At 34.7% G+C, this 129,673-nt stretch overlaps 2 protein-coding genes across 4 annotated transcripts; one reads left to right on the forward strand and one right to left on the reverse strand.

Moving 5' to 3' along the window:
* The first annotated feature begins 824 nt into the window (after positions 1-824).
* Positions 825-101,742, forward strand: LOC145328241 (carbohydrate sulfotransferase 11-like). The gene is made up of 19 exons (XM_080171855.1): positions 825-926; positions 17,231-17,328; positions 36,662-36,697; positions 38,161-38,270; positions 42,701-42,744; positions 42,996-43,031; positions 54,000-54,039; positions 66,319-66,380; positions 67,667-67,722; positions 75,286-75,325; positions 75,586-75,630; positions 76,166-76,221; positions 76,556-76,633; positions 77,081-77,145; positions 78,011-78,115; positions 92,985-93,068; positions 100,188-100,239; positions 101,064-101,174; positions 101,502-101,742. Exons 1-19 carry the CDS (start codon positions 825-827, stop codon positions 101,593-101,595), a joined length of 1,314 nt encoding a protein of 437 aa, XP_080027981.1. The 3' UTR covers positions 101,596-101,742.
* Positions 101,743-113,624: 11,882 nt separating this feature from the next.
* LOC145328245 (uncharacterized) lies at positions 113,625-126,234 on the reverse strand. Of its 3 annotated transcripts, none has more exons than XM_080171862.1 (24): positions 126,169-126,234; positions 125,898-125,940; positions 125,095-125,181; positions 124,579-124,666; positions 122,292-122,378; positions 121,160-121,293; positions 120,581-120,675; positions 120,352-120,499; positions 119,934-120,029; positions 119,678-119,785; positions 119,488-119,606; positions 119,179-119,275; positions 118,871-118,975; positions 118,669-118,769; positions 118,478-118,590; positions 117,763-118,407; positions 117,551-117,680; positions 117,395-117,479; positions 117,248-117,337; positions 115,310-117,160; positions 114,912-115,206; positions 114,726-114,760; positions 114,300-114,371; positions 113,625-113,944 (listed from the first exon to the last, which is right to left on the reverse strand). In XM_080171862.1, coding segments are annotated over exons 1-22 (4,545 nt in total). In that variant the 5' UTR covers positions 126,195-126,234; the 3' UTR covers positions 113,625-113,944; positions 114,300-114,371; positions 114,726-114,758. The 3 variants fall into 3 exon arrangements, with proteins under 3 accessions (XP_080027988.1, XP_080027987.1, XP_080027989.1); XM_080171861.1 differs by having other exon boundaries at positions 119,922-120,029; XM_080171863.1 differs by lacking the exons at positions 113,625-113,944; positions 114,300-114,371; positions 114,726-114,760; ... (1 more) ...; positions 115,310-117,160; positions 117,248-117,337 and having other exon boundaries at positions 117,551-117,676; positions 119,922-120,029.
* Positions 126,235-129,673: the final 3,439 nt, after the last annotated feature.

A 129,673-nucleotide genomic window follows, 5' to 3' on the forward strand; every position in this document is an offset into this window, starting at 1 on the left:
AGCGGCTGGCCGCAAAAAAGCGGCTAAGGAGCGGCCTGGCTGCTATGACTAGAAAAAGTAATTTTCTCTAAAAATACACATGAACCACCAGAAAAAAATTTACGTCTTTTTCTGTAACAGGAGCCGAGATAGAGGGGGGGGGGGTTTGAAGCCCCCCCCCCCCCCCCCCCCGATCTATTAAGGTGGGAATTAGGGCCCGAGCTGTAAGGGTTAATGGTTAATGAAATTTTGTGATACGTTTGCTACTTATTGAGGTGGCAATTGCATATTTTTTTCCGAAAGGCTTCAATTTTTATTAAAGAATAGCTTTGCTATTAAATAGGATGAAATCAACGTGTATGAAATGATTTTAAAAATTATATTGAACTATCTTTTCTTAGTGTTGTAAAATGTACATTTTCTATGAAGCGTAGATGCTCCATAAGGAAACAACAAAACTATAAATATGTCCGTATGTACATACGTCCGATTCTTTAAATACTTTTAAATACTCAAATGTATTTTAATTTTTTAAGACATTGCTTGAGCTGAGATGATAAATATTATGAATAATGTAGTGAGGGAGGAGACTGTAAATTACACTGGTACCCAAAGTTTTTTAATACATTATCGTATTCTCTATTATTGTCAATGAACTATTATGTCAATTTAGGAATAATTTTAATCTGCAGAAAGAATGATTTTGTATGTCATCATTGGGGATATACATCAATTTATCGTCCATTGTCTTATCCTTAAGATCCCTAGGATAATACCACATTTTGTGATTTATTTACAGGCTTAGCTATTTTGTGATTATTAAAAACAGATTGGTTTTAAGAAGAATGATAAAATGGAGATTTGGATTGATATTTGGGATATTGTTCCTACTGCTGCTTTATGTTTCTGTGCCGCCGAGAACTTTAGATCAGAATATTCCTTCTAGGGTAAGTTAAATATTTTTAAAAGAAAGTGTATTAGTTAATTAATAAAGTTAAAATTATTTGAGCAAAAGTTAAATTTTATTTTTGGAGGATTTGTTGTGAAATTTATTGGAAGATTTTTCAATCAAAACTATTTTATTTTGTCTATTTTTCTTCCATGGAAGTTAGCATCCCTAAAAATAAACTTCATATATTTAATATAAATAAAGAATAGGTATGGAAAGCTTTTGAAATATTGAATATATGAAAGATTTAAATATTTAATAGTTAGGTCTCCAAAACGTGACACCTTATAATTATAATTGTTAGAAAGTGAATAATTTTCTTAGGAAATATGCGCATAATTAGAAGCATCAATATTTAAATTTTTAAGAATTTTTTTCAGTTTTCAATGAGTTAAGGAAAGTAAAAAAACTTTTTTAGTTTTATTGAATTTATATAAAATTTAAAGAAGGAAGGGGGTATAATCCAGCTTCTACCAATAACGAAATTAATTCGGAAATAAATCACGAAACCCATACGTGTTTTTTAGCTGTCGTAGGGAGGCAACACATTGTAAAATTGACGACCTCTTCATTTGCCCCCTAAATATTACTTTAGATTTATTTCGCTTGTTGGTTATACCTTATTCCTGGGTATGATCTATATGTAACTCTACCGATAGGGCGGGGACCGATTTTGTATCGGGTCTTTGATATCAGCTAACAGCGCCGAGTCTATACAAAAGAACAGAAAACACTTGGGCAAAATAATTGTCAGGGTTATACAATTACATCTATACTTATACATTTTTTCAATTTATAGCATTCAATATTTTTTATGTAAATGGATTTTTTTTCTCCTCAAGTTTCTAAACTGATTAAAGCAACTTCTTTTTTTTTACAATTAAGCCTAACATTAGTCCCTAGCCTTCGGGGTATTTTTTTGTTTACTGTTTTAACAGGGAAGAAAAAAGGGGGGATATTATGCTGGTATTCAAAGTTTTATAATTTTGTTTATAATTATTAGGGATGTATATAAATTTATCGTTAATTGTCTTACCCCTAAAAATACTTTCAAACATGCAAGAACCAAGCTTAGATTTCCTTTAAAAGCACAATCTAATCATATTAAACAAGATATTATTCTTTGTTAAGCTTTGCTTTTGCTAGTGTCATCCTTGTTCAATTTGAATAATTCCTTAAATTCATTATACCGAGATGGAATGGCATTGAAATCAAGATTAAATAATTTCCCCCGTATAGGGCTAAAAATAGGAATTCCTACTTTTAAATTTACATATAAGGAAACAACAACTGTAATAGTTATTCTCGTATCGTATTATAAACGGCTTTCCGCGGATATAGAATGTACAATTATAAGATTAAAACTAGTTTTTTTAGCCCCGTGGTGCCGAAGGCACCGGCTAAAAAAAACTAGTTTTAATCTTATGATTGTACATTTCTATATTCGTAGAAAACTGGATATAATACGATGCTAGACATAGTTTTTTCGTATGGATGAGAACCGGTTCCTATCCACCGGATTCGAATGAATACGAGAAAAAAGGTTTACTCCCATTTTCAACATATAAGGGATACACGTATAAAATTGCTTTTGAATATGTATTTGAAGTTATTTTAGAAATTAGGCTTGTCGTATTTTGATTGTTAACAAGGATGACATCGTCCATTTTTTTTTTAACAAAATTTAAATTAACTGGTTACTAAACACTTTTCTTATATTGCTTTTTTGGTACGTGTATTTATGTTAATTTTAGGTTAGGTGTTGAAAATCAAGTTTTTTTTAAAAATTTAATTACACCTCCCCCCTCTCTCACGTATTATATATTGTTCAACCCCCCCCCCCCCCAGAAAAAAAGCTAGGACGCTCATGAATCCATCCTTATAAGGTTTATGATTCAATTTATGTTTTGATTATAATCATACATAGACGTTTAATGTTAAATGTCTACATAAGCAAATCATAAATATTATGATACATGCTATAAACAAAACTTTTTGGAAGCAAAGCTTTTCTGCTTTAAAGGTCGGTGTCCGTTCATTTTGAGTTCATACAATTTGAAAAAAATAGCAAATGTTGTTTACTTTTTTATAGCAATTAACTGTATAATAATTCAACTCAATATTCTACAGTATGACCCTCGAAAAAGTATTTTTAAGCATCTGCAGCCCTTATTTCTCAATGAATTATTAAAAAATGCATATGTCCTTGTTCTCCATAGTATTCCACGTAAGTAGATATAAAAATATTTTTTTTACCTCCATTAACACCGGAGATTTTTAGAGCTAAAGTTTTGAAAAAGTGACTGAGAAAAAGAATTTTTTTTTGTTTCTCTTATTTTTTGGATGGTTATATTATGTTTTTCTGGCAACTGAATAATGAGACACAAAGAAAAACAAGTTAACTAAATATTTCTTTTTTATTCCACAAAAAAATATAAATTTTTAATGGCAAAAAATACTACTGAATGAATTGATTATTTGCAAATTTTAAGTTATTTATTAACCCTTATTTATAGAAAAGGATTAATTATGACAGTTGCTCCGCCTACTTTTCTGACATCTCAATTATTTAATAGGGGGTAAATTAAGCTTTTTAGACTAAAAAATCATTATGTTTTATTTTTATTTTCTTTATAACTTTTTTGTTATTAAAGTTAGGATTGTGAAACAAAAACAATTTTCCTGCTATATTCATAGAGATTTATTTGTTTTTTTAATCTTAAACAATTTTGCCTAATAAGTAAGTTTTTCAAAATATCATTAAACTAAAAAGACTCAAAAAATATGTGTAAAAAAATGCTTTTTACTCAAAAACTAAATTTTTTATTTCATTTTTGTATAAAGTTTCTGCTAGTAACAAAAATAAAAGGATTTCTAGCTTAATTTTGCTAAAAAAATCGTTTCATGTTAAAAGTTACTTTTTCCTCAGTCACTTTTTCAAAACTTTAGCACTAAAAATCTCCGGTGTTAATGGAGGTAAAAAAAATATTTTTATATCTACTTACGTGGAATACTATGGAGAACAAGGACATATGCATTTTTTAATAATTCATTGAAAAATAAGGGCTGCAGATGCTTAAAAATACTTTTTCGAGGGTCATACTGTATATCTTTTTATGATGAGTAGGACTTCCCTAATAACCAATAATCTGAGAAAAAAATACAAATTAGCTTTTCTACTTACAAAAAAATCTGTTAGTTTGTATTCGCTTTTCTACATAAATATTAAGTATGACTTTTTTCAATGCATACTTCAAGTTAACTACGTCATATTTCACGTAATCAATTTTGGATGCATCGCTACTCTTTAATTTAGTTAAGGCTGTCCTATCTGTCGCTGAATCAGATAATCAAATGTCAAAATTAGTGATTCATTGACAATGCCACCAAAAATTCACCTCTTTTCTCTGTAAACATATTATTAGAATTAAATATTGGATCATGGAAAGAATACTAGGTAGGGGGTTTCGGCTTATTTTCACAGTAGCTTTTCTACTATTTCTAGACCTTGCGGGGCCAATTTTCGAACAATCATTAACATTTACCTTACCTAACCTTAAATAACCTATCAAAAGCTACTGTGAAAAAAAAGACGAAACCCGCTTAGTTTTGTTTCCAAGATCCAATTCCAATATTCTTTAAAATATTACCTTAATTATTTACTGTATACTATGTAAATGCTCTATATTCATGCAAATTTTGTTCTAATTGCTGCGCTATCTATGTAAATATTTGTTCTTGTTCTAATGTTTCATTCACAAAAAAAGAGAAGAATCGTTTTCAATGGACATAAACTTTAACGCAACAGGGCTAGTTTATTAGGATTTAGATTGAGTTTTCATAAGTAGCTTGGAGCAATTACAATTTATTTAAATACTAGCGCCTTTGCCCCTAGAGGCTATTCAAGGGGGGGGGGATTAAGTAAACTCCTTCAATATTAGATTTTGTTATGAAAAGAAAAGTGAAAAAATTTGGAGGCTGATTTCTCTTGGGAGGGTGGTGGTACCCTCTTCAAAACAGTATTAAACCTTTCAGGAAACGCTACATTGTAAAGAAGAACCATATCAGTTTAGCGAGATTATTCAGTACATCCTTTATTTTTTTTTCAAAAATATGTATACACACATTTTGTTAAATAAAAACTAATGGAACCTGCTTCACACATATTTATGAATTTGAGGAAATTGCGCTATCATTGTAAATTGTAATCCTATAATTGAAAATTTACTTCATTTTTTGCCTTTGTGTAAAAATAGTTTCAACGGATTTTGCTATTTAAAAAGTATAAAAGTATTAGATAGTTTTTACAGATAGTAAAATGGAAAACCAAGGGTAATGTACATATGCTAAAGGCTGATAACACAAACAAATTTTTTAAAAATATAATGGAATTTATGATCCGCCCCGCCCCCCTAAAAGTTTACCTCGTTAAATAATCTTAAATTTTCATTTTTAATCAGGGAAATTTTGATATTTTACACGATTGATGTGGGTTTTACCAAAAAATTAACACCCGTCCCCATTAAAAAAACCACGACGACTTTCATTTATTGAGTAAAAAATAATATTCTTTAAATACAATTCATAATATTAATCTTTTTCTCTAAATAGCCAAATATATGTCTCAATTATTTATACGAGAAGAAAGTTTAAAATACTTTTGTAGCATTTTTACAACTTTTAAATTGTCTCATAAGTTATAATTCACCTTTAAATGTAATGAAAATGGATACATCGTTTTAAACTAATAACCATACTATTAAGAATCTGTAAAATGACAATATAATCATTCTTTTACAAAACAAACATGAATATTTTTTTGAAAAGGTGTTCCTTGAAGGTTAGGAGTGTTTGTATAAACCCCCTGGCAATAAATAAATGGGTGAATTAACCCGTTAGGGTCATCTTATAGGCCCCACACCCCCTCTCCTTCAAAAAATTGAATGAGAAAGTAAAGTTAACCCGCCTAAGATAAGAGGATATGTGAAAAATATTAATCCATTTGTGGAAAAATAAAATCTTGAAATCTTATAATACTACATCCATAACATATTAGATTCAATATATGTACTACACGTAGCATAACTAGAATTTTAGTCTCCTTTCATGATATATGAGGACTTTTTATGCCTGTGCATATACATATTACTAAAGATGAACAGACAGGTAGCTTTTTATAAATGCGCAAAAAAAGACTAATTTTATGCGTGTTCATCGGTCAAGCTTTCCCTCTGCATCATTGAAGCTTGGCTATTATAGGCCTTCTCGTGCGCTTATAACGATATTTTGGTATAAAATGTAGGTTTAGCCGTTTGGTTAAATTTCTGTGACAGTAATGTACAATTTATTAAGCCTAGCAAGTCTATAATTTTTACCAGAAAGTCCGTATGTTTTAATTTAATACTAAATGCGTTGGTACATACAGTGTAATGTTCATCTGACTTATCGTCTCATTTTTTGGATGTTGTTATCCTTGTTTTTTTATACTATTTATTCTCAGGGAGTAAGGGAGGGGATCGAATAATCAATTTTTAGGAGTCTCAGACTTTGGATACTAGCTTAAAGGGAATGTGCAAGAATTTAGCAGGTTCTGACTGACTTTGGGTACTAGCGCATCAAATGCCGCTAACTTGCTGTGTTAGTTTTGAATATAGCAGACGGATGCATTTGTTATGAGATAGCTAGTTTTAAAAAAAGATTCTCCAAAAAAAATAATTTCATAGATAAAAACTTTATTGTGATATTTGTGTAAAAAACAATCTACAAACCCTTAAATTCATAGTGGCATTTAAACATTAGGAATGTGGGTTGAACGATTTCCAGGTAGATTTTTCTAGTCATTAATTACAGAATGGTTATGTCAGTCTGATATACAATTAATCTAATTTTCAAATTAACACTTTTTTCTTGAAACTCTTTTCTTATTTTATAGTTTTCTAAATTTTATTAACACACCCTTTACAATTTTCTTCAAATTTTCTGGATAAATCTGGATTTCATGGCCTTTCAACGAAAACTCTTAAATTGAATTGATTGCCCATTGTCCCATTCCTTACTCCCTGATTTATTCTACATACAATATTCTATGATTTTGAACGTCTGTCACGTATCTAACATAACACGTATATTCTTATGCCAAATAAATGACGAGTAAATACGGGTGTACATACAACTCCGCGCTTGTATCACAATATCAAGTTATACTAATTGCACATAATCAGAATGCCCAGGTATCCTAAGTGATAAGACAATGAACGGTAAATTGTTTTTAAATCCTTAATAATTATAAACAAAATTATTAACGCCCCCGATAAAATACTTATGAAGCATTACTTATTAACGCCCCCGATAGCTAAGAAAATAAAACTCCTTCGACTTTGAAATGTCCTCATAAAATGTTCCTTTAAATAGTATTTTTTTTATCTATCTATCTATCTATCTATCTATCTATCTATCTATCTATCTATCTATCTATTTATCTATCTATATATCTATCTATCTATCTATCTATCTATCTATCTATCTATCTATCTATCTATCTATCTATCTATCTATCTATCTATCTATCTATCTATCTATCTATCTATCTATCTATCTATCTATCTATCTATCTATCTATCTATCTATCTATCTATCTATCTATCTATCTATCTATCTATCTATCTATCTATCTATCTATCTATCTATCTATCTATCTATCTATCTATCTATCTATCTATCTATCTATCTATCTATCTATCTATCTATCTATCTATCTATCTATCTATCTATCTATCTATCTATCTATCTATCTATCTATCTATCTATCTATCTATCTATCTATCTATCTATCTATCTATCTATCTATCTATCTATCTATCTATCTATCTATCTATCTATCTATCTATCTATCTATCTATCTATCTATCTATCTATCTATCTATCTATCTATCTATCTATCTATCTATCTATCTATCTATCTATCTATCTATCTATCTATCTATCTATCTATCTATCTATCTATCTATCTATCTATCTATCTATCTATCTATCTATCTATCTATCTATCTATCTATCTATCTATCTCTGGTTTATGACTGGAACTATTTCAATTACAAGTGGTGTCACACAGTCTAACAACCACGGGAAAGGGATTCTTTTGGGGGAGGGGGATAATTTTTTTTCAAGTCTCAACTAAAATCGAGTAATTTCTTTCCTTCTATCTTATGTCAAACTTTTTAAAAAAGAAATGGTGCAATCAAAGTCTGTTTTTTATTGCCAAACATGAAAAATTTGTCATTTATCTTGTTTTTTATCCCTTAACCATGGTACAACATACATTTTTAGTACAATACCCTCTTCATTTGATATAACCTAAGATATTCCATAGACTATCTTGTCTGTCTGTCTATATATGTAAAGCATAAATAATTATATTGTGAAATAAGTGCAGAAAAATAGCTTAAAACCATACCCAGGCTTCTTTTTATAAAAAAATATCCTAAAACCATCACAGGACTCATACAAAGATTCCCTGTAAAGGATAACCATATCGGTTTAGCGGTTAGTGAGATCCTTAGCTACATATAAAAACCTTATTACTTTATATAATAGGATTATCATGAACACTGATAAGATGAACTTTGTAGCGGGCTAAAATAACGATCTACCACCACCACCCTCCACCATACTTGATAAACGAACTGGCCATAAATTATTTGGGAAAAAGCAACCTAAATTGACGACAATTTTTTCTCTGTCATAATATCCTCGTATATTCTACATCCATTTAAATTATAGGTTTACCTTAATAAAAAGATCCAACATTTATATTTTCAAATATAAACTTCTTTGGACAAAATTTTACAGGAAGTTTTTCACTGCACAAAAAAAGACCAAATGTAAAATAATCCTGAGAAAGTTCAAAGTAAAATTATATACAAAGATGACAACATCCATAAGTAGTGAAGCACATTAAGAACGATCAAATTGGGTTATAAAGCAGTTATAAAATTATTAGATTTTCATCGTTAAAGAAAAACTTTACACAAAAAACAGGCATCAACTTTTAATAGAAAATAGCCCCATATTCTTTTTTTACAAACAGACGGAAGGACAGATCAGACAGACGGATGCAGAGATGGATATTTCAATTATAGAGAAGGTTTGCTACTAAAAATAGTAGATGCATGAAGAGTAGCAAAATTATTGCAGCAGTTCATAACCTTTTGTTTAGTTGCAGTCTTTAAATTCAGGGATGACAAGGATAGGGCACTTGAATGTTTGTAGATCCGACAAATCCAGTAACAAAAAACTCTAACTTGGCTTTAGAAGTGCTATAATAATGGTTCATACAATTTTATAATCATTTAACCAAGTCTAATCCATCTAGGACACTAGAGCTGGATCTTTAAATCATTTCAATGTTGCGCCAAATCGGGGTGCGCCGAATTTCAGCCAATCACAGCGCGGCTGTGCTCTCATTGGTGGAAAGTTGGCTCACCCTGATTTGGCGCACCATTGAAATGATTTAAAGATCCAGCTTAGGTTTGTATGTCTTTATACGAAAAGAAAGTGGTATTTTTTTCAGTTAAAAAAGGTATCAGTTTTTATGAAAACTGATCTTGTTATTTTAATGTTCGTTTGTCTGACGATCTACTACGCTTAAGCTTGTTTGAATTTTGTATTTTTTCTTGGTTTATTGTAAACATCTTGATTTTTGACAAAAGTCTTGACCAAGCGTAACATTATTTAGATCCATGCACATCATTTCAGTTTTCTTCACTTGGAACAAAGCAAAAAATGTTTCTTGTTTGTAAAAGCAAAGCTTTTTTACATCAAAGATGTGTCTAACGAGCTTTTAAAATGAAGGTTTTTTAGATGCCTTTCTTAGGTTAGGTTAGGTTGAGTAAAGGTTAGAAGAGCCTCCACAGGAACTAGAATTTTTTTTCTTCAGATAATGAAATATAAGGGGGAAATGAAGAATATTCGTTAGTCAAGATTAAGCCTGAGTGAAAGCACAGAAAATATGTTACTATCAACGTTCGTTTGTCCGATATGTTTAGCTTTGCCATCACGAATTCTTTCTTCCTTGTTTGTTCTTCATAGATGAATAACTTAACTGGAACCATTTAAGTTTTTACTTTTGTTTTACTATGTCATATTAAATGGTTTGTGATCTTAAATGAAAAAAAAAATATTCTGTTACAAAGCTACTCTATAAGACTTGTTTGTTTTTCGGTAAGACATAAACAATAAACACAGTGACGTGCGAAGCACTTTGTCTAGGGGGGGGGGGGCATTTTGATTATATATACTAATTTTAAATAAGGGCGTTTTAAGGGGTGGGATTATTTGATTATGGGCCTCCTAGTCCTTATCCCTTCTTCCCCATCCCTTCCCCCATCCCTATTTCCCATTTATATCCCCCACCTCTTCCCCCCCTCATCTCTCCCCCCCCATCTCTTCTCCCCCATCCCTTCGCCCCACCCTGCAATGACCGAAGGGAAGGGAGCTAGAAAGCATCTTCGAAAAAAATTGTACAGAAGATAAATTAACCTTCCCCCCCCCCCCCTCCACCACAAAACATTTTTAATGGGTGGAAGGGGATGTTATAAAATCTCAGCAGGAAGGATGAATAACCCCATTAATAAAAATTGGGGGGGGGGGGAGATAAAAACACTCAGTTTGGAAATAATTTACCAAAAATTAACCTAATATGAGAAAATGATATTAAATATTTCTTTTTTGTGTGACAACAAGGATGACAACAACTTTAAGTAGCAAAGCACAAAAAATCATTAATAAGAATACAGACAAGTAGATTTAAAGAGCATCTGTTGAAATAAATATATATTTTAGGTAGAAAAAGTCACAAATCCTTTTTCCTGTATGTTGTGTGATGACAGTCAAAGTAAATTACATACTGGATGCTCGAAACAGCGAGAAATTTTATTTTATTTAATATTATAATCCACAAAAAAATCTATTGTACCATAAAAACCAAAGATATAATGAACTGTGTAAAAAATAAAAAAAACTTACTTGTCCTTTCATTGTGATAAAAAGCAGAAACCATTTGGAAGGGCGGGAAGTGCAAATTTTTTTCTTCAAATATGCAGGGAGGGAGGGGTTTTTGGGCTATTTATTACACTAGTCCCCAATATTTCATAGCAGAAACCATTTGGAAGGGCGCGAAGCGCAATTTTTTTTCTTCAAATATGCAGGGAGGGAGGGGTTTTTGGGCTATTTATTACACTAGTCCCCAATATTTCATAGCAGAAACCATTTGGAAGGGCGCGAAGCGCAATTTTTTTTCTTCAAATATGCATGGAGGGAGGGGTTTTTGGGCTATTTATTACACTAGTCCCCAATATTTCATAGCAGAAACCATTTGGAAGGGCGCGAAGCGCAAATTTTTTTCTTCAAATATGCAGGGGGGGAGGGGTTTTTGGGCTATTTATTACACTAGTCCCCAATATTTCATAGCAGAAACCATTTGGAAGGGCGCGAAGCACAAATTTTTTTCTTCAAATATGCATGGAGGGAGGGGTTTTTGGGCTATTTATTACACTAGTCCCCAATATTTCATATAAAATTTTCTTATTCGTTGGCTCAACAACTTTGGGGACTTTAATGGAATTTTGATTGGTTGGTTAATTTAGTCGAGTTTCTATACATTTCATCCACTAATTGTAATCTATATAAGGTAATTTTGTGTATCATCATTGGGGATGTACAAAATTTCTTTGGTAAAAAGTTTATATTATACAAAATAAAATACTTCCTATAACCTGGTTTGTTATGTTCAGTGAAAAAAGATTATAACCTTATTTCTACACTAATTAAAAAATTTGGTAAGGTTAAATGAATAGTAGCTGTATGTTTGGCGCGAAGCGCCAAAATTTTTTTTTGGAGTATTTCTTGATCTTTTTTTTGGAAACTGGGATAGTTTTGCTTTTTGTAGGGTAGGGGGCAAAAAGGGGCATTTTTGTTGACCAGGGGGGGGCAAAATGGGGCATTTTTTAACATTTAGGGGGGGGGGCAGGGGGGGCGGTTGCTAGGGGGGGGCAGGGGGGGGGGCGTTTTGGTCGTTAGGGGGGGGCGATTGCCCCAAATGCCCCCTTCGGTTCGCACGCCACTGATTATAAACATCCAAAATAATTAAAAACAAAATACTATAATTTGATTGGATCTATTAGACTTGCACTCAAACGCGGTTGTAATTTCTAAATTAGAGTAATTGGTTTTTTAAGGGCCCTAAACTTTAACTGATTTTAATAAAAAAAACAACCTAACCAAACCTAAACTATAATTTAGCTTTAATGGTTGTAATCCCAGTTGCTATTACACATTCAACATTTTGATTGGTAAAATTTGACATGGATATAAAATATGTGGATATGTTAATAGGGGAAAGGTTATCGTCAATGTAGCTTGCTAATAGGAACCTCATTTGTTGTTCAATTCGTTATACCAGTAGGAGGGGAGAGGATGGAGGGAAAAGGGGTGCGGTATCATTTTATTATAGTATATGAAAACTTGACGCAGCCGCTAGTGATTAAATATTGCAATTGGCCTTTTAATTCATCATTTACAAAAGAACAATGGGCAGAAAAAAGTCTGTTTCTCCTTATAATTATTATAATAAAAGCCCATTACTGCAAATTTTCTACTTGCAAAATGTATGTATACAAAGAAGTTGTATCAACTTTTTTTTTTATAGCTAGCCGGTTCTTTTAGTAAGTAGTAGATGTAAAATTTTTCATAGAATTCAAATATGCAATCGGTTTTTTTGTAGACCTCTTATTTTTTAAGTAATTTAAGTTTTAAAAAAAAATAATTAAGTCGGTTTTAAGGTACTAAAACGCAACAAAATAAAAGAAGAAAATGGTCAGTAAGAACAAAAATAGTAAGATCTTTAATTTGACACCTTACTTTTAAAATTCTGTTGAGTAATTATTGAAAAAATCTATTTTTTTAACCTCGGTATAATAAAAACTTTAGACCTAAATATTTTCTCAAACAGACATAAAAAACATGGGTTCATATATACCATTAGAATCAGAAAAATATTACGAATCCATTGTAAGCAAAATTGAAAAAAATTAAAAAATTAAAAAATTACAGAAATGGCCAATTATTTTTTTTGTTCAGACAACACTATTGTCTTACCTTTTTTACCCCCTCTTTACCCCCTCTTTACCCCCTTCCCATTTTTATACTCAATTGAAGAATTAAGACGTTGCCTGTACAACATAATATGATATTTTCATATAATTCCTTTTATTGTAGTTTATATACTATATTGTAAACTTTTTTTTTCAATTTTGCTTACAATGGATTCGTAATATTTTTCTGATTCTAATGGTATATATGAACCCATATTTTTTTATTTGTGAAATAATAAAATTAAGTTCAAAGTTTTTATTCTCGTGGGTTTAAAAAAATCGATTTTTTCAATAATTACCTGACAGAATTGAAAAAGTAAGGTGTCAAATTAAAGATCTTACTATTTTTGTTCATAATGACCATTTTCTTTCTTTTTTTTGTTGCATTTTAGTACCTTAAAATCGACTTAATTTTTTTTTTTTTAAACTTAAATTACTTAAAAAATAAGAGGTCTACAAAAAAACCGATTGCATATCTGAATTCTATGAAAAATTTTACATCTACTACTTACTAAAAGAACCGGCTAGCTATAAAAAAAATAGTTGATACACCTTCTTTACAGTAATTCTTATGTCTATAAAGAAACGTAGAAACATATTCTAATGTTGGAAATGCATATAAGTAACAGAATGTCTGTCTGTTCGTTTTACCGAAGGATCTCGCTACCTGGTAAAATGATCCTATATATATATCCTGGGAAGGTTTAATCATATTTTGGGACCACTCTCACAAGAGGAAAAATACTATAAAAAAACCATCCCCTTCCCACACAAAATAAAAAAATCTTTTTCTGTTTGTTTTTGAAACTACATTGTTAATGGGGAGGAGGGGTGTCAACCCCCCCCCCCCCCCCCCCACCAACCACAATTACCTACACGAGCCTTTTGATAAACTTTTCCACAAATAAACTTAATTTAACAAGTAGTAATTTTGATCATTGGTAAACATTAATTTATCATCCATTCTTATCCCTTAAAATACTAAATTTTCTTCAGAGTATATTTTCGCACTCTGACTTTATCTACAAAAATTGTTAGCAATATTATTACACGGTATCTGAAAAATTGCCTTCAATTACAAGTATTCATTTGTCTGACCTATACATATTTTTATATAGGTTTTTTTCTCTTTCTTCATCTATCTCAACCTTTCTTTCGCTCTCTTTTTTCTCTTCTTTTATTATCTCTCTCTATATTTATTGTTCATAGAATAAGGAGGAATAGAAGTGAAAACCCTAAAAATTTCTGGGAAATTAGAAGGAATCTTTGACTTGCGCAGTAAAGACAATAATGCTAAAGTACAAATCACAATGACTAGTTGGACAAAATTAGAAAAATCATGTATAAATCAGCTGTTTAAAAACATACATAAGAGCGCAACCTAGTTTTATAATATAAATACTGAGAACATGTTTTTTGTAAATTTTTTACATAATTAAATTTTTTAAGGCTTAAAATGCACATCAAATTCATTTTTAATCCATTGTGAATAGTGAAGAGAAAACTGGAAGCTTGGCTACAAGGCTTTTAGTAAATTATTGCAAAAGGAATTTATTTTAAATATTTTTTCTGAATAATTACTGAAATCATGTTATTTACTAACAGCCTTATAGCCGTTTTGGTCTTTCAAATGTTCCAATTTTACTTCAGGCTAGCTAGACAGAATCTTCTACCTGGATTCTATTCTATACTTTATCTTCTTTGTTATTGTTTTTCTTATCCTTTTTTTAAAGATGTCTTTCCATTTGTCTTTCTTTTTCCTTTTTTATCTTTCTCTCTTTCTCATTAATTCTTTCTTTCTATTTTTCCTTAATTTTTTTCCTCCTTAAACTGTCTTCTTTTCTCTCTGTTGTTTTCTTCTAAACTAATCTTCATCTAATTCTCTTTCTCTCTGTCTCTCTCTGTCTGTCTGTCTGTCTGTCTCTCTCTCTCTCTCTCTCTCTCTCTCTCTCTCTCATTCTCTCTCTCTCTCTCTTATTAATATCTCTTACTTATATCTTCTATTATTTCATTTTGTAATAAAATATCTATCTTTTACTTTTTTAACATGCATGATAATAAAATTAGTGAGTCTTTATACAATAAAGCATATGAAGAATTACATATTGCATATTAACTCAATTCCAGGGGGGGGGGGGCTCTTAAAAACTCTTTTTCTGGCAAGAAGGGGGAACCCCCTTTGCTATGTTTGAAATTTATTTTGCAGCCGTGGAACCAATATTTACCATTGAAAATTTAGGAGAAATAGTAAATTTGATAATACAATCTTGAAATTATTAAATTAATGATCTTTATTGATAGTTTTTAAAAACTCAACAAAAATTATTTTAAAATCTTCCAAAATTTTTACTTTTTGTTTTATTGTTTAAACATAAAAATTAGTTAACGGAATGATTTACAAGTCTTGGTGCTGATCAGTTTAAAAATCATTCAAAGGTCACAACCATCAATGACCCCTTTCTATCTCTGACTCTGTCTATCTATCTATCTTTTTTGATACATAACTATCTATCTTTCTTGTTATTAGCTATCTATAAATCTTATAGCGTAGAAGTTTTGATCATTTCAGGCGATTCAGATATAAACAGAATATCTATCTAGAACGATATATCCAAAAGCGAAGCTGCTCTATGATCTATAAAATCTATCAATACTGAAAATCCTCTAAAACTCTGTCTACTATATAAAATATCTTGTTATCAAGCTAACCATTAAATCTTATAACGAAGCTTCAGTATGTTAAAATCAAATCACAAAATATATATATATAATTTGTTTTTAGCTATGCTACTCCATGATTTTTAAGTTTCTTGCCATTAAATCTAAAATTCTAAAGCTAAATAACGAAACACTAATTTCTCTATTGAAATTTGAAAGCTTTTTGAAATAAATTTCCAAAATAAGATGTTTTTAAGCTATTATGTTTTTGCTCAGCGTAAAAATTAGATAATTTGTTTTGTAGAATTTTTATTTTATTTTTTGAATAGAGACTATTAAAACGTGGACAATTATATCCATTATTATTTATTGATGAATTGATGATAATATGCATACTCTAGTTACCAAAGATCTAATAGCTTAATACTATATATTATGATCATAGTAAATGCAGTTTAAATTTGATTTTTACAATATTGATTAAATACTTTCAATTTAAATTTATTGTCTTAATAAAGCTTATATAACTGCCCAAACAAATAAGAAATAACTGTATATTTAGTTTGCTTTCAAAAGTCTAAATCTAACTTACTCATATTAAATTTCTACCTAACGAACGGACGAATTAACAAGGTCCATAATAGCAACCCAAATTTTCCCCTGTTAATATAGCCGTGTATTCTATATTCATTTAGTTACCTTGCAATCTAAGTAATGTAAACTGTTGGACGGTGTCAAAACCCTTGCCCGCCTTAATATTGAAAACTTTTAGATTTACCTTTCCCATTTTTGTTCCCCCATGGTTGAGCTCCCTTTCGGCAAACTTTGTACACAACCAAATTACTAACTTTCTATCCCATTTTAACATCTCGATATCTATGTACCTATTTTATTAACTATCTTGCTGATTTTGTATCCTGCTAAATATCCAGGGAGTAAGGGAGGGGACAATGGGCAATTAATTCAATATAAGAGTTATCAAAGAAAGGGCATGAAATCCAGTTTAATCCAATAAATTTGTAGGAAATTATAAAGGGATTGTTAATTGAATAATAGATTTCTATAGCGTCATGTAAAGTGAAATCACAACTTGTTTTTGATGAAATATATTGAGGTTTTTTGGTGTGATTTTTATATTAAAAGATTATTGGACCCGGCCAGCTAATTGCAAGAATATGACTGCCCCTTTTTATTCTGTTTATTTCCCTTGCCCCCACCTCCCTTCTCCTTTCTCCCCGTCTGCTACATTCCAAACTAACACAACGAGTGTTTATTTCCCTTCCCCCCACTTCCCTTATCCCTTCTCAAAACATACATAACGAGTAGCGGCATTCTATGCGCAAGTCCCCAAACTCAGTTAGAAACTGCTAAATTCTTGCACATTCCCTTTAAGCCAGTCCCCAAAGTCTGAGACTCCTAAAAATTGAATATTCGATCCATTGTCCCCTCCCTTACTCCCTGAAATATCTATCTAACTATCTTTCTATCTATCTAGGTATCTGGTCGCGAAGTTCTCCAAATCGAAGATGTATCAACTGTACAAAGCAACTTTGAAACTGATTTTGAATCAAATAACAACGAAAAGTTATCCATTAGGAAAGTAAAAATTTTAATACATATTAAACGGATTTTTCAATTTTCAAGATTGATGAGATGGTCTATATTATTATTAACTTCGAAAAAAAATCATCTTTTTGCAGTACTTTCAAGTAATTCTATAAAGTAGTAAGTTTTTTGTCTTAAGCTTTAGAACTTATTAACTTCTGAACCGATTGGGTTCTCTGTTGTAGGAAAGCTTCACATAAGTCATTTGATGGTTCTAGGCTATTTTTTTTTCAGATTAAAGTTATGGGATTGTTAAAAGCCCACACATGCTAAGGGTGGCGTAACTGCTAGTAAATGACATAGATTAACCTCCTAATGTTCTTAGATTAAAGGTTAAAAATTTGTTAAGTTTTAGAAAGTTAATAATAGTTTTTTATCGTATCGTATTATAGAAGCTTTCCGCGGATATTAAAATGAAAAATTACAAGATTAATTAAAACCAGTTTTGTTAGCCCCAGAGAGGCCAAAGTAATAATTATTTTATTACTTTTATTATCTTTATTTTAATATTTAAGAGAACATTTCTGCAATACATGATTTGCCTGAGAACCGTTTCTAATCCAGCGGATATTAATCGGTTTCGAAGCCATACTAGAAACACACAAACTAAACTAAGTGCCTATTATAAAAGCTATGTACTTAGATGGACAATAGAATGGCTCAGAATATTAATTTGATTCTACTAAAGATAAAATATTTAATGGACTATAAAGCTAAATTGGTTCATCAGTTGTATTTTTTCATTGAACAATGATGTCAACATTTATAGAAGCTAAGCTTCAAAATTAGATTTTAGGAAAACGAGCATTAACACATGTTCAAGAACTTATAAAGCATAATATTGATTTGAAAGTCCTAACAAAAACATTGGGGTATAGTCCTTTCCATGACATCGCTCCATATGGGGCGATGATTTTAATTGATCGCCTCTTATGACAAGGGGCGATGTATTGGCTCCTTGAAAGGAGCGATTTAATAGCCCCATATAACAAGAGGCGATGTTATGACTCCTTGAAAGGAGCGATTTGATAGCCCCTTGCCCTAAGAGGCGATTAAATGATCCTTTATCGCTCCTTTATTGCCCCTTCTAAAGAGGAGATTATATGTCCTCTTATCCCAAGGGGCTATTTAATAAAATATCGCCTCTTCATGGCCCCTTCCCGATTTTATATATCTTAGTCCCTTGATGGCCCCTACATCGCTCCTACATCGCCCCTTCATCGCTCCTCCATCGCTCCTTCTCCAAATTTATATTACATTGTACTTTGATGGCCCCTACATCGCCCCTCCATCGCTCCTACATCGCCCCTTCATCGCTCCTTCTTCAAATTTATATTACATTGTACTTTGATGGCCCCTACATCGCCCCTCCATCGCTCCTACATCGCCCCTTCATCGCTCCTTCTTCAAATTTATATTACATTGTACTTTGATGGCCCCTACATCGCCCCTCCATCGCTCCTACATCGCCCCTCCATCGCTCCTACATCGCCCCTCCATCGCTCCTACATCGCCCCTTCATCGCTCCTTCTTCAAATTTATATTACATTGTACTGTGATGGCCCCTACATCGCTCCTACATCGCTCCTTCATCTCTCCTACATCGCCCCTTCATCGCTTCTTCTCCAAATTTATATTACATTGCAACTTGATGGCCCCTACATCGCTCCTTCATCGCTCCTACATCGCTCCTTCATCGCTCCTTCTCCAAATTTATATTAAATTGTACTGTGATGGCCCCTACATCGCTCCTACATCGCCCCTTCATCGCTCCTTCTACAAATTTATATTACATTGCAACTTGATGGCCCCTACATCGCTCCTACATCGCTCCTCCATCGCTCCTCCATCGCCCCTTCATCGCTCCTTCTCCAAATTTATATTACATTGCAACTTGATGGCCCCTACATCGCTCCTACATCGCTCCTACATCGCTCCTCCATCGCCCCTTCATCGCTCCTTCTCCAAATTTATATAACATTGCAACTTGATGGCCCCTACATCGCTGCTACATCGCTCCTCCATCGCTCCTACATCGCCCCTTCATCGCTCCTTCCACAAATTTATATTACATTGTACTTTGATGGCCCCTACATCTCTCCTCCATCGCTCCTCCATCGCCCCTTAATAGCCCCTTACCTTAATTTATATAAAAAAGCCCCTACATAGCCTCTCCATCGCCCCTTAATAGCTCCTTACCTTAATTTATATAACATAGCCCCTACATAGCCTCTCCATCGCCCCTTAATAGCCCCTTATCTTAATTTATATAACAAAGCCCCTACATAGCCTCTCAATCGCCCCTAATAGCCCCTTACCTTTATTTATATAACAAAGCTCCTACATAGCCTCTCCATCGCCCCTTAATAGTCCCTTACCTTAATTTATATAACATAGCTCTTACATAGCCTCTCAATCGCCCCTTAAAAGCCCATTACCTTAATTTATATAACATAGCCCCTACATAGCCTCTCCATCGCCCCTTACCTTAATTTATATAACATAGCCCCTACATAGCCTCTCCATCGCCCCTTAATAGCTCCTTACCTTAATTTATATAACATAGCCCCTACATAGCCTCTCCATCGCCCCTTAATAGCCCCTTACCTTAATTTATATAACATAGCCTCTACATAGCCTCTCCATCGCCCCTTAATAGCCCCTTACCTTAATTTATATAACATAGCCCTACATAGCCTCTCCATCGCCCCTTAATAGCCCCTTACCTTAATTTATATAGCATAGCCCCTACATAGCCTCTCCATCGCCCCTTAATAGCCTCTTACCTTAATTTATATAATCCTTACCTTAATATATATAACATAGCCCCTACATAGCCTCTCCATCGCCCCTAAATAGCCCCTTACCCTAATTTATATAACATAGCCCCTACATAGCCTCTCCATCGCCCCTTAATAGCTCCTTACCTTAATTGATATAACATAGCCCCTACATAGCCTCTCCATTGCCCCTTAATAGCCCCTTACCTTAATTTATATAACATAGCCTCTACATAGCCTCTCCATCGCCCCTTAATAGCCCCTTACCTTAATTTATATAACATAGCCCTACATAGCCTCTCCATCGCCCCTTAATAGCCCCTTACCTTAATTTATATAGCATAGCCCCTACATAGCCTCTCCATCGCCCCTTAATAGCCTCTTACCTTAATTTATATAATCCTTACCTTAATATATATAACATAGTCCCTACATAGCCTCTCCATCGCCCCTAAATAGCCCCTTACCCTAATTTATATAACATAGCCCCTACATAGCCTCTCCATCGCCCCTTAATAGCTCCTTACCTTAATTTATATAACATAGCCCCTACATAGCCTCTCCATCGCCCCTTAATAGCCCCTTACCTTAATTTATATAACATAGCCTCTACATAGCCTCTCCATCGCCCCTTAATAGCCCCTTACCTTAATTTACATAACATAGCCCTACATAGCCTCTCCATCGCCCCTTAATAGCTCCTTACCTTAATTTATATAGCATAGCCCCTACATAGCCTCTCCATCGCCCCTTAATAGCCTCTTACCTTAATTTATATAATCCTTACCTTAATATATATAACATAGCCCCTACATAGCCTCTCCATCGCCCCTAAATAGCCCCTTACCCTAATTTATATAACATAGCCCCTACATAGCCTCTCCATCGCCCCTTAATAGCCTCTTACCTTAATTTATATAACATAGGCCCTACAAAGCATCTCCATCGCCCCTTAATAGCCCCTTACCTTAATTATATAACATAGCCCCTACATAGCCTCTCCATCGCCCCTTAATAGCCTCTTACCTTAATTTATATAACATCTCTCCTACATCGCCCCTTCATCGCTTCTTCTCCAAATTTATATTACATTGCAACTTGATGGCCCCTACATCGCTCCTTCATTGCTCCTACATCGCTCCTTCATTGCTCCTTCTCCAAATTTATATTAAATTGTACTGTGATGGCCCCTACATCGCTCCTACATCGCCCCTTCATCGCTCCTTCTACAAATTTATATTACATTGCAACTTGATGGCCCCTACATCGCTCCTACATCGCTCCTACATCGCTCCTCCATCGCCCCTTCATCGCTCCTTCTCCAAATTTATATTACATTGCAACTTGATGGCCCCTACATCGCTCCTACATCGCTCCTACATCGCTCCTCCATCGCCCCTTCATCGCTCCTTCTCCAAATTTATATAACATTGCAACTTGATGGCCCCTACATCGCTGCTACATCGCTCCTCCATCGCTCCTACAGCGCCCCTTCATCGCTCCTTCCACAAATTTATATTACATTGTACTTTGATGGCCCCTACATCTCTCCTCCATCGCTCCTCCATCGCCCCTTAATAGCCCCTTACCTTAATTTATATAAAAAAGCCCCTACATAGCCTCTCCATCGCCCCTTAATAGCTCCTTACCTTAATTTATATAACATAGCCCCTACATAGCCTCTCCATCGCCCCTTAATAGCCCCTTATCTTAATTTATATAACAAAGCCCCTACATAGCCTCTCAATCGCCCCTAATAGCCCCTTACCTTTATTTATATAACAAAGCTCCTACATAGCCTCTCCATCGCCCCTTAATAGTCCCTTACCTTAATTTATATAACATAGCTCTTACATAGCCTCTTAATCGCCCCTTAAAAGCCCATTACCTTAATGTATATAACATAGCCCCTACATAGCCTCTCCATCGCCCCTTACCTTAATTTATATAACATAGCCCCTACATAGCCTCTCCATCGCCCCTTAATAGCTCCTTACCTTAATTTATATAACATAGCCCCTACATAGCCTCTCCATCGCCCCTTAATAGCCCCTTACCTTAATTTATATAACATAGCCCTACATAGCCTCTCCATCGCCCCTTAATAGCCCCTTACCTTAATTTATATAGCATAGCCCCTACATAGCCTCTCCATCGCCCCTTAATAGCCTCTTACCTTAATTTATATAATCCTTACCTTAATATATATAACATAGCCCCTACATAGCCTCCCCATCGCCCCTAAATAGCCCCTTACCCTAATTTATATAACATAGCCCCTACATAGCCTCTCCATCGCCCCTTAATAGCTCCTTACCTTAATTGATATAACATAGCCCCTACATAGCCTCTCCATTGCCCCTTAATAGCCCCTTACCTTAATTTATATAACATAGCCTCTACATAGCCTCTCCATCGCCCCTTAATAGCCCCTTACCTTAATTTATATAACATAGCCCTACATAGCCTCTCCATCGCCCCTTAATAGCCCCTTACCTTAATTTATATAGCATAGCCCCTACATAGCCTCTCCATCGCCCCTTAATAGCCTCTTACCTTAATTTATATAATCCTTACCTTAATATATATAACATAGCCCCTACATAGCCTCTCCATCGCCCCTAAATAGCCCCTTACCCTAATTTATATAACATAGCCCCTACATAGCCTCTCCATCGCCCCTTAATAGCCCCTTACCTTAATTTATATAACATAGCCTCTACATAGCCTCTCCATCGCCCCTTAATAGCCCCTTACCTTAATTTATATAACATAGCCCTACATAGCCTCTCCATCGCCCCTTAATAGCCCCTTACCTTAATTTATATAGCATAGCCCCTACATAGCCTCTCCATCGCCCCTTAATAGCCTCTTACCTTAATTTATATAATTTTTACCTTAATATATATAACATAGTCCCTACATAGCCTCTCCATCGCCCCTAAATAGCCCCTTACCCTAATTTATATAACATAGCCCCTACATAGCCTCTCCATCGCCCCTTAATAGCTCCTTACCTTAATTTATATAACATAGCCCCTACATAGCCTCTCCATCGCCCCTTAATAGCCCCTTACCTTAATTTATATAACATAGCCTCTACATAGCCTCTCCATCGCCCCTTAATAGCCCCTTACCTTAATTTACATAACATAGCCCTACATAGCCTCTCCATCGCCCCTTAATAGCTCCTTACCTTAATTTATATAGCATAGCCCCTACATAGCCTCTCCATCGCCCCTTAATAGCCTCTTACCTTAATTTATATAATCCTTACCTTAATATATATAACATAGCCCCTACATAGCCTCTCCATCGCCCCTAAATAGCCCCTTACCCTAATTTATATAACATAGCCCCTACATAGCCTCTCCATCGCCCCTTAATAGCCTCTTACCTTAATTTATATAACATAGGCCCTACAAAGCATCTCCATCGCCCCTTAATAGCCCCTTACCTTAATTATATAACATAGCCCCTACATAGCCTCTCCATCGCCCCTTAATAGCCTCTTACCTTAATTTATATAACATAGCCCCTTCATAGCCTCTTCATCGCCCCTTACCTTAATTTATATAACATAGGCCCTTTATGGCTCCTGTACAGCCTCTGTAATTGTATTGCCCCTTCATTATAGAAGGTAGGGCATTAAGGTAAGGAAGGAATGTGACCCTCTACAGTTTTAAATTTAAGTTTTAAAAGGATGACAAGGATGACAACATTTATAAAAGCAAAGCTCTGAAACGGTAGAAAAAAGTTTAATGAACATTAATAATGTAGAGTGTCAGAACTGAATAGTCAGAACATAAATTTAAAATTCGAAACAAAATTGTAAGTAAATTTATTGAGAAATTGCTTACATGCAGGAAAATGCTTAAGGACGTACTCACATTTTTTGGACTTGATTATAGATATGATTCGCTTATAACATTCTATTTTGTTGTCCTAGGAATCAGTATCCCAGAAATCAGATTAATCGGATAATTTTGATACATAAAAATTTGTTCTAAGTTAATAATTAGTATGCTTAAAATGGACGTACGGATATTCTGATATTGATTATAGACTTTCTAAATCGTACCTACAGGAATCACATGCCTAAATTAACGAAAATAGCTAACCGTTACAGACGTACGGACTGATCCTTAATATAGAAAAGCTTTGCTTTTAAAAAGTTAAAAAGATTTTTTGAGGGGATTGGGTAATATTTTTCTTGGGGTGAATTTTCTGGGAGGGTGGAGATACCCTCCCTCGAAATAATTATAAACCCTCTATGAACTTGAAAGAAGCTTCACTGTAAAGGAGAACCATATAGGTTCAGCGGTTAGCTTTTCTACAGACAAAAAAAAGATTACTACTTTATATAATAGGTTATGAAAAAGGAAAAAAAAGCAAGATAACAAGGATAACAACATTCACAAAAGCAAAGCTCTAAAATCAGGAGGTCAAACATAAATTTTGTTAAAATTAGCGTAAATCTATAATACAAAGTAGAATGATGTCTGTCCATCAATCTGTCTGTCTGTCCGTCTGTCTGTCCGTCTGTCAGTCCTTAAGATCTCGGTAACCACTGGACCGATTATATTCTACTATTCAGGGAATATACCTACTGGTCCTGTGGTGGTTTTAGGCTATTTTCTTGGGGGGTGGGATACCCCCAACCCCCCCAAAAACAAAAAAATCCCCCCCCATTTTTTTTTTGCTGAAGATTTTCTTGGTCCTATTACGAATTTCGCCAAAAAAAATTTTTATCACCTCTTGGGGCAAAGCCCCTAGAGGCTAGGGGCGAATCTGCTAGTATAGAATATAGTAAAAGGGCATAATTTTATTTTTAGTATTTGATTATAATACTAAACCTTGTTGTCCTAAGAAACATTACTCCAAAACCCAGATGAATGGGACAATGATATTATACAAAAAAATGGACGTACATACTTTCTAGTAATGAATATAGTATTGTACCCAACTGTTATAGAAATCATTCTGCAAAGTTTGAAATCGATAGGATATTTATAACATGTCTAAATTAAAGAAAATGTCGTCAAACCGTTTGGACGTACGGACAAACCAATCCTTACTATAGAAAAGTTTCGCATTTAAAAAGGAAAATTATAATGAAAATATAATGAATTAATAAAATAAATATAAATAATATAATAACATAATGAAATAAAGAAAAAAAAATAAACTAAGAGAATGAAATTTTTTAGTTAAATAGAATATTGAATAAGGATCATATAATGGACAAACAGACAAAGTAAGTTATAGAGCAGACTTTAAGAGAATATGCTATTACTCAAAGATTATCACGAAACCTAAGTCTTTTGAAGCATAATTGAGAGACAGACAAAATAATTTATAGACTGGATATACATATGTCATGGGAATATTCACTAAAAATCTCAACAGTCTATCTTTAACAATAGCAGAGAAAACCACATGCTTAACTTAATGAGAAGAGCAATGACGAAAGGACTAACCCTAATTGTAGAAAAGTCTCTCTTTTAACAAAAAAAGTATTTTTTTTGGTCTGAAGCTTAAAAATTTCACAAACTGACTAAATTCTCCATTTAAGGGAAGCTTCACATAGGTCATGGGATGGTTTTTTGCTTTTTCATTTTCAGATTTAAGCCCCTAATTGGTTTAGGCTATTTTTCTGCCTCCTTACATTAAAAAGAGCGCAGCTGCAAGTGAATAAGAAAAGAGAAATATAAAAGAAGAATACATATTATCCTATTATATAAAGTAGTAAAACATAAACAAACGTTGGAGTGGACAAACCTAGGAATGGGACAATCGTCGGAGTGGACATTGCTTATGTAAAACGCAGGAGTGTCTTTTATTTTATTTATAAGATAAAAATCTTTCAAAACAAAAAAAAATCTTGAATATCTTTTCTCACAGACTGAAATTTTAAAATCAGTCTAACAGTTTTCCAAAGTAGGTAAGTTCTATCGAAAGGCAAAGGTTTGAAACAGATAGAACATTTCATTAAACTAAAACATATTTTTTTCTCACATTGTTTACAACTGTCAAATATGTTTTTTTATATGCCTAACCCCTGCAGGGGGCTTATTTGTATATTTATATCTTAACCTAACCTAACCTGTGTAGAAATAACTAAACAAATGTTGTTGAAACCTAATTTTTAAGATATTATAGACACTTCTGCGTTTTACTTATATAATGTCCACTCCGACATTTGTCCGAAACATCCTGCGTTTGTCCACATTAATAAGGCTTTCTGTTCTGAAACTTAAGATCTCAATAACTACTAAACAGATTGGGCTTTCTATTTCAGGTAAGCTTAATATTTGTCTTGTAATGGCTTTAGGCTATTTTATTTTAAGTCGAGGGATGGTTTTAGGCTATTCTATTTTAAGTCCTGGGAAGGTTTTAGGCTTTAATTCATTTCCCTTTGAATACAGAGCCAATAGATGCTGGGGGCGTAGCCGCTAGTCGATATACAAAGTTTTTTTTTGTCTGTAGCAAAGGATCTCGTTTGCTGCTAAACCGATATGATGTATGTCTGTCTGTCTATACCGTAGGATCTTGCTAACCGCTGAGTCCTGAGATGATTTTAAGATAGTTTATTTTTTTTCCTTATAATAAAATAACAGGATATTTGTCCATAAAAAGCGAAGCAATATCTTAATTTTTGTTGTTGGAACTGTTATTCAGTTGATTATACCAAGGATCTAAAGGAATAAGACAATGGCCGATAAATTTTTATCCATCCCTAATAACGATACACAAAATTGCAACACTACAACCAAAATATGACAAAAGTCCCCAAAGTTTTGAGCCAACGAATAAGAAAACTTCATTATAAAACTTTGGAGACTATTGTAAAAATTGCCTAATGTTTCCTTTCTCCCTGAGATTATACAGACTATCCTTAAACTAATATTTACATTAACGTAACAGGATGTTTATCAGTATCAACTGAACCGATATGCTTCTCCTTTACATTGAAGCTTATTTTACTCGCAGGAAAAGTTTTCATTTTGGGGAGGGGACCAACACTTTCAGCCCCCGGAAGGTATCACTTCCCTTAAATTCTTAATCTTCCCCCTCCCCCCCCTCTCCACCACATCTATTCATTAAAGTACTCCTAGGGTCATCTATGGGATTAGCCGTTAGTGACTTAAAAATAATTCAAGTGCAATGATATATTTACCAAATTAATACGATAATTTTGTATACATTTTTTATGAAAAAAAATTATTTTGCCAAAGGCAGCCAAAAAATAAGCAGCAAATATTTCAAAAATGCTCTGATAATCAGAGATCTACAGGGATAAGACGATTGTCGATAAAATGATATATATACATATATACAGTGTGTTTTTTATGAGAACTTTTTTGAAAGCAATTTTACCTTACTTATAGTTATCAGAATTTAATGATTAATGGCTTATTCTCTTCTTTTTTATAACCTTTAATAGAAAAGCAAAAAATATTTCAGTTTTTATTCAAAAAGTACAGTAAATTAAAAAATTTAAAACTTAGGTGTCAACATCTAAAAATGGTTTTAGTGCATTTTTCTTATAATCTACCTTTGCAAGAATGGCTGCAAAACGCTTCAAAGTTGAGATATAGAGCTAAAAATTTATATAGATACTATTTGTGACATGTACTAGAACATTTTGAAATTTGAAGGCCATATCTCAACCAGGGAGGGAATACTGGCCCCCCAATGTACTCCCTCCATTCTTGGAAAGGGTAGAAGATTTGAGCATAAGAAAAATGCGCTAAAACCATTTCTCGTATTCATTTGAATCCGGTGGATAGGAACCGGTTCTCATCCATACGAAAAAACTATGTCTAGCATCGTATTATATCCAGCTTTCTACGAATATAGATATGTACAATCATAAGATTAAACCCAGTTTTTTTAGCCGGTGCCTTCGGCACCTCGGGCCTAAAAAAACTAGTTTTAATCTCATAATTGTACTTTTTATATCCGCGGAAAGCCGTTTATAATACTATGCGAGAAATAACTATTTTAGATGTTGACACCCATGTTTTGAAATTTTGAATTTACTGTACTTTTTAAATAAAAACTGAAATATTTTTTTGCTTTTCTGTTAATGGTTATAAAAAACGAAGAGAATAAGCCATTACTCATTAAATTCTGATAACTATAAGTAGGGTAAAATTGCTTTCAAAAATGCTCTCATAAAAAAAAAACACTGTATATATATGTATGTTTATATATTAATTATTCCCATTGATGATTCACAAAATTACCCCTTCTTTAGTTTAGAATTAGTGGTTAAAACATTTAGACACTCAACTTAATGAACTAAACAATCACAAAACAATAAAAAGTCCCCAAGGTTGTTAATCTAACGAATAAGAAAACGGTATTATAAAACTTTGGAGACTAGACAGCACTCTTGGATAAGCCAACTTATAACACTTTGGGAACTATCCTAATCCTCCCTGGCGAAATGACAATGAGATTTTTTGGTAAATTTGTGGCAAACTTTATTCTTAATAAATTAGCACTTGCCAAAATTATACTGGAGAGATATTTCATTGAAGGATAAATCTTTTTTTTTGCCCAAACTTTTCGTCAGCCAATAATAACAGATAAGTTAAACATTGTAAAAATAATATAGTAACTTAACTCGAGTTGTCAACGGCAGAAATTAGGTCCTGAGATGGTTTTAGGCCTGGAAAGGTTTATAACAATTTTATCTGTATTTCTTAAAATAAATTAACAGAATCTTTGTCTGTATGTATGAATGTCTGTCTGTACCGAAGGATCTTGCTAACCGCTGAACCAATATGGTTCTCCTTTACAGTGAAGATTCCTATAGGTCCTGAGATCGTTCTCTTTAATAGGGTAGCTTCTCATAGGTCCTGGGGAGGTTAATAACTATTTTATTTTAATCCTTATAATAAAGTAACAGGATCTTTGTCTGTATGTATGTAGAGGCTATGTTATATAAATTAAGGTAAGGGGCTTTTAAGTGGCGATGGAGGGCTATTAAGGGGCGATGGAGAGGCTATGTTATATAAATTAAGGTAAGGAGCTATTAAGGGGCGATGGAGAGGCTATGTAGCGGCTATGTTATATAAATTTGCTATTAAGGGGCGATGGAGAGGCTATATAGGGGCTATTTTATATAAATTAAGGTAAAGGACTATTAAGGGGCGATGGAGAGGCTATGTAGGGGCTATGTTATATAAATTAAGGTAAGGGGCTATTAAGGGGCGATGGAGAGGCTATTTAGGGGCTATGTTATATAAATTCGGGTAAGGGGCTATTAAGGGGCGATGGGGAGGCTATGTAGGAGCTATGTTATATAATTAAGGTAAGGGGATATTAAGGGGCGATGGAGAGGCTATGTAGAGGCTATGTTACATAATTAAGGTAAGAGGCTATTATGGGGCGATTGAGAGGCTATGTAGGGGCTATGTTACATAATTAAGGTAAGGGGCTATTAAGGGGCGATGGAGAGGCTATATAGGAGCTTTGTTATATAAATTTAGGTAAGGGGCTATTAAGGGGCGATGGAGAGGCTATGTAGGGGCAATGTTATATAATTAAATTAAGTGGCTATTAAGGGGCGATAGAGAGGCCATATAGGAGCTTTGTTATATAAATTAAGGTAAGGGGCTATTAAGGGGCGATGTAGGGGCCATCAAGTTGCAATGTAATATAAATTTGGAGAAGGAGCAATGAAGGGGCGATATAGGAGCGATGAAGGAGCGATGGAGGAGCGATGTAGGAGCGATGTAGGGGCCATCAAGTTGCAATGTAATATAAATTTGGAGAAGGAGCGATGAAGGGGCGATGTAGGAGCGATGAAGGAGCAATGTAGGAGCAATGTAGGGGCCATCACAGTACAATTTAATATAAATTTGGAGAAGGAGCGATGAAGGAGCGTTGTAGGAGCGATGGAGGGGCGATGTAGGAGCGATGGAGGGGCGATGTAGGGGCCATCAAAGTACAATGTAATATAAATTTGGAGAAGGAGCGATGAAGGGGCGATGTAGGAGCGATGAAGGAGCGATGTAGGAGCGATGTAGGAGCGATGTAGGGGCCATCACAGTACAATTTAATATAAATTTGGAGAAGGAGCGATGAAGGAGCAATGTAGGAGCGATGGAGGGGCGATGTAGGAGCGATGGAGGGGCGATGTAGGAGCCATCAAAGTACAATGTAATATAAATTTGGAGAAGGAGCGATGAAGGAGCGATGGAGGGGCGATGTAGGAGCGATGGAGGGGCGATGGAGGGGCGATGTAGGGGCCATCAAAGTACAATGTAATATAAATTTGGAGAAGGAGCGATGAAGGGGCGATGTAGGAGCGATGAAGGAGCGATGTAGGAGCGATGTAGGGGCCATCACAGTACAATTTAATATAAATTTGGAGAAGGAGCGATGTAGGAGCGATGGAGGGGCGATGTAGGAGCGATGAAGGAGCGATGTAGCAGCGATGTAGGGGCCATCAAGTTGCAATGTAATATAAATTTGGAGAAGGAGCGATGAAGGGGCGATGTAGGAGAGATGTTATATAAATTAAGGTAAGAGGCTATTAAGGGGCGATGGAGAGGCTATGTAGGGGCTATGTTATATAATTAAGGTAAGGGGCTATTAAGGGGCGATGGAGATGCTTTGTAGGGCCTATGTTATATAAATTAAGGTAAGAGGCTATTAAGGGGCGATGGAGAGGCTATGTAGGGGCTATGTTATATAAATTAGGGTAAGGGGCTATTTAGGGGCGATGGAGAGGCTATGTAGGGGCTATGTTATATATATTAAGGTAAGGATTATATAAATTAAGGTAAGAGGCTATTAAGGGGCGATGGAGAGGCTATGTAGGGGCTATGCTATATAAATTAAGGTAAGGAGCTATTAAGGGGCGATGGAGAGGCTATGTAGGGCTATGTTATGTAAATTAAGGTAAGGGGCTATTAAGGGGCGATGGAGAGGCTATGTAGAGGCTATGTTATATAAATTAAGGTAAGGGGCTATTAAGGGGCGATGGAGAGGCTATGTAGGGGCTATGTTATATAAATTAAGGTAAGGAGCTATTAAGGGGCGATGGAGAGGCTATGTAGGGGCTATGTTATATAAATTAGGGTAAGGGGCTATTTAGGGGCGATGGAGAGGCTATGTAGGGACTATGTTATATATATTAAGGTAAGGATTATATAAATTAAGGTAAGAGGCTATTAAGGGGCGATGGAGAGGCTATGTAGGGGCTATGCTATATAAATTAAGGTAAGGGGCTATTAAGGGGCGATGGAGAGGCTATGTAGGGCTATGTTATATAAATTAAGGTAAGGGGCTATTAAGGGGCGATGGAGAGGCTATGTAGAGGCTATGTTATATAAATTAAGGTAAGGGGCTATTAAGGGGCGATGGAGAGGCTATGTAGGGGCTATGTTATATAAATTAGGGTAAGGGGCTATTTAGGGGCGATGGAGAGGCTATGTAGGGGCTATGTTATATATATTAAGGTAAGGATTATATAAATTAAGGTAAGAGGCTATTAAGGGGCGATGGAGAGGCTATGTAGGGGCTATGCTATATAAATTAAGGTAAGGGGCTATTAAGGGGCGATGGAGAGGCTATGTAGGGCTATGTTATATAAATTAAGGTAAGGGGCTATTAAGGGGCGATGGAGAGGCTATGTAGAGGCTATGTTATATAAATTAAGGTAAGGGGCTATTAAGGGGCAATGGAGAGGCTATGTAGGGGCTATGTTATATCAATTAAGGTAAGGAGCTATTAAGGGGCGATGGAGAGGCTATGTAGGGGCTATGTTATATAAATTAGGGTAAGGGGCTATTTAGGGGCGATGGAGAGGCTATGTAGGGGCTATGTTATATATATTAAGGTAAGGATTATATAAATTAAGGTAAGAGGCTATTAAGGGGCGATGGAGAGGCTATGTAGGGGCTATGCTATATAAATTAAGGTAAGGGGCTATTAAGGGGCGATGGAGAGGCTATGTAGGGCTATGTTATATAAATTAAGGTAAGGGGCTATTAAGGGGCGATGGAGAGGCTATGTAGAGGCTATGTTATATAAATTAAGGTAAGGGGCTATTAAGGGGCGATGGAGAGGCTATGTAGGGGCTATGTTATATAAATTAAGGTAAGGAGCTATTAAGGGGCGATGGAGAGGCTATGTAGGGGCTATGTTATATAAATTAAGGTAAGGGGCGATGGAGAGGCTATGTAGGGGCTATGTTATATAAATTAAGGTAATGGGCTTTTAAGGGGCGATTGAGAGGCTATGTAAGAGCTATGTTATATAAATTAAGGTAAGGGACTATTAAGGGGCGATGGAGAGGCTATGTAGGAGCTTTGTTATATAAATAAAGGTAAGGGGCTATTAGGGGCGATTGAGAGGCTATGTAGGGGCTTTGTTATATAAATTAAGATAAGGGGCTATTAAGGGGCGATGGAGAGGCTATGTAGGGGCTATGTTATATAAATTAAGGTAAGGAGCTATTAAGGGGCGATGGAGAGGCTATGTAGGGGCTTTTTTATATAAATTAAGGTAAGGGGCTATTAAGGGGCGATGGAGGAGCGATGGAGGAGAGATGTAGGGGCCATCAAAGTACAATGTAATATAAATTTGTGGAAGGAGCGATGAAGGGGCGATGTAGGAGCGATGGAGGAGCGATGTAGCAGCGATGTAGGGGCCATCAAGTTGCAATGTTATATAAATTTGGAGAAGGAGCGATGAAGGGGCGATGGAGGAGCGATGTAGGAGCGATGTAGGAGCGATGTAGGGGCCATCAAAGTACAATGTAATATGAATATCAAGAAGGAGAGATGAAGGAGCGATGTAGGGGCGATGTAGGAGCGATGAAGGGGCGATGGAGGAGCGATGTAGGGGCCATCAAAGTACAATGTAATATAAATTTCAAGAAGGAGAGATGAAGGAGCGATGTAGGGGCGATGTAGGAGCGATGAAGGGGCCATGGAGGAGCGATGTAGGGGCCATCAAAGTACAATGTAATATAAATTTCAAGAAGGAGAGATGAAGGAGCGATGTAGGGGCGATGGAGGAGCGATGAAGGGGCGATGGAGGAGCGATGTAGGGGCCATCAAAGTACAATGTAATATAAATTTCAAGAAGGAGAGATGAAGGAGCGATGTAGGGGCGATGTATGAGCGATGTAGGGGCGATGGAGGAGCGATGTAGGGGCCATCAAAGTACAATGTAATATAAAATTCAAGAATTAGAGATGAAGGAGCGATGTAGGGGCGATGTAGGGGCGATGTAGGGGCGATGTAGGGGCCATCAAAGTACAATTTAATATAAATTTCAAGAAGGAGAGATGAAGGAGCGATGTAGGGGCGATGAAGGAGCGATGAAGGGGCACTGGAGGTAAAGGACTATGGAGGGGCGATGGAGAGGCTATGAAGGAGCCATCATGGGGCTATAGTATAGCCTCTTATCATAAGAGGCGATATTAACGCCCCTTCAAAGGAGCTATTAAGAGGCCATGAAGGAGCTATAGCATAGCCTCTTATCATAAGAGGCGATATGAACGCTCCTTAAAAGGGGCTATCACATCGCTCCATATGATAAGAGGCTATGCTATAGCTCCTTGAAGGAGCTATAGAAAATCATCGCCCCATATGGAGCGATGTCATGGAAAGGACTATACCCAAACATTGTTGTCAATAATAGATGGCATATGGACTTTCTGGCAACGATTAGAGAATTACTTTGATTTGTAAAGAGAAATTCGTTACGGACAGACTAACCGAAATATCAAAATATAAATTTCAATACATTGCAATGAGAAGTTGTGCTCAGAATCCAGTTTTGATACAATTTAAATACTGAACATGTCTAATAACATAATAATGGATTTATTATTACTTGGATATTACACCAAATCATCATATTTTTTTATTAAAGTTAAACTTATAACAGGCTAAAATAACTATACCGCCCATAGTGATGCACTGATACAAATAAAGTTCATATCAGAAAGCTAAACTGACGACAGTTTTTCTCCTGTCTCCACTTATATTCTACATCCATAGACAGGATGAATAATTATTCCCTGTCTGCCCTTTCTTTCTATATTATGATGACATGAAATATTCCTCTACATATTGTAAACTTTATGTACAGTACAATACATTGTACATTATGTATTTTTGGTTAATAGGTATGAAACATATTTTGACAATAAAATGATTGTTGAAAATTTTCACACAAAGTATCTAGTTGATCAATTATAAACTCTGCCCTCCCATATTTTTAATTGATTAAGACTAGATGTTGGTTTTACTTTTGTTTTGTCTATTACTTCAGGTCAGCTTAGGTCAGGTCATATTTTGATCTAGATAGCCTCGCATGGTCTGCCCCCTCCCCCCCCCCTCAACACAGGGGCTGGGCAGAGGGAAATATAACACCCTCTACAATTTTAATACAATTCAATAAAGTGCTCAATTATTGGTAAAACATTTGACTATCTTCAACCCTTAATAAATCCAATTACTTTAAAGGCGTCTAAAGCAAAATTAAGTTATTTGTTCTTAGTTTTTGAGCTTTAGTTATAAATGTTTTTAATCATAAAAGCAATACAGAATAATCTAATTCATTACTTTTTTATATTATTTTTTTATCTTTCCTTTATTTCATACAAAGGGTATTTGACAGATTTTGCCTCACACTGTATACTGTGGTATAAATATACAACACAATACCAGGGATCTAAAGAGATAAGACAATGGTCAATAACTTAATGTTCATCTTCAATATAATACATAAAATTGCACCTTCTGTATATTACAATTAGTGGTTGAAACGTTTGAACACTCAACTTTATAAACCAACCAAACAAAACTCAATAAAAGTCCCAAAAATTGTTAAGTCAATGAATAAGAAAGTTATTATAAAACTTTGGGGTCTAATAAACAACTCAATGTCCCCTCCCTCCCTGATTAAATATACTTCCTAAGGTTGCCCATACCAATTTCATTATATTTACAGATAAAAAACAGTGCACTAAAATTTTATCTTTGATGATTCACTTGTAAGACAACATGTATTGTTTATTTGCACTTTACAACATATAAATTACATGAACAAAAATACAAATATTTATTTAAAATTAATGGTTTTCTTCTGCTATATACAGACATTCTGAACAAATATTGAAATTGAGAATTGTACATCAAAGTCTCCTTGACCAAACAAAAGTGTGTCTTCGCATCCGCATATTTTCATTTCCTCAATTCACAATAGCAAATATAAATTGAAGGGAGTGTTTATTTATGAAAGATAAGCTGTATGAGGAGGCCAGTTTATGCCAGGAAGGAGGGGACATTGAGCTGTTTATTACACTAGTCCCCAAAGTTTGAAGAAAAAAAATTAGTCGTTGGCATAACGACTTTGGGGATTATTATTATATATTGAATTTTGATTTATTGGTTCATTAAGTTGAGAGTACTAACGTTTCAACGACTCGTTGTAACCTGCAGAATGGATATTTTTAATGTTTTATCATTGGGGATGTACATTAATATCGGCCATTTACTTATCCTTTTCTATCACTGAGTTAATGTTGTTGTTGTAATATATAGTTCTGCTCATTTTAAATTGTGGCAAAATTTGCGGAACTTGTGGGACATCCCAAAAGAATGACCACCCATATTTTGGCTTAGACTTGTCTACGCATTTTGTATGCTTTTGTACAATGCTGGCTGGTTGGAGAGAAACTAAAAACATGATTTTCTTTATTGATTCTTTGGATTCTTGGTCTAAAAATAAACTTTTTAATAAGTCAAGGATGACAATATTCATAAAAGCAAAGCTATAGAATCAGACGAGAAAGTGCAATGGTACTTTTGAACCTTCTTAACTCTTTTTCTAGTTTGTATGAATTTACTTTTTAGTTTGAATACTTTATATACAAACACACATAAACCCAGCCCTGTATTTAAGGAAATACATATGTCAGGGATTATACGGGATAAGACATTGGAAGATAAATCATTGAAAATATTAAATTACACTAAACAATATTTTCGCTTTTGTAGATTAAATAAATTGGTTGAATAGTTTATACACTGAAGTTGTAAAAAGCAAATATATACTTAATTAAGAACCCAGAATCATATTTTAAAAAATTGGGCCCTAGTATAAATTACTGTCCAATGTCACCTCTATTCCTGAAATATGTAAATAGCGACTGTCCCTATAAAATATGATTGATTATGGTATAGGAACACTAAAGATTATCTTTTAAAAGTTTGTAAATTGCAATGTAATATGATTATTATTAATACAACTCAGAATATGTCCAAATAATGAATTATTACCTTGATATGACTGAAACATTAATGTTTTATTAGCGGATTTAAAAACTTTTATGTAATAAAAAAAAATCTGTCAAAAATCTAATTTAATTTCATTTTTTTGTGAAATATTAATGGCAGCTTTTTTATTGCTTTGCTATTTGTAAACATTAATTTATTTTTGAACTTTAAGAATAAAAATCATGATAAAAACTTTTTGAAAAGCATTGACATTTTTGCTTTGGCTAGAAGATGGATGAGGGAGAGAGAAGCTGTTTATAGGTTAGTTTTTATAATTTATCTTCTTTTATCTTTCTTTCTATCTATGTTTCTATGCATCTTCAAAATCAAGTCCTAAAAATAACCCTAAAAATACTCTTAATGTTATGCTTATTCTGACACTCTACAATTCTCAATGTTTGTTTGTCTTACCGGGTAAGTTTAGAGCTTTGCTGTTACGGAATATCATCCTTTCCTTTAAATTTTTCATTTATTTTATTTTCTTTCCATGGACATAGACCATGATCTAAGATAGTTAAAATAACAGAATATTGGTCCCTAATCCCTACCGCGTTAGGTGGGTAGGCGAAGAAGATGAATGTAGAATATATACGTGGATATTATGACAGGGGAAATATTGGCATTGCTTTTTCTCCTATCATTCATCTGTCAAATCGTTAATCCAATAGGAGGGGAGGTACTGAAGTAAAGAGGGGGGGATGGAGGAGATCGTTATTTAAGCACTTTATTAGTGTACATGATAATCATGCTTAAGATCCATGTTAAAATAAATCCATTGGGGACTCGGGAGAAAGTAAGGAACCAAATTTAATATTATATATTTTAAATTCTTTATGGGATTATTGTTAAAGGTCAACTTGGGTTCTTCAGGAATACAGGGGAAAGGTCAATAATGGATAAATGTATCCCACATCCTTATTATAGAATATATGTAGATATTATGACATAATTTATTGGTCAGTTCGTTCATCAAGTAGGGAATGGGGTAAAAGGGGTGGATGGGGGGATCGTTATTCTTGCCAGCTAGTAGTTTCACATTCACTTTATTAGAGTACATGATAATCTGGTGTAAGGTACAAGTTATTATAAATCAATTTTCATTTTCAATTCTATGATATGTAAATATTGTTATGAAAATGGGGAATTTTTCCCTTGTTAATATGTCCACATATATCTTATTTTAATTTATATATGTATAATTTTTACTGCCATTGTTGATCCCATCCTCCTCGACTTTTTTTGTCCAGACTATATTCAGAGAACTTTGATTTACACGCCTGTCTGTCTGTCTGTCTGTCCATCCATATATCCATATGTTTTTAATACTGTATGTCAATTTTTATGTCTCTCCTTGTGGGTTTACTTTATTCAAGTCTGTTATTTGTCTTTCTCTGTGACTGATTAAAAATTTGTCCCCAGGACTTTTAGTCTGTTCTGTATGTTTATTTTGTATCTTTTTCTATCTATCTGTCTCTCTATCTAACAACATATATATTTTACCTCAATATCTATTCACCTTTCTCTCTATTTATCCATTTATAAATCTACTACCTAATCATTTTAACTTTCTGTTTGTCTATACATCTATCTATCTATATATGTCTCTATCAATCTATCTGGCTATATATATATTTATCTATCTGTCTATTTATCTATCTATATATATATTTATCTATCTGTTTATTTATCTATCTACCAATTAAATTAACTTTTTATGCATCTAGGACTCGTCAAGAGAGAGTATCACAAGTGTGTCGAGAATACAATGTCAGTATGTCCACCAATGATAGTGCCATCGTTGATCTCATCAACTATAATACCAAGAAGGATAAAGGTTTTTTTTATAGATGGAGTATAATAGATTGTCATTTCTCGCATCGCATTTGTCTTAGAGAGAAATTAATTAACCCTTAACGGTCGGGGGGGGGGGGGGGGGCGTTGAACGCCCCCCCATCCGGTTTTTTCTATCTCATTTTCTGTGTGTGAAAGATAAAGAGCCCAAACTGCTTGACTTTTTAAGTATGGGTATGACACATAACTGAGAGTTGGAATTTTTTGAATATCTCCATCCTGGCGGGCACAGGATGCCAGCAAACCTGGCAGGGTCATCCAGGTAAAGAGCAAAAATATTTTTTTGACTAAAACAAAGCATTTTATCATACCAAATTACTAAAAAATCCTCTAGTAGTACATCCTTATATGAAATACAGGTGTTCAAGTCACTTTCAGGTTCCAGGTATGATCCTGCAGGTCCTGATCCTCCAGGTCTCCAGAAATCTTTAAAAGGCTCCTGTGGCCGCAATTTTTGATCTAGAGACTTCTAATTTTAAACTTAAGCTTTTCTGACATGTCTACATAACGTATTAAAATTTCATGAAGATCCGCCGCCGTTTTCCCGCCGACCGCCGACTGCGGCGGCTGGCAACTGCCAAGTACAACTGCGGCCGCTGAAATTTATATTTTGATATTTCTAATGTAAAATTTACATAAAGATAAACATTTTCTGGAAAAAAAATTTTCTTCTAGCTTCAAAAATAAGAAAAATACAGCCGTTTGAAATTTTTAAGTAAAAAAAGACCTAAAAACAAAGGTTGTTAAATAAAAGGGTGAAGGAAGCGAAAATTGACTTAGACCTATAAAAGGTCGGAAATTCATTATCAAACAGGGGACTTGCACAAAAAAATTTAGCCCTCTAGCTCTAATAGGAACTGAGATAATAAGGGGGGGGCGTTGAACGCCCCCCCCCCCCCGACCGATTAAGGTGCGGCTAGGGGCCCGACTGTAAAGGGTTAAATCAAATAGCAAAAACCTGAGATCTGAAATTTGCATCATCCTTCTTACATGGCACATGACGGCGTACGACCGCGAGAAATGGCAATTTATTAGGCTCTTCGTTTTAATGATTAATCGGCGTGCGATATGGGGTGTAGAGAGATGTCAACACCACACCTCCCCTTAAATTAAAATTGCAAATGTCTGCCTTAATTTTTTTTCTTCTGCCCCTTATGGTTTTACATCCCCCTGGCTAATCACTGTGAACGCCACTTTTTATTATTATTATTAGTGCAGCTACTATTCTTTAGTCAGTTGATAGAAATAATAGATGTTTAAACATATGTGGATATAATAACATGGATATCCACATTGGGCAGTTTGTTCATCCAGCAGAAGGGGATGGAGTAAAGTGGGTGGATTGGGGGATTCGTTATTTTAGCCAGTTACAATTTATATGGTTATCTGGTGCAAGTTCCAAGTAATAATAAATTCATTGTAGTAGCAGTTTTCGATACTTTGAAAATTATCAGTGAGGCAGGGAGGAAAAAGACAAAGCAGTTTAATTATTCATAGTAATTTACATCCTTTTTAACCCCAAAAAGGTATAAACTAAAACATCTGTAGGGTATAGGAGGGAAAGATTTAATTATTATCCATTTTCCTATCTCTGAATATCTGACTGTAGATCATCTAACAACAGATTTATAAACCACAAATTGATTGTTCAAACAAAACACACAAAAAATTACCAGCGAAAATGTTTGTAGATTTTTTTATTTTTGAAGAGATTTGATCTGTGTAAGAAACAATAAATAGTATACCTTGATCTTAAAGATTAAACTACAGGCATACATTTTTTTTTAAATTAGTATTTAAATAATTTTTTTAACTAACACGGCCTAAGTATATTAATTATTGGCAATTTTGCAGGAACTTTTAACACATTATGGGTGGATTTCATTCATTTCTCTGTGTGTCCAATAGAGATAAACTAGATATACACTCTGTAAATCAGCCAATAAGAAGGAACAAACCGGTCATATCATTGGTTAGAAAGTGTACAGATTTTGAGAAGGGGCGGTTTTTTTCCATTTTATTAGCATAATGAGTCGGCTATAATTAGTCGCATTACCTACGATAAAGCTTTCCTTGGTGAAATTGTATTATAAAATGTTCTTGTTCGTGTAATATTAACATGACAAACCATGTATTATAAGTCAGCTAATAATAGTTTTATTTCATTGGATAGAGCTAGCTTTGGGGAAATTGTATCCTCGAAAAATTTCATCGCTGGTGTTTTAAGAAAAAATCGGCTTTAACAAAAATAAATAAAGGTGTTTGTCTGCTAGAATTTACCAATTTAATCTTCAAGAATTTTTAGGTTAGCCGGGCCATCTAGATATATTATGTCTATTTATTGTCTGTATAGGACAGTTAGAATAAAATATTTATATCAAGAAAAATGATTTTGTATCACAAAGAAACATTGGAAGAAATCTAAGAAAAACAAGGATGACAACATCCATAAAAGCGAAGTACTGAAACGGTAGGACAAACGGACATTAACACTTGTATAGTATCTGAACTGAATAATCAGAATTTAAAAGTATAAGAGTCGAAGCAAAATTGTAAGTAAATATGTTGAAAAACTGCTTGAAGCAGGATAATGTTTATGGACATACTTACATTTTTGGACTTAGTTATAGAGTTGCTTCGCTTATAATATTGTTCTTTGTTGTCCCAGGAATCAATATACCAAAAATCAGATCAAACGGATAATTAGAACACTTGAAAATTTGTTGTTAAAAAAAGTAGAAAAATCAACATGTTTAAAATGGACGTACGGACATTCTGGTAATGATTATAGAGTTGCTACGCTTTCTAAATCGTACCCAACTACTACAGGAATCATCATGCAAAGTTTGAAATCGATAGGACAATTCTAACATGCCTAAATTAACGAATAAAAGCTATCTATCTCGGACGGACGTACGGACGGACAGACGGACGTACGGACGGACCGACCCTAATTATAGAAAAGCTTCGCTTTTAAAAATTGTGCCTAGCATATGGATAAGAATAACACGTTTCTACATTGTGAGTATTATTCCTTAAATAAATTGTGCTCCCAGTGAATCAAATATATTCCTCTTTCCACCTAAGCTATTTTAAACAAGGATGACAACATCCATAAAAGCGAAGCACTGAAACGGTAGGACAAACGGACATTAACACTTGTATAGTATCTAAACTGAATAATCAGAATTTAAAAGTATAAGAGCCGAAGCAAAATTGTAAGTAAATTTGTTGAAAAACTGCTTGAAGCAGGATAACGTTTATGGACATACTTATATTTTTGGACTTGATTATAGAGTTGCTTCGCTTTTATTATTGTTCTTTGTTGTCCCAGGAATCAATATACCAAAAATCAGATCAAACGGATAATTAGAACACTTGAAAATTTGTTGTTAAAAAAGTAGAAAAATCAACATGTTTAAAATGGACGTACGGACATTCTGGTAATGATTATAGAGTTGCTACGCTTTCTAAATCGTACCCAACTACTACAGGAATCATCATGCAAAGTTTGAAATCGATAGGACAATTCTAACATGCCTAAATTAACGAATAAAAGCTATCTATCTCGGACGGACGTACGGACGGACGGACGGACGGACCGACCCTAATTATAGAAAAGCTTCGCTTTTAAAAATTGCCTGTAGATTTTTACAGACTAAATATTAATCCGATTAATATGGATTGACACGTGTGTCTTTGTTTGTTAGTAAGGAACGTTCTAGCGTCATATTTTAAGAGTAAAATGAGGGGTTTCAAAAGTTTAAGGGGTGGTAATTTATTGTATTTTTATAAATTTAATGGGGTAAAATGAGGTTTTCAAAGTTTGAAGTGGGGTAACACCCCCATACCCCCCTCCCCGGATGTCTATATCTCTAGTGATTATTAATCTGATGATCTAATTCAAATGGATTATTATAACATTTGGCGGGGCGAATTTGTATTATATTATCATATTATAGCATGGCTTTGAAACTGATTAATATCCGCTGGATGAGAAATGGTTCACAGCCATACTGAAAAATCATGTATAGCATTATATTACAGACAATTTTCCAAGAATATTGAGATAAAAATCGTTAAATTAAAATAGTTTTGTTTGCACGGGCCTTCTGCCAGTTTTTTCATTTCAATATCTGCGGAAAGCTACATTCAACACATTAAAATTCTTGGATATTAAGGGATAAGACAATGAACAATTAATTGATTTACAAATGTACACCTTCAAGATAATTTAAGTTATACATTGATTATAATATTGGTCAAAAAGATTTGACACTGCTAGTTTCAAAAGTCCAAGTATCTACAGTTTAAAACCAATATATTTACATAAACTTTGGGGACCAGTATAGTTTAAAAGCTTATATCCCTTCGTTCCAAGGTAAAATGTTAATCTTTGTTGTTTAATTTCAGATCACTACGTGGAGAGGATGTCGTTGAATGAATTCTATCTATCAAGGAACATTATTAATCAATTTAAATTAAGAGGGGGATATTTACCACCCTTGCCCCACAAATGTTTGGGATCTAAAAAAAGAACAATTAAATATACTTTTAACTTTTTGACTCTTGTTTTTTAATGGTGCCCAATTGTTTCAATTTTATCCCATTTGTCTTTAGTTCTTTACTTAGAATAGTCGAATATTGCGACAGTTTTTATACCAAAATTGAGATAACTTTGGTGATTGATTGAAATATTATGCTTTGTAGACCTCACAATACTCTGGCATGTTTAGTTAACAAGGTAAGATATTTATACGTTTTTGTAGCACAGATACTCTATATATAAAGCATATATCTGTAAACCCATCCGTCCTTAAACAACAATAAGGGGGCATGAGCTATTAGTAACTCTGCCCACAGGATGGGACCGTGTCTCAAATTGTATTGGGTCATAAAAATCAGCTAATGGCGTCGGAAATATTAACACAGCCGAGTCCCTACAAAAGAACAAAAAGCAATTAACAAGAAGACAAAAAGTGTTTTTGTCACTAGGGACAGGTAGTTGTCTGGATTATACATCTATACTTATACATTTATTGAATTTCTTATTCGTTTGCTTAACAACCTTGAGTACTTTTATCGAATTTTGATTGTTTGGATCACTAAGTTGAGTGTCTAACTTTTTAAACCTCTCATTGTAATCTACATAAGGGGTAATTTTGTATATTATCATTGGGGATGTACATCAATTTTTTGGCTTATGTCTTATCCCTTTAGTTCCCTGCCTTCTTCACATAAAACTCCATAATAAGACACCCAGTAGAATAATAAATCTTTTCATTCACTTGAAGCTGTCTTGTTAACATGGTAACCTCGTAACCTAAACACCAAAATTGTGTGGTGCCTCAAAATAACTGCCATTAACAAGGATGACAACATTTATTTAATGGCGGAGCTCTGAAATGGTAGGACAAATGAAAACTAACAGAGTGTCAGAAATGAATAAACATAATATAAATGTATAAGGTGCATTATTTGCCAAATGTACCACTTTTCTGCACTACCTCTCCAATTTTGTTAATACTCTATATTTTGGTCCGTTGGGTCATTCAAGGATGCTGGATGGCCAAAAAAAAGTTTCAGAGTCCCTGGATGTCTAGATATCTAGCTATCTATGAAGGTAGGTAACAAAAATGTAAAAAACACCCATTTTTTCACAATTGTAAAAATAAATTTTTTCATCAATCTTACATCCAATCTATACATTTTATACACCAAAATGATCGTTTATTCATGTAAAAAGCGCACATAATGCTATTTTGGCCAAAACTCTAATTTTACAGGGTGTCCAACAAAAAGTGTATTTTGGATATCTAGCGTAATACCCAAAATACCTGTCTGAAAAAAATCATTTTTTTTGGCTTAAATCCTGTGTTTTATCTGTGTGCATATGTGGTATATAACGGTTCGGACCACCCGGGACTATAAGGTTGTCAAATTTCACTTTGGGACACCCTGTAAATGTGATTTTTGCGTCTGTAGAGCTAAAACTTGGTCCAAATTGGCTATTTTTTTCAAATTACTCTAATATGTGTCTTAGTATGTTTGGCAATAGTGTTTTCTGACCAGATCAATATTTTCATATTTTTTGGACACCCTGTATTTTCAAAAAAAGAGAAAAAAAATTTTAGTTTTTTTTTCAATTTTTTTTCTATTTTTAAGTTACTTAAAACTGTCTTATAGATACAGATTTTGACTAATAACAATAATATTTGCCTATTTTACAATTTTCTACACTTTTGGGACACCCTGTGCATGTTTTTGAAAAATGATGGTTTTTGCCCATTTTTGGGGGGAAGGAGTCGTTTTAGGGCCATAAACTATTTCTTCATTTTTGTAGAACTTTTCAAGACACATCATTTGTTATTTATGCAAAAACCGCAAAAACCGAACCGTTTTGCCGTTATTCACCGCCAAAGGCGGAATTTTTTTACGTTTTTGCCGTTCCGGAGGTTGTAATGGGCATTTGTGGTAAGAAAACGTTGATTTATCAAGATCCCTCTAAAATACTTTTATTTAGGTAATTTAATTTACTTAATTTCATGTGAAGTAAATTTTTTTGTATATCAAACCGATTTTTGTCAAAAGGAATTTCAAATGCACATGATTTATGTTTCTTTTATCACTTATGTTATAGCAATTATTTATGTTACATTCACTTCATTTTCTTGTTTTAACAATTGAAATCCATCTCTACGAAAAACAGTTAGCTGCACAAAAAATTTTACTTAATATAAAATTTAGTAAATTAAATTACCTAAATAAAAGTATTTAAGAGGGATCTTGATAAATTAACGTTTTCTTACCACAAATGCCCATTACAACCTCCAGAATGGCAAAAACGTAAAAAAATTCCGCCTTTGGCGGTGAATAACGGCAAAACGGTTCGGTTTTTGCATAAATAACAAATGATGTGTCTTGAAAAGTTCTACAAAAATGAAGAAATAGTTTATGGCCCTAAAACGACTCCTTCCCCCCAAAAATGGGCAAAAACCATCATTTTTCAAAAACATGCACAGGGTGTCCCAAAAGTGTAGAAAATTGTAAAATAGGCAAATATTATTGTTATTAGTCAAAATCTGTATCTATATGACAGTTTTAAGTAACTTAAAAATAGAAAAAAAATTGAAAAAAAAACTAAAATTTTTTTTCTTTTTTTTTGAAAATACAGGGTGTCCAAAAAATATGAAAATATTGATCTGGTCAGAAAACACTATTGCCAAACATACTAAGACACATATTAGAGTAATTTGAAAAAAATAGCCAATTTGGACCAAGTTTTAGCTCTACAGACGCAAAAATCACATTTACAGGGTGTCCCAAAGTAAAATTTGACAACCTTATAGTCCCGGGTGGTCCAAACCGTTATATACCACATATGCACACAGATAAAACACAGGATTTAAGCCCAAAAAAATGATTTTTTTCGGACAGGTATTTTGGGTATTACGCTAGATATCCAAAATACACTTTTTGTTGGACACCCTGTAAAATTAGAGTTTTAGCCAAAATAGCATTATGTGCGCTTTTTACATGAATAAACGATCATTTTGGTGTATAAAATGTATAGATTGGATGTAAGATTGATGAAAAAATTTATTTTTACAATTGTGAAAAAATGGGTGTTTTTTACATTTTTGTTACCTACCTTCATAGATAGCTAGATATCTAGACATCCAGGGACTCTGAAACTTTTTTTTGACCATCCAGCATCCTTGAATGACCCAACGGACCAAAATATAGAGTATTAACAAAATCGGAGAGGTAGTGCAGAAAAGTTGTACATTTGGCAAATAATGCACCATAAGTATAAGCACAGTTGTTAGTAAATTTGTTACAAAACTACTTAAATAAATTATAAAATGTAAGTATGTATATAAGTACATTGTTAGGATTTCATTACAAAGATGCTGTGATTGTATCATTGTACCTTGTTGTAATTGGAATCAGTATTCCAAAAATCAGATGAATATGATAATGTAATATATAAAATTTTTGTTATATGATATCATGCAAAATTTGAAATCGATAGGATAATACTAACATGTAAAATTAACGAAAAGAACTAACCCTTCCTAACGAACTTACGGACGGATCGACCTGAATTATAGGAAAACGTCGCTTTAAAAAATAATAAAAGATCATAAAATATTTTTTGGCTGACGGATTTTTTTATTTTGTAGCACTTTGAATGCACAGCAACCTAATGTTATAATGCATCATATTTAAATATAGTTTAAAAGTCAAGTGATCAAAAGTATACCAAGAGGGTAGATTCATTGTAGCCTAACAATCTGATGTTATTACGCTGTTTTAGAGACTATAGAGACGCAAAATGTAATCTGAATGTTATAATGTACATTGGCTTTAAAGTAGACACAGACTTAGCGTAAAAACTGTCCATCCATCAAAAATGCTGTCATGTAAAAAGTCAAAATTAATTGTTTCAAGTAGCTGTAATACACCACTGTATTTTAAACATATTGAATTATGAAAAGCAAATTTAGATGTTTATAAATAAGAATGACCATTCGAAAAGAGTCCACATTTAAAAAAGGGTATGGGTAATACAAAAAAAATATATATTGGAAAAGGTTTTGAACAGTCTCAGCTAGCTGCTGCGCGTCTTCGGAGTGTAAGCCTCATTGAAATCGGCATATTAAAACTTTAAAATTGATGTCTAAACATTTTCCTAAACAGACAATCCATCTTTTTAGAATTTATTTGTGTTTAAATTTGAGGCTGAGGCGCGGCCGAAGCGCTGCTGCTGAGCCCTGGTTTTGAACAGGTATTTAGATTTACACACAAATTTAAACACCAAAAAGCAATTATAAATTGGTCTGATATCAATTGTAAGATAAAATATCAAAGTTCCCATAAAACAAATTCTACTATAAAAAAAGTAGTTAATTATTTGTTTGACTGCCAATGAAAGGATTGCTTTAAGAAGTCTAAAAAAAATCGTACCATGGTCTTACAGACAGACAGACGCTAGATTTAGGGTAGCTGTACTGCTATAATATGAGCGTACATATACCAAGAAAAGATGCGAAGTTTGGATAATTTGAAAAGTAAGGCTTCTTTGAAAACGGCAGACATGGTTTTCACCATTAGAGTCAGCCTGTAATTTTTCTAAACAGAATGTTCGTAAAGCGATTGTTTTTCACCAATTAAAATGTAATCATGCAAAAATATCACAGAAGAATTGTGTGATTGGCAGTATGGCTTCGAAATTCATTAATACTTTTTGGATTTGAACCGGTTCTCAGCCAAACTGAAAAATTTTGTATAGTATCGTATTATAGACATATTTATTTGAATAAAAAAAATGAAAAATCATAATATTAATACCAGTTATGTTAATCCGTGCCTTCGCGCCATCGGGACTAACAAAACCGGAATCAAGGATAAAATTTATCGTTTTACTATCCGCGGAAAGTTGTCTATAATACGATTCGATGAATATTATTAATATTGATCTATCCTCATATTTTGGATCTATAAAATATGTTTATATAAAATTGATAAAAAAGAAAAAAATTTTTGTTTGCCAGCTAAAAACTTTTTAAACGAGAAATTAAGCCTATTTGTGATTGGTCTAAACTAACTAATTTCTTTGTGAAAACCGCAGCTAAGCAGCTCTTGTAAACTGTAATTGTGGTAATATGGCAGCATACGGACGGGCATTTTACAGAGTTGCTACGCAGTGGCTTATCAAGTCAAGCCTTCTGCACTAATCCTATTATATCACCATTCACCTCATGACCGCAGATGACCCCATCGGCAGCGGTCAGATTGGACTGGCTAAATAGGGGAGGGGCACGGACACTTAGCAACCCCGCGCCCCTCAGGCAACTATCCTACCGGGAGATGGTGCCTTCCCCTTTACTGCAGCTTACCCCACAGATGCCTACCGCCGCGGGCTACGCCCTTGTCTCCCACACCCCCTTCAAACCTAACTCATTGTTATCATCTATTTTGTATATATATAGTAATCACCCATTGTAAATGTATTCAGTTTAAATATAATTTCTGTATGAGTAAATCCTGCTAGTTTGTTTTGGTAGAATACTTCAAGGCTAGGGGCTCGTTGGATTCGAACTCGCAACCGGTTTGCTGAAACGCTTCGGCTTACCACAACTTGGTGTCAGCATGTTTCAATCGAGCCCTGCAGAAACTAGCCAATTTTACCTCTGATTGGACCCTTTTGCAAGTAAGGGGACAGTCAGCTGCCAATTGAGAAGCCAACTGACCCGCGAGACGGCCTTTTTAGGTCGATTTTCCATCATTTTGAACGCATTATGTAGGCCTCTGGCCTACGGCAAGCAGATTTAGCCTGCTGAAAGCGCCAGTTTACGGCGTTTTTTCCGTACCGTGCGGGAGTAGCGCTAGGTGCGCAGCCACGGTAATCGGATAATTTAGCTCAGACGGCTACAGAACTGAGTCTAATTTGGCAAGTGTAGCTGGGACAAGCCCCAGGACACCCAGGCCAAACCTACGAGACGGACAGCTGCGTAGCTGGTCTCCCTGAGAAGGCAATGTGTGGCTGCGAAGCTTCAGCACACAAGTAAGGCCTACCACTGCGACGGATAGCAGAATTTGAGCTCAAGGTACGGCAGGACGGGACATCAGGTTTGACCTACCAGCCGTGTTCCAGCTCACCACGGACTTCAGCAGCCGGGCCATCTCTGCCATACTCAGCCAATTCCAGGACGGCAAGGAGAGGCTCATTGCCGCCGTGGGGCGCAAGACAACCGACCCCGAGACCCGCTATCCGTCCTGGAAGGGAGAGATGGCCGCCATCATGTATGGGATCCGGAAATTTCACGGCATCTTGTCCTACCGCAGCTTCCAGATCAACACTGATTCCTCAGCCTTGCTACAGATGAAGTCACTGAACACATCCACAGGGATGGTGGCCCGCTGGCAGGAGGAGCTAGCGGCCCTAGACTTCACTGTCTGCCATCGTCCTGGCACCCAGAATACCAATGCCGACGCCCTCAGCCGCCAGGAGGATGACAATATGCCGGCAGCGTCCGCCGAAGAATTAGCCGAACAGGCTGAATATCTCCACCACCTTTGCCAGCTAGGGGAGCCCGCAGCTGGCAGACCCTCCGCAGCACGGCTGGATCCGGCACGAGTCTTAGAAGCCCAGACCCAGGATCCCCTCCTGCTCCGTGTCCGCCAGTGGGTAGCCGACGGAAAAGCCCCAACTAAGGCTGAGCTACGAGGCAAGGACCGGAACGAGCAGCAGTATGCCAGCCGCTTCGCAGCCCTGGGACTCGACGAGCATGGCTGCCTCACCACCACCGACCAGACCCTGACAGGGGAGAGGACAAGATACCTGCTGCCTTCGGCCCTCCAGCAGGACACGTTCTTCCTGGCCCATGGAGCCCCCATGGCTGGGCACTTTGGGATGGACGCCACTATCGCCCGCGTCGCCATGCATTTCTGGTGGCCCAACCTGTCCCGTGACGTCCGCCTGATGGTCCAGACTTGCCCTGAGTGCGTACAGAAGGTCACCAAGGAGAGGCTGAAGTTAGGAATACACGTGCCCTCCCGGCAGGGGTATCCACAGCAAGTCCTGTTCATTGACCTGGTGGGGCCCCTACCAGAGACGCCAGCCGGGAACCGCTACATCCTCACCTGTCAGGATGGGTTCAGCCGGTTTGTCAGCCTCTACGCCATCCCCAACAAGCGCACCCTCACGGTGGCCGAAACCCTACTGCACCGCCACCTGGCCACGTTCGGATGCCCCCTGAAGATCCACTCCGACAATGGGATGGAGTTCACTGGCCAGGTATTCAAGGAACTAGCCTCCAAGCTCGAGATTGGCCTGACACATCCACCACCCTACAACCCGCAGTCCAACCGGGTTGAGAGGTTCCATCGGACGCTCAACACAGGCATGCGGCTGTTCCTTGATAGAGATGACAACAACTGGGAGCCACACTTGCCTGCTATCGCCTTCGCCTACAACACCAAGGCCTGCAGATCCACGGGCGTGACCCCTTTCCTGGCCTACTTTGGGAGAGAGGCCAAGCTCCCGGTGGAACTGGTACTCCGGCTGCCAGACACTGAATATGCCTCAGTCCCAGCCAACGTCCAAGCCCTCCTGCAACAATACCACGCCGTGTACAACGCAATCCAGCAGCGAGAGGAGGGAACCATCCAAAGGAGCGCGGCCGCTTACGAGGGCACGGCCAAATACGAAGTTGGAGACCTGGTCTGGTATCTGGCCCCCCGCCTGGTGCCAGGGAAGTCAGCCAAGATTACCAAGAGATGGACTGGCCCCTGGAAGGTAGTGAGACGGGCCACAGACGTCCACTACGTCATCAGACCCGCCTCTCCAACAGCCAAGATCTCGGAAATCACCGCGCATGTCGGCCGACTGCGCAAATACACAGGAGATGTCACCGCCCAGCAGATTCCAACGGACATCCAAGACGACCTGGACGGCGACGAGGACGCCACTGAGCTGCCGGCCGGAGCTGCCGCGTTGCCAGCTAGTGAACCAGGACAGTTTCCAGTGTACCAGCCGGCAGCCGCCGCCCCACAGCTTAGCGGCCAGGATCGTGACCCGGTAGAAGAGAACCTGCAGCACCAACCCAACGAACCACCGCTGGCGCCGCCGGCCCCAGAACCACCTAGGGATGCAGTCTGGAACCCTGATGCGGACATGGAGCCCCTGCCTGCCAGCAGCGAGCCTACAGGAGAAAAGCGGCCACTGAGATGGAAGTGGCGGCCCCAGAGGGTGAAGCCGAAGCGATGTGTCCCCTCGAGATGACAGCCGTCCCCATCCGGGTGGGAGCTAAGAGGCCGAGCAACCTGGACAAGATGGGCGCCCCTATGGAATTCTACGCGCCTTCTACCATCGTTGTACCCCCCTTGGGAGCCTCTAGAGTGAGCCTAGGCCTCCGTGTTCAGCTACCAGCCGAGACAGAGATAGTCCTGCAAACAAGGCCGAATTTCCAACGCCGAGGCCTGGCCGTCGCCAACCCTCAGCTGGGAGCCAACCGGGAGTTGACAATGCTGATATCCAACCACAGCCAGACCGAGCAGCGAGTGTCCCGCGGAGCCTGTGTAGCCAGGGCTGTCCTGCACCGAGCTGTGCCCCAGGGAGAGGCTGCCGTTTCCCATGGTTCAAGGCCTGGTGGCTCGGGGGCCCCGCAGCCCTTGAAGGGGAGGTTGTGGTAATACGGCAGCATACGGACGGGCATTTTACAGAGTTGCTACGCAGTGGCTTATCAAGTCAAGCCTTCTGCACTAATCCTATTATATCACCAGTCACCTCATGACCGCAGATGACCCCATCGGCAGCGGTCAGATTGGACTGGCTAAATAGGGGAGGGGAACGGACACTTAGCAACCCCGCGCCCCTCAGGCAACTATCCTACCGGGAGATGGTGCCTTCCCCTTTACTGCAGCTTACCCCACAGATGCCTACCGCCGCGGGCTACGCCCTTGTCTCCCACACCCCCTTCAAACCTAACTCATTGTTATCATCTATTTTGTATATATATAGTAATCACCCATTGTAAATGTATTCAGTTTAAATATAATTTCTGTATGAGTAAATCCTGCTAGTTTGTTTTGGTAGAATACTTCAAGGCTAGGGGCTCGTTGGAATCGAACTCGCAACCGGTGAGCTGAAACGCTTCGGCTTACCACATAATTAACGCCCTTTGTATACAGACCGCTCTTTTTCTGTATGATAGACATTATCTAGATACACACTCTCTAAATCAGCCAATAGGAAGACAGTGGAGGAATAACCCGGTCATACTATTGGTTAGAAAGTGTACAAAATAGTCTTATTTCTTAGGATTAAGCTTTGCTAGCTTAAATTATATCGTGTAAAGATTTCTCCACTCGTGTAATGTGAAGAATATGACAAAACATGTGACATAAGTCAGCTATAAATAGTTGACTTATCTAGGGTAGAGCTAGCATTCGGTAAATTATATCCTTGAAAAAAATTTTCGCTGTATAACAAACATAAATAAAGGTGTTTGACTGCTACAAGTTTGACGAATTTTGGGACCATATTAACCATCTAGATATGCTATGTATATTTCAGTATGAAGGTGTCCATATTACTCATATGATTCTATCTTTCTATCTGCACCTATCTATCTTTGTGTGCCTATCTATCTTTCTATCTGCACCTATCTATCTTTCTATCTGCACCTATCTATCTTTGTGTGCCTATCTATCTTTCTATCTGCACCTATCTATCTTTCTATCTGCACCTATCTATCTTTGTGTGCCTATCTATCTTTCTATCTGCACCTATCTATCTTGCTATCTGCACCTATCTATCTTTCTATCTGCACCTATCTATCTTTGTGTGCCTATCCATCTTTCTATCTGCACCTATCTATCTTTCTATCTGCACCTATCTATCTTTCTATCTGCACCTATCTATCTTTCTATCTGCACCTATCTATCTTTGTGTGCCTATCTATCTTTCTATCTGCACCTATTTATCTTTCTATCTGCACCTATCTATCTTTCTATCTGCACCTATCTATCTTTGTGTGCCTATCTATCTTTCTATCTGCACCTATCTATCTTTCTATCTGCACCTATCTATCTTTGTGTGCCTATCTATCTTTCTATCTGCACCTATCTATCTTTCTATCTGCACCTATCTATCTTTCTATCTGCACCTATCTATCTTTCTATCTGCACTTATCTATCTTTCTATCTGCGCCTATCTATCTTTCTATCTGAACCTATATATCTTTGTGTGCCTATCTATCTTTCTATCTGCACCTATCTATCTTTCTATCTGCACCTATCCATGTTCGTGTGTCTAACTATCTTGTAATTTGGCAGTATGAGAACAAATTGTTCTTCGGCGCTCATTTATATTTTCTATTAATGGATATATTATTACTTGGATGTTACGCCAGATTTTCTTTTTCTCTAATAAATGAAACATGCAGCGAGATAAACTATTTATTTCCTCGATCCACCCTTTTTACCCCATCCCCACCCCTGACCAATAAATCAGTTATATATTAACAACCTAAATTGACGACAATATTTAAGCTGTTATAAAATCAACGTATATATTTTATATCCATTTTTGTTGCCTAAATAAAAATCTTTATTTTCAATTCAAAATTATGTTTTAATGTGAGGCTCCCTATTGTAGTTTTTGCGGCTTGAATATCAAGAAAATAGCCTAAAGCTATCCTAGGAAATATAAGATTCTAATGTAAAGTAAAACCAAAATGACTATCGATAAAATATTTCTTTCTTCAAACAATACTTTATATTTAAGGGGAAAAATTAATTTGAGATCGGAGAATTTAACGTACGAACGAAAAAGCATCGTTTTAATTATCTTAGACGAGATAAAAATAAAAAAAATGGAAGTAATTTGTAAGATATTAATGCAGTGGCTTGCTGTAGAAAGGTGTCAACTCAAATTGAAAAATTGGAGAGTCCTTCCTCTTATTTATTCCCTTATCGTTTCACACCTCCCTGGTGAATTACTGTGCACGACGCCTCTGTTTTAATGCATAACAGGGACTATCGGCATCTCTCCTTGCCTTTAGTATCTTTGTTTTTAGAGTTTTAGGTAGAAATACTGTTTTGCTTTAAGTATGATGTAAGTAAGTAATTAATAGAAGAATTTTATTTACTTTTGATTAAAAAAACGAGTAAACCATAAATTAATACAATATTTCTGTTTAAGGTCGCTTCATCTTCTGTAGTCAAGACTTTCTTATTTCTAGGTAGGATTTTATTATTTTTTACAGTATGGCTTCAATGGATCACAACCGGTTCTCAGCCATACTAAAAAACATGTATAGCATTATATTACAGATATATTTCCAAGATTTAAAAAAAAAAGTTACTACCAGTTTTGTTAGACCGGTCATTCTAAGCCAAAACTGGATTTCTGTTTTAATTTTTCATTTTAATATTCACGGAAAGCTGTCTTTAATACGATGAGATATAAAACTAATATATTTACTCTATCCTCTTGCATTTTACCTCCAAAGGTAGGCTTTGGGGTCTAGCAAACCATATTAAATGTTTTAGTGGGTAAAATATATATTATATATAGTGTAATGTTAAAAATTAATTGAACAGAAAGTCAAAGAATTATTTTTAACATTACAATTTATTATCTTTTATTTATGTTTACGCATACAGTACAATTTTTATGATATCTAGCCAATTATGTAATTCCCACACGTATTTTACATGTACACATATGTATATTGATTGATTTTTAACACGCGAATCCTGTTCTTTAAAGATTTGCTTCTGTGTCTATAGTTCTTAAAACTTTAATTAATACTAATGGTTAAAAATTTAAGTGCAACTATTCAAAGACTCATTGTAAAGTTCTGACTTCTAGTTATTATTATAGTTATTTGCATCGTATTATGGACAGCTTTTCGCGGATATTCAAATGAAAAATTACAAAACTTATATTTATTTCATTATCCATTGAAAATTGTCTGTAATATAATGCTATACATGATTTTTCAGTACGACCGAGAACCAGTGATAATTTAGCGGATTTTAATGTTAGATACTGTTAAATCCATATGGAAGCGCACAGCCTTGTTTTTTAATGTTTGTTGATTTTTAAAAAGTCACAGATAATGCACAATAAATTTTTATAGTGTTTACATTCAATAAGGAAGCTTATACATTGTTCACAAAGGGTCATAAATTAAGAGCCAATTTAGCACTGGTTATTCTAAACAAAAATGCAGTGCTTTTCTATTAAATAAAAAAAATAATTAAATCAACCTACTTATCCGTAACAGAAATTTACAATTAATATCTTATTTTCTAAGGAAGTTTTATATCGTAAAAAAATTAATTTTGGTTTTTAACAAAATATGCCTTAAAATTGTTATTACTTTATTTTCTTTATTGTTTTCGTAAGCCTAATTTTGAGTATTAAGCCTGTTATTGATCAAATTTTAAAGTAATTATAGTATAGATTTAACTACATAAAAAAGTTAGATATATGATTTTTAGTATGGCATAGACAACAATTAGAACCGGTCCTTAGCCATACTGAAAAATCATGTATATCATTGTATTACAGACAATTTTCCACGAATATTAAAATAAAAATAATAAAAGGAATACTAGTATAGTATTGTTAGTCTTTCTTCTGACCCTTTGGGCCAACAAAACTGGTTTTAATCTTAATTTTTTTTATTTTAATATCCGCGGAAAGCTGTCTTACACGATGCGTTAAAAAACTGTTAGAGTCTTTTATTCAAAATATTCCCCTCTAAATTTCAACATGTTAATTAACCCTTACAGATCGGGCCCCAATTCCCACCTTAATAGATCGGGGGGGGGGGGGGGCTCCAAGAGCCCCCCCCCTCTATCTCGGCTCCTGGTACAGATAAAGACGTAATTTTTTTTTCTGGTGGTTCATGTGTATTTTTAGAGAAAATTACTTTTTCTAGTCATAGCAGTCAGACCGCTCCTTAGCCGCTTTTTAGCGGCCAGCCGCTAAATCTTAAAACAGCTGTAGAGCGGCCAATTTTGCAGCTAGGATGACCAAATTTTAGGACGAACTTTTATTTTTCATAACAAAGAAATTACTTTTTCTGATCATCGCCGAAAAACGGCAAATAACGGAAACCGCCATTTTCGGCGGTTACGGCGGTAAAACGGCGGTTGGCAGCGCAAATTAATATTTTTATCTGTTTATTATTGCTCAAGGACTTACCAAAAAAAATTATAGGTCTCTAGCTGTAATAGAAGCCACGATATTCATGATATATATCTGTAGTAAAAGCCAGACAAAAATCGGTCATAAAGTCGGTCAGGGAGCGGTCAAACGGTCATAACACCACTTTTCTCAGAAGGCCATTGATATCTAAGTATTCACCAAAAAATATTTAGGTTTCTACCTTATACACAAAAGTCATAATGTAGAAATTAAGATTTATTTAGAATTTTTTCAAATTTTTTTTGGCTACCCAACCGACTTTGACCGGACACCACGACCGACACAGACCAGATGTCCTAATAAAATCAACTTTTGCCGACGTATAATTACTAAACTTAAAAAGTCATAAAGTTACAGCTCTCCATCTTACCTACAAAAAAAATGAGATTGAAAAAACTAGAAGGGGGGGCTCTTGGAGCCCCTCCCCCCCCCCCGATCTGTAAGGGTTAAACAAGAAAAATTAGGACCACAATTCTTTAGAGAAAAGTTTGTTAAAACTTGTGTTATTTCATTTTTTTAAAAGACAGAAAAGTTCTAATTTTGTTATACAGTACATTCCCGTATCTCTGTAATTTAAAAAATATAAATCAATCAAAGTTAACAGTTTGAATGATTTTTTGTAGCAAAGCTACTCTCAAAAATAACTTAGTGCATAGTAAGCAAATGACTAACTTTATTTCCAGTAAGGCCTCAGAAACCATAGCACTGGTTCTCATCCATAATGAAAAATCATAAATCGTTTCGTATTACGGACAATTTTCTGTGAATATTAAAATAAAAATCATAAAATTAATACCAGTTTTGTTTTAGTCTTATACACAACACAACAGGTATTTTTATATCCTCGGAAACCTGCCTATAATACGACGCTATAAATAACGATTCTTAACTTTTCAAAAACATGAATAAAGGTTGAATATTAAGATTTTCAGTCATCTTAGGGGATAAGACAATGGACGATAAATTAGTTTACATCCCAAATGACGGTTAACAAAATTACCATTTCTATATGACATTGTACTTTTTACCAAAAAAACGTTACAGTTACAGTTATTGATACAACACTTACATAAATACACGTCCTTGTATATGAACAAATAAAATGTTTATAACGTTATCTGGTACATGTTAATACATGTTATATGTCCAATTTCTTCATTTGTAATAGTGTTATTTTTATACAATTAAAATGTTTAAATAGTCTAATTATTGAAAGCTTTTCTATAGTTAGGGTCTGTACGTCCGTATGTCATAGTTAGCTCTTTTCGTTAATTTAGGCATGTTAGAATTGTCGTACCGATATCGAACTTTGGATAATTCCTATGGAATGTACATCATATAATCGTCCATTGTCTTATCCCTTTATGTCCCTGAATATATTGAAAACACACATCTTTATGAAAACAAAGCATATAGAATATACGTGGATAGATTGACAGGGGAAATTTTAAGTGAATTCAACTTGCTAATATAGACACCATTTATTGAACTTCTCATTTATCCAGTATGAGGAGAGGGGATGGAGTAAAGAGGGTTGATGGGGAAATTTAAGCCAGCTTCGAGTTTTAACATCCAACATCCAAGTAATAATATATCGATTATGAAAACACAACACAGAGCTTTAATATTAGATATGCAACCAAGACAAGAAACTAAATAGTTGTACTTTTCATTCTACAGCAAGCGTTATAAATAAAAGTACTGTTTTTAGATAACCTAATGTATTGGTTATATAAATTAAATTAACAAACTAAAAGCTAAGTTTGATATAACAAACAAATATTATGAAAACTAGAAACGTTTTTAAATATTTATCTCTTTAAATGGATGAACGAACTGACCAATAAATAAGGTCCATGCTAGCAAGCTAAATTGACCACAAATTTTAACCTGTATATTTAATATATATCCACATACATCATATATTCATTCTTATAATTATTCTATGATTTTCATTTTGATATTCGTTGAAAATTGCTTGCAATTTGTTGCTAAATATAATCTTTCAGTATGGCTGAGAACCGGTTGTAATCCGGCGGATATTACTCGGTTTTAAAAAAGAAATAAAGTATTAGTTCTCAGTATAGATCCCTTATAAGAAAACAAAGAATGATTTAAATTTGTTGGTATAGCCCAAATTATCTCCCAATATAAACAATTTTATCTCCATGAATATAAAGGAGTTTGGGTAGAGTGTGCATAATAATATATCCCCTTTTTGCACGCATCTGGATAAGGCAACGGGCGATAGATGTACTTACCCAATGATGATTTACAAAATTTCTCCTTATTTAGATAGAAAAGTGGATACTATTAATTTTGTACCAACCAAAGTAACTAAATATTTAATATAGTTTTTAAAAAATTGGGTACCAGTGTAATTCACAGTTCAATGTTTCCTCCCCTCTTCATATAATCATTGAGAGGTTACCTTTACTTCAAATTGACTACATAAGATCGTATGATGTTGATTGTTCTAGAGTTTTTATGTCTAAATGCGAGTTTGTGTATATATTGGTAACAAATACCCAGTACTCCAAAAATATAATCAACTTGAAAGGTACAATAACCATAATACTTCTTACAAAGGTAAATTAACAATTTGTTTCAAAATATCTTTCTTTTTATATATGTACAGTGCAAAATCGGACTGTAAATTGTCCTGTCATCTTATGTATGTATGTTATGGGAACCAAAAAGTTCCAATCAATTGTGGATGGGCCACGTTTTTTGGCAGAAATTTGTGAGGAGTAACTGTTGTTCCCTTCATTCAATTATACCAGGAATATAGAATATTGGTGTTATTAATTTTAAAAGTTTAAAACTTATCTATAAATTGGCTATGTCCATTTTCAACAATTTGCTCTTTAGCAGTTTTCTTAGTTATTGGTTGTTATAAAATTCAGATTAGATTTAAAGTGCTTTCATACAAAGTGTTGGTTAAGCACCTATATACCCCCAATTATTTTAAAAATAAATGGGGATGGAAAATAGTTTCCTGCGGTAAACTAAACCTAACCCAACCTAACGAGACCTGAAGTAATAAATAAACAAACGAAAATTACCTCAACCTTTCATTTGATTTTTTTTCTCAAACTAATTGATGAAATAGGCTTCATATCAACCGACTGTCCTGAAATCTTTCCCTATTTTAAAGGCGAAACCTCATATTAGTCCTATTATTTTTAAATTTTTCTTTTTTATTTTATATTCTCTATCCCTAAATATTTGGGGGGTTTTTATTGACAAAAGAAGTGCTAACAGAACATCAATAGTTCAATATATTTTTTCAGTCTATCAAGAAAAGATAGCTTTTCTTAATTCATTTTGAAAATATAATTTTTTTCACATATATTAAACTTGGAGTCCTGAAATTATAGAGTATTATTAAGCAAGCGTGGCAACGCTATAATAGTTATTGGAAGCACAGTAGGTTTTTTATCGTCTTACTCTCAACCGTTAGACGCAACTAAAAGCTAGGGGCGAATTGGTTACCATAATCTATATAGCACTGTTTCAAAATCATGAATCTAAAAGTCAGCTTTCAAATAAAAGCAAAAAAACACAATAGGTTAAGAGTTATGCATTTGCACTTGGAAAATTTGACTTGCATATCTTCTTTATCTATCTTTCTATCTATTTGCATAACTCTATCTATCTATCTGGATATCTAGTATCTATCTTGTAAGTAATACTGAGAGATGCAAAATTTTTATGATATCTTTATCACTGAAATTGAGTAGAAAAACACAGTGCAATTTTAAAGGAATTTGAAATAATTTAATTCATATTTCTCAAAACAATGTATGCATATAATTTAAAAGAATGTCTTGGCACCAAACAGGCACAACTTTTTAACATGAACAGTTAGGACTTTCAGAAGATATTCGAGCAATTAAAGAGTATATTGTCTGTTTGGAAAGAAACGATTAGTTATCATTGGTTGTTGAACTTGACACTTGATTCCAATTTTTGTCCACCGTGGATTGAAAATAGATAAAGTTTAGTTATTTGCATGCATCATGTTTGTTGCAAAAGAAAGCTTAGAATTACAATCAAATATGTCAAAATTGTTTATGCATTAGTCAAGCAATTTTTGCATACATAGTAGGCAATTTTTTTAATGGAGCGAAGTATCTCTTTAATAAAATACTTTTCCTCTGTCAAATTGTTGTTTAAAAATGTTTTTTTTTGTATTTAGGAGACATGGCTTCAGGTTGTATTCTAAATTATACTTAAACTATAATGTATGCTCAAAAAATGGATTTATTATTACATAGATCGTACATTTAATGATAATCATGTATTATAATGAAGCAAAACTTGTAGCGGGCTAAAAAACGACTCAACCCCCCTTTACCCTCTAGCCGCCCCTTTTTCTGAATGAAAGAACTGGCCAATAAATGACAGGGGAAGTAGCCACCTAAATTGAGGCCAATTTGTCTCATGTCATAATATCCACGTATATTCTAAGGTACAAGTGATTTTGCCTCACCTCAAAGTTTAGAGGCTAGGGGAGAAGGGGGTGTTAGCAAAGTTGGTGCAATTTTTTAGACAAGTTTTAGTTTTTTACATTCCTTTATTTCTTTGAAGAAATTTCTTCGTGTAAGGTTGGGAGTAACTGCTTTAAATTGCTAAAGTTGTTAGGTTTTATGTTGCTTTAAAACACGATTTTAATAAAAAAAAATCCTATATCTTTCCAGAAAACTTTTAGAGTCATAAACGGAGGACATAAAAAAATAGTAATACTAGCAGCTCCGCCCCTAGGATCTTGAGACTTCTAGTATTCGAATAGGTAGGAAAGGGTAGAAAATAGCATGTAACCATCCTAGGACCTACGCGACGCTTTCATAATAAACTCATTTATAAACATAATGAACTCATTTAGCTAAGTATTTTTTTATATCTCAAGCTTCAGACAAAACAAGGATGACAACATCCATAAAAGCGAAGCACTGAAACGGTAGGACAAACGAACATTAACACTTGTATAGTTTCAGAACTGAATAATCCTAATATAAATGTATAAGAGTCAAAGCAAAATTGTGAGTAAATTTGTTAAAAACCTGCTTGATACAGGATAATGTTTATGGACATACTTACATTTTTAGGACTTGATTATAGAGTTGCTTCGTTTATTACATTATACTTTGTTGTCCCAGGAAACAATATACCAAAAATCAGATCAATCGGATAATTAGATCACATAAAAATTTGATGTTAAAAAAGTAAAAAAATCATCATGTTTAAAATGGACGTACGGACATTTTGGTAATGATTATAGAGTTGCTACGCTTTCTAAATCGTACCTAACTGCTAAAGGAATCACCATGCAAAATTTGAAATCGATAGGACAATTCTAACATGCCTAAATTAACGAAAAAAGCTATCCGTTACGGACGGACGGACCGACCATAATTATAGAAAAGCTTCGCTTTTAAAAACGTACTACTTTATATAACAGGGTGTAATAATGGGCTAAAGAAGTATTGCAATCACATTTCCTCCTTGGGATGGACAGACGGACATTTTCCACTGTGGCTTTTAAAACTTTTGATATCCAAAGGATTAGAACCGGTTCTCAGCCATACTGAAAAATCATTTATAGCATCGCAATACAGACAAGTTTCCATGAATAGTAAAATAAAATCATAATATTAATATCAGTTTTGTTATCACCGGGCCTTCGTCCCATGTTTCGCTAACGAAAATGATTTTAATCTTTTTATTTTTATATCTACCGAAAGCTGTCTATAATACAATGTGATAAATAGCTATTCAAACTGTTATCAATGCTTTATTTATTTTTAACTGTAAACCCCAAATTTTTCCAACAAAAGCCTAATTTTGAATAACCATTAATCAGATATTATGTATGATCTAGCCATATAACTAAATTCTGCATAGTCTGTTATCATCATCATTATAATACGGAGCAGAGCTTTATATAATTTACTATTTCGGATTATTTTTTTCATAAAGAAAACAAGGACTACTTTGTTTAAAAAGCAAATCATCTATAATACAAAGTAGAACGATGTCTGTCTGTTTGTGTGTTTGTTTGTCTGTTTGTAGCGAAGGATCTCGCTAACCGCTGAACCGATCGGGTTCTCCTTTACATAGCTTCTCATAGGTCCCGGGAAGGTTTATAACTATTATCTTGGGGGGTGGGACACCACCAACCCCCCAAAAAATGAAAAATACCCCCCCCCAAAAAAAATTTTCTTATTAAAATTAAAATTAAAACAGTTGGGTCTAATACCCCCCCCCCCAAAAAAAAAATCCCCCTTCAATTTTTTTAAAAAAATTTTCTTTTAAATCTTAAATACAAAAAAATTTGTTTCAACAAACCTCTTGGGGCAAAGCCCCTAGAGGCTAGGGGCGAAGCCGCTAGTATTATATAAAGTAGAATGATTTTTTGTCTGTAGCTGAAAATATTGAACCAATTGGAAGCTTTACAAAGTGTCTCAAAAATCAGCCGTGTGACGTCATAAAAATGAACGATTATCAATTATCTCTTTTTTTAGATGTTTCCTTTCCCACTTTCCATTTTTATGACGTTACACGGCTGATCTTTTGAGACACTTTGTAAAGCTTCTTTAAATAAGCAGTGGCAATGGCAAAGTTTGACGGATTTTGGTGTCAGATTGACAGTCTATATCTTGTATATTTATTGTGTATAACCTATATTCAGATTTGTTGATGATATAAACGGTTTTGAACAAATAATGACCCTTGAAATGGAGAACAGAACAGGGAGCTAAAGGGATAAGACAATGGCTGATAAATTGATATACATCCCCAATGACGATACACAAAATTACCAATTCTGTTAATTATAATTAAAAGGTTGAAATGTTTAGAAACTTAATTTAATAAACCAACCAATCAAAATTCAATAAAGTCCCTAAAGTTATTAAGCCAACTAATAAGAAAATGTTATTATAAAACTTTGGGGACTAGTGTAATAATAGTCCAAAGTCTCCTGTCTCCCTGAGAACAGAATAAAGATTTGTTATCAAAGGATCTTCATATTTTAGTTTTATAATTCATATGTTCAATGAGGTATTTTTTATGTAAAGAAAATGATAATATCACTTTAACCCATTTATTATCGCATCGTACTATAGACAAATTTACGCAAATAGTAAAAAGTAATAAATATAAGATTCTTTCCAGATTTGTTAACCCCGATGGTCTAAAGGCCGGTGCAAACAAAACTGATACGATTTTTATTTTATTATTTGTGGAAAATGGTCTGCAATACAATGCTATACATAATGTTTCAGTGTGGCTGAGAACCTGTTCTTTTCCAGCGGATATTAATCGGTTTCCATACTGGAAATTAATTTGAAATAAATAGTAGTACCTATACAAAATTTACAAACAAATTAAATTTAAATAGTATCCTTTTAAATATCCCTAAAAGTAGCCACATCCATAATAGTTAGCATATTACAATATGCGCACTTGTTCAAAGAAAGGGATACAAAATCTCAAGAATTAATTTGAGGGACATTTCAATGAAAAAAAGAACTAATTGTATCATTTATATTTGTTCAAGAACGAAACCAATGTCTAGGACTTATTGATATCATAGACGTCGCAGGGTAGGAGTAAAGGAAGTGTTTACAACGAAACTCCACATTTTACTCCACTCAACAATTTTGAATAAAAATAGTAGATTTCCCCCTCAAAAATCTAAATACCCACATTTTCTCCCCTCAAAAAAAAAAAGCTTGGGCACCCCTGTTTTTAGGGGAATATCAAAAAATTTAGCCCTTTATCGTGATTAGCAGCTAATTTTTTTTATAAAACTTATCCTTCTCCTGTAAACATATATGACATACTAATTTATTAAAACTAGGAATAAGGCTTAAATGAATACACATTATTTATGTTTTAAACATCATTCAATCTTTTCTTTTCTATGAGCCATTTATCTTGGTAACCTACCCCAAAATAGTTATAAACCTTCCCAGGACCTTTAAGTAGCTACCCTGTAAAGGAGAACCAGATCGGTTCAGCGGTTAGCAAGATTCTTCAAGCAGACAAATAGATAGAGATACTGTTACTTTATTCTAAGGATTAAGTAATATGTATATCCCTTACCCCTGGGGGGATACGTGTTATACATATGTCTAAAGGCCCTACGGCAATACGTCACGCTAAACCATATTTCATAACTCAAATTCATACAAATAGACTTGTATCTATCTATCTATGTTTTTTTAAATTTTATCTACAAAGCTATCTATGCTTGTCTTTGTATCTATGTTTGTCTTTTATCTATCTATCAATATTTGTCGTTGTATCTATCTATCTATCTATGTTTGTATTTGTATCTATCTATCTATGTTTTTATTTGTATCTATCTATCTATATTTGTATTTGTATCTATTTATCTATGTTTGTCTTTGTATCTATTTATTTATGTGTGTCTTTGTATATATCTATCTATGTTTGTCTTTGTATCCATCTATCTATGTTTGTCTTTGTATCTATCTATCTATGTTTGTCTTTTAATCTATCTATCTATGTTTGTCATTGTATCCATCTATCTATGTTTGTCTTTGTATCCATCTATCTATATTTGTCTTTGTATCTATATATCTATGTTTGTCTTTGTATCCATCTATCTATGTTTGTCTTTCTATCCATCTATCTATGTTTGTCTTTGTATCTATCTATCTATGTTTGTCTATGTATTAATGTATCTATGTTTTTTTGTGTATCTATCTATCTTAGTTTGTTTTTTTGTATCTGTCTATCTATGTTTGTCTTTGTATCTATCTATCTATGTTTGTCTTTGTATCTATATCTATCTTTGTATCTCTTTGTATCTATCTATCTATGTTTGTCTTTGTATCTATCTATCTATGTTTGTATTTGTATCTACCTATCTATGTTTGTCTTTGTATCTACCTATCTATGTTTGTATTTGTATCTATCTATTTATGTTTGTATTTTTATCTATAAATCTATGTTTGTCTTTGTATCTACCTAACTATGTTTGTCTTTGTATCTATTTATCTATGTTTGTATTTGTATCTATATCTATCTATGTTTGTATTTGTATCTATCTATCTATGCTTGTATTTGTATCTATAAATCTATGTTTGTATTTGTATCTATCTCTCTATGTTTGTATTTATATCTATCTATCTATGTTTGTTTTTGTATCTATCTATCTATGTTTGTCTTTGTATTTATCTATCTATGTTTGTATTTGTATCTATAAATCTATGTTTGTCTTTGTATCTATTTATTTTTTTTCTTTGTATCTATCTATGTTTGTATTTATATCTATCTATCTATGTTTGTCTTTGTATCTATCTATCAATATTTGTCTTTGTATCTATCTATCTATGCTTGTATTTGTATCTATAAATCTATGTATGTATTTGTATCTATCTAGCTATGTATGTTTGTCTATCTATTAATGATTAATCTATGTTTGTCTTTTATCTATCTATCAATATTTGTCTTTGTATCTATCTATCTATGTTTGTCTTTGTATCTATCTGTCTATGTTTGTCTACGTATTTATGTATCTATGTTTTTTGTGTATCTATCTATCTTAGTTTTTTTTTGTATCTATCTATCTATGTTTGTCTTTGTATCTATCTATCTATGTTTGTCTTTGTATCTATATCTATCTTTGTATCTCTTTGTATCCATCTATCTATGTTTGTCCTTGTATCTATATCTATCTATGTTTGTCTTTGTATCCATCTATCTTTGTTGTCTTTGTATCCATCTATCTATATTTGTCTTTGTATCTATATATCTATGTTTGTCTTTGTATCTATCTATCTTTGTTTGTATTTGTATCTATCTATATATGTTTGTCTTTGTATCTATATATCTATGTTTGTCTTTGTATCTATCTATCTATGTTTATATTTTTATTTATATATTTACTATTTATGTTTGTATTTGTATCTATATATCTATGTTTGTCTTTGTATCCATCTATCTATGTTTGTCTTTCTATCTATATATATTTTTGTATCTCTTTGTATCTATCTATCTATCTATCTATGTTTATATTTATATTTATATATCTATCTATGTTTGTATTTGTATCTATTTATTTTTCTGTGTTGCAGTAATTAAAAAAAAGAAACTACATGGTGGGTAGTACATTTAAAACAAGCATGTATTTAAATTAATGATTATAGAGCTGCTACGCTTTCAATATTGATACGAGAATCTTTTTTAAAAAGATAAATTCTAACATGTACAATTTACCGTTTTTTTGATATTTTATATTAAAAGTTTATTTTTTTCCTTTTAGCTGGATTTGACATCAGAAACATTAGAAGTCCACATTCTTACAGTGCAAGGCTAAATCCTAAGGTAAAATAATTATATTTTTTGCAGCAAATCTACTCTTTTAAAAGTGCGTGTAACATAAGTTATTAACCCTTAACGGTCGGAAGGGGGGGGGGGCGTAAAAACGACCCCCCCTTCGGTTTTTTCTATCTCATTTTCTGTGTGTGAAAGATAAAGAGCCCAAACTGCGTGACTTTTTAAGTATGGGTATGACACATAACTAAGAGTTGAAATTTTTTGAATATCTCCATCCTGGAGGGCACAGGATGCAAGCAAACCTGGCAGGGTCATCCAGGTAAAAAGCAAAATATTTTTTTGACTAAAACAAAGCATTTTATCATATTGAAATACTAAAATATCCTCTAGTAGTACATCCTTATATGAAATACAGGTGCTCAAGTCACTTTCAGGATCCAGGTATGATTCTGCAGGTTCTGATACTCCAGGTCTTCAGAAATCTTTAAAAGGCTCCTGTGGCCGCAATTTTTGACTTAGAGACTTCAAATTTTAAACTTATTCTTTTCTTACATGTCTACATAACATATTAAAATTTTATAAAGATACGCTGCCGTTTTACCGCCGACCGCCGACTGCGGCGGCTGGCAGCTGCCAAGTACAGCTTCGGCCGCTGAAATTTATATTTTGATATTTCTAATGTAAAATTTACATAAAGATAAACATTTTCTGGAAAAAAGTTGTTCTTCTAGCTTTAAAAATAAGAACATTACAGCCATTTGAAATTTTTAAGTAAACAAAGGTTGTTAAATAAAAGGGTGAAGGAAGCGAAAATTGACTTAGACTTATAAAAGGTCGGAAATTCATTATCAAACAGGGGACTTGCACAAAAATAATTAGCCCTCTAGCTCTAATAGGAACTGAGATAATAAAGGGGGGCGTTGAACGCCCCTCCCCCCAACCCCCCGACCTATTAAGGTGCGACTGTAAAGCGTTAAGTATGTAATATAAATATTAAGTAAGTCTATATTTTGGATAACAATTATTATTAAGTGTTTGTACTTTATTTAGTTAACTACGTTTTAGAGGCCTCTAGAGGTCTATGTGGTGGGTGGGGGTTAGGGGTTGGTTAGGGATAGTCGACTCTTCACTTTTAATTGTAGTTGTACAAAGAAGAAGTGAGGCACCCTTCTAGCAATTAATATAAATCTTCCCAGAACCTATTAGAAGCGAGGTCCTTCAGTACAGAAAGACATACAAACACACAGACACTTTTATTTTTATCTAAAATATTATAAGAACGATTTTAAAACGTTAAGAAATAATAAAAGTTAATATTGTTTGTTTACTTTCAGAGTTGGGAAGAATTGGCTTTTGCAGAACAACATTTTACTAAATTTATGATTGTTAGGTAGGTTAATTCTAGCTGTTTAATATTTGTATAATACAAACTTTGTCATACTAAAGATGTTAAAGATGCTAAATTATGAAAGAAGGTAAATTGAGAGTACAAACGGTATGGGTGATTTCTTAGCTAAACATAATAATCAGTCACAGCTTTCAGATAATGATCGTGAAATGAAAGGATTTATTGTCTGTTAGGCGGTAGATTGCACAGTACCCCCATTAGGTGTAATAATGGTATACCCGAGGCTCTTAAAGGTGAAAACAGGCAATAATACATAAACTTTACCCAAATTAAGTATTGATCCTAAACAGGCTAAAATCTTAATATATAGAGTAGTAAGGCTTTTACGGTTATGCTATAAATTTTAATTACTACTAAACCGATTGGGTCATCTTCTTTACGGAACCCTCACATTCATTTAAGTTATAGTGTTCACTTCCCTTTTATAACTTAGATGATAGGGGCGCAGCCTCTAGTATCTATATCTATAAAAATCAATTGGCTTTACCTATGTAGGAATTTATAAATTGGAAAGGTACTAAATTAGAAGTAAAATTTACTATCGAACATTTTGTCTACAAATTCAAACGATGTGCATTCATATACATGCAACCGCTAAACCGAATAGGTTGTTTGAAGTTCCTAGAAACTAGAGTTTTACAAATAACAAATAACAAATACCACGAGTTTTTCTTGTAGAAATAACTTGAGTCTAAAACTAAACAAGGATGACAAAATCCATAAAAGCGAAGCACTGAAACGGTAAGACAAACGGACATTATCACTTGTATTTTGTCAGAACTGAATAAGCAGAATAAAGAGTGGGAGCAAAATTATAAGTAAATTTGTTGAAAAACTGCTTGATACAGGTTAATGTTTATGGACGTAGTAACATTTTTAGGACTTGATTATAGAGTCGCTTATAATATTGTACTTTGTTGTCCCAGGAATCAGTATACGAAAAATCAGATCAATTGGATAATTAGATCACATAAAAATTTGTTGTAAAAACAGAAAAAAATCAATATGTTCAAAATGGACGTACGGACATTTTGGTGATGATTATAGAGTTGCTACGCTTTCCAAATCGTTCCTAACTACTAAAGAAATCACCATGCAAAGTTTGAAATCGATAGGACAATTCTAACATGCCTAAATTAATGAAAAAAGCTATCCGTTACAGACGTACGGACGGACCGACCCTAATTATAGAAAAGATTCGCTTTTAAAAAAACGTTTAAATTAGAAACAAAAGAACATTTAAATACAGGGTGGGTCAGAAAAAAATGAGTTTTTCGATTTTCAGTAACAACCAGATGGAATACAGAAAATATAATTATATGTCCTTGTTCTCTGTACAAAAGCACATCTAACTTGTAAAAGGTGTTTTTCATTATCTCTAAAAATGCGGCCTCTGTGATAGGTGTATGGTGTCAAAAAATGCCTTGTGTGAAAAATGTTGATCAAGAAAAATTAAAATAACTCATCTATTTTGTAAAAAAAATCTTAACATTTTAATATTCATTTAGAAAAATTTCTAAGAAAAGTACTTTAATGAGTTTTAAAGGTGAAATGCTTTTTGGCTCTTTACAAAAGCATTTTTAGAATACTGCAATTTGTCATTTTTTCATATTTCTTGATTGTGATGTATGTGGTTTAAAAGAATCTTCTATAATAATGTAGCTTATAGTAAAAAGAAAAAAACCCTTTTTATTTGACAAAAAAATCTCTTAAGATAAAAAAGTTATCAAGTTTTAAATTTTTAAAATAAAAATGCCTTATAGAAACTCTACCCTATTTAAATGAAGTTATTATGATGGATTATAACACACAAGTATAATTTGTCAAAAGGGGGCGGAGATTTTGGAGATTAAATCCAGTCTTGCACCAAATATAGAGGAAATTTAGGATGAGGGGGGAGGAATTTAGGTAACAAGATGAAATATTTCCGGTCATGGGCTGGTTTTCCGGTCATGGGGTATTAAATCTTAACAATAGAATACAACAAAAATTTTTATTTAAAATGTGATAATTTAATTTAAATAAATTGTATTTTTAAGATGTTAAATATTTACAATCTGTTAAATAAAAATTTGAATAATCGAAAAATATGTTTGTTTATCTTTTTAGAATGGTAGACATTTTTTATTATAAGTAAATCTACCTAAAAAGTACAAAATAATGGCCGAAAAAGTCATCACACACACTTTTTGAAATCTTTATGCTGTAAAAAGCGCCGTTGTTTTCAGAGATATTCAAAAACACCTTTTCTAAGTTTAATGTATATTTTTATAGAGAACAAGAACCTATAATTATTTTTTCCATATTCCTACTGGTTGTATCAGAAAATCGGAAAACTCAGTTTTTTCTGACTCACCCTGTATGTAAAAAAGTTCTTAACATCATGATCAAAGTGTTTTATTAAATTTGTTCTAACGCCTTAAATCTAAAGATTAAGAAATAAAGATTTGCAAAAAATAACATTCAATGAAACAAGAAGTAGGTGCTTTCCGTCAGAATGCCTGTGGAGCACTGTACCCTCTCCCCACCCTGTTTTAAAATTGAGTGAGAGAGTGAATGTAGGTTAGCTTTTTTTACTCAGTAAGCAATACAACCTTAACTGACCAAAGTTATAAACATGCAAATGTAGCCTCCCTTTCTTGATATCAAACTAATGGGGTTGTTGAAGGGGGGGGGGGGTCAGTGTTCAAAAACACACTTTGAGGGCAATTGCCAAAAAAATTCTTTGTGAAGTTGACATGAAAATTGTTGGAAAAGTTAAAAACAACTTTTTGCTTTGTTATTTTTTGACCATAATTGTCTGAATATGGAGATTTTTTAGAACAGCTAAAATAAAAAGCAACTAATGGCTGAAAAGTCAATTCAAGACGAATTTATTGTACTTACATATCTACTTTTTATAAAACTATCCTATCAATTTCAAACATTGCATGATGATTCCTATTACAATTAGATACAATTTAAGAAGTGTAGCAACTCTATAATCGTCAACAGAAAATACGTACATCCATTTAAAACATGATGATTTTGAAATAATGATTCATAGGTCAACGAGGTACAATATTACAAATGAGACTTCTCTATAATAAATCCTATAAATGAAAGTATGTCTTTTTACTGTATCCTGTATTGATGCAATTTTGTAACTCATTTTTGTATAGGATTATTTAGACTTACACATTAATGTTCTGACAAAAGTTATTGCTTGTTTGTCCTTCCTTCTATTTTAGAGCTTCGCTTTATGGATGTTTTCATCCTTGTTAATTCAATTATTAAATTAGTATTATAAGTCTAGCTAATGTATCTAAATGTTTTACATGGCTTCAATTAGAATTCTAAACTAACAAAAACCCTAAACAAGTATAAAATTTTAGACAGTAGTATAACTTGGTAGACAATAACTTGGCTTCATGTCTAGTATAATGTGGAATTAGGCAAAATGTGGGTGTTTCTTATAAGAAATTGAAAGTTATGGGAGTGGAGTTATTAGGTTAGGTTGTATTGAGTACTGGGTGGAATTTGGACACCGAGTCATACCAATTTCCCTCTCTTATTTTTATACTTTTGAAAAATAAGACAAAGGGTGTCAGTGCTAGACAGGCACTTTGGTGAAAGCCCCCTTTAAATGGCCTACTGTGTATTGAAGAAAGTTAATAAATAATTGACAATCATAGTCTCATAGAATAGCTACTCTACTTAAAATACTAATTTTAATCCTTACTACATTACCTCATTTTTTCATGGATTTATTTCTTAAAGTTTTAAAATAAAAAATATCAAAATTTATGTTTTAGAATTATAGGGAAAAGGAACTTAAGTATATTTTCTTATCTTTTGATTTATGTCAATAGTCATAATTGGGATAAAATGTATTGTTGTAAGATAAGATGAAATATTTATAGTGCATATAGGTATTGAATTTAATTGATAATTTTTTTTTTTAACTTTTATGTAAAATCTCCTTGCCATGAACATTGCAAAAAGGGGGGTTACGCTAACCTAACCGAATTTATAAACCCGATAAAAAGTTTTCATAGAGTTCTTATACATGGTTAAACTTGGCTCACCCTGATTTAAGTCAGGGAGGAAGGGGACATTGAACTGTAAATTTCACTGGTATCCAAAGTTTTATAACCACGTTATTATATTCGAAGCTTTCATTGAAATTTGATTGAATTAGTATAACTAGAAGTGTCTAACTTTACAACCAATGTTTTAACTATAAACAGGGTAATTTTGTTTATCATTATTGAGGTTATAACGTCTATTGCCTCGTCCTTCAAGATCCTTTGATTTCAGCTGGTTTTTAATAATTTGTTCTTCTTTGATAATTAGATATTTTTTTTTTATCAGCTGCTAGTTTAAATAGATAACACTTTTATTAGTCTAATGGATTTAAAATAGCATACAGGTTTGATTCAAGAACGAAAAAAACGCATTTCTATGCTTTTTAGAATAAGGTTAAGTAGGGGTTTAAATTGTAGGAATTAATTTTAATTTTCAGAACATTTATAAGATTTTAGAAATCAGTGTTTCTACTTCTTATGTGTTGTATGAAAAAAGAAACTTTTTGCCTAAAGATTATCACAAAAAAGTTTCCTGTTACCAAAATTGGTTTTGTATAAAAAGAATGCTATGCTTAATGATTTTAATTTAATTTATTTTTATAAAACTTTTTCAATAATCTTCCTTCATACATATTACATTAATGAGGGTTAAGCATTTTAAACTTTCCTCGTAAAATGCAAGGGTTAAAAATCCCTTGAATGTAACTTTTTAAAAATAATCTCTCGGGGGGTTTCTCTTAAAGTGGCTAGTCGAGCATAAAAACCATCCCCTTGATACAAAAAAAATGAAACTAGCTTGGGGATATTTCATTTGTTTCTTTTATTACTAGGTTAGGTTATATTGGGTTTTGGAAAACCCAAGAGGCCTAGGAAACCGCAAGTAATGACCCAGAAGGTGGAAAATCAGTGCTAGATTTTTTTTATTTTACCGAAGGACTATAGTGCAACCCTCCTTCCTATTACTTTGTATTTTTTTATTAATCGAACCCTACCGGGCTCTCCAGAACCTTAGTTTTCCTAACAATTGTAAAGCATCATAACCATTTTTCTTGAAAATTCAAAGTTAAGGGGATATTTTAGTGACCTGCTTCCGATTAGGGAGATGCTTACAACTTTTTTACACTGATTTTTACAGCAAGCTGTAAAATCAGGTGTTTGAAGGTTTTTTAAAACAATGTTTATAGAATTCATTAACATCTATGCAACAGAATCATGGATATAGCATCTGCGAATAAAAACTTTTCAAGTATAGTCTCGTAACCTATTAATATCCGCTGGATTAGAACCGGTTCTTAGCCATTATGAAAAATTACGCATTACAGACATTTTTCCACAAATATCTAAATACAAAAAAAATTATAATAGTTTTGTTAGCCAGCACCTTCGGTCCCATGGGCCTTAAAAAAACTGGTATTGAGTTGGTTGCATAAAATTTTATTCGCGTGCCAAATATTGTCCCTATTCGATGCAGTCTTATATGTGTCAAACAGTAAAATTTGTTTTATGTTACTAGGGTTAAAAGAGGTATTTTTTACATAAAAGCAAAATGCAAAAAAATCACAAAAAGTTAAAATTTTTAAATAATAAAAGAAGTAAGTTTTTATAAAATATTTCCTGTAAGACACATAACTGCCAATGTATATTTCATTTGTTGGCTTAACTCTTGATTGGTTGGTTCATACTAGCGGAGTCTTTAACAAAATATTCAAGACTAACAGATACCATTTTTGTTAAAGAAAATTTACATGTAATTTACTGCTAATAAATCTTATATTATCAAATAACTTTAATCTACAGAAGGGGAAATTAAATTTATCGTCATTAAGGTTATAAGAAATTACCCATTGTCATTCCTTTAAGTTCATGGCTTGTTTTGTTTACAATAATTGTCTAAAAGACACAAAAACAGACTTTTAAAGTAGCTATTCTTCAAAAACTATTTTTGGAAGAAAAAAATAAACACCAAATGTTTGTTAAAAGTATGCTTTTGGGTGGTTTATTTATTTAAAGGCAATTGATAGGTTGTAAAAATGAAAAACGTAAAGGACAGTAGAAATATAGTAATGAATATAGGTGGAAATTTTTCGTCAATTTAGCTTGCTAATATGGATTCATTTATTAATCAGTCCGTTTTAGCAGGAGAGGAGGGAATGGGATAAAGGGGGTATCATTATTTTAGCCAGTTACTAGCATCACTTTATCAGAGTACACGGAAAACTGGTGCAGCATCCATTATTAATATATCGGTGTATAGTGCATGGTATTTGGCTGACTATAGAAAAAAGACAATAATTTTGCCACTTATTCAGTGGTGCAGAAAGTGTATATGTCATTTAGACGGTCCATGAATGACAGTAACAAAATTAGACTAAGCAGCCTCATGCAATCCCTTTTTAACAAGTCATAACAGAAACAGACAGATTGAGAAACTTTTCTTGAATAATTGGTATCCTTCTAATAAAGTAAAATTATGTTTGTCTGTCTGTGTCTCTTTGTACCGAAGGATCTCGCTAACCGCTGAACCGATCGGGTCTCCTTAACAGCAGGGGCGTCCAAGCTTTTTTTTTAGGGGGGGGGGGGGTAAAACATTTTTAAGGGGGGGGGGGGGTAATTCGTTTGGGGGGGGGGGGGGTAAAATGGCGCGCGAAGCACGCCGCAAATTTTTTTTACCCCCCCCCCCAATTTTTTTACCCCGGGGGATAAAATTTGCTTGGGGAGGGTAATTACCCCCCTGAAATCTGTTGGCAGGGGTAAATTTAATTACCCCTCCAAAAATTTACCCCCGGGGTAAAATTTTTGGGGGGGGTAATTTAAATTTTATTAAATATGTAGTATTAAAAATGCGCGCGAAGCGCGCAAAAATTTTTTTTATTAGAGATTTTTTATTTTTTGGGGGGGGGGTATTTACCCCCCCCAAACAATTTTGGGGGGGTAAATGGTTGGGGGTGCCTACGGCACTCCAAGGGTAGGGGTAAATTTTAAATGGGGGGGGGGGTAAAGTGGAAAAATTTTGGGGGTGCACCCCCAAAATCGTTTTGGGGGGGGTAATCGCCCCATTACCCCCCCCCCCCCTTGGACGTCTATGCTTAACAGGGTAGCTTCTCATAGGTCCCGGGAAGGTTTATAACTATTTTCTTGGGGGTTGGGACACCTTTAACCCCCCAAAAAATGAAAATCATTCCCTCCCCCCACCAAAAAAAAATTTAAACTATTTTAACTAAAATTAAAAATAAGGGGGGGGGGCCCACCCCCTCAAAAAAAATTTCCACCCCCCAAATTTTTTTTCTTTTTTAAAACATCTAAAAAAAGAAATTGGGTTATCAAATTCGACTTCCCCTTCCTCAAGTGCTCCTAGAGACCTCTAAGGGGCGTAGCCGCTAGTGTAATATAAAGCTACATAACTTATCTTTGTTATGCTTTCTAGAGACAATTTTGTGTTTGTTTATATATAAGGAATTTTTATTTTTTTTTATTTTAGGGATCCATTAGAGAGATTGGCCTCTTGTTATATGGATAAGGTAACTTTACATCATAATTATCATTTAAAATTACTCGCTGTTATGGATTTAGTATTACATTAGATTTATATATATTTTTTTGAAATAAAGATTAATATTCTGCTTATTGAGATCTGGCAGTTTTACAAGTTTTTGTTAGATCTTCTCTTTTATGGATGTTGTCAACCTTGTAAAATTAAAAAATAAAGGCCTTTAAAATCCTTAAATATCGAACTTATGTTTTTTCCACAATTCTAACAAAAAATTTGCTTTGGTTATAGATGGTGACAAATACACACTGGTCTTTACAAAAGTTTAGACAACAGGTATAACTTTTTAAAAAATTTATATATATTCTATTTTTTATTAATTAAGAAAAAGTATTTTCTCGTATTCATTCGAATCCGGTGGTTAGGAACCGGTTCTCATCCATACGAAAAAACTATGTCTAGCATCGTATTATATTCAGCTTTCTACGAATATAAAAATGTACAATCATAAGATTATAACCAGTTTTTTTAGCCGGTGCCTTTGGCACCTCGGGGCTAAAAAAACTAGTTTAAATCTTATAATTGTACATTCTATATCCGCGGAAAGCTGTTTATAGTACGATGCGAGAAATAACTATTATCTTCTTTTATTTTTTACTAGCAACTACGCCCATAAAGGTCCTTGAGGGGAAGGGGGATGGCGTCGACCCTCCACTTAAAAAAAATAAACAAAGTTTTTTTTTTTTGGGGGGGGGATGGGGTCATTCTTTTCTAGAGGCGATTTCTCTTAAACACTCCCATGATCTAGTATGAGAAGCTACAGGAAAACACACACAGATCCTGTTACTTTATTATGAGGATTTAAATTTAGGTGAAGAACTTCAAACCTAAAACATCAAGACCAAGTTTTAAATTTTTTAATAACAGGTAAAATTATTTATTTATAGAGGAGCTGCGCTACAATGTAACTAAGATAGTTCGGTAATACGTCAGTTTATAAATTTTCAATCTAAATTGACTTTGTTTTCTGAACTGTTCTAGTCCAATTTTTGTCTTGGATTTTTTATCCCTTTGATAGATTAAAAATTGTCTAAGCCAGTACAAAAAATATTGCAGACTATCATAAATAGCAGAGAATAAATCACATAATCTTTCATTTCGTTATGGATGGACGGACGGACGGACAGACTAAATATATTATAGATTATCTTTCCTACTAAAATGCATGATATGAAAGACTTATGATTTATATGAATTTTAGAAAAAGACGAAGAAAGCGAGATATAAACCATTTTTTCAAGCTAAAATTTAATGGAAACAGAACTTTGGGAGAAGCCAAGTAAGACTTTGATTGTTGTGTTAAAAAATAGTGGCGTGCACACCCCCTTGGCTATGTTTAGGTTGTGAAGACCTTGTTAAGTTTTCAACAAATTTCCAATGATTTTTTCTACATCTATAATACATTTATATAAGTAGAACGATGTTTGTCTGTATGTTTGTTTGAACTGATCAGGTTCTTCTTAACAGGGTTGCTTCTCATAGGTCCATGAAAGGTTTATAACTATTTCGGGTTAGGGTACCATCACCCTCCAAGGAGAATTTGCCCCTAGAAAATTATTACCCCCCCCCCAAAAAAAAAAAATAAAAATATTTTAATATTTTTTTAGAAACTAAAATTTAAAAATGGGTTGGGGGGGGGGAGATGAAACTCCCCCTTCCCCCCAAAAAAAGTTTGCAGATTTTAAAAATTTACTTGGCATATTTTATGACAACGTTTATGTTTTAGGGATACGTACGTTTTTAGAGACAATATTATAGAAAAGACAGATTCTAATGAAGTCAATACTCTAGGTAAATACTTTTTATTTGTGCCATTAACATATCCCTGTATGCATAGTATATATATTGTCCGCGGACGTGTAAAAATTATTTTGTGTTGTACGTTCAGGGAACCATACTAAAGCAATTAAATTGTATTTATTGTTACTGACAACAATTTTAAGTTACAGTTATATTGGGTATAGGGAAGCCCCGTAGGGTTATGCCAGTACAATTAGAGGCCCTGCAGGGTTATAACATCACAGGTATAGACCTCGCAGGCATAAGCCCCGCAGGGAAGGGCTTCTTAGCAGTGGGTTGGCATCGGAAAGAAACTACCCCAATCTTATTATTATTTTTTTTTGAAAATGTTAGGGCTTGATAGTCATTTTGAGGCTCTGTAGTGCTGTAAATTGTAATATTTGAATTGTAAAACTAAATTAAGTTAGTTGACTTAGAAATTATCTGTTCATCCTTGTTCATCCAATTAAACCATGCTCCTTCTTTAATCCAATTGAACTTTACTTCGTGATTTCTTAATTAAAGATTTCTCTTAAATCAATTTCACGGATAGATATATATCAGGGCTCAAGAATAAAATCATGTAATTGATATCAATAGAGAAAGTAATTTTTTGCACTATTATATTTGCAATTTTTGTTATTGTAGCTATGCTTGTTAGTATTCGAATAATGGATCTATTATACACGTGGATGTAATGACAAGGGAAAACTTGCCGTCCATTTAGCTTACTAATATTGACCTTATTGGTCTGTTTGTTAATCTAGTTGGAGGGGAGGGAATGAAGTAAACGAGACGGCTACCAGAGTATTGGAATTCTGGTGCAACATCCAAACAATAATATATCGATTATCCTAAAGATACTCTTTATTTTCAGCATCTAGAGTTCGAGCCCCACGAAATTTGCGGGTGTACCCGAAGCCTGAAGATATTCCAACTTTTTCACAGTTCCTACAGTTTATCATCTCCACTGATCTTTTAGGTAACATTTGTTTTTTATCACATCATATTATAGACATATTAATATGATGTATTATAAGGTTAAACCAGTTTTTTAGCACTGAGGAAAGACGGCTGGACATATTAACAGAAAGACAGTTAGACAGACATAAAGCAATAAAGACAGACAGAAATAAAGATAGACAGACAGACAAACAGAAAGACAGACAGACAGACAGACAGACAGAATGACAGAAAAACGGCCAGACAGACGGACAGACAAAACACATACAAACATTTTTGAGACCACTATTTAAGAGGTCCTTGAAGATAAATTATTAAAACATTTAAACAGTGGAAACTACGTGCTTTTTTCTGTAAGTCACAATACAGGATACCTTTAAGGATATGCTACGCATATATGGCAATTGTAACGGATCGGACGTAATAGATAGCTTTTTTAAAAACTATTAAAGCCCGCCTCGAGCGGTGTGGCGGCACTTCACGTTGGAATGGTAACGTTGTGGCTGAAGCGATTCAAGAGCGAAGCAACTCGTTCCCTTCGTTTGTACGTCTCCGCTAAGTTAAATAACGAATACTACACGCAAGTACCCACAGGGGATTTTCTATGTTTCTGGATAATTAATTGCAGCTAGGATTAGCTGCCCACAAATTGGAGTTGATACTCTACTAACAACTGTTTGTGCGGAACTGATGTATTTTCAATAGACAAGTATAGTTTACACAAAATTAATGAATACATATTATATCAATATACATATAGGAAAATTACAGAGAGTATTGAAGTATTGAGGGGGCGTTTCTGATCATACAGGGATGGCAAGGGATACACGTAGGTCTGCGTAGGATATATCAGCAGGCCGGAGTGTATGTTGAGTTTCCCGTTTAGTCACGTTCAGTTGTGCAGGGGAAATCTCCGTGATGCATTGAGGATGCCAAATCCCTGGATAACTGGAGCTCTCTTCTACAAAAGTACATAAGTTAAATATCGCCTAAAACCTACACGCGTAGATGATAGAAAGGTCAAATATACATATAAATGCGGAGCATTATATGTATATTGATTTCTTGGAAAAATATGGCCTCATATGAGATATCACAAGATTTTAACAGAATATAATAAGTACAAATGTTTCATAATTAAAACTCGGGATCCGTCATTTGTGGGCTTAAAAATTCAAATAAAAGAAAAATCAATAGAGAAAAATTAACGCTTTAAAATGGTACTAATTTCATAAAAATCTGTCCACTCGTTTAGGATCACGAAAATGCCATTCTGCTTATTTTACAAGTATCTCAAGTAAGACCCACTACATTTTCTCCCCTTTTTATCTGGCGAACAGACGTGCCAGATAACATAACGCTCAAATTGGCAAAGACAATAGACTGGTCGGCCAATCTTACCTATTGCGATGTCATGGTATTAAGGTTGATAGCCTAGATGTTTTAGTCGCAGTGTTGTATGATGGCAAGGATGCAGGATCTAACATGATGGGCTGTATCTCTGTCATCTGGATCTTCGGGGTTGAGGTCGTTGGTAATAGCGACGTTGTCTCTGCTGTTGTCGTAGGTTCTCGCCTCTCAGTTCTGGTATCGGCCTTCTTCTTTCTCATAAGCTTCTGGTAGGAATGCTTGTTATAAAGATAAAGGTGGGCAATTAAGGCGATGGCAGCTCCAGGTCCTACACGTAAAAATGTGAGGATAATGCATATCAGATCAGTTATAAATTTTAGCCCTAGGATGACCAGGCATGCGAATGCCATTAGGTCGCCATATTCATGGAGCCAGCTCTTGACGCTGCTCCACAAATCAAGTTTGCGTTCCATGTCCGGCACTAGATTCTCAAGGGTGTACAGGGGTAGGTTGTTGGTAGAAAGTTGGTTACAATTTCCGTCTCCAATGCATAATCCGTAGGTGATCTCCTTCAGGCTTGCCTCGGTGTAGGAGGGGAAGGTGAGGGTGTGTAACCATTCAGTTCTCTCTCTTTCCGTGTAGATTCCTCCATGGCTGAAATCCGTCCAGTTAACTAGAGGGGTGTCGATGGTCATTTCCATGGGGGCCTGAGTCTTGATGATGGCGGGAGTCAGCTGAATCCAGCCTTCTTTAGACTTGACAGTTAGGGGGAAAGTTGCTGAACACGTTACCCTTGTAGAATGCAACTTATAATGTTTAGTTGCAGCATCTGCATAACCATCAGGATCCAAAGGTATATCTTGATAGCAATTGATGTCGTCCTTGATCTTCTGAGTCCTCTTGGTGCACTGGAAGGTCATCAACAGGTCTCCCTTCAAGAGTCCGTAAGTCTGCTCATGCAGCAGCACTGGTTGGTCTGACTTTCCATGGTAATGGGTTTCGCATATGGTCTTCCGTAGTGTTACATCTAGTTGGCTGAAGGTCTGGCGCATACTGTAGGCTAAATAATTTAGATGTACTGCAGCTTGAAGGTTCACATCTATTTGTCCGGGGTCGATGGTGGCGAGTCTACTGAGTTCGCTGGTCTTGCCCAGGTAGATGCCGTCGTGGTCTGTGGTGATGACATTAAAGGGGCAATGCATTAATTTCATTGCGCCTGTAGTGTTGAGTAAAACTTGTTGCTGGTGGTCCACTAGGTAGGTGTCCATGGTGGTGAGGGGGTTGATGGTGTTGACCATCTGTAGAGTGCAGGAGCTGTCGTTGATATTCCAGACGAATGTCGCTGCGCCAGTGATGCACTCCCCTTTATGGTATGGACATGGTAGAGATAGATGATCAGTTTCGCTCTCTACCTTGTTGTTGCTAACCAGAAAAGTTTCTTCTTTAAGTAGAATCTGGTACTCAGCTAGCTTCAGGGTGTTGTAGTGGATGGTGTCGCCCATGCGGATGGTCTGCCCAATGCAGGTGATCTTGTCGTCTTCCATCTTCAGGGATCCGGCCAGGGTTGCCGAAACGTACGTTGGGCGGTTAAGTTTCACTTTGATAGGGTCACCGTAGCCAGAAATTTGATATTCCTGCACCAGTGACATGCGGCGGCAATTTTCTGCAGTAATTTCTTCGTGCCTCATAGTTTGGGGTACCTGTTGTAACTTGAGGTGGCCCCAAACTCCGCACTTGAAATGGTACAAGGATACCCTCACTTCGCAGGAGTATCCGTGTACCTTCGTCAGGGTTGGCCTCTGTAGAATTGTGTAGCGCTCCTTCACTGGAACTTCTTGTGTAGGTTCCTCTGCTCTGCATATTGTTTCCTTGTTGAATTTCTTGATGGTGGAAGGGTTTGTGCAGTCTACTATGTCTAATGAATATGCCTCACTGGTTGGTGCTACCGAAGCCATTAGCACCGCGATCAGTGGTAGGAAGATTATCGACATGATAAAATTCCACCTCGCGAGTCTCTAGGATCACCGCTTGACACACTCGTTGATTCTTGTTGAACTCCACTGCTTCGGTACTCAAGTTCCAGAAGACTGCTTGTATCTCGCCGGTGTAGTCGCTGTCCACTAATCCTGCCAGTAAAATTACTCCCTCCCGTTCTATGCTTGAACGGCCAAAGAGTTTAAGAAAATATCCGGGGGGTACACGAGTGTGTAGCTTGAGAGGGACGCAAGTCTGTTGCCCAGGGGGAAGGATTGTGTGGGCGGGGCAGTATATGTCATGGCCCGCACTCTCTTTCGTACCCTTGTACGGCAGCTTTGCTCCGCGTTTGACGGGGATTCTGATTGTCCGCGCAAGTGTAGCCACTGCAGGCGGGTCCATATCCTCGTCCGAGCTGTCTAACACCTCTTTGCTCTCCTCCACTTGCTGTTGCCAAAGTGTCCCACTCCTCTGCTTCTTTCCTCCGGATTTAACCCTCTCCCCTTTTTCGGGTGAGTCCGTGGACGGCTCTTCATTGTCGCTCAGAGCGCGCTTCTCTACCCGGGGTGCGGAAGGGTATGTGTATGTAGCTCGCTCGCGCTCTCTATCTCGGCGCGGTGTCTGTGGGGGCGAGCTTCTTCTCGGGCTTCTCTCTCTGTCGGGGGTTCGCTTGGCATCTCTCCGTTGAGTGCCCGAACCGGACGGTTCGCAAGATTGATCTCTCTCCCTCCCTCTCTTCTCACTCTGCTCTCTGCGCGGTGTGCGCTGCATCGTTGGTGATCTGGGCGGTGGTGTATCCGGTAGGGGAAGGTTGAGGGGGTCAATGTTGGGCGGTGGTGGTGGTGCTCCTCCCGGTCTAATGGGGGGTCCTCCCTCTTCATCGCTGTCATCCCCATTTGAGAAATCAACTCTTGGATTAGGCGGCTTCGCCTGCCTTTCTGGATTCAAGGGAATTTGTTCCCCTGCCTCATCTCCGTCTTCTTCAAATGGTTCTGGGGGAGAAGTTGGGTCTCCATCTGTCATTGCTGGGGGGTAATATGGTTTTAACCGACCAACATGCACAATCAAGTCCTCCTTTTCTCCCGCTGGTATTGTCTGAATCTTGTATAAAACGTCGGCACACTTCTCGGTAATTAAGTATGGTCCACTCCAATGTTTGGTCATCTTCTTCTTTGCTTTACCATGGTTGGGTGCCAAATAGAAAACTTTATCGCCTACTCGAAATTCGCGATTGCCGTGATACTGCAAAGCATTTCTTCGAATGGTGCTTGCTTGACTCTTCGCCATGGCTTCATACATGGTCGTGTATCTGTCCAATAAATTTCTCACGGCTGTGGGGATATCCTTGTCATCGTCAGGGTTTGGTAACCGCAAAATTAAATCCGCGGGTAGAGTAGCCTCTCTACCCTGGAAGGCAAGAAAGGGGGTCACGCCGGTGCTGCTGTGGATCCTCGTGTTGTACGCCAGGACAACTCCAGGTAAATATTCTGGCCATAGAGTCTCCCGTCCTTGGATCACGGTTCTCAGCGTCTCTTCCATGGTCCGGTGCCACCTTTCTATAAGGTTGCTCTGGGGGTTCGCCACGGGGCCTAGCTCGTGCTTAACACCGAGCTTCTGCAAGAGTTTCTTCATGATGGTGTTGCAGAACTCTTTTCCCTGATCACTGTGGAATGCCTGCGGGCATCCAAAGGTACAAATGAACTTGTCCATAATTGTCGTGGCGACCTCGTCGGCGGTCTTCTGTTTCAAGGGGTACGCCTGAACGAAGCGCGACCATCCGTCCTGTAGCGTCAGGATAAAATTGTATCCTTCTGGGGTTGTGTCGAACTTGCCTACCACATCCATATAAATTGTCTGGAGCGGGTACCCGTTTTGGATGGGTACGTGCGCTCCTATCTTGATGTTGGCCTTGATGTTCTTCTGAACGCAGTCATGACAGACGGCGATCCTCAGGCGGATGTCTGCTTGATGTCCCACATAATAAAAATTCCTCAAAAACTTCGATATGGTAGAGTGCATGCCAAAATGCGCTCCTGTGGTAGTTCTGTGACAGTGGGTGAACACCTCTTCTCTCAGGGACAAAGGGACCATGATTCTGCGTCGCTTCCCTGTGAAGGTGTTGATCTCCTGCTCAATAACTCCATCTTCTGCAATGCGCAGAGTGTCAAAAATCTCAGCCAGCCGGTGCACGTCCCTACTCTCTCCACGCAGGGTTGCCTTGTCTGGTGCACGCCGGTCAACGCCAATCCATCTACGAACCTTCTCCAAAATAGGGTCGTCTAACTGATGCCGGTACACTCTGTCTCTGTACCGTTCTCGGCGGTCAGGAAGCTCGTCGGCAGGATCATCTACAGCTCCGACGTACTCCTCCTGCTCAGCCTCTTCCTCGGCTGTGGGGTCTGGCATGTCAGCATCGGTACGCCGGCTCAACGCGTCGGCGTTGGTATTGAGTCTCCCCGGCCGATGAACCACACGGAATTCGTAACCAGCCAGCTCCTCAGTCCACCTGGCCATCATGCCAGTGTTCTTCTTCAGTGACTTCAACTGCTTGAGGGCGCTGTTATCCGTATTAATTTGGAACGGCTTGAAGCTCAGGATTGTCCGAAACTTTCTGATGCCATAAATAACTGCGGAGGCTTCTCCTTTCCATGAGGGATATCTCTGCTCCGCGCCAGTCGTTTTACGTCCCATGGCGGCGATCAACCTTTCGGCGCCATTCTGAACCTGACTCAGGATCGCACTGATTGCTCTTCCGGAGTAGTCGGTGGTCAGTTGAAATGGGGTATCCGCTTCAAAATCAGGCACAGCGCGGATGGGGGCATTCTGGAACTTGTCCTTCAACTGCTGGAACTGCTCATCCATCCCTGGGGTCCACTCTAGCTTGGTGGCTTTCTTCTGTGCATTCATCTCACACGTCAAGTCGGCGTACTCCGGTATGAAGGTCCGGTAGTACCCGTAAAAACCAAGGACACTATTCAGCTCGGCGACGGTGGAGGGCGGCGGCCAGTTCTTGATACGCTCCACATACTCTGGCACCATACCGATACCCTCGTGACTCAGCATGTGGCCAAGATACTGGATCTTCTTCTGGAACAGTTTGCTCTTCTTTGCCTTCAGCTTGATTCCAGCCTTGCGGTGGGCCTCAAAAACCTGTCGCATCTGTGGTACATGATCCGCAACTCTCAGGTTGTATGATATTACATCATCGAGGTAGCATTGCGCTACCTCGCTCCCCAGCGGGTTCATTGCGGTGCTGATGAATCTGCTGTACACCGCTGGTGCTGTGCTGATGCCGAAGGGCATGCGGCGGAATTGCCACAAACCCGTTGGCGTGGCAAAAGCCGTCAGCTCCCTGGATGCTGGATCGATGGAGATGTTGAAGTAGGCGGCTGTGGCATCTAACGTTGAATATACACGATGTCCTCCTGCGCGGTCCAATAGAGTCTGTATCCTCGGCAGCGGGTAACTGTCTTGCTCTAAGCAACTGTTTAACCTGCGGAAGTCCACTGCCCATCTGATCTTTCCATCCTTCTTGCGCACGGGAACAAGGGGGCTCGCCCATGGCGATGAACTCGGCTCGATCACTCCCTGGTTGAGCCAGTCGGCCATCTGTGCCTCCAGATCCTTCAACATCTTAGGGTTCAACTCCCTGTATCTCTGCCTGATGGGCTCCGTCCCTGGCTTGAGCTTCAACTTCATTGTTACCAGGTCTGTGTGCCCAGGGGCCTCTCGACTGAATATGTCTCTGTATTCGTAAATGAGCTCCTTGACTTGCTTCTTGACATCGGGGTGCTCGTTCAGTAACTCGTTGTCCTCCATCTCCAGGTCCTCCCAAACTTCCTTGAACGTGGGGTTTTCCATCTGCTCCTTCGTCATGGGCTTGGTGGCGTCGCTCGTCTTGTTCTCGGACATGGACTGAATAACTTCATGGGGCTCTCTCAACACCAAGCTTTCGGTGTTGATCACCATACTGCTGTCCTCACAAATCTCGGCGGTGAACACACACCCGGCCGATGCAATGCACGGCGCCTCCTGCAAGTTGACGACAGGAATGCGGACTATCCCATTTTGCTGGGCTCTGTATACTCCTTCCAACACACGCACTGGACTATCATCTAAAACGGTCTCTTCTACCATGACAATCGCTTGCGGTCGGAGTTCTCGGCTAGGAAGAAAATTAACGACAGACACTGACTCTGGCGCGAGAATCCTAGTCGCTTGGACGGACAAACGGACAGGACGCGGCCGTTTACCTACTGCGACGGTTTTCAAACGAACGGCCGGCCCTTGGGAATTACGAAGCGGTCCCTTGACATTACGTGTCCAAACGTTTTTGCGCTCAAAATCTGCTTTTGCTTTGTGCTTAAAAGAAAGTTGCGCAACATATGATTCGACGGAATCCGGTTTAAGTGCTAAAAACTCACGTGAATGGTGCACATTACCATTCGCAAAATTATCTTCTGCTTTACATAAATCTTTAAAAGTGGGCGTACAAACATTTACAGCATTACTATAGCTACTTATTTCTGCATTCAACTCCTCAAAGGCTCGTAATGAAACACTTATCTGAGGATTGGGGGGCGAGTGCTCCCCCGGCGGTTTTCCAGACCGCTCTTCGTCTTCTGAGGTACTTGGAACCTCGTAGTCGATGGACTGCACAAGCGGAACTCTCGTCTGCTTCACGACCAACGCCGCCTGCACCGGTGATGAGTAATCTAGGACTCCACGAATCTCCTCGACCCACTTGCACCCAAGATTGATGGGGGTGCGAAGCTCAGGTATGACCAAGGCCTCCCGAATGTAGCTGGGACAGTCATCTCCCAAGATGACGCTAATGTTGTACACACGGCCGAAGACGTCCATATCGCCGCCATTCGCCGCTGTTCCCACTGATAACTCGCAAGGAACGATCGGCAACTGTAGTTTCCGGGCTAACTCCTCATTTACGGCGACTCCTTCGTGCAACTTGTTACCGGTATCGATGAGACCATAGGTCCGCACAGTCGGTCCATTTGCACGCAGGCTGATCTTAACCATGGCCCGGGCGCCTCTCCGTCCTTGCATCTGATTGAGGGTGGTAGGGTCTACAGCTGCTGAGGGACTCCGACCTACCGACGGGAGCCCTCTCTCACATTTTTTGAAGTCTTGCTTCTGTGGCCAACTGCTTCCAGACAGTTGACATCTCCGTAGAACTGCGCCTGGTCATCATCTCCTACGCCACTGTCCGCGTCTCCAGGTTCGTTGGTACGCATCTCTCGCACGGCGTGACGGCCACGATCTTGATATTGTCGGCCGCGTCCGCCGCTGTTGGCGTTCTTCTCCTGGTTTCTCTTGCGCACGTTTGCCAGCTTGTCCTCAGGAATAGTACACGTCTTCTGCCAATGGCCAGGCGTGCCACACCTCCGACAGTTGCCTTTCGGTTTGTCTTTGGTGGCACCGCCCGTACCCTTACTCGCTTGCTGTTTCTTCTTAGGGCAATTACGCGAATAATGGCCTGTCTGGTTACAATTGTAGCACTTGACGCTACTGGTTCCATCTCCGACAGCGTTGACCTCCATATCCTCGGTGCCGTCGTTGCGATAGATGACACGGTTGGACGTGGCGAGGCCATCCATGGAGGTATCCTCAGCATCTCCATGGTGAATAAGTTGACGCTGCGTGGCAATCTCGTTCATAATCACATTCCGTAGGACACCCATGCTGGTAATACTAGGTAGCTGACAGAAAACTCTTTTCCGTACCTCTCGATGGCGTAAACCAAGGGTTACCTCTTTCCGGAATTGGCCTGGATCACGGTTGTCTGGGGAGTAGGCCTTCAACCACATCTGCTCTTTCTTGGCAAGGTACGTCTGCGGAATCTCGTTCTTGCCCTGTGACAACTGCTTATACGCGTCCTTGTTGATGTCTGAATCTGATGGTGCTAGGAATATGGCATCCAGCCTATCCATTACCTGCTCAAGGGTGAGCGCATCTTGGTTGTCAGCGACTTCTCGGGCCATCTGGAACGCTTCTCCGTCGAGACTCATGATGTATTGGCCTTTCCTGCCCTCTTGATCCGATGGGTGATGACGGGCAATTCTAAACGCATTGGCCATCTTTGTCTTGTGGCCATCCCAATCTTCTCCGGCACGGTTGCAAAACCGGGGAAAATTCTGCTTGTTAAGCTTCCGGCGCTGGTTCTCCAACCAGGTATTGCCTAGCGCAATGAGCTGAGCGTTCTCATTCGGCGCTCCTTCTGCCTGTGCCTCTTGAATAGCACGCTGCAAATTCAACTGCTCTAGATCAGCGGCCTGCTGAGCTTGCGCCATCTTCGAAACTTAACGAAATTTCTTCAAAATTTAAGGAAAATTTTACCAAGTTGATGTCCCAGACGTCAGAATGGTCCCACACTGGTCTCCAAACACAGGGGTCTTCGTCCTTTCTGGTCTCAGTTCTCATAAACTCGTCTGGATATACACAATCGTCCGAAATTACCGTAGTTCCTCGGGGTAATTTCCTCGTAAATCTCCTGTTGAGCACTGCGGTTTATCCCACCGCTGCCACCAGTTTGACTGTAACGGATCGGACGTAATAGATAGCTTTTTTAAAAACTATTAAAGCCCGCCTCGAGCGGTGTGGCGGCACTTCACGTTGGAATGGTAACGTTGTGGCTGAAGCGATTCAAGAGCGAAGCAACTCGTTCCCTTCGTTTGTACGTCTCCGCTAAGTTAAATAACGAATACTACACGCAAGTACCCACAGGGGATTTTCTATGTTTCTGGATAATTAATTGCAGCTAGGATTAGCTGCCCACAAATTGGAGTTGATACTCTACTAACAACTGTTTGTGCGGAACTGATGTATTTTCAATAGACAAGTATAGTTTACACAAAATTAATGAATACATATTATATCAATATACATATAGGAAAATTACAGAGAGTATTGAAGTATTGAGGGGGCGTTTCTGATCATACAGGGATGGCAAGGGATACACGTAGGTCTGCGTAGGATATATCAGCAGGCCGGAGTGTATGTTGAGTTTCCCGTTTAGTCACGTTCAGTTGTGCAGGGGAAATCTCCGTGATGCATTGAGGATGCCAAATCCCTGGATAACTGGAGCTCTCTTCTACAAAAGTACATAAGTTAAATATCGCCTAAAACCTACACGCGTAGATGATAGAAAGGTCAAATATACATATAAATGCGGAGCATTATATGTATATTGATTTCTTGGAAAAATATGGCCTCATATGAGATATCACAAGATTTTAACAGAATATAATAAGTACAAATGTTTCATAATTAAAACTCGGGATCCGTCATTTGTGGGCTTAAAAATTCAAATAAAAGAAAAATCAATAGAGAAAAATTAACGCTTTAAAATGGTACTAATTTCATAAAAATCTGTCCACTCGTTTAGGATCACGAAAATGCCATTCTGCTTATTTTACAAGTATCTCAAGTAAGACCCACTACAGCAATATTCAATAATATCCATCAAGAACCGCCAAACGATTAATTTCCATAAAGTTTTGGTAATAAAACCATAGAGAAATTTAACTAGGGTATTTTCAGCTCATGGATAGTGGACTTTTTTCTGTTATTTTCATTTTGAATTGTAAATTAAAGACCAAATAATAAGAAATTTGCGTTTAAAAACTTCTGTTAAAATTTGTTTCACATATGTATTATGAAATTGTTATTATTATTAAGGCTCAGAAACAGTTCTAAGCCATTGGATATTTATTAGTTTCAAAGCCTTACTTGAAAATAAAAGGATGCACATTTTGTTTTTAAAAGTCGTGAGGACCTGTGTGATCAATCATTTATACATAATTTATTATTTTAATCAATATCATCAAAACATTTTCATCCATCCCTCTATCTAGCTATCTATCTATCATTCTATCCATTTTGCCTTCTATCTATCCATCCATTTATCCATGTATTTATCTATCTATCTAAATAGACTTTCTTGTGTATATGTCTATCCAACAGTTTTTAAGTCTGACTACGTGTTTATCTAATATAAAAAATACAGCCTATTCTATCTCTACCTCCATTAGCATATAAAATACTAGCGGCTTCGCCCCTAGCCTCTAGGGGCTTTGCCCCAAGAGATGGTAAAAAAAGTGTGGAAACCTTCCACAGATACAAAAAAAAAAAAAAAAAAATGCAGCCTGCGGCAGCCTGTATCAGAGCAAAATAAAAAATAAGGGGGGGATTTTTTTGTTTTTTGGGGGGTTAGGGGTGTCCCACCCCCCAAGAAAATAGCTTAAAACCACCACAGGACCAATAGGTATATACCCTCAAGAGTAGAATCCGATCGGTTCAGTGGTTACCGAGATCTTAAGCTTCAGACGGACGGACGGACGGACGGACAGACAGACAGACAGACAGACAGACAGACAGACAGACAGACAGACAGACAGACAGACAGATAGACAGACGGACAGACAGACATCGTACTACTTTGTATTATTGATATAAATCTAAAGTAACATTATTACCGATTTTTTTTAGATAATATCTCTTCAGCTTTGAAAATGATTCTATGTAGGAGGGGGGGACTTTCCATTACCTCTTTGGGCGAAGCCTTGAGTGTACTAAATGATAACGACTCTTTTTTTCTATCTATCTATATAGCTGTGTGATAATCTATATATCTGACACAATAAAAACTGTCCCGAATTTGTATTAATTTTGAGGAACACGACTCCAGTGACGTCATATTTTTCTTTCCCGAAAAAGAGAAGGGGGGAAGAAAATCTCTTCAAAAGAGATGGGGAAAACCCCCTTTTCTCCCATCTCTTTTTTCTTCCTCCCTTCCCTTTTTTTTCTTTCCCCCTTCCCTTTTTCGGGAAAGAAAAATATGACGTAACTGGAGTCGTGTTCCTCAAAATTAATACAAATTCGGGACAGTTTTTATTGTGTCTATATATCTATCTAGTTTCTATAGTTTTATCAATCTATTTCTATCTAAAACCCTAATAATTTATTATCTATAATCAATATGATTAGGGCAGAAGTGTCTATATGTTTATGTTCGAATAATTTATTAACTAATAAATGGATGACAACATCCATAAAAGCTGCGAAGCTTTACAAATCAGACACCAAAATACAGAATGATTTGACGTGCTTACATCTTAATGGTTTCGCTTTTAACATTGTGTCCAATCATTGAAGAAATTATACATTAAGTTAAATTGATAATTATGTCTTAGAAAAGTTGTCGTCTATATAGATGAAATAACAATAATAATGATTCTATAAGAGAGGTATTGCGTTTTGAAAATTATTACTTATTATCACATGAATCCTAATGACAGATTCCTAAATTTAAGACAAAAGCCACCCGTTAAAGATGTATAAACGGACGGATGAAGTTTGAAAGAGCTTCGCTTCCAATATAATAATATGTGCAGAAAAGCATAAAATCAAACGATGTTATGCTCTATTATAAATTATCGTTTTAACTGATTTTCTATTTTAATAATAAAAATTATTTTGAAAGCTTTATAATTATAAAAATTTTAATTTTATTACTAATTTCATTACGAACAAGGTTGACAATATCCAAAAAGTGAAGCTCTGAAACTGTATGACAGACGAACATTTACTCTTGTAGAGTGTAAAACTAAATATACAAAATATAAATATATAAGTTTTGACAAAATTATAGGTAAATTTGTTGCAAAACTTCATAAATTTAGAATACTGTTTAAGGACATACTGACATTTTTAGGAATTGATTATAGAGTTTCTTCGCTTATAATATTGTACCTCATTGTAATAGGAATCATTACTCCACACCAATCAGATGATTATATCTCACCGATCTATTTTAGATTTAAAACAACAGTAAAATGCAGTACAGCTATTTTTGGAAACAGTCTCTTTAGACTGGGATATTTACACTACTCACAGAATAATAATCAATTGATTGAATGAACTCATTAATATCGAAAGATTGAAATGAAATTGTTTTGGTGTTACTTCAATAACAGTTTGACCAAAGTTAAATAACAACAGCATACACAATTTATATCAGGTTTAGCAGACGAATGGAAATACCCAAACTGTAAAAAAAACTACAACCATTATAATGAATTATGCTATGGTAAAATGATCTGATCTTAGATGCAACTTTCTTCACGATTTAGTTTCCCCATACATTTTTATGTATCAGAGATAAACAAGGATAGTCATATTATGAAATACGAAACTCGAAGCAAGGACGTCAAAGCTTTTTATTTAAAGGGGGTATTATGAAGGGTTTCAAAGGTTTGAGGGTGTTCATCCATTTAAAGTTTGAAAGGTTTCAAATGAAGAGTTACAAAGTTTTAGGGGGGGGGGGGGGGGGAGGGGAAACACCCATTTATCTCCATTCTTGGACGTCTAGGGCTAGGAGGTTGGGAAACGAAGAAATGTGTAATATGTAGGGGGGTAGACCTCTGTGGGTGTAACTACCTCCCTGATAATGAAATAACACTACTCGTGTTTTCCTTTCATCTTTTAAAAATATTGTTTCAAACCTTATTCACTTTCAATTAAACCTAGATTATATTTTCGTTTTATTTTGAAGGAAGGTTCAGTATTACTTACAATGAAAAAATTAACAATAAATAGATTTACGTTAAAAAAAATTTGAACACACTGACATACTATACACTTTTTTAAAGCATGTAGCTACACTACCAGAGGAAAACAGTAGGGCCATGATCTATTGTTCAGTCAAAAACGCCATCATTTTTAAATTTTTGAGAAGGCATGGGTGGTCATGAAGTAGCCTATAAACATCCCAATACATTTATGAATCTTCCCTCAAAAGTAAAATCAAAACGGATCAGCATTTTTTGGGATCTTAGCTTTAGACAAAAAAGACCTTACTAATTATAGTATTCAATATTTTTCTCTAGTTTGAATGAAAGATTAAAGCACTTATAAATACCCTGAATGAAATGAAATTTAAAAACTGAAGATGGTTTATTATCTATGTCACGATATTTTCTCTCTAATGGGGGACTTTCGATGCATGATATAAAAATTCTTGAAAGGAGGTTTGTTAATGTTCTCCAACCCAAAACCCCCAAATGAAAAAATGGAGATTCTTAATACTTACTGATGCAATATTCTATTTGTGAATTGGAATGTTTGTTTGTCTGGTGTAATAACGATACCCCCCATTCACCCTCTTTACCCCTCCTCTCCTACTAAATGCACGAACTGACCATTAAATGAGGTCCATATTAGCAAGCCAACTGGTCTATTTTACGTTCATGTTTCTCTCGACATTTCTTGAAGAAATATATCTATTTTTTTTCTCGTATTCATTCGAATCCGGTGGATAGGAACCGGTTCTCTTCCATACGAAAAAACTATGTCTAGCATCGTATTATATCCAGCTTTCTACGAATATAAAAATGTACAATCATAAGATTAAAGCCAGTTATAATTGTACATTCTATATCCACGGAAAGCCGTTTATAATACGATGCAAGAAATAACTATTATTAAATTTATAATATCTGCTCTAGCATCTAGCAGCATCTGTAATTATTTATATTATTATTGTTTAGGTATCGGGTTCGAGTCCCATTGGGTTCCGTACTGGCGAGCCTGTACTCCGTGTCATTTCAAGTATGATGCCATAGCTAAATTAGGTAAGTTGTATATACATAAAATGTAAATTGTAGAAAATCTTCACAGGTTAAAAAACATTGCGGTGTTTATGATTGTTACAAGCGAAGATTATTTATAAATGACTCCTATCGTTAATTTAGGCATATTAGTATTGTCCTATCGATTTTAAATTTTGCTGGGTAATTCCTGTACGATTTATAAAGCGTAGCAACTCTATAAACAATATGAGAACGTCTCAAGGATCATTTAAAACATGAAAATATTCTATTCATCTGATTTTTTAAAGAGTTATTTCTAGATCAACAAGGTAGAAGATTGAAATCAGATCTTAAAATTTATGAATGTCTTTCAACAGTATCCTTTAAAAAAGCTAATTTGCAATAAAGTTGCATACAATTTTGTTTAGACTTACAAATAAATATCCTACTTATTTAAGCTATTTTGCAATAAAGTTAGTTCTGATTTTAGATCAGCTCTTTAATGTGTGTTTTTATTCTTATTAAAATTGCCATTTATATAATAATTAAAATTTTATTGTAACAAAATTTCAATATTTTTTATTCATTGAAAATATAGCCTTGAATTGAATTGTACATTCAAAATAATATTATTTAAATGTATAGGGGGGGGGGGGGGGGTAATCGTCTGCTAAAGATGTTATCATTTACAAATACTACACGATTTCTTAATAAGATCAAATATTCAGACCATTTGAGAGAGGACACAGTAAAATATAGGGAGAGGTTAATTGACGATACTTTAAATCTTAAATTTGAAATAATTGTGCCTTTTAACTAAGGGTAGCTTTTCTATTAGCATCTAGAGACTTTAATATTTTACTTTTATAAGGTAATTATTTTTTAGCTAAGGGAAGGGGGGTTAAGGAGGTTAAAATACCCCCTTTGGGCAGCTTAAAACATGTCTGGACCTCAACAATGCATTTCTAAAAAATGTTGATGAATCAGCTGTTCAGCCATTTACGAAATATAAAGAGATATACAACTTACTTTTATCACCTTACAAATCCTAAAACTAATGAATTTTCTCGTATTTATTCGAATCCGGTGGATAGGAACCGGTTCTCATCCATACGAAAAAACTATGTCTAGCATCGTATTATATCCAGTTTTCTACGAATATAGAAATGTACAATCATAAGATTAAAACCAGTTTTTTTAGCCCGTGCCTTCGGCATCTCGGGGCTAAAAAACTGGTTTTAATCTTATAATTGTACATTCTATATCCGCGGAAAGCCGTTTATAATACAATGCGAGAAATAACTATTATATCACGAAAGATGAGAAAGCTCGGATCTACTGCAGTTCATGGTAAAATATTGCTGGTAACGCAATTTTCCAAAAATCTATGAATTTTAAAGGCTGCTAGCTGTCAATCAGCTGAACATACAGATCATACCCGCACACCATTTTGAGCGGCAAAGGAATGCCTACAAATAATCTGGAATAGCCAAGATCCAATGATGCACAGGGAAACCTTCACTGAAGAAAAAACGCGTAAAATAGGTATTTTTCGCGCATTTCTCTGCACTGCGAGATAATTATGCATTTTTGATTTATGGCTATTCCAGATTATTTGTAGGCTTTCTTATGCCGCTTAAAACAGTGTGCGGGCATGATCTGTACGTTCAGCCGTTTGGCAGCTAGCAGCCTTTAAAATTCATAGATTTTTGGAAAATTGCGTTACCAGCAATATTTTACCGTGAACTGCAGTAGATCCGAAAGCTCTTATTTAATTTTTTTATTTTAAGGGCAAACATCAAGTACAAATAGAACATAAATATGCAAAAATAGAGTGGTCCATAGTTTATCAAATTGTGATTTTAAGCTTTGCTGCTTTACATGTTGTCATTTTTGCACTAATTTGAAACATAATTTTTATTTTTTTTTTATCTTTGGAAAGCAGTCTATAACACGATGCGATAAATAACTATTATCGTCTTTAAATGATAATGTTGCATTACTGTTTTAAAAATTATTCTTGTAATATACATCTTGATATAATTTTACGATTAAGACATAAGACATCTATGAGAATAAGTTAAAGAAAGCTTTACTCTCCCCATAAAAAAGGCGTATATGATAAGCATGGTTTACATAGATAGTGTCGACATAAGTTATTACGGATGTTCTTACAAAGTGAAAACTGTTTGATAGTTCTTTTAGTTATTCATATATTTAAGAAAAATCATACAATCTATTTTATGTATACTAAAATCCTTATGATAAAGTAACAGGTTCTCTTGGTGTGGTTGTGTGTATCAAAAAATCTCGCTAACCGCAGAACCGATATGGCTCTCCTTTAAAATATACCTTCACATGGATCCTGCTCTTTTAGGAAGGGTACCACCAGTTTCCACCAACATCCTAAGTTAAATTGACAAAAGTTCCAAGTTTAGCATAACCCAACTTGAATTTATTTTCCATTCCAAAAGTGTACCAATACTTTTTTCTTCAAATTTAAAGTTTTATTTATTCCAAACATATAGGATATAATTCTGTTTTCAAAGTTTATTTTACTGTTTTAATTTTGTACCCCCCAATGTACTGATTATACATGTATCCATAGCGTGGGGGGTTTTACGCCATGTAAAAAAGTATTGTACGTCAAAGTGTAAATAATCTATCTATCTATCTATTTTTATAGAAACTCTCAGGGCTTGGCAGTTGCTCGTCAACTTTCTGTAAGCCTCAGGGAAATATAAATCTAAATCTGACCTAAATATGGCAATCGAACTTTTCAAAAAAATCAAAGCAACAATGCAAACGGGTTTGAGGATTCGTTGCGGCTGCCGAGCCTTGGAAACTGTATTTTTAAAGCAGGATTTCAACGTAAGCATGAAACAAACTATTAAATTATGGTTTTTTATACATTCATAATTGATGGGAATTACAAATAAAAAAAATAAGAAGAAAAAATGGAATAAGTTTATCCTATTTATTTAAAATGTTGAGGTAAAATAAAGCAACTGTGTACATTTGAACTTTTAAACATTTTTTTCATTTGATGTTTCTAAGAATTGTTCAGTATTTATGATTAAGAGAGCCAAATTTGTATTTTTTATATTTCCATAGATCCTCATGTTGCCATCCTTTTTATTTTTAATCATTTTGCTATGATTAAAAATACACTGTTAAGAATCAATTAAACTTTTGTACATGAGATAATACAAAATAAAAACATCTATTAATGCTTAAATATCTTGGAGCTAAAAAAGCTTTTATCATTAACAACCCTTTTATATTCTAATTCAAGGTTAATAACAACAAGGGCAAGTTTGTTTTAAGTAGCAGAGCTACTTTCTATAATTAACTTTGTCTGTAACGCTATGGGGGAAATACGATTTATAAAGATATTTAAGATTATAAATTTTAAAATAAGATTCCCTACATCAATGAGCATGTAGTATGTAATTTACTTAGGCCGTCGGCCTGTCAGTCATGTTACAAAATATGAATATAAAAATATGTAAGAAAGGTTTTGTGATTGTTTTCTACAATTTATTTATGTTCTAGATTTAAGAATTCATCAAATACTTTCTAAATCTCCTAGCCTATATTCCCATCCATGATTTCTTTGTTCTCCGCTATTAATGGATGTTGTCATCCTTGTTTTTTAGTAGTGAAACAACTAAACTATATTGGTAGAAAAAAAGCTAGAAAAACAAAATTAATGACTAGAACCCTTCTTGTCTAATTTAAAGTTAATAAAAATAATAATGCATCTTTGCATGACATGTCCTTGGGCTAGTAAAATTAGAAGGTGCCCATTTAATACTCAAGAATTAAAAAGATAGAGCTGCTTTGCCTATAAAACTAATTAAAGAATAGTTATTTATCGCATTGTAGACAGTTTTCCGCGGATATAGAATTGATTAAAACTGGTATTCATTTTATGATTTCTATGGTATTATTTGTGGAAAATTGTCTGTAATACAATGCTATTTATAAGTTTTCAGTATGGCTAAGAACCAGTTATAATCCAGCCGATATTATTCGGTTTTGAAGTCATACTAGAAAATTAATCCTACAAAATTTTCGTTGTTTTAAATGCACACTTTGCTTTAAAAAAATGTTGCACGTCTGAAAAGAATGGAATAGAACAATTAAATGGAAAGTATATAGTAGGGCAATGGATTTATTATTCCTTGGATCTTGCACCAAATTTCCATGTTCTCTAAGTAAGTAAATCTTCCAGCGTGCTAAAATAACGATTACGCCCTTTAACCCTATCACCTCTCCTCCTACTGGATGACACACTAACCAATAAACGAGTTCCATGTTAGCAATCTAAATTAACGACAATTTTTCCCCTGTCATAATATCCCCGTATATTCTACATCCATTTAGGGCCCACACTGTACATATAAGTATGGTGTATAGTATACTTATATACTATATATATTATGGGACATACTGTAAAAAAAAATAATAAAAGTTCTTTAACCGTGGTAAATTATGAGCTTTTTAGCCGGTGTGAGTCTTTAATCATATGACTTTTGCCTGGAAGTTCTTTCTATGCATTCAGCTACCTAATGGCAATCTGTTTATGGGCCAAGACATTTATTGAATTTTGAAATTTTGTTATTTAACGGCATTAAATGAAAATAATAATGTCAAAGAGCCATATGTCCGGGCTACAAAACTGGTATTAATTTTATGCATTTTACTTTATTTTTCTTAGAAAATTGTCTTTAATACGATGCTCTTAATGATTTTTTAGTATGGCCGAAAACTGGTTCTAATCCTACGGATATTAGAGGTTTTGAAGCCTACTGAAATAATGTTTTTATTTCTGAGAGTACAACCCCTTAGTGCATTATTTGCTAGTGCAGTTTTCCTTTTAATGCTACACTATTACCGCCCACTACTAACTAGAAACAAACATGGATCTTAAAGGATAAGACAATGGATGATAAATTGATATACATGCCCAATGAGGCTTTACTAAAATACCCCTTTTGTAGATTACATTATTTGTTGAAGGTTGAATTAACTTAATTACTTGGATCTTACAAGATCTATTATTTAATTCAGCTGACATATCCTTGCTACAAATACGTCATGCATTTATGCTTCCCTAATATAACATGACTAAAGGATTATATTACTATGCATTCTTTAAAGCATGTTTTATTATTTTAATATTTTTTGTATTATATTTAATTACACAGCAGACTAGAGTGCTAAAAAGCAGAGCAATGTCATTTCATGACGAGAAAATTTTTTGCGCACATACGTGTTAAACTGAGAATCATAATTTTTTTGATAGACCAATTTTTTATTTAACAAAGATGGCCAATGCTGACTCATTAACGACGTGACGTTACACGAGCTCTCTTTACGTCGCGTAGACATTACTATCCTTCTATTAATGAATAAATAAGTATATATGTATATTATACATTGTATAACCCAGACAAGTACCTGGCCAAAGTTCTGGGCACCTCATTCGTAGCAAATTGCTTTCTGATCTTCATATCGATTTATCAGTTTTTTTATTTCCGAAGCTATTGGTTGATATGCAATGACCCAATTTAAAGTCAGCACAGGGTTCCCATCCTGTGGGTAAAAATACATATAGCTTTGTCCCCTTTATTCTTTTACTTTAATCTTCTATTTATGTTGATATAATAACAGCACAAAAGTACAACAGGGACATCTCTTTTCATGCACGTTCTCAACCACCGTTTTTAGACCATTTCATAAATGCCTGTCTTTTTCAGGGTTTACATAATAAAAGCTTTAAAAAAAAATTTAAAAACAAATTTTGCATTGTTTAAAAGCCATTCGTTGTCACATCTTTTTTGGAAATATCCTAAAACCTGCACTTTAGTTTTCCAACAAATAGCCGCATAAAAAAAAACTAAGAAAAACGTCTTTTAATGTAAAGAATTTGTGTAACAGCAAGAACTATTGTCCTATATATATAAAAGGATGAAACCAACTTTATTTTACAATATTTTAGTTTTCAGCATTTCAAATAATTATAACAAATACATTTGTTTACCATTTTATTGTACAATATTATTTTGATTAATTAGTGGCAAGGAAGTGTAGGGAAGTGTTATAAATTGCCAAAAAATGGTTTAAATTTAGGTTAAAATAGTTTTTTACTGAGATTACTTTTCCTTGTTCCCTATATTTATCCTTGATGCTAAATTGTTTTGCTTGCAACCATGGCTCGTCAGACGCGCATAATCCTAAAGTTTAAACCCGCTTGTGTGCAAAAATAATTTTAAAGAGGTTGATTGACTGTTTAGGAACAGATGTAGAACAGCTGTATTTTCAAGTTTTGATATGACGAGGTCACTAAGGCTTACACGCGGCAGACGCGCGGCTGCCGAGCCCTGCTTGAAACCATTTTGTTTACTAGCAAGTTATTATGAGAGCATACCTACTTTACCAATAGGCCCTGACTGTCTGTCGAATTGACTACCTGTATTATGTGCCAGTGTCTTTCTCAATCTCATATTTAATCAAACTTTAGAGCTTGCACCACTGTAAGTTTTCTGTATTATAAATAGTAATATTTATTTTTATGCTTTAGTCTGCTGCGCTAATTTTGAATATAATTATCCTTATTTAACAAATTAAACCCTGTTGGGCCTTAATTGTTTTAAGTTTTCATGTTGTTAAGTTATAGTTTTTCTTAAATATCTATCTAATTCATATTTATCCATCTATCCATATCCATTTTATTCAAAATATCCGTGAGAGCAATCAACACAAATTGAATAAATCTACCAATACGTTTTCTTTCTATCTCTAAATCCCTGTCTAAATATATTTTTCTTCTAATTTTATCTATTTATCTTTTCTCTCTTTTTTCTTTCATTTCGACACTCTTTATTATTTACCTACCTTTTACTTTAATTGCATTTTAATAAATGTATAAGTATAGATGTATAATCTATACAACTACCAGTACCAAGTGGTGGAAATTCTTTTCGTCTGCTAGCAAATTGCTTTCTGTTTATTTGTAGGGACTTTTCTATACTCCCGACGCTCAGCTAACCCAATACGCAATCGAAACAGATTTCCTTTCCTGTGGGCAGAGTTACATATAGCTCATGTCCCCTCTATCCTTTTACTTTATACTCATTATTCCTTTTACTTTAGAAACAGGAGAAGACGACCTAACCTACATATGGAAACTGACTGGTCTTGACAGGTAGGATAAACATTTGGGGTATTAATAGGCTTTTTATTTGTGCAACCCTGTTTCTCTCTTTTTTTATTATCATAAAAATATGCCCGTTTTCATACTGATTTTATTCAATAGTTACTCTTTAGTCTACTCATAGATGCGGTCATCCTAGTTTTAAAAATTCATTTCAATGGCTTTATTATTACTCGGATCTTACACCAGATTATCATGTACTCTAAGAAATTTAAACTTGTAGTTGGCTAAAATAACGATCACCCCCGTTACCCCATGAATGAACTGACCAATAAGTGATGTTCATGCTAGCAACCTTATTAATTGACGACAATTGTTCCCCTATAATAATATCCACGTATATTAATTTCTCGTATTCATTCGAATCCGGTGGACAGGAACCGGTTCTCATCAATACAAAAAAACTATGTCTAGCATCGTATTATAAACTGCTTTCTACGAATATAGAAATGTACAATCATAAGATTAAAACCATTTTTTTAGCCCGTGCCTTCGGCACCTCGGGGCTAAAAAACTGGTTTTAATCTAATAATTGTACATTCTATATCCGCGGAAAGTGGTTTATAATACGACTAGCGGCTGCGCCCCTAGCATCTATGGGCTCTATATTGGAAGGGCAGAAAAATAGCCTAAAACCATACCCGGACTTATTTTTAAAAAGTAAGTAGCCTAAAACCATCTCAGAGCCTATAAGAGGCTTCACAGTAAAGGAGAACCATATCGGTTCAGCGGTTAGCAAGATCCTTCGCTACAGACAAAAAAGCTTATTACTTTATAATATAGGATGAAAGAAATAACTATTATATTTGTAACAGGGAAGTTCCTATTCCATGGGAGAACAGACAGAAACTGCTGACCAAGCGACAACAGCAACTTAGCGAGCTTTACAAAGGCGTAGACAGAAAATTACTCATCAAAGTTTATAGGTAAACATTTTCTGATATATCTTAAAAATTAATAAATATGAGATAGAGAAAAATAAAGTTTCCATTATGGCTTCGAAGTTTCCACTCGATTAGAACCAGTTTTCAGACGTACTGAAATTTCATGTATAGCATCCTATTACATACAATTTTCCACGATTATTAAAATAAAAAAACATAAAATTAAAAGCAGTTTTGTCAGCCAAGGCCTTCGGTCCCTCGGTTCTAACAAAACTGGTTTTAATATAATAACTTTCATTTTGATATCAGCGAAAAGCTGTATATAATACGATGCAATAAATAACTAATATGTTTAAATTTAAATTTCAGGGCCTACAAATTGGACTACGAGATGTTTGGTTATGATTTCAACGAAGTACTGAAAATGGCTGGGCAGCCGCCATTGAATAGTTATGAAATATAAAAAAACATTTAAAAATGTGAAAAAAACAGACTTTGTAAAAAAGTGATATTCTGTGTAGAACATAAATAATAGTGATTTTGTAAATAAAATAATAATTGCTCTAAATAGCTCAACAATAATAAAATATCAATATTCGGATCTACTGCAGTTCATGGATTTTAAAGGCTGCTAGCAGCCAAACGGCTGAACGTACAGATCATGCCCGCACACTGTTTTAAGCGGCATAAGAAGGCCTACAAATTATTTGGAATAGCCATAAATCAATAATGCAGAAATATCTCGCAGTGCAGAGAAATGCACGAAAAAGACCTATTTTACGCGTTTTTCTTCAGTGAAGCTTTCCCTGTGCATAATTGGATCTTGGCTATTCCAGATTATTTGTAGGCCTTCTTATGCCACTTTAAATGGTGTGCGGGTATGATCTGTACGTTCAGACGTTTGGCTGCTAGCAGCCTTTAAAATTCTTAGATTTTTTGAAATATTGCTTACCAGCAATATTTTACCGTGAAATACAGTAGATCCCAATATTCTAAACGAAAAAGAAATACACAAATACTGTAGCTTTGTAGAAGCTTTTCTGAAGGAAGTATAATTTACAGTTTTTAATATTTTAAGCAAACATTATACCATATTTAAAGAGAATATTAAATTAACACCAATTCAACGTTTCAAATTCTTAAACAAACAAATATATAAATAGGTGTATTTTTTTAATACTGGAAAGAAATATAATGTCATTGCAAGGTCAAAATTAAGCTTTTCCTTAAAATGTCTTTAGAGCACTAAATCTAACCCCCCCCCCCCCCCCCAATTAATATTTTTAATAATCATAAAGCCAAGTATCGGACATAACCTGACATAAAGAAATGTACAAACAAACGAAAAAACCAACATTCTCTGCTCGACTTGGTATCTTGAGGGAAATCACTTCAAATATATTGTACAAAAAAATCGATATAGTATCACTTGGATGTTGCACCAGATTTTCACCTACTCTATTAAAGTGATTCTCGTAGCTTACACAAGACTGTATCAAACATATCCCGATTCTAAATTATAGTGTTTAGTTTCCCAAAAACATATATTTATTAATTCTGTCGTTTTTCCAAAATCCTTTATTCAAGGTGCTTTAATTATTTTCAACTCGTTATTTACCCTAAATATAAAAGCTAACAAAAGCAGAATCACACACAAAAACTTAGGAATATTCCTTTATTTATTCATTCTGTTTAATCTTACAATTTCTGTATATCTGTATTTTTAATATTTTTATATTTTATTGTGTAAAATTATTATCATCTTATTGTTAACAATGCAAATATATGTATTTATCAAAAATAAAATTGAACAAATAAAATGACTATTTATACTTTTTTAAAATTCAATTAGTCTTACAGAGCTTAGCTTCCCACCCTTGCCATGCAAGTGTCTTAGCATGTATTATAGTATTGTAAAACGTGATTGTTCGACTGGACTGGATTTGATTGTTGCATGAATGTACAAATTGATCAAAACCACCAGTATATTTTCTAAAGAGAAGAGCCCAATCGGTTCAGCGGTTACCTAGATTTTAAGCTTCAGACAGAAATACGGACAGACAGACAGAACAGACAGTTGAAGAACAACCCGGTCATAATTTTGTTTAGAAAGTATACAGATTTTAGTGAAAAAAGTGCTTATTTTTTCATTTCATTTGCATAATGAGTCAGCTATAAATCGTAGCATTACTTAGCCTAATCTTTGCTGGGCTAAATTAAATTGTGTATTATGAAGCATATGACGAAACATGTATTATGAGTCAGCGATGAATAGTTTAATTTCTTATATCCTTAAAAAAATTCGTCACTTGTATTATTAGAAAGAATCGTGTATAATTAACATAAATAAAAGTGTTTTTCTTATAGAATTTCCTTTTAAAATTGACGCATTTTATAGTCAGATGTACCATCTAGATTATGTCTATTGTGTATAGACGATCTTCTAAATCAATAATGGGATCAACATTACATCAAAAGGACGTCCACACAATACCACTATAATATGATTATGGAAAAACGTTAAAACCCAAGGCTGCGCCTTTTTGGGATTTATATTTAAAGGGATAGTGAAGAGGCATATAAATAGCCTAAAATCATCCCAAGACTAATAATCCAGAAACAAAATAGCCCAATACCAACCCGGGACCTACATGAAGTTTGTGCAAACTTAAGCTTCAGACAGAAAACTGTAATACTTCATACTAAAAATTCTAAGGGCCAAATTTTTGGCATTAAAAATACATGATTAAAATTTGCCTTTAAATTTTATTTCTTGTTAAAACACTCTTTGGCATATCTTTACTGTATTTATTAGCGAATTTTATTTCGAAGAGAATTTTTTCTGTTATTAGGTTTTGTAAACGGATATATACTGGCTAGTATTTTAAAATGGATGTAGAATATACGTGGATATAATGAAACGATTTTTATTGTCAATTTAGCTTGCATGCTAATAGGGAAATCGTATATTTATCAATGCGCTCATCAACTAGGAGGGCATGGGGGTGCAAAAGGGGAATTGTTATTTTAGCCCACTGTGTGTTTCACTTTCTTAAAGAACATGAAAATCTAAGTGATAATATATCCATTTCTATAATTTTTACCTGTAGTTGATTTGTTAATAAGTTTCGCTTTTCATAAAATTATCATCATTGTTTTTGCCATATCTAAAACTATCGGCTGTTTTTCTAGCATCTAGGAGCTTTGTATTCGAAGGAGTAAGGAAAATAGCTTAAAACCAAACTTAGAGAAATTAATTAAATAGCCAAAAACCATCCATGGATCTATAAGAAGCTTCCATAAAATTAAGAACTCAATCGGTTAAGCTACAGACAAAAAAACTTACTCAATATAATAGGAAAATATAATCTATGGGGCTAAAAATATCATAGGTATGCTGTTTCTATTTTTAACACCTATAAACATTTAAATTAAATGCCCTATTCGAATACAAATTAACTATAAAACATAGTATATCTTAATCCATGTTCATAAAAAGTAACTGTGATTTCTAATTAGATTTCATTTTACCGTTTTCTACTTAGCAGGAGTAGAAAGTAAAACAAAATAGAACATTATCATTTTTTACAGGCAATTTTGTTCTTAACATAAGCTGATAGACCATAATTTAAATACTATTTATAAAATCTGTTTTATCCCAAACATCTTGCAAAAAAGTATTTTTTCTTTTTGATTCAAAAACAGAAATATTAATAATTTAATAATTTATTTTTGCACACTTTAATCCATAGTGCTTTTCCAGCGGAAGAGATATTGTTGAATTGAAATATTTACGGCCTATTGTGAGGTAAAATAAAGGTCTATTTATAACTACATTTACAACAAAGGTACACTCTTTTACAAAAAATAAATGTAAAATTAAATAAATATACTATATTAGTGCAACTTAACATAAATTATAATAAGTTGCACGATGAAGGTTACCCATTCAACCTAATATTTCATGCAACATCATCATTATTATCGCCAGCGCCCTACTATGGAAATGGATTTATTATTACTTTGATGAATTTTGTAGGTGGCTAAAAGTACGAACTTTCCCATCAGCTCCTTTACCCCATCTATCCCCTCCTACTGGATGGACCAATAAGTTATTCCATAATTGACAATTTTTTTCCTTCCATAATATAATCCACGTATTTTCTAAATCAATTATTGATATATAAATGGTAGTGACTCTGGTTTTGAATTTGTTTTATGTTATGAAGCTATTGAAGAAATAAACTTCTAAAAAATAACTCTTCTTCTTTAATTATAGTTAGTTGGTGTTAGAAAGTAAATCGCCAAAGGGTCTAGAAACTTATAAATTAAAACTTATAAGTATTTCTATTCATATAAAAAATATATTATGGATCTATGGACAAAAACAGTGTTTTTTTTTACAAAATTTTACCTAATAGCTTCCACCATACAAGTTAGTCCTATAGTTTGTCAGTATGTCGATAGGACAATTCTAACATTAATTAACGAAAAGACCTAACCGATACCTAAACGTTACGGACGGACGAACCGACCCCAATTATAGAAAAGCTTCGCTTTCAAAAATAGTCTACGATAAAAAAAAATAATATTTACTCAAAACGAACAAATGAGTTTTAAATTTCTTTTTAGAATTACATCATAAGTAAAGGAAGTTGATAATCGATTATGAATTTTTCTTGCTTCCTTTATGATGGTTGATTGTACTGTAGCTAAGTAGAACAATTTCAAATTATTTTTTAATGATTTTGTATATTTATAGATATATTATTACTTGGATGTTACACCAGATATTTATCTACTCTGATTTAAGTAATACTCACAGCTGACTAATTCAACGATATGCCACATTGACACCTGTTACCCCACACGCTTTCCTTCTACTTGAATTGAACAATAAATGATGTCCATATTATTAAGCTAAACTGATGACAAGTTTTCCCCAGTCAATATATCCACGTATATCCTATATCCATTATATCTAAACATTTGTAGTCTTTCAACTTTGGTTTTGAGAAATGTTTTAGGGAAGTACTCTGTAAATAAGGTTCGTCCGTCTGTCCATAAAATGTGTTACGTAGACTAGCTATTGTTGGCTATAGTTAACAAGGAAGACAAAATCCAAAAATGACGAAGCACCAATGGATGGAAATACGGACACAAGTATTCAAAGAGCAGATATTTAGTGGTCATAAACCAACAATGAATTTATTGCAGAGCAATCATGAAACCTTCACATATGTTTTTTTGCATGACTTACAGACCTACGGACCAAGTAAATTATACAATAGAGGCTCATTTGTATATGGAATCTTAAAAAGATTTACCCGTCTAACTTGAATAGCAGCCGAGAAAATGAAAATTTTTCCATAGTGTTGTGAATTGACACAAAGTGAATTATTAAGTAGCTTCGCTTACTACAAAAAAATTACTTTATTTTGTACTTTATAATATGCCTATGCGTATTTTCTTGTTAGAACCAACCCATCAGAAATCACTAAAAGTACTCAAAGTTTTCAAGTTTTCGAAAACTTTAGTTTTAATTTACAGTTCATTGTCTATAAATGTAGGGGAGAAGCGTCTTGTATATAAAAATACCTAACTATCAGACTCAAGACTAAACCCATTCTGATAACACTTAATTTAGAATCTGATCAACATTTTGTCCATAATCATTTTATTATCCCTGGAAGGGATATGCAAAGGCAGCAAGATTTTCATCCTCCAATCTTTCTTTGAAAAATTTCTAAATAGTAAATTTTGTGCGATTATAAATAATATTTTGGGGGAGAGGGGTAATTTATCATTGATTGTCCCATTCCTGTTCACTGATTTTGATCCAGACATTGTTATTCACAATTTTTCACATATAATCATCATTACATAATACCAATACATATTACAACCAGAGATCTAAAGGGATAAGACAATGGCCTATAAATTGATGTATATCCCCAATGATACACAAAATTACCCATTCTGTAGATTACAATTCGTGATTTAAACGTTTGGACACTCAAATTAATGAACCAAATTCAATAAAAGTCCCCTAAGTTGCCAACCCAAGGAATAAGAAAACTTTTCATAAATATTTGGGCACTAGAGTATTGCCACCCCCCCCCCCCTCCCTGTATTACAACAGACATAAACTGTATATAAGTAAACTTCACTTAGATGCAAGCCAACTTAACTTTACAAAGATTTTATATGTAATCAAATTAGTTTGCCTTCCAAAAAAAACTTAAATACTCTGTTTTATTAGTTTTACACTTTTAGAAAGCATTGATTTCCACAAAATGCACCAGATTTGTGTACTCTAATAAAGTGATACCCCCCATTTACCCTTTTTCCCCCTTCCCCTCCCCTCCTAATGGAGGATCTAACTGACCAATTAATGAGGTCCATGATAGCAACATAACTTGACAACAAATTTTCCCCTTTCAAAATATCCACGTATTATATATCCATTGTAATAACAATGTCATAAATATTAGATAAAACTCAAGTTGTTGAAAGCGAATGAATAGGTATTGATACATAAGCCATATAGACAACTTTGAACAGTAAATCAGAAAGTTAAAGTACAAGGAAGTTCTTATTTTTTTTGCATATAAATCTCACGGAAACAAGGATGACAACATCCATAAAAGCGAAGCACTAAAACGGTAGGACAAACGGACACTAACACTTGTATAGTGTCAGAACTGAATAAGCAGAATATAAATGTATAAATGTTGAAGCAAAATTGTAAGTAAAATTGTTGAAAAACTGCTTGATACAGAATAATGTTTATGGACATACTTACATTTTTAGGACTTTATTATAGAGTTGCTTCGCTTATAATATTGTACTTTGTTGTCCCAGGAATCAGTATACCAAAAATCAGATCAATCGGATTATTAGATTACATAAAAATTTGTTGTTAAAAAAGTAAAAAAATCTACATGTTTAAAATGGACGTACGCACATTCTGGTAATAATTATAGAGTTGCTGCGCTTTCTAAATCGTACCTAACTACTACAGGAATCACCATGCAAAGTTTGAAATCAATAGGACAATTATAACATGCCTAAATTAGCGAAAAAAGCTATCCGTTACGGACGGACGGACGGACGTACGGACGGACCGACCCAAATTATAGAAAAGCTTCGCTTTTAAAAATAGGGTGTTAAAATATTTTAGGCCTTTTAAAAGTTAATATCACTGATATTTTTAAAACTATCTTTAACAAAACCCTAAATAAAATGAAAATAATTTTCGAAACCTACTAAAATAGATGGAATATTTCCTGTTTCATTTGCTGAACCTAAATTAAAGAAAATATTCGCTTTAAAATATGACATCAAAATCTAAGAAAATATAAGAGTCACAATGCATTTGAGTATGCAAAAATTATATCGTTTTTTCACAATTTTATGGGTCTAAATCTCACATGCAAATGTTTGTTTTGAATTAGCCTATTTTTGATTACATTTGTCCGCATTATGTTAATGATGTAAAATATAAGTGGATAATATAACAGGAGAAAAATTTGGTTAATTTAGGTTGCTATTTATCCTGTCATTTATTGATCAGTTCATTTAACCAGTGAATGTTGGGAATGGGTAAAATGGGAGGGTGGGAGATATCAATATTTTAGCCCGATACAAGGTTTACATTATTAGAGAACATGAAAATCTGGTGTAATATCCAAGTAATAATAAATCCATTTGTGTGTTTTAACCTTGTCGAACCTTATGCTCTTAGTATGTCAACAAAAAACATCGACTGTGGCTCAATATGATATCACATAAAATTTATTGTCAAAATGGATTTTTAATTGACATACATACATTTTGGTAATGATTATAGAGTTGCTACAATTTCTAAATCGTACTAAAATTTTATATCATACAAAGTTTAAACCAATATGACAATTCAAACATGTCTAGATTACCGAAAAGAGCTAACTGCTACGGACAAACGGACCTACTAATTAATAAAAAAGCTCCGCTTTTGAAAAAGAAAATCTACTAACAAAACTTACGGAGTGAAAATTTATGTATAAGAATTGTGAAAGTACATGGTAATATTTCATGTATTTACACACAGGGAGGGAGGAGACAATGGACTGTATAATACACTAGACCCCAAAGATTTATGATAACGTTTTCTTATTCGTTGAATTAACAATTTTGGGGACTTTTATTGAATCTTGATTAGTTGCTTCATTTAGTTGAGTGTCCAAACGTTCAACCAATATTTGTAATCTACAGAAGGGGTGATTTTGAGTATCATCATAGGGGATGTACATTAATTTATCGGGCAATGTATTATCCCTTTAGGTCCCTGATTTACACATGTAGACATAATTCCAGACATTCTATCTATCATTGTTTGGCGCTGTCACACAAAGGTGAGCATTATACCCCCTCCCTAGATATACCACACTTTTCTCGGATCTTGCCAGATCAAGTATCAGGTCTAGGGAAAAAAATCAGACTTACGCAAAAGATTATAATAATAATCTTTACACAGAAAAATGGCACAAGGTGAGGGTTTGAGGGGGCAAAATGAGCCAACCAGCGATTTTTGACGGCGCGCAGCGACGTCGTGCTTCATCCAATCCGGGATTTTTTCTTTCTTAGACCTCATAAATAACCAGACTTAGGTTGGGCAAAAAGGCCCCTTAGATTATCTCAAACCGTTTGGGCGTGACAGGCCAAAAACCGCAAAAAATGGCCTAAAAATTGACCGGCCTGTCATTTCATCAAAGAAATCCATCAAAAAATCACAATTTGAAATTTTAATTAATTAATAACTTTTTTCTCATAAGAGATAATGACACAAGACTTTTACTTGGTGAAAATTCAGCATTAGGAGCCGCCTAGACTTTATATTTGGTGACCCTGGGGTGACGGGTTCAGTGCCCCCCACACCCACGAAGTGGGCATACTTTTGAAAATCACGTTTTTTCAGTTTCTCCCCTTAAAGGAGGGGAAGGAGTCGTTTTAGAGACTTCAAGCATCTCTTTGATGTTGAACAACTTTTTGAGGCGGACATTTCTTTACTTATACTTGATTCGCCTCCGGCTGACCGTTTAGCCGTTATTCACCGCCGAAGGCGTGATTTTTGGCGATTTTTGCCGTTTCCGAGATTTTAATGGACATTTAGGAGGGGAAAGAGTTGTCCAATCAAGTTGATGATGAAGTACATTTTTGAAGGCAATTACATTGGCTAAATTTCATGTGAAGTAAAATTTTTTGTACCTCCAACCGGTTTTGCTCCAGCTGAATCGATTTACAGATACCCCCTAAAAACCAGAAAAAAACCGGTTTTTTATAAAAACCACGGCCGGTTTTGGCCGGATCAGGCTCAAACTTTGCATGGAGTCATCCTTTGGTATTCCCCACAGTTGATACTTGATCTGGCAAGATCCCAGAAAAGTGTGGTATATCTACCCCTCCCCCTCCCTCATTTTTTTTGAATTTAAGTGGAAGGAGGTAGATTTTGTTTTTAATGGATAGGGCATTTATTAAAAGCTAGAATCAAGATAAGAGCCAACCTTTTTTCACAAACGGAAAGACGAACAGACAGATCCTATTCTTAGAAAAGCTTTTCTTTTAAAATAGCTCTAAACGACCATAGGTATTTACACTTTAAAATCACAACCTAATTGGTTCAGCGGTTAGTAAAAATTTCAGAAAAAAAACAGAAAAACACCGTTCTACTATGTATTATAGATAAATCTAAAATGATTTCAAAGTATACGTCAAAACTAGAGCAAACTTTCAAATGTCAAAACTCTTTTGTTATCCAATTATGGGTCGAGGAAGAAATGTTTGTGGAACGATTTTTGAAATGATACATAGCACAAAATACAGTATTTATACAATGAAGTTTTTCTCTTCAAACTTGAATCATATCCTATTTTATCCTTATTTAAAAATAATAGGATCTGTGCGATGGCGTGTCTGTCAATACCAAAGGATCTCACTAACCACTGAACCGAAATGGTTCTCCTTTACAATGCAGCTTTTTATAGGTCCTGGAAAAGAACTATTTTGTTGGAGGGTACCACCACCCTCTGAAGAGAAATATTCTCTAGTTAAGAAATACCCCAAAAACAATCTAGGGGGGATTTTATTACTGAATTAATTTAGTTCTTAATATTAGTGTGGTTTTACACAATATTATTTTTTGATTTAAGTCTTGGGATGGTTTTAAGGTCTTTTTCTGACCTACCAGAGGCGGCACCCTAGTTTAGAGTAGAAAAGTGTATGATTGTTCATGTGTCAAGTTAAATATCATGTACTATTAGACCTATTGCTCAAAATGTAACGAATGTTAATAGTATTGATCAGCATTACAACTAGAGACTATTTTGATGATTCCCCCTTATCCAAATGAAAAAAATCAATGAAATAAATTATCCTTACGTTTGAATTAATTACAATTTTATACAACTAAATATTGCTTTGTTTTAATGCTCTAAAATGTGTTGTTTTGCTTGGATACAATTTGTAATGGTTAGTTAAGGTAGCATTCTTCTTTTCATCTGCACTTGTCAAACTCATATTCAGGAGAATGAGATACGCCAAAGAAAAATAATATTATGTGGACCCCGAATTATTTTTGTTGGACAATATTACCCCTTTTTGTAGATTCCAATTATTTATAGAAAAGTTTGTATACTGCTAGTTTGTACTGATCCAACGAATAAGAAAAATTGGTTGTAAAACTTTGAGTACCAGTATTATTTACAGTCACATATTCCCTTCCTTGCTGCTATAAGTTGATATCTTTCTATTCATAATGTAGGGTTCGGGGGGGATTTGGTGCTCCATAGGCACTTATAGGGAAAGCACTAAAATATATGTCTATAGATTATATTTATTACGTGGCTCTCCTTATATTTTTGGCAGGGATCTAAAGTGACAAGACAATGGCCGATTCGTTGTTGTACATCCCGAATGATTATATACAAATTCCTTTTTTTTTTATAGAAATTTCAATTAGTGGTTTAAAATTAAGTCCCCAAAGTTTTTGAGCCAACAAAGAAGAATACGTTATTACAAAACTTTAGGGACTAGTTAAATAAACAGCCCAATGTCCCCTCCCTCCCTAATGTGCTTGTCAAATAAAAGTTCCAAATCAAGGACGAACATTTTAAAATGTTTTGGTAAGCTTTTAAAATTTTATTTAAAATTGGTTCCACCTTTAGAAAATATTTAACCACATAACAAGAACGTTGTTAAACCCATGTGACCTCAGCTTAAAGTAGCAGAAAAAAAACAAATAATAATTAGCATTAGTCCTTTTCTGTGTAATATTCACACCCCCAAAAAAAACCTTAATCATCCCACATTTTTAATTGTATTTTAAAACGGTTGTGGTACCCTTTCTTAAAATTAATTATAAACCTTCCCTTTAATGAGAACAATATAGTTTCATCGGTTAGCGTTATTACAGGTACAGACAGAGACACATAGAGTTCCTGTTACTTTTGCATGGGGATATACCAACAATAATGGTAATGTGGAATAAATATCCTTGATTTTTTTATTGTTTGTCTTTATGAAGATCTCTAGAAATCACTGACCAATTGTTCCTCAATCTTAGTATGAGTGGTAGGCAGGTTTTAAACTATTTTGCAGGGATTAAATCCTTCTCTTTTTAAAAAGACAAGTCTTTCTTATTAAAGCATTTGTAGGTGCAATCTCACTTCCCTTTTCCTTGCTTCGAATACACTAGCGGATAAGGGCAAAGAGCCTCATATTTATCTTTCTAGACTTTTATAGTCATTAAACATATTAAGGTTTATGAACCGTTTTAACAAATCTCCAAGTCGTGCATACTATCACAAAGAAATTAATTTGTAAATATAGAATAACATCGACCCGCCCTTAATTCTTAAAACACAAGAACAAAACTATACAAAAGTCAATTTATTAACCAAATACCCAGGGATTTAAAGGGATAAGACAATGGCTGATAAATTGATTACATCCTCAATGATGGTACACAAGATTACAATTACAATTAGTGGATGAATCGTTGAACACTCAACTTAATCAACCAACCAATCAAAATTCAATAAAAGTCCCCAAAGTAGTAGAATATGAAAACATAAAAACTTTGGGGACTAGAGTAATAAACAGCCGAGCCCATAACCATAGTGTCTCCCTTCCTAAATTGTTTTTTTTTATAATGTATATAGACATTGACTGTAAAATGTTTCATGATAGTAGTAGTTCTCAATGTCTTTGGGTAGTTTTAGGCTATTTTTCTGACCTCCCGCGCCCTTACTTAGAGGATAGGAGTTAAGCCACTAGTAAATTACCCAAGAATAACATATTTCTGACCAACTTTGCCAGAAGGAAGGAATTTTTTTTTGCTCAAAGGAATGAATTAAGAATTGTAAGAATTTGCCATATGATATATATATGAAACCATAGGTTATAGAGATGAATTACTCAAAATAGCAAACAAAGTAGAAGAAAAATAAAACATAGAAAGAATGCCATATATTGTCATAAATTTAAAATACAATCATAAAAAGGATATCAGAAATTACAACATTGCACAGTAAAATCTTAGAAACAGTTTCCACCCAAAATAAAGGATCTCTTACAATTTTTTCAAACAAATCCAGTGCTTGCTCAAATTGAACTGAATATACTAAAAGCCCTAGCAAACAGCTGACATAGGTAAAATTATAGAAATAGTAAACAGGCATCAATCTGTTTCTGGAAAACCTCATTCCCAGGTACAACACAAAAACAGGTAAAGTCCAAAGAAGGATAATAAGCAGAGTAACAACCCAGTCTCTCTAAATCAGTAATTTTATACTAATTTAAATATAGGGTTTTAAAAATTAGAGATTATTTAATTAAAAGGTTTTTGACATTTGATTACTTGTGTACTATTTACTAGCGGCCGCGCTCCTAGCATCTAGGAACAATATATTCAAAGAGATGAAGAGGGGACAGATAATAGCCTAAAACCACCAAAGCTTACATAAGAAGAAACTAGCCTATTACCATCCCGGAACCCATGTGAATTATCCCAAAAAAATTAAACAACATCAGTTCAGTAGTCATTAAAATCTTAAGCTTCAGACAATAAAAAACTTTCCACTTTATAAAATAGGATATTTATCTGCTTTTGTAACAAATTTAAGTTACCTGATATTGGTGAACTAAAAATAGGCTAAGGAAGGTAATAGGGAAGGTCAGCATTGAAGAAATCATAATCACCTTCAAGTAGTCATTTGTAATTTTTAATCTTTATCATGGTGATTAAATGAGAAGTATAAAAAATGTTCAAATCCTAGAACTCTTAAGATGCAGTTCTCTTTAATATTTCATTATCATATGATTGCATATTATATGATTGCAATTCCTATACAATTTTTATGCGGGAAAAATTTCTTCATCAGTAATTACAGAGTCATTTCTGTATATGGCCTTTGGTAGGTTTTCAAACCTGTCACAACTTACAATTAACCATGTCAATAGAATATGGATATGAAATTATAGAACCTTAAATTGTATAAACTGCGAATATATGCCATTTAACTGTATCCCTTTACAACATATAAATTGTATTACCTTTGGAAGAATCAACCTATGAAGTTGTACTCTCTCTTCCTGGTAGGTATCAATAATTGATTTAGGTGTAAAATGACCATTCATATTGAATTGAAAAGAAAAATAAGTGGTTTCCTTAACCTTTCTTTTTTTATTTAAAAAAACTATTGAGACTAAACAATTTTGCAATTCAAATATATTGATTACATTCCTGAGTTTTCAATGCAGGATGACACAATATGAAAATGCTAACTCTAACAAGTGAAGGAGTTATTGTTATCAGGATTGGTAACAGTTGAAGAGTGAATAATCCACTGAAGAACAGACCAATTGTAAATTCAGCCACCTGTTTTACTGCTTGATTAAAGTGATTCCCACATTTAGGACAGAGCTCATCAAGGTTACTTGCTCCCAGATAATCTGGTGTACTAACCCAGATTATACTACCAAATACAAGTGCTGAACCACACATGTTTAATATTCTTCCACCACTGAATAATACCTGTAAAACAATTAAACATGTTACCTTAATCAATTTAGAAAAGCATTTTCAACTAATTTCATCCTAATTCTAAGGATTTTAATGCATAAAGTAAACAACATACCCTGATCAAGTACTTCTTTGTACACAGAAAGCTGACTGAATCAAAAATTAGACTTGATATGAACAAAACTGCTGCTATCACCATAGCATAACTCTTTACTATCTGAGTTTCATTATAAAGATCAAATACATCGTCTATAGAACTTCTGTCTTCTGGCCAAGTTAGATTTGCATCAAATCTGTTAAGTAAGTTTTGAATCTCTGTTTTAGATGAAAATGTTGCTGTTGAATTAAAGTTTACAAATGCAACATATGTAAAGCATATACTACCAACCCAAGAATATATTCTCCTCAATCTTATTCTCCAACCATATTTTGAAGGATTTGAATATTCGTTACTTTCAAATGCAAAGTTGAATAGTTTACCAACAATGGATTTGATATTCAAAACACATGAGTTACTAGGTTTCCTTGATAAAAATGTCTTCAGTTTTGAGTTTTCTATGTGAGTACTAGAGTCTTTCTTACATAAATTTACAGATGAAACTAATTCAAGTTGCTGATGGTATGAAATATTTGGATTGGAATCACAGGTACATTTAATTAAAGTGTTGAAACATTTGCAATATGTGAGGTACAGAAGATAATAAGTACAGCTTGCTGTCCATGTAAACATAGTTGCAATACATGTATACACATAGCTTTTGATGAAGTCATGTCCATCATCCATATCTTTGGCAACTATTATCTTAGTTAGATAGATAAAACTTGCAATGAAGCATGAAAAAAATGACAAACAAATGAATGCATAAAAGTATTTTTTTGCAATAGACTTTATTGTTCCTTTCCTTGACTTATGTAAATTGCATTGATTGTCAACAACAGAGCCTTCAGATTTGTTGGTGCAGGTAGAACACAATTTGTTGATGATATAAACAATAAGACTTGATATTTGATGAAATACAATTGGCATAAACCAAATTATAACTGAAAATCCTAAATAAATGAGTTTGCTTGTAGATCGCTGTGACCAGATAATGGTTGGATGAAGACTGACTATTGACTGAACTATAGTCAAAGTCATTATCCATGATGTTACAGTAGAACTAATTTGAGTTTCATTCTTGACATGTGTTACCAAGTAAAGAGTCATTCCAGTATATATTCCTCCACTGACACTGTATATAATGTAAACTATTACAAAACTGATAGCACTTAATGCTGAACCATTTATTGATACCTTCATTGCTAGATTAGCATATTCTTGAACTTTGTCGTTCTGTGTAGCAAAGTTGTCTTCAGAAAACTTCAGTTTCATTAGATTCTCCAGTTGGATTGTAAATAAGAAACATATAAGAATAACAATATATCCAAATGCTGAAATACTGCTTATGAAAAATCTACAATTAGTCCAAAATTTTCTGTCACTGTTTGTGGTGAGAAACCATAGAACACATATAGTTACAGAGATTGCACAAGAAACATTATTGAATATGTATAATGTGTATTGAATAGTGTCTGCAAACATAAAAAATTCACTTGTGTCTAAATAGTTCTCATGATGAGTATTGTTATTTCCATTAGTTACACTTTTTAGAAGTTTATTTATGATATTGTTTGAAGTATGGAACTCTTGAGCAAATAAGAATGCACATGTTGAGCACAAAATTAAGAGCACATTTTGCAATAAATCTTCCACAATCAAATTTGTTTTTTGAATTATGAACCACTTTGATCTAAGACCAAATACACTCTTTAGCTTTTTCAAATTGTATAGAAGAATCCATGTATGTGTCTTGATAAGTGAGTGGATTCTTTTTCTGCTATGAATAAATCCAAGGAAAATAATGAAAACAATGACACTTGAAACTAGGGTGCAGGTAATGATGATATATTCATTTGAGAAAGCTTCCTATTCAAATAATAAATTCTTGTTTAAAACTTCATATTACTTTATTCAAATTTATATGTAATTTTCTTAGAGTTAAACATATTATACCTGTGTATCTTCTACAATGGCTGTTGTAATTATTTGTGATTGAATTAATCTAGCAAAAATTTTATTTTCTCCTTCAATGCACTCATCCACCTAGTAGTAGAATAAACTGTTTTTTTCTGATTTCTAAGTAAACATTTTGAAAAATACCTGTAGATTGGATATTGAAGTTTGACAGTTTCTGCATGATGAATCTGTACACTGCATGGAAATGATATACTGCTCTGTTATATTTCTAAAAAATTATAAAAATTTTACTAAAAATAAATATTAAGTAGTAGCAATGTATCTGACTTATCTTCTAACCTGATATAATTGGATTCCCAATAAATGAATCCTTCTGTATTTACATCAACACATTTTCTATTTGTTTTACCAATGTTGAAAGTTTTAGCAGCTAGTAGTGATAATCTTACATTATCTGTAAACTGACTATCTAAAATATAAGATGTACTAAATATATCATGTCATTAAAATGCAGGATGATTTTTATTAAAGGAAAATATGAATAAAATCACCTGATAAACATAGATCTGTTGATTCATAATACAGATGAAGCTGTCTTGATCCATTGCCATATTTAATGAATTCTCTATTTTCCAACTCCAGTTTTGTTGATACACTGAACATTCCAGTTTCTAATTTCTTACATGAACCATCGCTAGCAATATCTATATCATGCAAACATTCTTGACAAGATTGATCCAAACAATTGAAGCGTAGCTTAGTTCTGTTAGGTATAAAAACATAAAACATCGTAACTTGTCCACTTACAAGGATTGGACTACAGATTGATGTGGGTATCAGTTTAAATGTTGTAGAAACATCACCTTCCATTGACAAGCTACAATTTTCATTTGATTCATAATGAGTTATATATATAGGTTCTTCCTCACTTGATATTGTTGTATTTGTAGGAGAAACCATCATTCTGATATCAACTGAAGGTACCTTTAATACTAAATCTTTTGCTTTTTTCTTTGCTTTCTCCATTAGTCTGTGTAAAAAGTTTGTCTTTTGGACTATTTTACTCTCTTGATTATGTCTGTTTTCATATCTGTCAGGATAACAAAGATCTGATTCTATTTTACACTTTTTAAATGAATTTTTTGTAAAATAATCTGAGCATGTACAGTACGATAATATTTCAACAAATCCAAAACCTAAGAATTAAACATTAAAGTATTATTTAAGCAGTATGTTAGTCCTTTTAATCAGAAAATTGAAACTTACCATTTGTAGTACTAATAATATTGATTTCTGGAGCTGCAACTAATGGAGTCAATTTTTCAGGGAGGTTGATTGGTTTGTCAAGAAGGAACATATTGACTACAGGTCTCAACTTACTATTAAAAGAATTTTGCATCTATCAAAAAAGAAATAGGACTTTACAATTAAAATTTTTAAACAAATTTATTAGTTACCTTATTGCTGCTTTTGTCAGATTATACTGAAATCCAGCAGGTAATGGTAGTTTGGGTTCCATTGGCTTGGTTTTTAGATTTGTTAAATCTAAGGAATCAACCTAAAGATGTTTACTACTAAGAATTAATTTATACATATCTGGAAAAAAGTTACTTTTAGGTTTACATACATACTGTGTATATATAATTTTCTAATTGTTACCTGAAGCACTATCCCTGTGTTATTACCATGAACAAGTTGAATCTTTCCACTTCCCTTGACATCAGAAAATTCTGCTTTGAATAAAGTATTTACTTTGCCATTAATCTAAAACATGTGATTAATTATCTTCTTGTAAAAATATAAAAAAAAGTAGAAATATTTTACAATTACTATTGTCATAGAATTTTCTTATCAGCACATTCAATTTAGCTTAAACTTGTTTGGTAATTATAACTCTGTTACAGGTTTTATATTCCATTCAAGAGTTTTTCAACAATACTAAAAGTGAGTGCCATCTACAAATTCACCTCATTTTCAGGTCTACAGTTGTACAAGACCAGACCAGTGGGTATTTTGATCTTCAAGTCTCCAGATGGTAAAACCTCCATGATTGGAGGGCTGTAACTGTATTTTAAACACACATTTTAATATTAAGTAATTAAATTTTTTAAAACCAGTTTTGATAGCCCAGGCCTTTGGTATTGATTTTATGATTATAGAAAATTGTCCATAATACAAAAATGGTGGAGAAACCATTCTAATCCAGTGGATATTAATTCGTTTCAAAGTCATACTTAAAATATCTTTACCTTTTATTATTTTATTTATAAACTTACCTGATGGTCCCATTAATAAATGCATCTAATATTGTAGATGTAGAGTTGATTCTTGTAGCATTTGAAATACTTAAATACCACATTATTCCATTCATTAGATGACTTGATAATCTAATACCCTAAAAGGTTTAATTAATCATTACTTGAATAAAATTTTTTTTAAAAATTTGAAATACAAACTGAAATTAACCTGTAAAAAGTGGGTCTGATCATCAGTAGGGGACCTTTCTGGCCATACATCTGAGGGTATTGATATTGCTTCTTTCTCTTTTCCAAACAACCAATAGCTTTTCTTAGGCTTAAAAAGATATGAAAATTTATCATGTTGAAATGAACTCAATTGTGTACATAAAAATACTTCTCAGTTCACTTCAGTGGCAAATTCTAAGTCACAACTATTTATATATTCAAGTATTGAGAAGATAAAAATTAACCTGTACACTTACAGGAACATAAGTGATATTCTTCTTGTTAATTTCAGCCTGGAATATGCCCCTAGCCTTGAAAGCAACAAATTTATTGGTCCATATCATTTCTGATACCTTAATAAAAAACATTTGATAAAAATCATAAAATCAGAAAAGGAAAAAAAATAATTAAAACTTAAACAAATAATTTTTTTAGTAAAATATTATAAAATTTACTTCAGTTGTACAAAAAATAAGATCCAGGTATTATCCTGCAGTTCCTGATCCTCCAGGTCTCCCAACAATCTTCATATGGCTTCTGTGACCATAATTTTAAACTTTAGCTTATCTAATATTTCTACAGGAAATTTTGTTGAAATTTCTCCAATGTTTTCCCGCCAACCACAGGCAGCTGCCATCACTGTTAATGGTTAAATACTAACTTTTAAGATTTTACCTTATATTTTACAAATATGTTATTGTGAATCTTGACTTCAGGTGGTATATTAATTGATGTTTGATAGTTTCTTATCATATTTTTCAATGATTCACTCATCTTTTTGTTCATTGCAGCTTGGGTGTCTTTAAACCAATTAATAATTGTCCTGAACAATTTTAGATCATTTTAAGTTATCAATGTTAGATATGAAATACTTGATGTAATAAATTAATAAAATTTTACTTACAGCATGAAGCTTGAATAATTGTTGTTTATATTAAATTTTGTAATTTCAGTTTGAACTGGAATCACTCTTATTGATACCTCTCCAATCCATGTTACCTAAAGAAATGAACAATAAGATATAATTAAATGTGAAAACAAGAATGAGAGTATCTGAAAAATGGAGCAATATTATTATACCAAAACTATTATAAGTATTTGAAATTACTATGCAAAATGCATGGTCAAATTTGATTTATAGTAAAAGAAAAAGTAAGAGTTAAAAGGAGAAAAAGAACGATAAGTACAGACAAGATGGTACAGACAATCAAAGAACAAAGAAAGACAGACACAGAGTAGTGAAGTAGAAGTCATTTCTGTCAGTGTATTTATTAAAAAGCAGAGTTGCAACCTTATCCTCATTTGCCATGCCAAATAATAATGATTTTTTGAGGTTAATTAGTAATATGATTTTAATATTTCAAAACAGTTGAAAGCCTATCAATGACAATTATCATTCCTTTTGTTGAAAGACAAATACAGTCTGTTGAGTTATCACAAAAGACATACATCCTAACACTTAGTCTTTTTATAGGATATTTACCTCAAATGCCATTTGCACGTCAAGAGTTGACTGAACCTTGATAATATTTCCATCAGCTACATAACCCCTCCTGATACAGGTAAATAACCAGAACGACCAGGCCCATACCCAGGCTTTTACAGAGATTTCAATATCTAAAATTTGAGAAAAAAATTAAAGTTTTGTAATTATTTGAATCGAAAAGGGGTTTTACTTTATATGATTCATTAGCGGTTACTCTAGGAGCTCTTGAGTTGTTGGTGTGGGGAGAGTTTACTCCTCACAATTTTCAATTTTAGTTTGCAAATCACGCCAGGCTACAATTGAATCAAGATAAAAGTAAGTGCCGAGCTCTGGGACCTATGTATGGTGAAATTAGACATAAAACCATAATGATTCCAGGTAAACCCAAAATATTTCAGCGGGATCTTTTTGAGAAAATTAGATTTGAAAATTTCAAGTTCAATTTTCACCCCCTAGGAGTTGCCTCATAATCATGACAAGAAAAGCAAAGATTATTTATTTAAAATTTTGAACAAGTTTGCTTTTATAAAGTTCTTCATAAAACCACTTCTGAAGGGAGTTAATTAATGGCCATTTTTATCAGTTGCTTTGCTAAGGTCACGGAAATTTAGCCTCAAATAAATCATATATAGAGAGGTTTTATAAAAGACTTGATAAAAGCAAAGTTGTTCAAAATTTTAAATAAATAATCTTTGCTTTTCTTATCATGATTATACGGCAACTCCTAGGGGGTGAAAATTGAACCTGAAATTTTCAAATCTAATTTTCTCAAAAAGATCCCGCTGAAATATTTTGGTTTTACCTGGAATCATCATGGTTTTATGTCTAATTTTACCATACATAGGTCCCAGAGCTCGGCACTTACTTTTGTCTTAATTCAATTGTAGCCTGGCGTGAAATAAATACAAGAATTTCTTTAATAGGCGATTTATTTGGTAGGGTTTTGGTACCCTCTCAAAGAATAGTTATGAACCTTCCCAGGACCTATGAGAAGCTACATTGTAAATGTTAACCATTTCAGTTCAACGGTTTGCTAGATTCATTGGTAAAGACAGACATAAACACACAAACAGACAGATACTCTGTTACTTTTGTATGTTCAATGTACATTGTATAATAATAATTGAACCTGCTGAAAAAGTTGCTGTGATAATATTATGTTCTAACAGCTTTAATCTCAGAGTATCTTCAACCAATGCAATCTTATGCCTTTTTCCTGAAATAATATTAAAAATTAACATAGTAAGATTGAACTTCATAGTAAGATTCATCAGTAATATTAAAACTTCCAGAAGCCAATATTAAAAAAACAGCATGTTAGATCATGTTTCACTCATATCATTAACCCTTACAGATCGGGCCCCAATTCACAACTCAATAGATCGGGGAGGGGGGCTCTAGAATCCCCCCCCCCCTTTTATATCTCGGCACCTGTTACAGATATAGACATGAAATTGTTTTCTGGAGGTTCATGTGCATTTGTTGAGGAAATTACTTTTTTAGTCACTAGCAGCTTCGCCCCTAGCCTCTAGGGGCTTCGCCCTATATAGTTTTGGGAAGTCAACCCTCCTTAATAGAAATATTCAAAAACTTATTCTTTGTTTACAGGGGCGCCCAAGCTTTTTATTTTGGGGGTGGTAAATTTTTGGATCTACTGCAGTTCACGGTAAAATATTGCTGGTAACTAATATTGCCAAAAATCTAATAATTTTAAAGGCTGCTAGCTGCCAAACAGGTGAACGTACAGATCATGCCCACAAACTGTTTTAAGCAGCATAAGAAGGCCTACAAATAATCTGGAATAGCCATAAATCAATAATGCATATTTATCTCGCAGTTCAGAAAAAATGCGCGAAAAAGGCCTATTTTACGCGTTTTTCTTCAGTGAAGCTTTCCCTGTGCATCATTAGATCTTGGCTATTCCAGATTATTTGTAGGCCTTCTTATACCGCTTAAAATGGTGTGAGGGAATGATTTGTACGTTTAGTCGTTTTGCAGCTAGCGGCCTTTAAAATTCATAGATTTTTGTCAATATTCATTACCAGCAATATTTTACCATGAACTGCAGTAGATCCAAATTTTTTTAAGGGGGGGGTAATTCGGTTTTGGGGGGGTAAAATGGCGCGCGAAGCGCGCCGCAAATTTTTTTACTCCCCCCAAAATTTTTACCCCGGGGGTAAAATCTGCTTGGGGGGGGTAATTACCCTCCCTGAAATCTGTTGGCAGGGGTAAAATTTGTTTACCCCCCCAAAATTTTACCCCCGGGGTAAAATTTTTGGGGGGGGTAATTTAAATTTTATCAAAAATTTAGTATTAAAAATGCGCGCGAAGCGCGTCAAAATTTTTTTTGTTAGAGATTTTTTATTTTGGGGGGGGTATTTACCCCCCCAAAATTGTTTGGGGGGGGTAAATACCCCCTCCTAAATGGTTGGAGGTGCCTACGGCACCCCCAGGGTAGGGGTAAATTTTAAATGGGGGGGGTAAAATGAAAAAAATTTTAGGGGGTAAATCGTTTGGGGGGGTAATCGCCCCATTACCCCCCCCCCCCCTTGGACGTCTATGTTTGTTTAATTACTCTGTGGTAAAATTAAACCCAGGTTGTGCGCTTTATGCACAAAAATTTTTTATTTTTTAAGGGGTTGGGGTGTCCCACCCCCCAAAAAAATAGCTTAAAACCACCAGAGGACCAGTAGGTATTTTCCCAGAAGGGTAGAGCCCAATTTGATCAGCAGTTACTGAGATTTTACAAAAAATGTAAAAAAAAAAATTGGGGGGTTGATTTTTTTTTTATTTTTGGGGGGGTTGGGGGTGTCCCACCCCCAAAGAAAATAGCCTAAAACCACCACAGGACCAGTAGGTATATTCCCTGAAGAGTAGAATCCAATCGGTTCAGTGGTTACCGAGATCTTAAGGGACAGACAGACAGACGGACAGACGGTCAGACGGACAGACATCAAGCTACTTTGTATTATAGATAACGGTCAGACCGTTTCTTAGCTTCTTTTTAGCGGCTAGCTGATAAATATTAAAACAGCTGTAGAGCGGCCAATTTTAAAGCTAGGATTACCAAATTGTAGGTGGAACTTTTATTATTCATAACCAAAAAGTTGGTAGTCCGTTGGGTGTTACTTGACCTAATACCCCGGGTATTTTGACAGAAAAGGAGAGATTAGGTCTCCACGGTTGTTTGACCTAAAGTAAAATGTAAAGGAACAGCAGCCTTGCTCATATGAGGTAATTGATAGTTAGCCCTGACAGGGACGTGCAAGCTTTTTATTTTTAAGGGGGCAAAGTAAGAAATTTCAACGGTTTGAGGGGGTTAATCTGATGTATTTTCAAAATTTATGAGGATGGTAAAAACCCCTTTATCTCCACTCTTGGACGTCTAAGAGCCCTGATAGGAAAGATGACTTAACCTGAGGGCTTTATGATAAAACCCATTCCTTTCCAGCATGCTGATCTGCTATGGGTAGGAACATCTATAGTCTCCAAGCTGCGTAGTGCCTGAAAAATAAACAAGGATGATTAATCAACAAAATTATTTAGTTTTTATACACACAAAACAAATACCTCATATCCTATCAAGGCCCTCTTTGAGCTTCTTTGGTAAAAGGATTTTAACAAGGAGACACCATGCATAAATAGCAAAGCACATAAAATTTGAATAAACAAACGGACAAAGTAAGTTATAGAGCAGATATTTATTGACAAAAAGATATGAATAAAAACCACGAAACCTCTTTGTATACATTATGTATGGGTCTTTGTAACATGACCGTCAGACCGACGGACCAAGTAAATTATATACTGGATGCATTTTACTATGTGCAATAAACTAAAAAAAATCAGCAATCTATCTTTAACAACTGCCTAATTCATTTTTTAAGATGGACGGACAATTCGATTTAGAGAGTACCTTCGTTGCTAAATACCTTATGGATGTGTTGGCTGTATCTAGAAGGAGCCTCATCCAAAGCTTTCTGAGTTATAATAAAGGTTCCAACCTCTAGTTCCCCATCCTATATACAAATTAACGTAAAAAGTTTAGGGGGAGGGTGGGGAAGACATGTCACTCTGTCTATGGATATTTCATAATAGTGTTAAAGTTACATTTTTTCACATAACATAGGACAAATCTGGTGCTTTCCCTCAAATTGCCCAGTGACTCAGATAAACCCTTCACCTATTTAGAAATGAAGCCTTAAACATGAGCCTAACCTATAGCAATAAACAACGCACGAAAAAATACCCCCTCCCCCATTCAACTGTTATTTTTTTTCAAAATAAGGTGGGGGGGTCTTTGGTTGACTACTTTATTCTTTAGATTTAAGTTTTAAATGATCAACTTCATTAATATTTATTTGAAAAGAAATTTAAAATAGTAATTTAACGCAACGAATTGTAGCAAGCTTTCCGCGGATGTAAAAAACAGAAAAATAGACTTGGGGCTAACGTAATACTGGTTTTCAATTATTAGAAAAAGATTTTCTAATCAAGCGGATGTTAATCGGAGTCGAAGCAATGTTGGAATAGTTATTGCATCGTATTATAAACAGCTTTCCGCGGATATAGAATGTAAAATTATAAGATTAAAACTGGTTTTAATCTTATGATTGTACATATTTATATTCGTAGAAAGCAATACGATGCTAGACATAGTTTTTTTTGTATGGATGAGAACCGGTTCCTATCCACCGAGTTCGAATGAATACGAGAAAAGATGATTAATTAATACCTGTCTTATGGCTTCAGAAAAAACAGCCAACGGCAGGAACAAACTTTTAAAAAAAACAAAGATGACAACACCCATAATGAGCGAATAACAGAAATATATACCAATAATATTAAATAAGGACGTAAAAGTTTTTTTTTGTTATGGGGGGGGGGGGGGCGATGTAAAATACAACGTTAAGGTCATGTTAATTTAAACTTATAATTTTTTTTCCATCGTATGAAGAATAAAACTTAAATAACTATAAATATGTACAATATCTCACTTTACTTACATTAACAATTTTAAATGACAAATCATTTTTAGCACATGTTTGAACAAGCCTTTCTTTTTTCAAACTAAAACTAAATTATCAAGATCATATCAATGCTGATTCATTAGTCACTTGTATTAAATTCTCATTTTATTGCTACGCCCCTAGAGGCCTCTAGGAGCACTTCAGGAGAGGAGATTCGAATTTGATAACTTAATTATTATTTTAGAGGCGGTAAATTTTTTCTAGGGGCGATTTCTCTTAGGAAGGTGGTGGTACCCTCCACCAAAATAGTTATAAACCTACCCGGGACCTATGAGAAGCTACCATGTGAAGAAGAACCTGATCGGTTCAGCGGTTAGCGAGATCCTTCGGTACAAACACACAGACACACAAACACATACACAAACAGACATCCTGTTACTTTAGTTAAAGGGTTTTCATAAGTGGACATATGGATAAATGGATGGTTATTTGGATGTTGCACCATATTTTCACGTCCTTGCTAATATAATCCACCCTCTTTTCCAATATCTCCTTCTTCTACTGTATGAATGTACAGGCCAATAATTGAGGTTCATATTAGCAAGCAAAATTGACGACAAATTTTCCCCTTTCAATATATCCACGTATGCTATATCTATTTTTTAAAAGCGAAGCTTTTCTATAATAGGGTCGGTCCGTCCGTAGTCCGTCCGTCCGTCCGTAGTCCGTCCGTAACGGATACCTTTTTTCGCTAATTTAGGCATGTTAGAATTGTCCTATTGATTTAAAACTTTGCATGGGGATTCCTGTAGTAGTTAGATACGATTTAGATAGTGTAGCAACTCTATAATCATTACCAGAATGTCCGTACGTCCATTTTAAACATGTTGATTTTTTACTTTTTTAACAACAATTTTTTATGTGATCTAAGAATCCGATTGATCTGATTTTTGGTATACTGATTCCTGGAACAACAAAGTACAATATTAAAAGCGAAGCAACTCTATAATCAAGTCCTAAAAATGTAAGTATGTCCATAAACATTATTCTGTATCAAGCAGTTTTTCAACAATTTTACTTACAATTTTGCTTCGACATTTATACATTTATATTCTGATTATTCAGTTCTGACACTATACAAGTGTTGGTGTCCGTTTGTCCTACCGTTTCAGTGATTCGCTTTTATGGATGTTGTCATCCTTGTTCATATGAGAATGATATGACTTATTCCTTCTCCAGTAGGAGGGAAGGAAGTGGGATAAAGGGTTTCGTTATTTTTGCCAGCTGGAAGTATCACTTTATTGTAATTTGTAGCACATGAAGAAAAAAAAGGTGCAACATCCAAGTAGTTGTATATCCATTATTTTTTAAAACTTTTGTATGTTTTTATGATAAGAAAAGCAAAGTTAGAATATAAAATATTACTTCATTTTACTTAAAGCTTATTGAACTGGGCAATAGTTGAGCTCGAAACTATGCATTTACAATTAATTAGTCATCACTTAAAAATTGTTGATATCAGTAAATATGTCGTTTTAATGAATAAGTTATTATAATAGATATAGGATAAACGTGGATATATTGACTGAGGAAAATTCCTCGTTTAATTAACTTGCTAATATGGACCTCTTTTATGGATCAGTTTGAAAATCTAGTGCAACATCCAGGTAATATACTATATCGATTGTTATTATCAACAAGGGCAATACTGTAAGTTGAATAGCGGGGAAAAAAGCAGCCGAGCAGGGTATATAAAGGAATAAGACAATGGCCGATAAATTATGCAGATTTAGCTGGCCCAAGCGCAATTGCACAGCCTCGACTTACAATAACTTCTTTATTATAAAGCCAAACCACACTATTACCATTGATGTGTCTAAAAATCAGCCAAGCTAATATGTTTATGTACTTAAATAAAAATATGGTAGTTGGAATAATCTGAAATATAATTAGACAATCTATAATACAAAGTAGCTTGATGTCTGTCCGTCTGTCTGTCTGTCCCTTAAGATCTCGGTAACCACTGAACCGATCAAATTCTACTCTTCAGGGAATATACCTACTGGTCCTGTGGTGGTTTTAGGTTATTTTCTTGGCGGGTGGGACACCCCCAACCCCCCCAAAAATAAAAAAAACCACCCCCCAAAATTTTTTTGTTTATTTTTTTTGTAAAATCTCAGTAACTGCTGATCAAATTAGGTTCTACCCTTCTGGGAATATACCTACTGGTCCTCTGGTGGTTTTAAGCTATTTTCTTGGGGGGTAGGACACCTCAACCCCCCAAAAATAAAAAAATCCCCACTTCCAAAATTTTTAATTTTTAAAAATTTTTGTAAACAAAAACCAGTAATTGGGGTGGGGGAACCCCACTGCAAAATCCCCCCCCCAAAAAAAAAATATTTTTTTTTAATTTTAATTTTTGTATATGCGAACAACCTAGGTTTAAATTTTACGAATTGAAATTTTTTTGTACAAATGAAAATTTTTGTGCATAAAGCGCACAACCTGGGTTTAATTTTACCACAGAGTAATTAAACAAAGAATAATTTTTTTGAATATTTCTATTAAGGAGGGTTTACTTCCCATAACTTTATAGGGCGAAGCCCACAGAGGCTAGGGGCGAAGCCGCTAGTTATATTATATAGAAGTTGAGTTTGTCAATAATATAGCACAGTTAGACATGAAGATATTGTAAATTTCACTAGTTGTAAAGTAGCTACCTGATTAAATGAAAGCTTAGCAATTTATAGGTAATTAAATCATATATTGCAATCTATAATAACCTATAACAAGGATGACAAAATCTATAAAAAGCGATGATCTAAAATCAGATGGTAGGACATTTAATTGTTGTTAAAACAAGGATGACAACATCCATAAAAGCGAAGCACTGAAACGGTAGGACAAACGGACATTAACACTTGTATAGTGTCTGAACTGAATAATCAGAATATAAAAGTATAAGAATCGACGCAAAATTGTAAGTAAATTTGTTGAAAAAGTGCTTGATACAGGATAATGTTTATGGACATACTTACATTTTTAAGACTTGATTATAGAGTTGCTTCGCTTAAAATATTGTTCTTTGTTGTTCCAGGAATCAATATACAAAAAATCAGATCAAACGGTTAATTAGATCACATAAAAATTTGTTGTTAAAAAAGTAGAAAAATCAACATGTTTAAAATGGACGTACGGAAATTCTGGTAATGATTATAGAGTTGCTTCGCTTTCTAAATCGTACCTAACTACTACAGGAATCATCATGCAAAGTTTGAAATCGATAGGACAATTCTAACATGCCTAAATTAACGAATAAAAGCTATCTATCTCGGACGGACGTACGGACCGACCCTTATTATAGAAAAGCTTCACTTTTAAAAATATGAAATAGTTAAAATCATCATGTTTAAAATAAATGTACAGACTTTAATTTAACAATTATATATTGTTGTTACACTTTCTAAACCGTACAGAAGAATTATGGGAAACGTCAAGCAAGTTTATAATTGATAGGGCAATTTTACGATGACTAAGTTAT

This window comes from Acartia tonsa, chromosome 9 (genome assembly GCF_053477335.1).
Source record: "Acartia tonsa isolate MP-2025a chromosome 9, ASM5347733v1, whole genome shotgun sequence".
NCBI lineage: Eukaryota > Metazoa > Arthropoda > Copepoda > Calanoida > Acartiidae > Acartia > Acartia tonsa.

What these genes read in the sequence shown, in the direction of transcription:
- LOC145328245 (XM_080171861.1), bottom strand. Translation starts at nt 126,194, where the DNA reads ATGATTTGTCATTTAAAATTGTTAAT. An exon ending in TTTCTGAAGCCATAAGACAG is followed by an intron (nt 125,182 to 125,897) that starts GTATTAATTAAT and finishes ATTTGTATATAG; the next exon opens with GATGGGGAACTAGAGGTTGG. An exon ending in ATCAGACCCACTTTTTACAG is followed by an intron (nt 119,607 to 119,677) that starts GTTAATTTCAGT and finishes TAAACCTTTTAG; the next exon opens with GGTATTAGATTATCAAGTCA.
- LOC145328241 (XM_080171855.1), top strand. Translation starts at nt 825, where the DNA reads ATGATAAAATGGAGATTTGGATTGATATTTGGGATATTGTTCCTACTG. An exon ending in ACTAAATTTATGATTGTTAG is followed by an intron (nt 67,723 to 75,285) that starts GTAGGTTAATTC and finishes TTTTTATTTTAG; the next exon opens with GGATCCATTAGAGAGATTGG. An exon ending in TAATGAAGTCAATACTCTAG is followed by an intron (nt 77,146 to 78,010) that starts GTAAATACTTTT and finishes CTTTATTTTCAG; the next exon opens with CATCTAGAGTTCGAGCCCCA.